At 37.3% G+C, this 143,858-nt stretch overlaps 10 protein-coding genes and 1 long non-coding RNA gene across 26 annotated transcripts; 5 read left to right on the top strand and 6 right to left on the bottom strand.

Moving 5' to 3' along the window:
• Nucleotides 1-12,556: 12,556 nt before the first annotated feature.
• On the top strand, nt 12,557-21,171 carry alx3 (ALX homeobox 3). Its single transcript, XM_082189356.1, has 4 exons — nt 12,557-12,884; nt 16,571-16,842; nt 19,101-19,226; nt 20,343-21,171. Exons 1-4 carry the CDS (start codon nt 12,563-12,565, stop codon nt 20,703-20,705), a joined length of 1,083 nt encoding a protein of 360 aa, XP_082045482.1. The 5' UTR covers nt 12,557-12,562; the 3' UTR covers nt 20,706-21,171.
• A 3,028-nt stretch (nt 21,172-24,199) lies between these two features.
• Nucleotides 24,200-31,126, top strand: rbm15 (RNA binding motif protein 15). The gene has a single exon (XM_082189282.1). It carries the CDS (start codon nt 24,369-24,371, stop codon nt 26,928-26,930), a length of 2,562 nt encoding a protein of 853 aa, XP_082045408.1. The 5' UTR covers nt 24,200-24,368; the 3' UTR covers nt 26,931-31,126.
• Nucleotides 31,127-34,105: 2,979 nt separating this feature from the next.
• On the bottom strand, nt 34,106-52,919 carry slc16a4 (solute carrier family 16 member 4). 2 transcript variants are annotated; one of them, XM_082189307.1, is made up of 11 exons: nt 52,416-52,919; nt 51,734-51,854; nt 50,604-50,711; nt 46,887-47,019; nt 46,657-46,789; nt 46,439-46,582; nt 46,183-46,344; nt 45,116-45,691; nt 39,219-39,430; nt 37,208-37,301; nt 34,106-36,289 (listed from the first exon to the last, which is right to left on the bottom strand). In XM_082189307.1, the coding sequence occupies exons 3-11, from the start codon at nt 50,624-50,626 to the stop codon at nt 36,084-36,086; spliced, it is 1,683 nt and encodes a 560-aa protein (XP_082045433.1). In that variant the 5' UTR covers nt 50,627-50,711; nt 51,734-51,854; nt 52,416-52,919; the 3' UTR covers nt 34,106-36,083. The 2 variants fall into 2 exon arrangements, with proteins under 2 accessions (XP_082045433.1, XP_082045434.1); XM_082189308.1 differs by lacking the exon at nt 51,734-51,854.
• Nucleotides 52,920-55,075: 2,156 nt separating this feature from the next.
• Nucleotides 55,076-57,668, bottom strand: lamtor5 (late endosomal/lysosomal adaptor, MAPK and MTOR activator 5). The gene is made up of 4 exons (XM_082189384.1): nt 57,513-57,668; nt 57,360-57,421; nt 55,622-55,739; nt 55,076-55,441 (listed from the first exon to the last, which is right to left on the bottom strand). Exons 1-4 carry the CDS (start codon nt 57,545-57,547, stop codon nt 55,381-55,383), a joined length of 276 nt encoding a protein of 91 aa, XP_082045510.1. The 5' UTR covers nt 57,548-57,668; the 3' UTR covers nt 55,076-55,380.
• Nucleotides 57,669-60,886: 3,218 nt separating this feature from the next.
• Nucleotides 60,887-63,739, top strand: prok1 (prokineticin 1). Its single transcript, XM_082189083.1, has 3 exons — nt 60,887-61,528; nt 62,538-62,663; nt 63,426-63,739. The coding sequence occupies exons 1-3, from the start codon at nt 61,457-61,459 to the stop codon at nt 63,543-63,545; spliced, it is 318 nt and encodes a 105-aa protein (XP_082045209.1). The 5' UTR covers nt 60,887-61,456; the 3' UTR covers nt 63,546-63,739.
• Nucleotides 63,615-69,430, bottom strand: LOC309513310 (uncharacterized protein). 5 transcript variants are annotated; one of them, XM_082189076.1, is made up of 6 exons: nt 69,293-69,430; nt 68,698-69,006; nt 68,345-68,471; nt 68,140-68,258; nt 68,015-68,052; nt 63,615-66,912 (listed from the first exon to the last, which is right to left on the bottom strand). In XM_082189076.1, the coding sequence occupies exons 1-6, from the start codon at nt 69,330-69,332 to the stop codon at nt 66,739-66,741; spliced, it is 807 nt and encodes a 268-aa protein (XP_082045202.1). In that variant the 5' UTR covers nt 69,333-69,430; the 3' UTR covers nt 63,615-66,738. The 5 variants fall into 5 exon arrangements, with proteins under 5 accessions (XP_082045202.1, XP_082045203.1, XP_082045204.1 ...); XM_082189077.1 differs by having other exon boundaries at nt 68,140-68,255; XM_082189078.1 differs by having other exon boundaries at nt 68,345-68,462.
• LOC309513309 (uncharacterized protein) lies at nt 69,201-78,678 on the bottom strand. Of its 3 annotated transcripts, none has more exons than XM_082189074.1 (8): nt 78,373-78,672; nt 77,783-78,091; nt 77,428-77,554; nt 76,957-77,063; nt 76,835-76,872; nt 76,640-76,723; nt 70,512-70,595; nt 69,201-70,202 (listed from the first exon to the last, which is right to left on the bottom strand). In XM_082189074.1, exons 1-8 carry the CDS (start codon nt 78,410-78,412, stop codon nt 70,137-70,139), a joined length of 855 nt encoding a protein of 284 aa, XP_082045200.1. In that variant the 5' UTR covers nt 78,413-78,672; the 3' UTR covers nt 69,201-70,136. The 3 variants fall into 3 exon arrangements, 2 of the variants coding, with proteins under 2 accessions (XP_082045200.1, XP_082045201.1); XM_082189075.1 differs by lacking the exon at nt 69,201-70,202 and adding an exon at nt 74,452-74,528 and having other exon boundaries at nt 70,221-70,595; nt 78,373-78,677; XR_014211412.1 differs by lacking the exon at nt 69,201-70,202 and having other exon boundaries at nt 70,221-70,595; nt 74,452-76,723; nt 78,373-78,678.
• LOC309513313 lies at nt 70,604-75,100 on the top strand. The gene is made up of 2 exons (XR_014211413.1): nt 70,604-71,727; nt 72,007-75,100. It is a non-coding gene; the product is annotated as an uncharacterized lncRNA (long non-coding RNA).
• Nucleotides 78,679-79,087: 409 nt separating the features above from the next.
• LOC309513228 (zinc finger protein 335-like) lies at nt 79,088-95,262 on the bottom strand. Of its 8 annotated transcripts, none has more exons than XM_082188996.1 (28): nt 93,669-95,262; nt 92,292-92,490; nt 91,930-92,200; nt 91,759-91,836; nt 89,751-90,668; nt 89,089-89,232; nt 88,860-89,015; nt 88,448-88,706; nt 88,132-88,309; nt 87,843-87,955; nt 87,629-87,647; nt 87,362-87,502; nt 87,109-87,185; nt 86,840-87,000; nt 86,530-86,747; nt 85,650-85,749; nt 85,424-85,497; nt 84,493-84,761; nt 84,267-84,408; nt 83,967-84,173; nt 83,721-83,863; nt 83,398-83,537; nt 82,135-82,235; nt 81,869-81,955; nt 81,230-81,313; nt 81,052-81,117; nt 79,932-80,037; nt 79,088-79,759 (listed from the first exon to the last, which is right to left on the bottom strand). In XM_082188996.1, exons 2-28 carry the CDS (start codon nt 92,481-92,483, stop codon nt 79,638-79,640), a joined length of 4,566 nt encoding a protein of 1,521 aa, XP_082045122.1. In that variant the 5' UTR covers nt 92,484-92,490; nt 93,669-95,262; the 3' UTR covers nt 79,088-79,637. The 8 variants fall into 8 exon arrangements, with proteins under 8 accessions (XP_082045122.1, XP_082045123.1, XP_082045121.1 ...); XM_082188997.1 differs by having other exon boundaries at nt 92,292-92,550; nt 94,240-95,262; XM_082188995.1 differs by having other exon boundaries at nt 94,240-95,262.
• Nucleotides 95,263-95,419: 157 nt separating this feature from the next.
• On the bottom strand, nt 95,420-100,103 carry mmp9 (matrix metallopeptidase 9). The gene is made up of 13 exons (XM_082189003.1): nt 99,828-100,103; nt 99,455-99,693; nt 99,203-99,351; nt 98,983-99,111; nt 98,277-98,450; nt 97,975-98,148; nt 97,592-97,765; nt 97,358-97,513; nt 97,052-97,256; nt 96,801-96,934; nt 96,562-96,712; nt 96,320-96,423; nt 95,420-96,227 (listed from the first exon to the last, which is right to left on the bottom strand). Exons 1-13 carry the CDS (start codon nt 99,960-99,962, stop codon nt 96,127-96,129), a joined length of 2,025 nt encoding a protein of 674 aa, XP_082045129.1. The 5' UTR covers nt 99,963-100,103; the 3' UTR covers nt 95,420-96,126.
• Nucleotides 100,104-118,048: 17,945 nt separating this feature from the next.
• On the top strand, nt 118,049-124,114 carry LOC309512168 (arrestin domain-containing protein 3). 2 transcript variants are annotated; one of them, XM_082187629.1, is made up of 7 exons: nt 118,049-118,437; nt 120,377-120,437; nt 120,678-120,825; nt 121,084-121,180; nt 121,317-121,573; nt 121,875-122,025; nt 123,862-124,114. In XM_082187629.1, the coding sequence occupies exons 1-6, from the start codon at nt 118,179-118,181 to the stop codon at nt 122,007-122,009; spliced, it is 957 nt and encodes a 318-aa protein (XP_082043755.1). In that variant the 5' UTR covers nt 118,049-118,178; the 3' UTR covers nt 122,010-122,025; nt 123,862-124,114. The 2 variants fall into 2 exon arrangements, with proteins under 2 accessions (XP_082043755.1, XP_082043754.1); XM_082187628.1 differs by lacking the exon at nt 123,862-124,114 and having other exon boundaries at nt 118,050-118,437; nt 121,875-122,355.
• Nucleotides 124,115-143,858: the final 19,744 nt, after the last annotated feature.

Here is a 143,858-nt window from a genome sequence, read left to right as displayed (position 1 = left end):
GTTTTTAATATCTGAAAAGCAGACCTCCCAAAGGACACCCTGATGAAGGCATGTAGCCGCAACGCGTAGGTGCACTTCTCACCAATTTTTAAGCCAGGAATGAAATAAAGGCTTTTTAAACTTTTTTCACTAATATTCGAGTGCCTTGGAATTCTTGTTTTCGCAGACCTCCCAATGTTAGCTTTATTGTTAGCCTAATATCTTTTTGTGCAAAATATTGTAGCCTAGGCTACAAGTTACAAACGAACAATTTAAGGAATTAAGTTATGCCTTCATGGACAGTGAATTACCTTTTTCTTTTGTTTGTGATTTTAACAGTGTAGCAATAAAAGTAGGCTATGCAATTTGTAGTGATGCTGCTTCCCAACACTGTCTCTTTAATCACATGCTAGGTAGGCCTAGGTACCCAGCAAACACAGAACGTTGGCACAACGTAGCCTACCCAACCTTCTGACATGGCCAAAAGGTTGCTATAACTACGTTGTGTGGTGAATGTTGTTACAGCGTTGTCACAATGTTGACATTGAACCACCGTTCAGGGCCATTGCTTAAGGTTGTGCCTAAACCTAGGGTGTCTTGACAACCACTGCCTGGACAACATTATGTACTCGTCACTGCCCTGAAGCGCGAATCAGCCTTTTAAATTTCAACCGCCCGTTGGGCCGTCTCATTCTTCATCGAGCAATTAAGGGTACGAGAGATTTGCGTTTAATTTACCTCAGCTAAATAAGACATGTTATTATTCAAACACAGCCTACAACTTCCTTGTCTAATGTGACATTTATTTGAACATCTTTCTGGTCAGGTATGATATTTAACTTTATGCCAAAAGTTATAAGCCAAAATGAAGCCAAAATGAATGAATGAATGAGGCATTTATATATGACTTATATATTTATAAAAATATTTTAACATGAATAATTAATTTCAGCACTCCTTGAACAGGCAGCGACTTAAGCACGTACTTGTTGCACTGTTTTTTCCCTTTTTTTGGGGGGGAAAAGCACAGAGAATTTTTTTTTTTGTAACATTACAAAAATGTTTGTAACCCTCGCACACTTGTTTATTTTCAATCCAATATACAAAATGATTTGGATCTTTCTCAAAATGCTACACTGGGGACTTCACGATGTGCAGGGTAGTGGGTGAACTGGTGCTCTGTAGACTTTGCCCAAAGGCTAAACCTCCTCACTCTCCCTCAGCAGTCCAGAACTCCCAGATCCCAGTTTAAGTTCCGCTAGCTGTAACGGAATCCCTCTCTCGGAAGTGCAAATCCAGCTGCTGCTGCGCTTCAATAAATTAGATTTTCTGCACTGCTTCAGGGATGTAAGTCTCCAGGGCACATTTGGGCAGCAGTGCCATTATCAATATAGCCTATAGGTGTGTGTGTGTGCCAATGGCGATTCTAGGGGGTGGCCTGGGGTGGCCGGTGCCACCCCTGAAAGCTCATTGGCCACCCCTGCGGCCACCCCAGGCCAGATCTGATAGGTAGGTCAAGTTCGTCAACACAAGAAACGAGAAATGTTGTCAATCAGTGATGACAGCTGATCAACTGATTTAGGGCCAGTTTCACATTTTTAACTAACACAGGAACGGTCGTACTGAGACTGTGAGAGCTGATTTCTGCTCAGCGGACGTTTGGCCATGCAGGTCAGATGACCCATGAGATAAGAGCACGCGCGCTGCACGGTGCACCTGCTGCTGCTGGTCCGTGAAACAAGAGGACGTCACACAGTTGCAACAATACAACAACGATAAAAACGCTGGAATCAGTCGATTGAGAGGTATGGTCGGGACCCAACGCAACAGAGTGCGGCACGGGAATATAGATCTGATGGCCGAGTGCGGGCGCGGGCGGTAATGCACTCGTGTGTCGATTCGCGGGAGTCGGGACTCCCGCAAAATAGAATGATCTATAAATTGAACAAATAAAAACGAATAAATTGTCATTCATCTGTTGCACAAAAGCAACAAGAACAACTAAAACAAAATAGAAACTATTTACAGGCCAGAGTCTCTATTTATAACATGTTTGCAGCGTTGAACAATGTAACCAATCACAGACATATGTGTTGATTTCTTGAACGCAATGGCCAATCAGATGCATTTAAGATAGAATCCCCTCACCGCTCAAAATGGACTTTTTGTTCAGTGCTGAATTCTGCATACTGGCAAATCATCTATTATATCAAACAAAGTGTAGATAATATGAAAGATTAATTATGCTGCCAGTTTCATTGATAATAGAGATTTGTGAGATGGCGATGAACTGAGATGTCAGCTTTTTAGGAATTATTAAGTGAGAAATCCGTCCCGCGCAGGTCTCTAATGTAGACTTTAAAAACAAACCACTAACATTATATTTACATTAACAGTAGCCTAGGCTGCAATCTAGTGTATGTAAACCTTTTTGCAGATAAACACAAATGCATTTTCGGACAAGTTAATGGCCAAGTTAATTGAGTAAATAATATCCCCCACTATGGCAATTAATAACAGACTATAGTAAACACATTTCCTAAATAGGCCTGTGACTATATCTTACATTTTATGAAATAGTACCATTATTTAAAAATAAAGTTTGCACTTTGTTACTATTATTAAAATCCTCTATTTCCTCTAATCTAGATCCAACTCCTCCCACCTTACATATAAGAGTTTAAAGGTTTACATAACATTACTTTATAGTATATATGGCCACCCCACTCTAGTTTTGTGTCCCATCTTGGCCACCCCAGTAAAAATGTCCTGGATACGCCACTGGTGTGTGCACCTGTATAAGATTGTGTTTTTCAACATAGCTGCATGTTTGTTGTTAGTGTACATTTGACTGTCGTTTTAAGCTTTTCGAAACATAAATCAGCATTTTGGTTGGTGTTTTGAGTGGGCTGATTTAGAAACATGGGAATATGCCTAACCTGAGGATAAAAATGGCAAATTTGCTATTGATTTTCATTTTATTACTAAAGTAAGAGACTTCTTTTTTTCTTAATTGCATCTTTATATTATTTAAGTTTTTGCTAAATGGGATGACAAATGTACTTGAGTGTCTTTGTTCTGAATGGTTAAAAATATCTCTTTCTCTCTCCCTTCTATTCCTTTGTCCTTATGTGAAAGACATTCAGCAAATGGAACATTAATGTGATGTTGGTTTTGATCGTCATCTGCTTCTCATTGCTTTAGGTGCAGAGTATTTCCAAACAGTTTAGGTTTTGATTCCACAAGTTTCTAATTCAAGGTCAGTCGCTGTCTTTTAGAGAGAGGATTGAATTCACATGAAGTAGTAGTAATGTGCCTGTTAGGTTGTGTGATGTGGTTTCTCATTTACTCAGTCTCTTTTGAAAGTGAGAATAGTTGTATTTGAGTGCTGAAATCTTCATGGCTGTATTGCTGTCGGAAGAGCTTTGATAATAAAAATGTTCTCTCTCCCCCTTTCCTCTGTGTAGTAGGCCTACTTGAGTCCCAGTGTAGCCATGAGCAGTGGGAGAGTCTGTATATGTGCGGGGTCTGTTTTGTGTGTGAGCCTGTGTATGTACACAAGTCCCTGTGTTATTGTGAGTGTCTGTGTGTCCTTTGTGAAAGAATCAACTTAATCCTGCGGATGTAAGAATTCGATACTCAAGCAGAAGATAGACAGCAACGCATTATGAAAGGTTGCATTATGCCCAGCATCTGGGTGGTTCTGTGGGGTCAGAGCGCATGTCCAGTGCCTCGGGCCATCAGGATGAGCTCCGGGGCACGTGAAGATGACCCGAGCTGTTCCTGTGCAGTTACGCTTGTACAGCTGCCGCAGTCTGGCATTCAGACTGGTCCCACAACCGAAGGCCATGGGCCAAATTTAGGTCATTATCCTCCTTCTTGCACTGTTCAAGGTTGCAAAAACCTATGCAATTTGAAATGTGCCATTCATTTGATGCCTGTATTCCTTACAGATATTCATTGTTAATCTAATGTGACTGTTGAACTATGTTGCACTATATTGCTTCTCAAAGTAGGCCTATAATGTGATTGATTGTAATGCTGCCTTCACATGCTATCAGAATCATCGTAAATACAAGTTTCCTAGTTAAAAATTGGAAATGAACACTCAAGTCATATATGGGGATAACTTTGATACCCAAGTTCCCAAGATGGGCGTGCCACAAACTTTAAACATGGCGGAGGGGAGAACGATTGCTGCTGTAACTGCTATTCTTTTTTCTGGAAGTAAGAATTTTTTTAATTCTCAATTATATTACGAATATTGACTATTGGCGCCATAGCCAAGTGTGAAAGCAAGTGGAAAGATCCATTTAATTAGTTTTTCTTACGCGCTACTTAGCGTTTGAAGAAACCCACAATGAGCGCCCCCTGGAGTAAGATGTCCCTCTACTTTTTTCTTCTTGGCCATAGCACATTGCCTACATCTTATCCCAACGCATATATTGAATGGCTATCATTTACTGAACTGCTAGGCTATCTACATTTCACCTGAACCAGAGTCAGAATAAGGAGGAAAAAGGCCACGAAAATAAAAATGAAAGAAATCGTATGGCTGATTTTGACACATTTTTTAATGAAGATAGACTCTGAGAGTAGTGAGAATAATAAGCCTTCGTTAAAAGAGGAGGAAAAAAATTATTCATGGAATCCTGAAATTAGTCATCTGAATATCAACGTTTTTGAGATTTATTCTATCGAAACAGCTTTGAGGTTACGTAGCCTAATTGTATCATTGTAGTGATGTGTGTATTATATTATGTTTACTTTTTTATTTTAATGTTTATTTGTTAATGGGAGATTTGTAAGTACAGGGAGATTTGGAGTTAGCCTAATTCATTTAGATTTGCAGGGGAAAAATATTGTTTTTATTTTGAAGTGAAAAGGACTGGGTGGACCTATGTTTTTTTTTAAATGTACATAGGGGACATTTTATCAGTAATCGTGGTCATCTTCCCCTAATTTATTTATTTATTTAAATAATTTATAAGTTTTCCTTTATGATGTATAATTTGTAATTTAAAACCTTTGTAACCAACTAAACAACCAGTGCACACAATAATATGCTATGAAAATAAAATAGCCTAACATAAAAATAAAGACCAAAAAAAAAAAAAAGTTTATGTTTGATTTTAAACAACCTAAAACCATAACAAAAATGTTTAACTGCAGTGGACTCGCCTTCATTCCCCGTGAATGGTGGCTGTAGACAGACAGCTGTTGCTCCTCCACTCATCCACCAATCAGTCCTTATTGTCGGACTATATAGTCCAGAGTTTCTCAACGGGGGCGTTTAGAGAACATCGGAGGGCGCTAAAAGCATTTTTTTTTTTAAGTTGGGCGTTTGTTTAAGTCGAATTTACTCCAAATGATTCACTACGAGACCAACTGAAATATGTTGCCTAACTAATGTAAAATATAAATGGCAAAGTAATGATAACCTATTCCAAATGTCCAGTCAATTCAAACTGTTGTTTGGGATTCGTTTACATGCTTTTTTATAATAATAATAAAAACAGAATAATAGCCTATTAATGTTAACATTAATAGCAATAAAAAGCAATAACATTAAAAGCAATTATAGCAATAAAAAAAACAATTCTCCGTTTTATGATGGCGATAAGAATGGATGGAAAGGGTGACCCCAGAAACGTTTAGGCGACAAAATGTTTGTCATTTCGCTTTAGGCTATTTATTTATTTGTTGTTTATTTATTTATTTGGGGAAAATTTGTAGGCTACCCTATTTTTGCACTAGGCTTATTCGACAATTTTTGTAGCCTAGCTCCCAATTTATTTTAAATTTAACATAATCCTTACACAATTTTACACAAATCTTACACAAAAGCGCGCCGCCTATAACTATTTATGATCTCTCTGTAGCCTATTGCGAATAAAAAATGACAATAAAAAACTGGAAACGGACTTTGGGCAGTTGGCAAGAACTATTTAGATCCTTATAAAAAAGAGCGAATATTTCAAATCTTTTGACAAATGAACGCTATAGGATTACAGAACGAATTCAATAGCTATATCTAGCTATATAATTTTTTTTTTTACAGAATTTAAACATATTTTTCTTTGGAGTATAGCTACCCCTAAATCGTTCCACCATTCCTTCTGTAGAGAAGCATCTAAATATATGTGTGTATAGCCTATAGTCTAGGCCTCGATATTTCTCATATTATGCTTTCAAAATATTCTGGTCGGATTTGGCTATAGGCTGTTTGAAATGACAGTGAAGTTGATTGTTAATTCACGAACAGTAGACTTGAATCTATTATTGGCCGTTTTGTGACTCGCTGGTGACTTCCAGAGGAACAGACAGAAAGTTGGCATGGATTTAACTACAAGCTTTGAAGCGACATGACCACTCATTCGTTTCTCGGTGACAGTTTAAAAGGGCTCTTTCTATCCCGTGCGCATGACTCATGAAACAGCCACAATGCTTGTGTCGAAAAGAAAGGTCTATTTTATTTAAGAAAACCAAAATGCAGGAAGGAATGAATGATGTCACGAATGGCACAATACTGTGAATTGTCTTTGTTTATTGTGTTATTTTTGACAAGATCAAAGAATAATTATTTTCTTTGTACTTTATTTTTACATATTTTTTTAAAGAGCAACAGCGACTTGGCGCAAAATGGGCATGACGTGACCTTTGGAAATTGGTGATATGTGGAGAAAAAAATGTAGGTTAATGCATCCTTAAAAAAGTAACTAGGACTTCCTTCTTGATAAGCCGAGGGACAAACATACCTTTAACTCTCTCAATTACTAAAAAATCAAAATAGACATTAGAAGAAACCTACAATAACATGTTTGACAGGACTTGATGGATTTAGGGCAGGGTGCAGTCCAAATTGAATACCAGAAAAATTATATTTAGAGGGACATGGTGCTCAAGGAATGTTTTGACTTCTTAGAACAGAGGTCCTGCATGGAATAGAGGAGAGGTAAAATGGGATGCTTAGCCAACTCTCCGGATTTATCCATATCTGAGAAGAGTCCATGCCTCAGGCTGAAGCTAATGAAAATCCCATGGCTGAGCATCTGAGCTTCAGAACCTCCTTCATAGTCATTGTGTGAGCACCTTTAATTGAATCAGAGCCACAGGTCACAGAGACTCTCCGCCACCAGCTCCCCCCCCCCTTTCAGTATAAACACATTTAGGGATTATTTATTTTTTAGCTGTGGCGTGCGTCCACAGCAGCCAGGTCAACTGATACCCAGATGGTTACCCAGACGAGGAGCCTGTTTACGGATTCCTGCAGTCAGAGAGGAAGAAAACGAGGATCTTTTGATTAGAGTCACTCAGCTTTATGATAAGAGCATGATGAGCATTCAGGCCTGCTAAGTGAGCTCAACTTTTATTCTGTACATGCGATATAGTTTTTTTTTACAGATAGATATGGGATGAAATTATTTGAGAATGCTTTTTAAATTCCAGTTTGAATTTGCAAACAGAACGCTGTTCAAACGCATTTCAAAATTATATAGACAGATGTTTAAAATGCAATTGATAGATTTTTGGATTTTTGGAAGAACACTTCATTTCTCAAAATACATTTTTTGTGTTGATTTTCTATGATTTTGCTATTCAGTAAATTCCTCTTACTTTTATCCCAATTCAAATTCCAGTTCAACATCTTGTGGAGCATGGTTAATTCATACATTTGAACAGGAGTCAATTCTTCAATTTTGAATTATGCGCAACCCTGACATGCAGTTTCTAATATTCCAACAACAGCGTGGCTCTTGGAGGAAATTCAGAAGGCACCCCTGAGGGAGACATTTTTTGAATAAATGCTCAAATTTGAATTTGAACATCATTGCATTCACATCACCTCGGCATCTCTCAGTACTCTTATGGAGAGCGGCAGTGAAATATGGGGTTGTTGAGGGGACAGTCAGTCTGTTCTTACCCAATATCCCCTGCACACACATACAGACTGGCCCTTCTTGAGTGCTTTTCTGAAACAAACTCCCGCTTCCCAGACTCCCTCTGTCATGTGTTATGACCTGGGGGTCGGCAGCTGTCAATCAGAGCTTCGGCTTCAGCTGGCCATCAAACTGCTGGACAGAGGGAGTGGAAGAGAGAGAAAGAGCCCTCAGAGGAAAATCCATCCTCTTTATATGGGATCATCTCTCTGCATGCAGGGCACATAATTGAATTACTGCCCCTTCCCCTCCACATATTCCCATGCAAACCTGTAGGCTGCTGAAATGATAAAGACCATCCACACATGATCAGAGTGTGTGAATCAGATTGTTAACAGCACAGAGGTTTCCCTGTTTAAACACAACTAATGCTGCACGGTATTGTTGAAATCCTAATCTCTGTAAACCAACCCTTCAAACTGCAGAATGCACCAAATCTATCCATCTATCCATCATTTACAATGGCGTATATGGTTCATGGAGTGCAGCAACACTGAAAAACTGTTATTTGGATTCTTTCTCAACAGATAAAAAACGAATTGGCGTAGTACTGTAGGTCCAGCATTGTGTGAATTGAAGGTCTCAGAAGGGTCACATCAAACTCTCTGCTCTGAACTGGATGAAAAAGAAAGAGGGAGAAAGGGGGAAAGAGAGAGCGTGGGCCACAGACTGGACTGATTTCCTGTGTGGGGTCATGCCAGGGACAGGTTCAGCTGCCCCAGGTTCAGGAAACAAGAGTGGCCACAAAGCCACAGCAAGCGGAGGAGCGAGGGTCAGCCGTTTGATGACTTACCAGAAATCCAAAGAGCTGCTGGAGATTTACAGCACGGCCAGAAATTGGTGTTTCCTCCTGATCTATAACCGGCAGAGTTTTGGTGGCTGGAGTTTGGGTTATCAGGGTCTTTTAATGAAGGACGGATGCTTTTAACCTCATTTTTTCTATGGGAAAACGTTTAGAATGGAATAGTATTGTTCATATCTTTGCCTTTTGTGATCTAACTTTTTTTTCATGATTCAGTCAGTTATCTTTATTGGACACAAAAAATCATATTCAGTTCAAGAGGAGACTCATTTGTATGCAAGAATTACATGTCTACATATTTATCTGTGCTCTAAAATGGCCGCTGATCTGTTTGATCGTTTTTTTTCTCTATTTCCAGTTGTGATTTGAATGATATCAGTAAGCTATTGAAGTAGAGGAGAGCATCAGCTGTAAGTCTGCTTTCCTGCAGATACAATGATATGGCTGTGGTTGTGTACACGCCAGCTCTGTCAACACCACAGTTAAGAGCACTGGTTGCTAAGGCCATCCAGCCAACTCAGAGTTGAAACGTGTCTTCTGGAGTACATTTTCTGTACTGGGTATTTTTTTTATTTCAAGAACACGCCATCACCTCCGGCTAGATTGAAATGTTCTCTATAGCCATTTAAACCTGTGCCAGAATCACAAAACCTGGCTGAGGCTACTGGATCACACACAAGAGAAGTGTTCAGGGTGCACTGCATACACAGTACAGTATTCACATTAACAAAGACATACTAAAGGGGAGTTTGGGGCTAGTTGTCACACTTTTACTTCAGTGAATATTTCTTAGATAAGGTTTATTTTTGAAAGTCAAAATTCTATAGGCACAATCTTTAAAGTCTGGCCTTTAAAATATTTAACATTTACACTATTATTGCCCAAAGGGGAAAAAATATGCAGTTAAATGAACAAAAGTTGACCTTTTTTGACAACATGCCACAATCGACATATTGCCACACCTGTTTAAATTATATTATAATATTTAAAAATGTGACACCCAATCAATCAGACATTTATGTTTTTTTTGTGTCCTGACTCTGTCTGAATTTATGCCAGTATAAGGTATTTTGTGTTCACTTGTTGTTTGCCAATTTTATAAAAATGACACTATTGGAATTAGTCTGAAGAGTATAATAATTATTTAATTTAAAAATATTTTAACTGTTTAAAACTAACAAACAAAAGTTTCGACTCCAAACCATATGACGCTCTTGTGACAACCTGCCCCAGACTCCCCAATATGTATAATTTATGTTTAAATAATTACACGCATGAGTTGTATTGTTTTTAGAATGCATTATCTCTGTTCCTCCAACTTTCTGCAGTCCCGTATCAAACTCTCCGAGTCTCCCGCACGCGTGTATTTAAGCATGTTCGCTGTGGCTGTATCAGGATGTGGTGGTCATTCTCCTCAGAGGGTCTCCAGTTTTCACCCATTTCCAGAGCTCCCACAACATAATCTAAGTCATGTTCTTTATTAATTGGGTTACAAACATGCCCCTGCAACCACGAGCGGCAGGCCGGTCATATCCTTTTGATTAACTTCTGCTCGGTAATTAACGGGGCTCCTGATGCCTTTTATGATCACTATAATGAAAGACGGCGTTTTTACTCTCTCTCTTTTTCATCTTCATCTCGTCTGTGCACGGCTAAATGTGGGCTGTTTGCTCAAGGCTTCCCTCAAATTTTTTTTTTTTTTTCTGTTCTCCTTATTTGTAACAAATATATTTAGGCCTACTCTCTGCCGATTACAAATTAGCACATTTTTATACACAAACCGTAATAACCTTTCAAGTGATATATATAACAGAAGGTTATGCAACAAAAGAACAGAAAATAAGGTGTAGGCCTACGTTTAGTTTTGAAAAAGAATACGACGTCAGTGACATACAAGTGAATCAATAGGCTATTTAATTAAAACTGTACATTTTAAAAGACTTTGCAGTTTGCAGTGCAACAAAACAACTTGTCAGAGGAAGTGATATGATCTCTTCCGTAGCCTATTCCCAAAGTATGTTAGCTTGGTGAATTCATCGTCGAATGAAACGGTTCTTATGTGGGCTGATCGAAGCAAATGGACTTGATGTTTACACACTTGTCCGTCAGGTTGGCTCCACAAAAAAAAACAAAAAAACGGTTAGACATCCTGGAAAGCAGCACAAGCCCTTTAAGTGCTCTATGTTTAGAGATCTATTGCAGAGATTTGAGCTGCCACGTCAATATCAACAGTTTTGAATTTCTTCGATCTCTGGATGTCCAAACTGAAGCAACTCCACGTGGAAGGTGATTTTTCTTTCTTTCTTTCTTTCTTTCTTTCTTTCTTTCTTTCTTTCTTTCTTTCTTTCTTTCTTTCTTTCTTTCTTTCTTTCTTTCTTTCTTTCTTTCTTTCTTTCTTTCTTATTAGCTTGGATTAATTTGGTGGACAGTCTGCAGTTTGCAGTAGGCCTATTCCTCAAACTTTTCAGTTTAAAGTCACTTGAAACTTAAAAGGACAAAATTAGTATTAAAACACTAACTTTTCTGCTGGGTTGGAGAAGTTGGATTTTTAAGAACCACAGATCGAGCAGAAAAAACTAATGGATGCAGCAGACTTTCATTTTAATAACCCTATAGTCTACAGCAAACCCTCTACAAAAAAAAAAAAAAAAAATGCAAGAACTAAGTGACATTCTCCTAATAGATATTGATTTGAAAGTGGTTGCTTTATGCCTACTCTTTGAGTAAAGTTGAAGTTCTGTGCTTTTGCGATGATAGAAGTAGAAAGAAGTGAGTTGATCACATTGATTAATTTTATATCAAAGATTTCCTGTAATGTTTAATAAAAATGCAACTGGATCCGCGTTTTGATAATTTTTTTTAAATTATATTAGTGATGCATTAACCCTGCTTTATATCATCTTGTTAGTATAAGAATATGTTTTATCTGGCGGTGTCAACATCTCGCTGTTTTCTATAAATACATTTGCTGTTTTCTGTTAAACTACGGCCTTTGAAATGTTTCACAGATTTTGGGATATCAAACTTAGCCAAAGGATTTTTTTTTTTTTTTTTCCTGTCTGAAATTCTACATGTCACAAATCTCAATTAGTCTATTAATTTTACTGGCCCTGTTTCACAAGGTTGTTTCATTCTGTGAATTCAATTACAATTACTTATTTGTACTTAAGACCTAGTTCATGTCTCGATGATTAAAAAAAAACGATGCTTCATTAACGCATAGGCCTATTTTGTCCATAGCATATAACCTAAAAACAATTATGGCATTTCAGAAGCAGATAGCTATTTGTGTGGTCATATCCGTAAATGCAAAATATCTTAATTTTGTCATCGATCCTTTATGTAGATGCCATAAATCATAATTAAATTCATTCAGCTTCATTTTTATAGCCAGTGCGCGTTCACTTGGCTGATCCCTGCTTTGATTGAGTTATGACAGTGACCGGCAGCGTCACGCGTAAAATGTTCCTGGACCGAAACTCATCAAATCTGGATTAACTTGGGTGATTTAAAGTTATAAGGGCTCAGTTGGTCACAATTACTCGATTTAGTCACATTGTCCTATCTCTCATAACAAATTTGTTTTATAACTGAAAATGTTTTGGAGGTAGGCTAAATGGTTAATTGACAGGAGCCGCACGTGATTGATTTCTGGGCGTATTGAATCAGATCGCTGTCTCACTCCCTCCCAATTCACGGGTCTTTGTTTCTGATCCTCTAAATCCCACCCACTTGAAATGAAGAGGTGGAAAAAAATCCCCTACTCGCTCGCTACACTAACGTGTCCCCTGTTAATAGCATCCTAGTCCACTATTTGCGCTCTCGTGCTCGGGACGAGGTGATGGAGACTGAGAGTTGTTTGTCTTTCTCCTCGCCTCCAAACAGGATCACGCCGGAGAATTCCCCCGGTTTGGAGCATAATTCCGGCTCTTTCTTTCAGTGTGACGACCTTCAAAAGTCTCCGCATCTTCCTCTAGCGCATCGACATGAGTTTTTTATGGGACGCTACGCTGACGGCGGCTCCGCGAACTTTACGCACGGCGTCAGCACAACTCCTCGCGCCTCGCCTGGAAAGCATACCAAGTTTTTGGAGAATATGAATCAGGACCAAAAACCTTCGATCACCGAGAAGAACTCGTCCTTTTATGAGACGAATTCCGAAGGTAAGTGACTGTTGTTTTGGTAGTTTGTAATATAGCCTACCAAACGCTATAATAATAATAATAATAATAAAAATATAAATAATTCTCAATTAAAGTTTAAAAAAACTTTTCAAAAACTCAGTCTGAAAGGCCCCATCTCAAAACAACCAAGATGACTATGTTATGTGACAAACCATTCATGTTTTTAACTGACCCATAATTTGTTAAAAGTTTATGGCAAATTGGATTTTGCTTTTTTTATTATTATTTAATTTTCCCTTAAAAAGATATCAGATCTAATAAGTTTATCTGTGATGATTAGAGATAGATTTGGCCTATTTTAATATTTAATGTCATTTTTCATTTAGTCTTTTCGGTCAATCAGTGGGCCTATTTCGTTCGATCTGGAAACTTAAGCAGAATTTTTGAAATGGTAGGCCAAATGTCATTACTAATGTAATTATTATTATTATTATTATTTTAGGAAATTAGCTAGTTCTAAATATAGGCCTAATAATCGAACATAATAATAAAAATAGGCTATACAGATCTCAATAACCAAACAGTAAATACGTAACATTAATAAGGCTATTTAGAAAAATACCAACATCTTAAAAACAAGCATAAGACAATACACTTATAAAAATAAAGTTTCTTTAAAACTTTAGGTTCAACAAAGAAGCATTAAAAACCCCTTTGGCCGTGTGGGGGTTTTACGTTTTTACTTTTTTTTTTTTTTTTTTTTGGGAGAAATGAAAAAGTTGATGTTTGGATCTTCAGGTCAGTGTATTCGTTGATATTTTCATAGAAGGTTCTCTAAATAACTACAAAATTATTTATTTATTTATTATTATTATTATTATTTTATTTAGGCTATTTTGCTACACTTAAAATACTTATGTTAGGCTTTAAACATGTTTAATTACCTTTTTCAGATTGTAGAGATAATTGATCTCAAATTGCCTAACTGCTAACTTTGATATTTTATTATTTTGTAGGGGAAAAAAAGATTGACCCTAAATAAGATTTTTTATAATTTTTTTTTTAGGCTATATATATTTTTGAACAGCTGAATGATTTCTTCGGGTTGTAGAATTATGTATTTTAGATTAAGTTCAGGCCTGTACAGGCCAATATCCATGGCGCGTTTCGTCCTCAGACTTTTCCATATTATGATAAAAAATAAAGCATTTATAAAGTTCTAGATTATTGATAGTTATTTTAACAGGAGTTTGAATAACCCTCGAAGCGATTTAACGTTTTCTTCCCATACCGGACTGGAACGATTTATTTCAACCACAAGTCCCAATATATATAGCAGGCCTAAAATATTGCGATGTGAAGGCCTAATGCTCAGAAACAATATTTATTCAGATTACAGCATTCAAAACTGGATTTGTCTGCGCAGTTTTGAGGCCTGTCTCGTTTGCTTTTAAATGCCTTACAATATTGATTTTCATTGATATTGACATTGATTTTCCTTGGAATAACAGTTTGTAGGAACTAGGATGCTTGAGGATTCTCATTTCGTTTAATTTATGAACGATATTGTTGATACCATTTTCCATAAGTCAAGCAGTTTTCCATTTCTGAAATAACTTATTTGTTTTAAGATCACGAGATTTGTTCAGCCAGGAGGCTATCTTTAGCCCTTTAATTGGGAACCATATACCTTATGGGGGGTGGGGGTATATATACCCTAAATATAGCCTGGATTTGATTAGTCAGAAGGAACTAGTTCTGAAGGCAACACTGTTATAATACCAGGTCAAAAGAACATTTCAAAGACAGGTTGTCTTTTGGCTTACAGTATAAGGAACAAAAAAAATTGTTTGGGAGTTTTGGGAATAACTTGTTTTTGATACATCATTGCACTTACTTTATTATACAGACCTATTCACATAAATACTATTTTGTCATTTTTACAATCATTTATTTATCAGGCTTTTGAAGGTCAGTAGACATATTGGCATATACAAATAAAAATGAAAATGGATCAAAATTTACATAGACTACATTACAGAACCTTACAGTATAACTGTTCTTGACAGTTCTATTCTTAAAACTGAGTTTAGCCATTTTTTTTTTTTTTTTTTTTTAGTTCCTAAACTTTTTTAAGAGATCAAATATAATGCACTCTTTTATGTAGCTCTGTAAATGACTTCCTCTGTTTTGGTTCAAATTAAATTATGAAGAATAATTCATTTCTACTTGTAATCACTGAGCAAAGAGACACATTGAGCAGTAAAGCAAACTGCCTGAGGATATTTTATGACCCAAGGTCAGATGTTTTGAATATCTAGAGAAATTATTAGTTCACTCCAATTCAGATGGAGTAGAGTTCTTGTGAGGAAACCGAACAGCATTATTATCAAACAATATTATGAGCTGAACTATTAGGAACTTTAGATGTGCCTTTTAATATAGGCTAATAATTGTTTTTTATGTATGTGTATGTATGTATCTTATTTATTAACCTATACATTTTATAGAGCCATAATATTGTCATTTTATTGACCTATGATCACGGTTTAAACATTATCTCTCCATTCCATGCCTACGTTCAGGCAACTATGAGAAATTGCACAAATATATTTGAAAACATGAATCCAGCTACATCACTGACGCATGTTTTATTTCCTTTTCAATAAAAATTGGGAATACAAATATTGCATTACAATTTTTCTCAACGTCTCACTATTTTGGAAAGTAGTCATGAAAGAAAACAGCCTTCTAAAGCTAAAGCTCGGTTTATTCCTTTTAAAACAGCACTTCCCATCCTTTATATTCTCTTGAGAAAAGCAAACACGTCCTGTTTGAATGATGTTTATTATTATAGTGATTTTAACGGATCCTTTTTTGTTGTTGTTGTTGTCTATAAAATTCTTCGACTTCTTACAAACTTTTAATCTGTCACATCATAACAGTGGATTTTGTAATGACATGCTTTTTTATTGTATTATTCAAGCAAGCATACGAGCTATAGCAAAAATGGCAACATTCACTCTAAACTCAAGCCATTCAATATCAAGTTTCAAGCTAATCAAAACAGTAAGCTCTACTGACAGTGTGTTTTATTATCCCTTTTAAAGTATGTGGAATACTCAAAAACAGACAGAATATTTAAAGGAGAACATTTTTGTCTTTACAAGGTTGGTTAAAAAGTCTATTTATTATAAAAAGCAGAGATATTTTTGATTTTATGTGCCGTTTGCACACCATTATTTCAATACATTACATAAGCACTGTTGATGTACAACATAGCTTACACAGTTTACAGTAGCATATACAGTGATAGCTATTCATTTATCACATATCAACAATGTGTTTTTAGCAAAAGTTATATTTAGGGAATATATTAAAATGAAAGCCTGCATTTTAATTTGTCTTTAAAAAAAAAAAATTGATATATAGATACTGCATTATAATTGTGTTTGCCGTTTAATTAAAACTCACATAGTTGACGTGCTTTTTTTGGTTAGTCTAATGTCGCTTAGCCATGCCAGACATCTATATCACATGATGAAATATTCAGGCTATAACAATTTAAAATGTCATTAACAGCAGTTGAGGAGACAAAAAAAGCACTGTACTTACTCAGAAACTGATGTTTAATTAGCCTGCACAGTATTTACATATTTTGTTAGAGACTAAATGGTCACTGATCTGCATTTAGTGGCAAAACTTGCCTGTTTGTAACTCCGCAGGAGAGAAAACCCTACCCAAGACCCTTGGCTATCCTGCATTAAGTTCAGAATGCTGTGGAAAACTGAAAGAGCCGTCCCACGAACTAACTGGAGACTCCATCGCTGACTCCATCGACCTTTCAGGCAAGAACAAGAAGCGGCGAAACCGGACAACTTTCAGCACCTTTCAACTGGAGGAGCTGGAGAAGGTCTTTCAGAAGACGCATTACCCAGATGTGTATGCTAGGGAACAGCTGGCACTGAGAACGGAGCTTACAGAGGCCAGAGTGCAGGTGTGTTGGACTCCACCTCCTGGGACGGGTTGTTAGCTATGCATGTAAGAGGAATGCAAGATTAAATAAAACTGGTTTATATTAAAACAATCATGATACACTCTATCGTTCAAAAATTTTGGGTCTGAGATTTTTTAATGTTTTTGAAAATCTCTTATGCTCACCAAGGCTGCATTTACTTAATCAAAAATACATTAAAAACAGTAATGCTCTGAAAATATGACTACAATTTAAAACAGCAATCAATATATTTTAAAATATAACTTATTTGTCTAATGTCAAAGCTGAATTTTCAGCATCATTACTCCAGTCTTCAGTGTCACATGATCCTTCAGAAATCATTCTAATATGCCGATATGGTGCTTAAGAAACATTTCTTCTTATTAGCAATGTTGAAAACAGTTGTTGTTCTTCTTAATATTATTGTGATAATCATGATACTTTTTTTCAGAGTTCTTTGATGAAAAGAAAGTTCAGAAGAACAGCATTTATTTGAAATAGAAAGCTGTTGTAACATTGTCAAAGACTTTACTGTCAGTTTTGATTATCCTTTCTGAAAAAAGAATACATTTTTTCAAAGTAAACTTTTCAACTGTAATTAATATATCTGGATACTCTGTTGAAAATGAATTGATACAATTGTGATTTAAAGGGTTAGTTCACCCCAAAATAAAAATTCTGTCAGTAATTACTCACCCTCATGTTGTTCCAACCCTGTAAGACTTTCGTTCATCTTCGGAACATCAAATTAAGATATTTTTGATGAAATCTGAGAGCTGTCTCACTCCTTCATAGGCTGCTAGGTAATTGATATCTGCCGGCCCAGAAAAGTTAGTAAAGACATCGTTAAAATAGTCCAAGTGACTCAACCTCAAGTTTATCAAGCGACGAGAATACTTTTTGTGCGCAAAAATAACGACTACTAATTTTCTTCAGTGTGGGCCTCTGAGTGAGTTCACGTATAACAGCGCAACGTTTCTGGGTTGTACGTCAGAACGTAGGCTCACTATTGGCCAGCATCAAGCCTTGGCTCCGCAGCGCGAGTCTCCGCAGACTGCGCGCGCACCTCCCCAAACGGACGAGGCGTTTATACTTGACGCGCTCGCCGTTGTACTATTCTTTGAAACGATAGGGGGCGACTCAAGTAATTATCCTCTAAACCATCAGGAATCAGCGGTTAGAAGAAGCTATACACACGTGACAATGTTTATTTTAGTACACGGCCACCAATACCACACTACAAGAAGAATCGTGTAAAACCCAGTAAACCCTGAGATTATTACTAGTGACAATTTACAAAATATATGGATATGAGAATGTGTATGCAATATAAATAAATTAACAATCTCTTATATTTTCTAATTTCACTAAACATTTCATTAAGTTTCGTGAACATTTTTATTAAACATGGACCTTTATGTTCATTAAAAACGCTTTTTATGCTATTGTATGCTCTTTTGTTAAATGTAAGCAACTAATTTAGACGTGCAAACTGGGTGCCGGTGTGGTGAGAAGTTCGAGCTCGGCCAGATTCGGCTCGAAGTCGTTCATCTTCGGATGCGGCGCCGCGCGCGTTGTTACAAAAAATGTCGTGCACACCGCCAGGCGAAATTGGGTCTTGCGAACCCAACGCGCACGACCGCCCACACCGCAATGACGTCATTTTTGCCGCGCGCACCTTCTCGCTTGTGTGGACGCGTCCGCGTCGAGTATAAACAAGGCTTTACACGCATCACACACATGACCAGCGTCAGCCAATAGTGAGCCTACGTTCTGAGATGTACAACCCAGAAGCGCTGCGCTTTTACACTACGTCAACAGCTTAGGAGAAAGACATGGAAGAGAAGAGATGGTTGAATAAAGTCGTTATTTTTGCGCACAAAAAGTATTCACGTCGCTTGATAAACTTAAGGTTGAGCCACTGTAGTCACTTGGACTATTTTAACGATGTCTTTACTAACTTTTCTGGGCTGGAAGATATAAATTACCTTGCAGCCTATGAAGGAGTGAGCCAGCTCTCAGATTTCATCAAAAATATCTTAATTGGTCTTCCGAAGATGAATGAAAGTCTTACGGGCTTGGAACAACATGAGGGTGAGTAATTACTGACAGAATTTTTGGGTGAACTAACCCTTTAAGAAAAGATCTATACATTTTACATGAGACAGATGTGTTTCATTCAGACAGGGCCTATACTTCAGCTTCACCTTCAGCCAATCAACCAAAACTTTAAATGAATAAATGTGTTCTTTCCCCAGGTGTGGTTCCAAAACAGACGGGCCAAATGGAGAAAAAGAGAGCGCTACGGGAAGATGCAAGAGGTGCGAAACCACTTTGCTGCTACATACGATATCTCCCTTCTCCCTCGCTCCGACACATACCAGGTACACACACGAATATACAAACGCAGCAGACACACAAAACTTGAGAACAAGTATTTCAACACACACTGGGGAGCTGCTTTGGTTTGGCTGGGGATATAGTGAACATTGTAACAAATTATATTTGTTGTCAAAAACACTGATTGAATTTAGTTTTAGGGGCCATTTACACAACACCGATTTCTTTTCTTTTTTTAATTTAAGTTTTTATTGCAAAGGGGAAAAAATACACATCTGTTTATGACATTTGTCACTTACAGCTTTACCGGCTTACAATTATATTCATTAATCAGGAAAAGCAAAACTCTCCAGTGACTCAAGTTCTTCATATAAAACACCTCAATGTATCTCTTTAAGTTATCCTCAGTTTCAACACAGAAACTAGTTAAAAAGAAGGGGGAAGTAGTCACATTACTCATAAAAAAGAATAAATAAAGTAATAATAAGGAAGAAATAAATAAAAGGTTAATTCTATATCAAAAAAGTATTTGGTTCAATAGGAGTTACTCAATCCATTTGGACCAGAAATCAACCAATAAATCCTTCTGAAAATTCACACAAAATTGAATATATTGAAAATACTTTTTAAAAACCAATCCATACATTTTTTGGAGATTTAGGTTTATAACAGCTTCTAGTTTTTCTAAACATGTATTTGTTCCTCCTTTCCCTGGAAACCATTGACACATTGCCCAAGTAAAACCCTAAACTGAAATCAATTGAAGTGCCTTGAATCTTTTCTAACACAGTGCATATCTTTCCAAAAACTTCTGATGTTCAGGCATGTGAAAGTGGTTGTATGGCATCCTGAGAACCACATTGTTTCCAACAATTTGCATTACCTAAAAATACCACCGTTTTCAACTAAAAATGGAAATCTATTTTTAGTTAATTTACATGACAGCTCTTGGGAGCCTGATACCGCAAACTTTTGAGAACAGGTTTCAAAGTGCTTTTTTTTTCTTTCCAAAATGATAACGTATGTAAACTTCTCCAATACTTTTTTATTTGCTTTTTTATTTTTCAGACAATATTCTATAATTATCATTAATTCTAAGACGTATTAGAGTAATTCACTAATGTCTTTTTTTGTGTTTTTCTATTTAATATCCCACATAGATGCAAAATACCCTATGGCCAAGCAGTGCGGGAACGGGAGGTGTAGGCGGAGCGGCCAGTGGTTGTGTTCTGGGCGCGGAAAACATGGCGTCATCCTGCATGACCCCTTATCCCCATCCTCATGGCAACCTACCCGGGCTTATGGGTATGTCTGCATCTGCAGGCCATCCTCATCATCATCATCATCATCACCCAACCCACCATCCTAGTATAAACGGGATATACTCACTCCATGGCTTCCCAGGAAGCCTAGGGGCCCATTCCTATGAGCCCGGACCGGAGTCTGAATACAAGGCCTCAGGTCTGGTGGCCCTGCGCATGAAAACCAAAGACCCCGGGAGCCTGTTATCCTGGCCGACATGACCGTGCAGCTGCAATTGGGATTGCGATGACATCACTGAGCCAACAAACATTTAGCATGCCTGCACATACCGGCATGTTAGTGTTACTCAGAAACACACAACTGAAAGACACTATTTTTAAACGCTCAATGTACACATTTCTTTTTTACAGGCTTCTAGATGTTTTCACGGCAAAGAACCAGCTTGTGCTGATCTTTGTTGATCTCTTTCCCTATGGAAGCGTCTCATTTGTTTGTGTGATTTTGTTGAAACTCAATGAGCCATAATGGGCTTTGCACACAACTTGCCTGACTATAAAATTCTTTCTGGGATACTAAAATTGTAAAAAATAGTGTAATATTAATTACCAAAGAGGATGTGCAACATGTTTATTTAAGTATGTTAATGTTAATCTCATAGTTTCAGTGTATGCAGTGTTTTAGCCCCATTATGTATATATGTAGTCCCAGGCAATAAATGTTTTTACATTTCCCAACTTTGTGCATTCAAATATGTCACCACTAAAAACACCAAACACAACACCGTACTTCTTTGGCTGGAATTAAGCATCTCTTCATATAGATTGCATTTTGTGTTGCTGATTGCTTAATGCTTATTCTAATTAGGAAACGCATGATAGATCTATTGGTATCATATTGGTTATTGCTGATACAGGTTTTTTTTATTTAATGATTTTGGCCTATATTTAATCTCTACTTATGCTTGCTCATTTCTCCAAGTTTTACATTTAGATTACCTTAGCCATCATCTAATGCTTAATCTAAAAAATAAAATAAAAAAAATGACAGAATTTAACAACATTGTTAAATGTTATCTTTAGCAAACATCAGAATTTCATATTGAGCATTATAGAGCTAAATTCCCTTGCTGCATTAAACATTTTTTTTGTAGTTTTATTTTTAATTTATTTAGATAAAATTGTACAGATTTAAACCATAATTTTGGTATCAACCAAAATGTTTATATTCATGCATCCTTAATTCTAATTTGAAAATTTATTTGGAATGTGTGGTTTAGTGTGACATAGCAAATTTAACAGGCCCCGACAACTTTTGGAAACATACAAGCATCTCAAAATATTATAATGCAAGAAAAATATTTTGTGTGCCAATTCTTTAAGGCTAGTAGAAACGTTTTGTATTTGAGAGAAGACATGGCCATCTAATGTGTCATTTTAAATGTGTGTTTTGCTGTAGGCCGGCTGGGAAGGCTGTCAAATGTCACTCGATACATCAGCAGCATGTGACACCACTGCTAATACAAAACCAACTAAGTAACCACAAGCCCTTCACTCCTGGACTGATGATGGATTGCAAGGTTTTTCTCTGTCGTACCTATCAATTGAGGTCTGGGGTCTGACAGCAGAGCAGAACCACAAAGCCTAATGAATTATGAGTCAGCTTACATGTTATGCTACTGTTTAATTCAAAAGTCTTGGACAAAAATCTAAATACTTAATTTTCCAGTGCACGCTTCAAGTTCTTGAAGCTGGCTCTGTTGTTGAATGTATTGGATAATAATAATGAAAATGTAATAACATTTTCGCATGGTTCAGAATGCACATAGGCCTCAATAACTCAAATTCAAATTCTGCCTGGTGAAAACATATTGTCACATATTCACTTTTTCTGACATTGACTTGACTAAAACTAAAACTATGTCTCTCATAAGAGCTACAGTTGATCGTGTTTGATGTGTTTTTGGAATCCCGATCCAGTGGGAAATAGCTGAAGTTAAAGTGTTCTGTTGATACAAGTGCCAAACAGCCTTGAGGAGGGCAGTTCTGTGACCCAGCAATGGGATTGGTGTGGGTTATTCAGCTCCATCTGGGTTTAATGACTGCATGCCAATCCTGCCAGCCATTCTTTCAGGGTGATTCACTTCAGTTAGATGACACATAAGACGAAGTTTTTCGAGATGAAAAAAGCTGCAGTAACATGATTTTCAAAGCTTCTCTCGATTTCCTAATTCTCAAAATGGGAACAGATCGACAGTCTCTTTGGGGCAAGCAGTTCCTGCTGCTTCTTTCCTTTGTGCATTGAGGATGACAGAAACGCTGGATCACATTAAGTGCCAGTTTAGCGGACCGTGCCGTGTTTTGGAGAGTGCTGACATGTGGTTCTAATAGAGGATAGAAAGGGAGGCTGACAGAAACTCTCTCCACACCCACAGCTTCGAATTCCAGCCTGATCTTTCAAGAAAGGGGAGCCAGCTCCAGCTACACATGCAAACTGATTAAATCCCTGATTAAAGGATGTGATAAAGAAACATAGTTCAGGAATACAAGAGAAGCATTACTAATAAGAACTAGAATGAAACTGGCAGGATGAAAAATGTACACAAAGACAGTGTGCTAACTATTGTAGGCTCTGATAGGACGGACACACAATATTAACGTACACAGCATCTCAATATTTAACATTAACCATAAAATAGCCAAAACTATTGAGTTGACCTGTCTTGATGACTATAGGCCTGCAGCAGTTTGAATGACATCTTCATGGCAGATAACCACTAGGCTACTTAAAAAAAAATTTAGATATAGGCCTATAAACAAAAATTTTAATTATATGATGTGTTAGCTTGTGCTTTGTGCATTTAATCGTTATTTGTAATACACAATTTATTTGTAGCCTATAGAAAGCATTTATGTCCTAACATTTTTTTTATCGCATACTTGCTCTCTTTTGACCACACAAGAAACATTCAAAGCATTTTTTATTTTAATTTTTTTTGCATGTAGCTCCAGATTAGAGCATCTTGCCTTAAATATAGGCTAAGTACATTCATTTTTGTAGCTATTTAACTATGTTACATAACATCTTACATTAGCCTTATTTGGTTAGCTATTTGGGTGACAAAAATAAATAAATATTCCACCCGTTCTGAAAATCTTTATTATAAAAAATAAAATAAAAATCATTTTATTAGGGTGAACCCCGTTGACAATGCTAAATCTAATGGGCTACTGAACCGACATGTTAAAAAAACTATTCTTCACGTTTACACTAACGTGACCCTTGTGTTCACCTCAGTGGAACAGGCAAGCATCACCATCTGTTGGACATAAAGTGAACTACCATATTTGGATGTGTTATTTATTCAACCACTCATAATTTATAAAGATAACATTTATAATGTAAATGAAATGTAAGACAACTCCCAGTCTTTAGAATCAACTCAACATAAAACACTTTTTTAAATTCAAACAATTTTTGTTGAATCCTAACAGATTTATTGATTCGTCATGTTTATTAAAAGATGATGGAATTTGGTGCAGAAGCACATATATTATATTTTAGGTGCATGACCTCAAGACCTCATTGAAGATTAGTTAAATGTCAACCTCTCTTGTTTATAAAGTGGTTATGGTAAATTTTTGCCGTTTGAAGCTAAAATGGTGTACATCAAGACTGGGCGCTGTACGGGCGGTCTAGATTGACAGACAGAACAACCAGTGGCGTGGAAGTTTCTCAGAGAGTCAAACCAATCAAAGTCGACGGGCGGGACATGTTTTAGTCTCGACAAGATGGCGTATGCGGTTGTTTTGCCGCAGGGACACTGAACAAATTATACAATTTCTCGTGTAAATTCGTTGCCATCGCGTTAGCGTAACTGTTAAAAAAGTGTTTTGTTTGACGCGCAAAGCCAGAGGATATCTAACATGAAAGGGAAAGAGCGGTCGCCTGTGAAAAAGCGTTCAAGGGCCTTGGATGATATACGAGACAGGGGAGGAAGCCACCCGACCAGTAAGAAAATGGGGGTTATCTCGATTTCTGGCGGGGGGAGCAACAACGGCAATAGTTCTTCTAAAAGCGAAGGGGGCTCTGCACGAAGGGGGCTGATTGGAGATAAAAGAGATGGAAGGGATTTTGACGGACATGTCTCCAGTCGGACTGGAAATAACCACGGTTACACCAGCCCCGTTGCGAGCTCGAGCGGTAAGAATCACGCGTCGAGCTTGTCCTTAGAGGCGGCCGCGCGCACCAACTCGCGCGGAGAGTCGCGCGCCCCGCTTCCCACCAACGAAAGTGAGTACAAAACTTTAAAAATCAGCGAGCTCGGCTCCCAACTGAGCGACGAGGAAATCGAGGACGGCCTTTTCCACGAATTCAAAAAATTTGGTGATGTGAGTGTTAAAATCAGCCGAGTCAATGACGAGAGAATCGCATTCGTCAACTTTAGGAGACCGGATGATGCCAGGGCGGCAAAGCACGCGCGAGGGCGGCTGGTGCTGTACGACCGTCCTTTGAAAATCGAGGCTGTCTACTTGAATAGGCGGAGAAGTCGGTCTCCGGTAGATAAGGACCATTTCTCTGTCGTTGCTGGCCATAGACATTTGCATACCCAGAGGCCGCTCTCTCCAACCGGTCTGGGTTACAGAGACTACCGGTTACAGCAGTTAGCGCTGGGCCGGCTTCCTCCTCCCCCACCTCCACCCTTACCGAGAGAGCTTGAAAGAGAAAGAGAATTTGCCTTTTATGAAGCGAGGGCGCGGCCCGCGTACATCGCTGAGCGAGCCGCTCCTTTCCGCGAGGAGGACTTTATCTCTCCAGAGGACGACCAGAGAGCCAACCGCACACTATTTCTGGGTAATTTGGATATTACTGTGACTGAAAATGATTTGAGGAGGGCTTTTGAACGATTTGGGACCATCACTGAGGTGGACATTAAAAGGCCCACTCGGGGACAGAGCAGCACCTATGGCTTTCTTAAATTTGAGAACTTGGACATGGCCCACAGAGCAAAAATGAGCATGTCTGGGAAAGTCGTGGGCCGAAACCCCATAAAAATTGGCTATGGCAAAGCCACCCCCACCACACGCCTATGGGTGGGTGGTCTTGGACCTTGGGTGCCTCTCACTGCGCTAGCCAGGGAATTTGACCGCTTTGGCACTATTAGGACTATAGACTACAGAAAAGGGGACACCTGGGCTTATATTCAGTATGAAAGCCTGGATGCCGCTCAGGCAGCCTGCACACACATGCGTGGATTTCCTCTCGGCGGTCCCGACAGGAGGCTGAGGGTGGACTTCGCAGACACGGAGCACCGCTACCAGCAGCAGTTCTTGCAGCCCCTCCCTTTGCAGCACTATGAAATTGTGGCTGAGTCTTTCGTCCATCGCGCCACCCCTGAGGCCATCAGGGTCCGAGAACGGACTCCCCCACCACTGCACTTCAGAGAACGAGAACTGTACGCCGGGGCTGAATGGCCTGCCCCTGCCATTCGTGAACGTGTACGAACTCCTGCATTTGAGCCCCTTGAACACTTGGAGCGTGAACGACGGCGAGAGGCGTGGTCACTGGAGCGGGAGCTGCCGGCCAGGGACGCTGCACGCAAACGTCGACTCATGGAGGACGGGAGACATCTGGAGTGTTCGCCTGACAGCAGCAGCGAGTGGGCAGCCCGACGCCGCAGACCGCCGTCCCTTGAAGGCAGCCCGGGAGGGAGCAGTCGAGACGGTCGATTCAGCGACTCAGAGCGTCCAGCGAGAGCAGATCGGGTGTCCCCTGCACGAGAGAGCCGCAGCAGCCTGGACCGAGCCCCTGGTGAGAAGCGCATAAAAGGCAGCAGCGTCTCAGAGACCAGTGTCGGCGCAAGTCCAGCGGAAAGAAAGCGCAAAGCAGGCGATTCAGCCAAAGGCATCTCCAAGAGGGACAGATCCGAGGGAAGCTCCAAAAGCAGCCAGGCTTCAAAGCAGGATGCAGGGGGCAAGCTTAGCATGGCCTGGAATGGCATGCTGCTCCTAAAGAACAGTAACTTCCCAGCCAGCATGCATCTCCTGGACGGGGACTTGAGCGTCGCCACCAGTCTTCTTATCGACGGCAGCATGGGCGGCAAAGTCGCTCAGCTGCGCATCACGCAACGCCTCCGCCTCGACCAGCCCAAGATCGACGAAGTGTCTCGCCGCATCAAAGTCGCAGGCCCGGGCGGGTATGCGGTTCTTCTGGCAGTTCCGGGCAGCACCGAGGAGCCTTCGTCTTCGGACCCAGCAGCATCGACACAGAGGCCCCTGCGCAACTTGGTTTCCTACCTGAAGCAAAAGCAGGCCGCTGGGGTCATCAGTTTACCCGTCGGGGGCAGTAGAGATAAGGACAACACTGGCGTCCTGCACGCATTTCCACCATGTGATTTCTCTCAGCAGTTCTTAGATTCTTCTGCGAAAGCTCTTGCCAAAACGGAAGAGGACTTCCTGGTCATGATCATTGTGCGAGGAGCATCCTAACAATCATAATACACACTAAAGTATTGTTAAATGCAAGCTTCTCTTAATGTCTCTTAATTGCATGCTCTCTAAAGCAGAAGTGGTACTAGAGTAAAGGGCAAATGTTATTACCTGCTCTGCCAAACATGTACAAAAACGAAAGAAAAAGGCCCATTCGTATAGCAAAGTTTAGCTCTATATAGCAATATATTTGTTTTCCATTGCAATTTATTCAGATGTCTAGTTTGTGATAAGTTGTACCCTGCGTAAAAGAATGAGTGATATTGGGTATATTAGAATAGAAATTTAATTTGCTATGGGTCATTAAACACTGTTTAGTTACAATACTTCCTATCAACATGTATTTCAGTCAGATTCCAGACAGTTATCCCTGTACGAAATCAATGTTCATTTCATTCATGTTCATGGTTTTCAATTGATCTGATTTAATGGGAACTTGGTTTGTGTCTTGATGCTTTGAACAATCATTCATTAATGGGGAGTGTAATATAAGTATATATAGTCCTGTAGGCAACTAAAACAGGCCGAATATTTTGCTCAGTGAACTGCATGTTAATGCTCGTGTTCTACTGTAAGCTGTTGCAGAGATTTAATATACAAAGATGTAGCCAAATAGTGTCATCAGTGTTATATTGATTGAAACAGGCAGCATTTTAACACCCCATTTCACATTAAAAAAAAATCTGTAAACATATTTTGATTATAAAAGTAGTCCTCCTTAGACCAAAGCATTACATCAAGCATCAAATTTTGTGAAGAATAAGGTATTCTGACATACTGTTTCCATGTTTTTTGGGTTACATTTGAAAGGTTTTGAATTAAGCATGATTCTGGTTTCAAAGTGAGGTGTCTCAGTTTAAATTATAATTAATTTGTTTGCATAGTGTGGTTTTAATTTTATTTTCCCCATAGGACTGTCATTATTTTCCGGATATATCCTCTTTACAGTGACATTTTTAATACTGGTATTCTTATAAAGGTCTCTTTATAAAGATGCATTTGCTATAAAAACAGACTTTTCAAAATCAATGTTAAGTGCATGTGGCCTATAATATGATATTTTGTCATTGTCACCTGTAATTTGCTAAATATGCCATGTGGATAGCACTGAGAACTTAAAGGGAAAGTTCACCCAAAAATTTAAGTCCTGTCATTTACTCAGCCTTATGTTGTTCCAAACCTGTGTGAGTTTCTTTCTTCTGTTGAACACAAAAGAAGATATTTTGAAGAATGTTGAAGCCATTGACTTCCATAGTATTTCTTTTCCTACTATGAAAGTCAACTGTTTGATTACCAACATTCTTCAAAATATCTTCTTTTGTGTTAAACAGAAGAAAGAAACTCATACAGGTTTGGAACAACTTGAGGGTTAGTGAGTGATGACAGAATTTAAATTTTTGGGTGAACTATCCCTTTAAGGTGTGTGACTAATTTAAAGATATCAAGCCCACAGATTTGTACACAAACAGAGACTTTGATGCCCTAAAAATTTGAATCTTGTGCAACTGTAAGACAGTCCTACATTTTATTTTATTTACATACTTTTAGTTGACAATATAGATGTACATTTAAATATGTTCATAGTTTAACAGCCATTTATGTTTGAAATATTACACGCTGTTGTGGTTCTTAGGTGTCATTGTTCGGATGGTTTTAAAATGACAGTCTATACTTTACTCTGAAGTCCTGAAGAAGTAGACATTTGTGTTCTTAGTCTGTTTAACTAACTGCAGTGTACTGATCTGATGGATAACTAACATCTTTTCATGTATGACTTTTCTATTCCTCACACTAAATTGTGTTTTAAAAGTTGATTGATTGGTAATTTCACAATATAACAGCTCTTTGTGTACATGGTTAAATGGACATACTGTACAAGTTCAGTCCCGGCCACACAGGACAGGACAGCAAATGGACCGTTCCACAAGTGGACTTCACATGGCTGGAAGCCGAAATAATTGTTTGAAATGATTCAGGAGCCCTTTGGATGCACAGGGGCAAGAGCTTTCCATTTAGTGTTAGTGTACTCTCACTGAGAGCATCTTCCTGCTTGTGTAATTGTTTTTTTTTTTTTTTTGTGCTTACAGTTCCCGTATTTAAACGGAAATAATGACACTCTTGATTTGTGCTGTGTTTACCTAATTTCTTGATTGGGGAGAAAGAGGAAGCGTCACTCACTCCTTGCACAGCTCTTGACGTGGCTGTTTGTACACACACAAAAAGTGCACTGGCCCCTCATTTGATTATATCACGCTATCAATAAATTGTTTCATTTGAGGGAGAAATGTTTATTCCTTGGAAATCAATTGAAGAACGCCTGCGCTGCTTTTTTCGGTTGTGTTTCGGGAGGAATTGTTGCTCAAATGCTTGTTTCTGCTCAGGAAAGAGAAATTCTCCTCCTTTGTGTTCGGCCCGGGATCAGTCATGGCAGTGAGAGCGAAGGGGCGAGAGAGCTCTTTTGAGGCTCAATGTTGTTGTTGATCTGTGTTTTCCACCCTTGTGTCCTGGAGTTGCCCCACATGCTAAGTAACCTGAGGGTGCTGCTGCCCCCCCCCCAACCCTCAAACAGATCAGGGAGAAAGGGGCTGTTCTGCTGAGCGTTGAGAATGAGTGGAGAGATGATGTTTGCGCAGACCTTCATCTAAACTGAAATATCTGTTTCAGCACCTTTTGATTCTCTCAGGCGTGCCGGCTGCTTCCCCGTATGTGTCCCTCAGCTGGAAGTATCCAGGCTTGCTGTAACCTGGCCGGCCACACTATGCATTGCCAGCACGACTGCCTGAACCTTACCTGATATCAGTGATTTCCAATTCAGAGGAGCAGGCATTTGTTTATCCCATCCTTTGATTTCGTCTGATATGATTTTGTTTCGCTCCATTGAAAATCAGTGAAGGAAGAGGATTTAGAAAAGCCAAAAAAGCGGTTTTAGCCTTCGAAATTGTGTGCGCCTCAAATCGAGCTTTGATAGTTTTGTTTCCTTAAACGTTTATTTTCCCGAAAGAGATTGTAAAATGCATCCAGATGATCGGTACGTGGTTAATTGACCCTCCGTTGTGAAGAACCCCTGAAAGAAAACAAGCTGCCCTTGTGAACTCCACTCAAAAGTTAACATGGAGTTTGCTTGCGTTGCGAGGAGCCTCATCAGGAGGAAGAGAATGAACACCACCTCCTTCCCTTTCCTTAGTAAGACATGCGGTCAGCTGCATCACTTCACCAGCAGCTCATTCAGGCCTCTGGCGTGTGGATCCAGACCAGTCCTCTGGTGTGGGTGGTGAGTAAGGGAGCATTTGCTTCATATCAGGTCTTTAGACTCAGAGTCTACCTGGTACAGGTAAGTGTCAGTTAAACAAATGCATTAGAACATTGACTGTAACTGTGACATCTTGGCCTGTATTATCCAAAACATTTATTTCCTCTGAAAAAATTATATCGGTATCACTTTACAATAAGGTTGCATTAGTTAACATGAACTACGAATGAACAATATTTTACAGGATTTATTCATCTTAGTTCATTTCAACATTTACTAGTGCATTATTAAAATCAAAAGTTGTATTTGTACGCATTAATGCACTGTGAACTAACATGAACAACATGTATTTTTTATTAACTAACATTAACAGAGATTATATACCATAACAAATGTATTGCTCATTGTTAGTTCATATAAGTTAATGCATTAATAAATGAGACTGTTGTAAAGTGTTACCGAAATATTTGTTATGCTATATTTCGGGTAGGAGGTCAAAGACTTGTGAATTTACACAAATAAACTGGCAATAAGGATGTTAAAGCACTAGTTCACCTGAAAATGTTCTCACTCATGTTCTTCCAAACCTGTATGACTTTCTTTTAGAACAAACAAGATATTTAGAAATTTTCGTTTTTTTCCTACATATAATTTTTCTAATTGTTGTTTTGGACCCTATTGACTTTAACTGTATGGGCAACAATGGTTAAAACATTTTTCAAAATATCTTTTGTTTTCAACAGAAGAAAAAAAAAGAAAGTCATCCAGGTTTGGAATGAGTCAATTATGACAGAATTTGCATTTTTGGGTGAACTATCCCTTTAAGTGAATAATAATAAATGCATTGTATTTTCAAATGTAAATAAATGAATAACCTATATATTATCCATAGATGCAAAAATAATTGTTGGTTATATCCCTAGAATGACCATAACCCAAATTAACATTAATAGTTTTAAATAAATGTAGAAAATAAAAAAATAATAAACCTTTAAAATAAGTATATCTGTTCTAAAAATTTTATTTGGATTATAAAAAATCGGAGACAGCTTTTATGAGATCTAAAACAGCCACATTTACAATTTACATACAATTTGCAATAAAATTACATATACAATTTAAAGGGATAGTTTTTACTCACTGTCAGGTTGTTCCAAACCTGTACGAGTTTCTTTCTTCTGTTGAACGCATAAGAAGATATTTTGAAGAACGTTGGTGTCCAGACAGTTAACGGAAGCCATTGACTTCCATAGTATATATTTTTTCCTACTATGGAAGTCAATGGCTTCCGTTAACTGTCTGGACACCAACGTTCTTCAAAATATCTTCTTATGCGTTCAACAGAAGAAAAAACCTCGTACAGGTTTGGAACAACATGAGGGTTAGTAAGTAATGACAAAATGTTCATTTTCGGGTGAACTATCCCTTTTAACATAATGCCACACTTCATTTTAGCCTTTGTATTTTCATAGAGCTTTTCATTCCAGTTAAAGCTTCACTATATTTACTATTAGCCTTTAAAGCCATTTAATCAGGCTTATAATCCTAACAATGAATTGCCTTAAGTTCTATTGATAATTTTCATTGTAACTTTCACCTGTCTGTGTTGAAAGTACTGTAATTGATAGATTCTTAGAGCACTAGGTACATTATAATTTGCTACAATGATGTCAATATCAGGCTCCTCCTGATTGTAAAATATTTTCCTAATGATAGCAGGAAATAAATAAGATAGTGATTACATTAGTTATGCAGTAAACCTCATTGATTATGAACAGACTTGAAAATAACCAGGGGCTGTGGGAGATTGTGTTGAATATCTTATCTTATCTAATATATTGAATATCTAATAAAATTATGATGGGTGTCAGAAAAATTATTTAATTGCATAGGGATTTTTATTTTATTTAGTATACATAGGACTGTCATAATTTCTACCTTCACAATGAATGACACTGTTAATACGGGTATTCTTATGAAGATCACTTTATAAACATAAAGACAAACAGGAATTTTCTGTACAAACATAGATTTCTGCCCATGGATATGAATAGAATTAACAAGCTGAAATATTATGCATGTACGTATATGTGTATGTATATATATATTTATATATATACACACACACACACACTCAGTTCTAAAAATAGTCAATCTTCAAATTTTACAGTACATTTAAAGAAATATTGGTGTTTTATTTCAAATGTAGACTCTATTACTGTGTCATTTTGAAGGCTGCGCCCTCCCGAGGTCATATGTCATTGACGCTGCCTCATTTCAGAAAAGTAACCAAATTACAATAATTTACTCCTCACAAGGAACAGTCAATTTTAAAATGATTACTTTTCCAAAAAGGAAACATCCTGGATGACACATGCGTTCCACAAAGGTGACCTCCGGAGGGCGCAGCCTTTGAAATGAGACAGCTGTTATTATGAGTATAGATGTGGTGTTCTATTGACCAAAATCTGCTCTTTGCAAAAAGATTTGGGCACTGACTAATATTAAATCCATTTGCATTAACAAATACACCTGATATAATTCATCTCTATAACATTTTTACTTGTCCAGTTTCAGTTACGCATTGAGAGAAGACGAAAATGAAGAGTTCTCTCAGTCCATGGCACTCAGCTGTGGTCTCTTATGTGTTCTCTTGTGTCTTCACCACAGTTCTGACTGACTGGCCTGTCTTCTGATGCTATGGAATGGGCCTGGTAACTTGGTAACCGTAGGTCTCCACGGTAACACTCAAACCCCTCCTCTGGCCTCATTTGCATAATCTCTTTGTGTAGTCTTGGCACTTTTCCCTCCCCACTTTTCCAAGCAATGAAAAGACCATATTAAGTCTGGACAGTCCAAAACATTAGCTCATTGTTCCTGGTTGTAGCTTAGTTCTCTCCATAAGCTACCACATGATGACCATACAACTATTTCAGGCCTCACAAGAGGCTTTCTACCCTCTGATCTTAATAAGAATGACCTTACTACTCTTGAGTGATTATTGGAAACTCAAGTTAAATGTGCAAACAGCCAGAATTAGCTTTTTAGAAAGTTAATTCTAAACTATTATACATGTACTAATCATTATAGAGGAGAGCGATCATTGAAATTCTTCATAAATCTGTTTTACAACACAGTATAATGTTGATGTCATAGGTGACCTATCTGCATCCTCTGCTGTTACAACTTAATTTTAACACCGACTATCCCTCTAGCAAGTATATAAGCTGAAATTATTATTTTTTTCACCGTTCTGCTGATCTGAATGGATTCCAGGTGGACAGATCTGTATCTGCTGAGAGAAGATTTGGTTTGTTATTGATTATAAGCCTTTTATTAGTTTTTCATGTTTTCTTTTATGCATGTAACTAATGAGATTTTGCTACATCTTTTTATGTGCTTTTTTTGGTGTCTACAGAACATCAGTGTTGCATTGTGGGTATCCATCCATCAGTGATTAAACACGAAATAGTCTCTCATCACGGCTCACATTTCTGTAAGTACAAGTTAATGTTTTTTTAATCTAAGCATTTTTTTCTCTCCATATTTTAGAATTGAGTAGGTTCATAATACTAATGGGTGCTAATGATTTCTTGTAATACAATATTTTAAATTTTTTATATTAGAGTAATGATGCATTAAAATGTGAAATACTGCCTACCATTGTTGTATGTACTACATTGTGTTCTCAATAAAGATATTTTTACACCACTTTGTTTTGATTTTGATTTTACACATGGAAATGCAATCTTGTTTTCCAAAAAGCTAATAATTAAAATAATGAATGTACTTCAGACAGTTGCATTTTAAAGATTTTAGTATATTTTGATTTGAAGATAAACTGTTTTCTTTTATATTTTCCTCATGGGGAAAAAGGAGAACATCTCTCAGGTATCAACAGATGTTTTACAGAAAACCCAGTTGCTTTGTCAAATTTACTGCGGGCTTTAATTGCAGTCATGTAAATCTTTACAGCTGTGAGCATTGTCAACAATAATTATTCAAAACCTTCAGAAACAGTAAAAAAGAAAAAAAAACTTTGTTAATAACCCCAATACCAGCATAATGCTATCACATTTCCACACAATTACAAAATCATTAACAGTACAGAATTACTGAAGTCTGTCATTGACAATAATATTGTTATTGTGTCCCCTTATTCACCCAAAAATGAAAATTCTGTCATCATTTACTCACCCTGATGTACTCACCCAAAGACATTTTGAAAAATGTAGGTTTCTGGTCCCCATTGGCTTCCATAGTTTTATTTTATTTTATTTCTTTACTATGTAAGTCAATGGGGTCCATCAACTGTTTGGTAAAAACATTCTTCAAAATATCTTTGTGTTCAACAGAAGAAAGAAACTCGTACAGGTTTGGAACAACTTGAGGTTGAATAAATGATGACAGAATTTTCATTGTTGGGTGAACTATACCTTTAACTGTCTTTAAGGCTAGTTTTTGAGTTAACAAACAATGTATACAACATTACCAAAACTTTTCTAACCCATTTCTCCAAAGAAACTTAACTTCATTAAACAATTAAGAGTGATAAAGAAATGCTTTCTGCAAAAAAATAAAAAATTTAATTAGTGGCCAGAGTGTGGCATACTGTTCTTATATTTGTGATGTGCTTATTTGTTAAATGGTCACAGTTGTGCGTGTCTTGCTCATTCTGGTTAGGAAATACTGTTTGTATTTACTTGCTGATGAAAGGAAAGAACTAGACATTCCAGAACATGGATTGCCTGTTAATAGATACAACATTCCAGTAGCAATACATCATTAGTGCCTCTAGAGGGCAAAAGCTCACGCAGAACTTCTTGAGAGAACTGAAACTAGATTGTATTTCTATAAACAAAGGACATGTTCAAAGGCATAGATTGATAAATTATATTTCTATTGCATCTTTGGCTCTCATTACATGATATTTAGCACAGTCATTGTGTACAAAGGCAAATAGTGGCGATAAACATGACACAAAATAAAAAATGACAATAAGTATAAAGGATTTGCACTTTTGAGAAACTCTCCACTTAAAGGCTCACCATCTGGGCCTCTTGTACAGGTACATATGAACCCAAAAGCCAAATGACCTAATTCTTTCAACACTTGGCTCATTAGCATCAGAAGAATATTCACTTGTTCCAGCAAATCTCTTGGTTGTTGTCAGTAGTGAATGACAGTGTGACTGATTTGGCACCAGTGAGAAGAAAAGTCCATGTCTGGAATATTCTGCCCCCAAATGTATTACAGTTGGGGCACTGAAGGCAAAACTAAATCTATGTTGTTTTCAGTCATTGTGCCATTATGTAGTCATTTTCACAGCTTCATAGCAACTGATACACATCAACAGACATGAACAGGCATTAAAGGCTCAAAATGGGGACTCTCAGAAGAAGCAGCCGTCTTAGGCTTATTGCATAGACCCATCTCCATCTGACAAAATACCCTTATTTTAGTTCTAGTTTATTTGCCTAAGTGAGTAAAATGTGTCATGTGATACACAAATTTACAAGCATGTCAGTGGAAGCTTTTGAGTAACTTTCTAGTGAAGGAAGATCCTGATTAATAATGTGCTGGAAAATAAATGCTTATGTGGTGATGAAGACTCTTCATTTTGTTCTTGTGCTGATTTGATTGTCATTAAAGATTGCGGTGAGGGAAACGTATTATTTGTTTATATATCAAACCAATTCAACAAAATCCATTCTCATTCACCCACTAACAAAATAGTTTGCATTGTAGTGTCCTCAAGCATTCATTTATTGGTCTCTATATTCAAATGAACATTAATTTGCTTGCCACACTGTGGTCCCGCCAAATGTTCAGGTCAGGTCCTCTTCCGATCAGAACCACATGACATGGTGGAAAGTAAAATGGCTTTGAGTTTATTTCCTTTATTATACAACACCATTCCTCTGAGGCGCCGGGCAGAAACAGCCATTATTCCACATCAATTCTTCACTCCTCGTCTCCAGCCGTTTCTTTCGGGCTTGCCAGCGTCTCGCCAGAGGCTCGAGAAAAAGAGAAACTGATGATAACAGGTAACACGAACCTGCCAGGTAGAAGGAGCAGTCGTAGGTCTGTGTGTAGTCGTACAGGAAGCCTTCAGGAAAAACGCAATGCGTTAGACATATATTCAACTGTTGGCAGAAGGAATGTTTTCCTTAGAAGTCAATTAAGAAAACAAGGAAAAAACACTTTAGGTTTCATTTTTTTACTTTCCCTTGCAAGATACATTTGCGAACAGTCAGTAACCTAACACTTAAGATGATGGACAGATGGAGAAAACTTTCTTCACTTTCCAGCCCAGAATCTCCCACACCTGTTTTCTGACTGGATACGCTTTTAAAACGACGGCTTGTTTTCGCCACGCAAGCAAAAGCGGGTCAAGTCCGGAAAGGCCTTGGGTAGGATAATAAAATCAGTTTTGCTTCCCTGGCTGCTCATTATTTTTGGTAGGCGGAGGGATTGTGGAAGGGGGCCCTGACAAGATGGTTCATGTTAGCATAACTTTAACGAGTTCAGGGCAAGGTCTATACTCGCCTTCCTAAAGAGGCCCCTCTGCAAGACTTGTATTTCCAAGAATTGTCCCTTCGCTTTACAGCTGTTCAACATAAGGAGATTCTGTATTGGGATTTATTACTGAATATTGCTAATAAATAGCAGCAAATAAAACAAATAAATATATGTTCTATAATCCTGAAAGTAGCCTAAAGGTATTTGTTCAGCATTACATTATGATGAAAATGTGCCAAAAGTCATTTCAATCTAACCAGACAGGTCATCCTATTTTTAGATGGGTTAACATGACTCCCATCTGTAACCCACTTAAATTGGAATATGAAACTAAATGACCGCAGTGTACCTCAAGCCACACACACAGAAGCAGCCTTGCCTTACACATTATAAAGACTGGCCAAGACTTTCCAAAGCTGCAGGTTGTTTTTGTGAGACATCAAGACTGTTTTAACTATTGATGCTTGTGTGATCTAGTCATGGAGCTCATTCAAACTCCACATACCTGCAAGAGGAGGACCTGTGAGACAGCCAAGCCCCACAAAGAACATTGAGAACCCCATCGAGTTGTTCAGCTTTTCAGAACCCACCAAGTCCACCTGGAAAACGCACACAGGAATATGAATGATATTTATGACACATGACAGATTATGACTTCTCTGACTAGGCTAGAAGAAATGGAGCTTTAGTTAGCAAACTCTTTGATATGAAAAATAGACAAAGTTTAAAAAGCACAGTAAATCCCATATTCTTATATTTATAAATACACTTCTTTTCCCCCAAAATGTATAATTATTTATCTAAAATGATGCTTTATATTAAAATGAATGTTTCAGTTATTCTGCTTAATATTGTTTAATAGATACAAAAAAAATTCCAGGACTTTTAATGATTAGAAAGTTCAAAAGGACAGCATTTTATATATATATATATACATACATACATATATATATATATATATATATATATATATATATATATATATATATATATATATATATATATATATATATATATATAATTTTTGTGTTAACAGTATAAAAACTCTTTGCACCTTTGACCAGTTTAATGCATATTTGCTTAATAAAAATCTTTTGCAGACCCTTAACTTTTGAATGGAAGTTTTAAAAAAATTCTAGCACCACGCAGTATGAAACATTTCTGTGATGGAAGAAATTCTTTCACTTTTACTCATCAGTCATAATAGAACAGCTGATTTGCATATCACGATTGAGCAAGTAATGACGTTGTGTTGACACCAATGGTATTTTCTTTTTCTTTTTTTCTTGAGGTTCAGGGAGTTCACTTTTTCTGTTCAAAGCAATTTTCAACATAACTACTTTTTAAATTCAACAAACAATACTTATTTAATGTCCGTGCATGTTGGCAAAAGACTGTTTTCCGCCAGGGTCTTTTTCTGATTCACTGAGAGTGTTTCCATAGGTTGTAAAAATATTTGAAAGGTAAAACCTAAGATTCCTTCCAGAGGAACGGGTGCACTGCAGTGCTGACTGTCAATCTATCCCTCTCTCCTTACACTGCCCTGCACAGTATTACAGCTCAAGAACTCAATGTCTCAATACTTAGAAAGGTACGGAAACCTTTTCATGAGCACATTTAATAAAAGTGAAGGAAGCAGCTCTCAGTACTAGGATGTCGTCAAACCCTGCCAGTCAGTTTACATAAATTATTTTCTCACTTTAAGACAGAAACACCACCGAAACACCACCAAAACTCTATGTACCTACAGAACAATTTGCACTTACATACTCTTTTCAAAACTGTTCAACTTAAGTTCAAAACCTTACATATTACAAAAATGAATAAGACAGCAATTTGCTACATTTCTACAGTAATAACATATTTAAATAAATTCAGAATCTAAAAAATTGAAAAATACTATCAAAACAATTAGATGTAGCAGAACACATACACAGGTGTTAGTCTTTCAATTTCATTACTATCTATACAAAATGCCAGTTCAAAATTATTCCGAAGGAGTCCCATTTTGTATAGATTGTAATGAAATCGAAAGACTAACACCTTTGTAGGTGTTCAGCTACATCTAATTGTTTTGATAGTATTTAATTTTTTAGATTCCGAATTTACTTGAATATGGTAGTACTGTAGAAATGTAGAAAATTGCAGTCTTACTCATTTTTGTATAATGTTAACTTAAGTTCAACAGTTTTTAAGAAAAGTATTTAAACATTAGCCTGTAAAAGTATTTAAACATTAACCTGTATGTAAATAGAGTTGGAGGTGTTTGTGTCGGAGTGAGAGAACAATTCATGAAATTTGAAAGATGTCATCATTGAATGCATTTTGTTCCAAAGCAATGACAAATGATCCACAGTTTATCCCACATAGACTGCTGTTGTGTTCACTGGTGAAGAGTTTTGAAATAAAAATGACCCAAGTATTGAGAAATGGGTCCTAGCGATTGTCAAAAACTGTAATGTCCATATCATAACTAATCAGTTTATACAGTTTATACTCAGTCTGCCAGTACTCACCAGCACAGGAAGTAGTAGGGCCATGTACCCCCCACAAAAGATGGCAAAGAAGATAGCGTAGACCATGAGCAAGATGTATGAGGTGGCCAGAGGGGAGAGAAGATTGACCACACCACACAGGATCAGGTAGGCCTTATGGTAGTGATATTTGTGAACTAGATTCCTGTCTGTCACCCAACCAGATGCAAGTTGGGACACCGTCTCTGTTATACCTGTGAGACAGAAAAGGTTTCATGCTTATACAGTATTGAAGTATTATATTAAGCCACTAGCAGATGGCAACACATTAATGAGTGAGTTTTAAAGTTATGCTAAAATGAAAAGATTTTCTCCTTTGAATAAATCAGAATTTGGTCAACCATCATCAGTTTTAAATGCCGATCACTGCAGATTGGTATCTTATATTATTACCTCACTCTCATGTTGTTCCAAACCTGTTTGACCTCTTTTCAGTATACAAATGAGGGCTCACACTTAGCCTAGTATCTAAATGACTTGTGTATATACATTTACATTTAGTCATTTAGCAGACGCCTTTGTCCAAAGAGACTTACAAATGAAGACTACATTTTGCAAGTCATCATGAAGAGACAAAAACAATGCAAGAAGTGCTCAAAATACAAAGTTCCGGCATTGTATATATTTCAAGTCATTCATTCAATCCTTTCCATTTGTGAGAATCAAGGATGCATTACATTGATCAATAGTGACAGTAAAAACTTTTATAACATTACAGAATATTTCTATATACTATATTATTTTAAATAAATGCTGTTCTTTTGAACTTTCTATTCATCAAAAAATCCTGAAAAAAAGTATCACAGTTTCTTGGGCATCAAATCCGCATAGAATGATTTCTGAAGGATCATGTGAGAACGAAGGCTAACTAATGGCCGATGAAAATTTTGCTTTGCCATCACAGTAATACTGTGTTACTGTTTAAAATTACATTTTAAAATATGTTAAAATAGAAAACAATTTATATTAATATTTCACAATATTTCTGTTTTCACTGTATTTTTGATCATCAAATAAATGCAGCCTTGTGATCATAAGAGACTTCTTAAAAAAAAAAAAAAAAAAATGTTCCCATCCCAAACTGATCTAACAAGAAATGATGAAAAAGAGTTCTTAGCATACTGTCAGTCAGACACGTGCACAGGTAGGGCTCAACCCGTGCAGAGAACATGCTCTTTTTGCCCTTACACTCTGAAGCATACCAGTCAACACTTCATTTCCCCGGGAGTCTCCCGTATTTCACCCCCATCTCCCGCCCCCCTCCCATTTTGTTATTTCTCCCGTGAAACTCTCCTTATTTGTATGGCCCAAAAGTCGTTATATGAATAATCACATCAATATATTATTCCAAGGTTGTCCAGTTGCCAGATCTTGTATGAAACCCATCCAACTCGCGCAACACATCATACAAATGTCAACCCATTTGTGAGCTCAACCTGGGAACCTAGGCCTACAACCCAGTTGTGCCGTCGATATCTGCGCAGGTAGTAGATGCGGGAAGTTACAAATATTTAGCCAATGAAAGTTCTTAAAAAGCACTTGTGTAAATCCTTTTCGATCCTCAAACTGTCAGTAAGCCTGATAACTCCGCCCCCTCTATCTTGACTGAATTAACTGAAGTCCCGCAGCAGCCGCACAGCAGACAGCAGCTGAACGAATTTTTACAAGGGTAAACAAAGATCTTGTTGTTTGAATAAGTACTAAACACTATGTCTATAAAGGCTCATATTATATTTATTTGATGTCTGACTGAGATGTGGGACCTGAGAGAGAGGTCTAGCATTTGCCATCTAGTCATAGCCAATACATAGCCTACACTTAGGCTACTGTGCATACAGTATAGCATTTCTTCTTTTATAGATTTTGGCCAAATGTATTTTACAACAGTAAAAACAGCGCCCATATAGCTACAACAAACTATAGTTTGTAACCTGTTGATGAAAATGTAATGTGATGCCGCCGGCGCCGTTTTAATGACGGACAAAATGCACATTTGCACACATTCGCTGGTAACATATATTTTTAAGAAATTTCTTCTTTGATTTATGATTGCTGATACACTTAATTTATTAACATTTAATAATGTTATGGTAATAATATTAAATTATGGTTAATTCAAGGCTGTTCATATGCATGTATTCGCTATCTAGTTAATTTTTGAATGTATTCTATACTCTCCGCTCGTCTACAGTAAAACATGTTTTTTTTAGGGCTAAAGAAGCCCTGAAAACCTGTATATCTATATTATTATTATGGTTGTTATTAATAGTGAATAAATCTGAAGCTTTTGAGACTATTATTTTGTGTTATTGAATTTGTGATGAACATGTGACCATTTTTTCCCTTTTATGTAGGCTTAATAAATAATTTTAATATAAAAAAAAAAGAAGAAAAAAAAGGGAGAGGGGTCCCCTTTTTCAGTTTCAACACATGCATGTGCACGGCCCTGCTGTCAGTTAATTGCTTTTAGCCTCTGGCGGAATCTATTTTTCATTTCAAAGAGTGACAGAAGAACAGAAGTAATGATAACAGCTCAGTTATTTTGTGGCGTCCTGTACAAAGCGTTCAGTGCTGGTTTGTATATGCTGTTCTCTGAGCCGCAGTTGTGATTGCGTGTCCGTGTGCTGCAGAGCTTTATTGAACATTCTAGGAAAAGACCTGATGCAGCACTATTGCAGATTCATACATACGCAACAGATCCAGAGTGTGACACTCACTGCTGACCTGCAGGCTGCCGCAGTTTATTGGATGTATAAAAAAATGCACATATGCCCCATACGTTGGATCATATTTATCCTGTAATTCATTCATAATCTCTTAAGGAACGAAATGTTTACACAAAAAAACAGAGGTGTTGGCATGATCAACCATACTGACCAGGGCTGTTTCCCAAAAGCATCGTGAGCCTACAGTAAGTTGATCTTAGAACAATTGCCACCAATGGTCTCTAAGATCAACTTAAGCTAAAGATACTTTTGGGAAACACAGCCCAGCTCATGTAGAACTGACGGCTTGAGCTGATGCTGCAGTTCATGCACATGTGGGGTCATTTATTGCTGGCCAGACATAAAACAAAACAGCTGCTCAATGTTTGCGTGTCCTCGGTGCGCCACTAAAGGTGATATCCTGGTGTGCCCCGCTTGGACCCGAAGACATTTTGTGCGTTGTTTGTGTGTTTAAATCCCAGCAGGGCCATTGAGTTTCACAGCTGTTCCTGTCATGCTTTGTACAATGAAACTTTAATACAAAATCTCAGTGACAGAAAGTAGCAAACTGCCTTTATATGGAGGAGCCTAGTCCACAAAACTCTGTAGTGTATAGGGGGACTTTCACCAGGGTAATCGGGCATGTGACAGGTGTTTGTGTCTTTGTGTACTTCACCCAGTGGACACAAAAGGACTGGACGAATGCAATGTCCCCACTACATCAAAGGCGGACAATAGGCCCTCACTGAGGTACAGAGAGTCCAAATGCATGTCCGATCGCTACTAGCTCATTAAAACACAAAACGTGTTTGGCTCGTCTCCTCGCTCTCTTTTGTCCGCATTGCTGCCTCGGTGGCAAGCCACACAATGTCAGGCACTTCAGAACTGGGCACAGAACTACCAAGCTTCGCGTCAGCTACTTGGGCTGTTGCTTAGCGACTTCCCTCAACTCGCCGACTGTGTGTGACCTGCCGCGAGGAGGTGAGCTTTAGTTCCCTGCACACCCTGCCTGATGTGAAAACTGCAAAGTGCAGGTGGGAGGGGGTGGGGGATATGAGACGTTTGGAATACGCGAGTAGCACATTCACACTGAAAATTCCAAAAAGAAAAAGTGCACTTTAAATACTCAGCACTTAATTAACCGAAAAAACTAAGTGTGAAATGTTGGATACTATATTCTCTCAAGTTCCATAGCGGAGGGGGTGAGGCTATCAGACTCTAATGCTGGATTACAAAATAAACGTATCAAATTCATTCACTAAACGGTAGAGTACTCTGTAAAAAAATTTTTTTCAAAAACAAAGATTATTTGACTACATTTTACAAGAAAATGCTGTTTCAGTGTTTCTACTTCCAAATTTCATGTTGTGTTAATGTGTTACTTGCCGTTTCTTTGTAATTATTTGTGAAACTTACTAGCAATTTTTTTCTGGAAGCAGTTTTTAATGACAGCCTAAATCAGGCAAAACAGAAAATGGCAAAAATGCATTAAAGACAGTGGCTTCAAAAAGTATTTGGACACTTAAAAATAAAAGAAATGGCATCTGTGAATAAGTGATGCTAAACTTTTCCCTTTGAGCCATTTTTGCAGTGTTTTATTCATTTAAAATTAAAAAAATTGTGCTTTTGAAGTATTTAAAATAAATTATATTTGGTTTGATATTTTGTCATATTATTAGAGACATTCATACATTTTAGGCGAGACTCTGAAAAGTGACTTTTTGGCTTACTATAAAGTAGGGATACACGATTGCATTTTATTCTTAATTTATTTTCACAAAATAGTTAATAATTTTATTACTGGTCAATGGTCATTTGGTTATAACATGAAAATAACCAACAGCTTATCACATCGGTCAGAATTTTATTTAAAATTAAAATAGGGCCTGGCACGTTAAAAACGACAACAGACATTGTGAAAAGAGAGCCTTCATCAGGGTGTGTATTGCATTAAAAATATAGATAATTAAGAAGGTGTTGCATGTTTAGAGTACTACATGTCCTGAAAACATGTTGGTGGGCGTGGGGGGTGGGGTAGTATTCGTTACTACTATCTTTTGGTAAAGAAATGTAAATTGAAAAACGCATGTTTGAGTAAACTCATTTGAGTAAATTTTCATTCACTACGGCATTTTTGACAGGGCACTTACAAGCCCTCTGGTTTTAGCCACTGGGCCAAAGTTCATTATTTATGTAAGAGAACTCATTGCATAACACTGCAGATTTTAAACTGCTCACAAATAATTAATGTGAAGTTGGCTGCGTTTGCATCAACCCTTTGAAACCCATATGGGAGCACATCTTGTTGCAAAGCACAATGGCCTTAGTGCATCTCTCAGGTACGGCTTTATGGCTTTCCAGAAACACAGCACTGATGAAGCCAGAAAAAAAATCTGTTCTCTGGCACCGCTAATGACACGCGGTTCACTAGCACTGACATTACAGGGTCTTTCAATTTTCCACAGCACAGCTCAGCAGTGCTTACGTCCTATTGATTTCTTCTACTGTAACACATTATTAGTGTACAATTGAACTGTTGCAGCCAGAGAACAGCAATAGCAAACATGCTGACTTAGAGGACTTTTTTATGCAATAGGTAACTTTGAAAGTTAGGTAACTTAGAAAGAGAGTTAGAAAGGTAACTTAGAAAGAGAGTTAGAAAGGTAACTTAGAAAGGGAGACCGGGCTTTTGCCATAGTCGGCCCCAAATTGTGGAATAGCCTTCTGTTATCTATTAGGGTAATCGCTACAGAATTTCTGTTTAAAACTAAACTTGTGACACTGTCACACATGACACATGTTTTAACCACTCTATATATTATATAAAACCTACCTTTTACAGAAGGCTTATTATATGTGAGTCTTTCTGAGCTTGTTTTCTGTATATAAAATGTCTTTGTATGTAATTTTATTTTATTGTTTTGATTGGTGTTGTTTTTAAATTTTTTATACAGCACAATGGTCAGCGACTGTTGTTTTATTGTGCTATATAAATAAACTAAAACTAAAACTAAACTTTGTAATTAGAATCTTCATGTAACCTTTGTCTATATTTTCCCCTGCTAATGCAAAATTAATTCTGTAAAAAGAACTTTATACTTAAAATAGATGACAGTGGGAAAACAAAACTCTAGTGTTACATACTGTAGGTTGGTCAAAGGTAATTTGACTCACCAGCCACAGAGATGATGAAGGAAGCATCCATGGGGTCGATGCCCAGGTTCCGGGCCCTTGCAGACAAATGGAAGTAAGGGATAAAATAAGCCAGCTGACTGAAGACTAGCGACCAGGTGTAGATGCAAAAGAAAGGGTTCTTCAACAGCGAGAAGTCCAGCACTTTTTGGGGGGTTTCAGGAAGAGTTTCTGTTTTGCTGTTCTCAAGTAACGCATCCACAGGGGAAACCCCATTCATCTCAGGGGACGTTTTAACTTGGCTGCCATCCGTTCCGTTCACACCATTCTGGATGGATTTTTTGAGTTCCGGATGTGGAAGAGTGTTCTGCTCATGAGCTGGGTTCTCTATTATAAGTGTGTCCCTGTGATTGGTGGATGAGCTGTCCATTTTGGAAGTGCCATTGGACACAGGCGTGTTGCCATTCATATTGTTCTTAAGAGGATCTTTCTCTGACCCAGCCTGATGAAGGGTGGAGTTTGACATGGGTGAAGCTGGAGGTCTAACGTTAATGGGCCGCAAAAGCATCCCAGAAGCCACAAGGTTCAGCATCAAACCTCCCAAAATCAACAGAGCTCCTAAAGACAGAACAAAAAACAGTCAGTATAAATAATACGATTTATTTGTTCATTGAAAGGAATTTACACTTTTATTAAGCAAGGATTTGTTAAATTACTCCAAAATTACAGTAAAGACATTTCGTGAGCTTAGAATTATAAGGTTCTATCTACACTTTTGGTCGAAATTGAGTTTTTGACATAATCTGATCCATTAGGTGTTTATTAATGCCTGTGTGGTGTTATTTTTGTAAATAAATATTTTGTTAGTAGTTATTAATAAAATAAAAAAGGTTCCATCTCTCCATTGCCAGCTGGGATGTAAAAACTTTTAAAAACTACCCTAAACGGAGATAGAACCTTATAATTCTAAGCTCACGATTTATATTGTTACACAAAATGTCTAATTCAAATAAATGCAGTTCTTCAAACTTTCAAAGTCTCCTCAAAGAATCCTGAAAAAAATCCATTACATAACAATTTTTATAATAATGCAGCCGAAAGCCAATTACCCTGCCAAGCATACTGATCCAAAAGCAGCTGAGTGAAAGGAGCGAGGGCAAAGGTCAGTCCCATGCCAGAGCGTCCAATAGAATATGCAGTTGCCAGTCTCTTTCGGAAATAGGTCACTGTTACAACAGATGTGGCCTGATAAAGAAGAGCAAACCCGAGACCTGGAAAAATCAAAGTTTTGTAGTTGACTTATTGCATGATAACCCTCCAATATTTAACTTTGATTTATAAAACAAAACATAACAAAATACTCACCAACAACTAACCCCATGCTAATATAAAGGTAGATCACGCTGGTGGCAAATATGCTGGAGAGAAAGCCGGCGCTGACTAAAAGCGCCCCCGCTATGGAGGTAATCCTGTTCCCCAGCTTGGCACAGGCCACCGAGGCCAACGGACCTAACGGGTCACAAACAAAGTTCATGATCTGTCATATTAACCCTTTGGTTCAAAGGTTGCTATGGTGACCGTACCTCCGGAGAGCCTGAGACTGGACATTATAGATCCAATCCAGCTGATGCTCTCAGACGAGCCTCCAAACTCATCCTGCAGTGCCACAAAGAAGATACCAAAGCTCTTCAATGTACCCATCACCAACACGTTCACCTGAAAAGACACCAGAAGATTTTAGCTCATTACAAAAAAAATTCCAGTTCTATCATAACAAAGATGCTCTAAATCAAAGGTGTCATTCATGACATACCAGAAAACAATGCAGAACCACCATCCAACCCCAACCGCCATCTGGTGGGTCCACATACACAACCTCATTCTTTTCATTCTTCATGGTCTTGGCTTTTTCTTCATTGCAGGAGGTTTTGGCAGCCTTGCCATCACTAGAACATTATCACATCCACTTAATACATTTAATACACTTACCCCTGGTCTCACAGACAAGGCTTAAGCCTAGTCCAGACTAAAATGCATGTCTGAGCTGTTTTACCTGAAAGCAACTTGCACTGAGATATCTTAAGATATGCCAGTGCCATTGTTTTGTCTCAAGAAGCACATCAGTAATGTTTTGTTCCAAAGCATATTTATAATAGCTACTTAAATGCCCTAATTGAACTAAGGTTTAATCCTGGCTTAATCTAAACCATGTCTGTGAAACCAGGCCGTAATACAATACATCCACTAGTAAGAGATAAAGTTTCATCAGTATCATGAGACCATGTAGACTGTTCACAGTGTCAGTCCAATTCCAATTATATGTGGATCTGATTGGAATGTGATCTAAAGCCTCGTTCAGACTGTCAGTCCAAATCTGATTTTTGTGCATATCCGACTGGAATCCGGTCACATTTAGCAAATGTGAACGCGGTATAAAAAACATGTACTAATCCATTTTTGAGCAACATTCTTGTGGTTTGAAATCCTATACAAAATGCATTTCTGGAAATCCGTTTCAGTCTGAGCGCTCTAATCAGATTTCACGTAGTTAGTTTATGTCAATTTCTTTCCATTTAAAACGTAAACATGTCAGACATTGTTATAGTAAATGTGCTGAAAGTCGCTGCAGAAACAAGGTTGTGTTGTTGCAAAGTGCCGGTCGAGCAGAAAATTACAATATAATGGAGACATGTTAAATTTTGTTTTCAATTCAACAGCAACGTGGAAGGGTTCACAAAAAGATGTTGTCTTATTTACAACATGACAATATGTAGCCACCGCGCTGGACTACCTCTTCTGAGGCAGCGGCAGAAACATAGGTGGCTGCTGGTATGCGCAGCTTTATTCCATGCTGTTGTCTCCACCGGTCTCAAAACATGTCTTCATTTAAAGGCTATTGTAATTTTCTGCTTGACTGGCACTTTTTAACAACACAGCGACCTTTAGCATGTTTCCTATAACAACGTCTGGCATGTTCTCAGTGACTCGAGAAAGCTACGTAAACCACGCAAAATCTGATTAGAGCGATCAGACTGAAACAGACTTCTAGAAATGCGATTTGAATAGGATTGTGGCTCAAAACGGATTTAATGTGATTTCTCGCGTTTACACTTGCTAAAGGTGATCGGATTCCAAACGGACATAGAGATCAGATTTGAACTGACAGTCTGAACGAGGCTAAATATTGTAGGCTACTGTTTATTTTCTGAAACATACAAAAAAAGGGCTTCCGTGAACACATTAGGTAATTTACATCAATAGGTTCAATGAAAACAAAGACAAATGTACCAAAGATAGTCATTTTTGATTTTTCTATCTCTTTTGCACTGGACCTAAAAACAGTATCGCCAGCATAATGTGGTGTGATTTTAGGTTATTTAAATATTTTCTGTTCCAGGGGGTAGTAGATTATGATGACATCAGTAGTACCATGCTCTGTTTAGAGTGGTTAAAATTTGAGTAAACATGAGGATGCCACTGGTTTAATCTGGTGATCAGTATGAGGTGAGGCGTTTTGGATCCAGGCCTGAGACCTCTTTATTTACAGCTGATACAGCTGAATACAATGTGTGTCTAGTAGTGTTCAAAATGACACAGAGAGACTGAGCGAAAGAACGGTCAAAGGGTAACGGGTTCGTTCAAACAAACACCTGGCATAAAGTTAACCAAACTGCGAGTCCCTGTGCGGAGGTGGTGGATCCTTTGAAATATTTCACAGAGATAAATGTTTGCTCAACTATAAATACAGAGCAATCAAAGTCAGCACCACAGGTGGTTCCAGCTGAAGCAGGAACATGAGGAAATTTGCTGATTTTAAAATGTATGTGTGCATATTTACCGTACACACAACATCTGTATAGAATTATATATTTTTTTATCTTAAAGGTATAGTTCAATCTCCAAGCTCCAAAAAGCACAAAAAAACACCATCAAAGCCTCACAGAAGTAGTCCATATGATGATATGATTATATATATATTTTTTAATTAACGATTCGATAGCTTTGCATGAGAAATAGACTAAAATGTAATGCTTTATTAACTGAAGTCATGGTCATCATTCACTTTCATTGTATGAAAAGAGCATTCTGCTATAAACATCTCCTTTTGAAGTAAATGACAAGAACATGTTCTTTGTTGAATGAACTATCCCTTTATCTAAAGACTGGCCCACACTAAGATAAAAAAATAAAAAAATTGTGAGAGACCACAAACATGACAATAAAAAAAATTCATACATTTAACGGTTTTGTTCCCATAGTGTGTGGAGTGCCGTAATGTGACCAAGACAGCACACCACACACTAACAGATTCCATTCACAAACAAAAAACCAGAGTCCCGACTGTGGACATGGAAAAATCTCACAAAATCTCTTGCGGTCATTAACACACATCACACCACAGGGAAATCTGATAAAAAATAATATGTAGAGCCATCAAGATAATCTGAATTTTACCAAGGATTTTCGGAAGAGGAGAATTGAGCACAAAATCGGCCTGATTATCTTGAAGTGTGTATGCTGTTAAGTGTGTAGAACTTTTAAAGACAAAAACAGTTCTGGAAATTCAGTGTTTCACTGATGAAAACACAACTGTGTCAAGAAAATATGTGGTTTGTCTCGTTCAAGTAGTTGGCTGTTCCTTCAAGAGAAGATGTGGAGAGGCCAAAGCATGCAGAAACTGCTTAGAGGATTACAGAGCAATGAATTGGGCCAGTGTGTTGTAAGTGAAAACATTTCCTTCCATGTGCTTACCGCGGGCCACCCCGGAGTGTGTCTCCATGTGTGTGTGTGCTTGCATGCATGTATGTAAGATCACAAGTGTAAATGCCTCGGTTCAAGGGAAAGTGCAGGAAGTTATATTGGTTAGGTACTGCAGCAGACTACGATCCACCCTGTTCCTCACTCTCATTCTCACTCAAAAGCCTCTTAAAAATCCACAAATTGCATTTTTGGTAATTGCCCTAGGCAGCAATTGAGTGAGCAACATTAGTGGAAAATGCACATAGAGGAAAAGGGCCGTCCATTAGGCATTCTCAAGTCTTAAAGGAATAGTTGATCCAAATTCTGTTATCATTTACTCTTCTCAAACCTGTTTCAAACCTGTCTTTCTCGGCTGAACACAAAGGAAGATATTTTGAAGAATGCCGGTAACCAGACAGTTGACGGACCCCATTGACTTCCATAGTAGGAAAAAAAAATATTATGAAAGTCAATGGGGTCCATCAACTGTTTGGCTACTGATATTCTTTAAAATATCTTCTTTTGTGTTCAGCAGTAGAAAGAAATTCATACAGGTTTTAAACTACTTGAGGGAGAGTAAATGATGACAGAATTTTCATTTTAAAGTGAACTAAGAGCAGAAACTAAACAAAACATTTTAACATCCTAAATATGACATTTTCAATTTTAGAGTCACTAACATGGAAAAGCAGAGTTGTGGATTATGACAATAATATAAAATTCACAAAATCGATCAATAATGTTAGAGCCATGATGATTAAATAAAAGGACAATGGAATTGCAGACTCACCAGTGTTGCTCTTTTGGAAGCATAGTTGTAGCACTTGAAAATGAAGGGCCTTATTTATGTGTCATCTTCTGCATGAAGCTCAACTAGTAGATCCCGTATTTGACAAACCTGTTACACAAAATCTGTTATAACTTGCTGTGTTTTGGATCTTCCCCACACAAGAATCTTTAATCATTGGGTGTTCAAGGTGTGCGACTGTGCGCATACTTAAAATAATTATTTTTCACAATTTTCATGATTTCTGTCAAGACACATGACGCAGATAATCCTACATTCATTGTTAGAAATCAGTCTAGTCTGACTTGGGGATCACAAGCCTTCATAACTGCGGTGACTTTTGAGGTGAAAAGTCAAGAGTATACTGCTTTTGGCGCAATTCTTTTTTTTTTTTACAAAATTGTCGGTTGTAGGCATACCTGTGAAGAACTTTACACCCCTGTGATTGTGCAGCAGTTTTTCTTGTTTTGGATTTTTGCAGGGGGTTGGTCCTTTTTAATTAGTTATATCACCTTAATTCAAGTAAGAATTGCATTTAAATCTATAAATCTCACTCATTGGATGAATCTGCTAATGTTATCTTGTCATTGTGACATTACAGCTAGGCGAAGGAAATCCTTTGACCTCTCCATTGATTTTCTGTATGTTTTCTAAACACATATTCACAGAAGTACATTTCCACACATTGGCTCTACCAGTGTCTTCACATCAAACATTTAGATTCTACAAAACATACACAACTTATAACAATGTAAAACATAATAGTAGGTTTGGTAAGATTGAGTAAGATTAACAGAGCATATTCTAACTTTGGATATATATTATGATACAACATCTCTCTTCTAGTTTACTTTATTAATGCACTGCCATTGCCATTTATGAAAACTGGCCACGTGACTCCTAACTTTTATTTAAACAAATGTTTTGCACCCTTCAAAGATGCACATTGGGAACGCACTGTTCAGGACATCCCACATGTCTACAACGTGATCATCCTCAAACACCAACAACTACATCGACGACGACTAAGTGAGGTTGTATAGTTAAACGTCTGAAAAAGCTTAGTTTATAATCCTATACCATGCCACAAAACATTGGGGAAAATCACGAGGGTATTGCACGTATGCACTTACCCCAAACGCCCAAGCTGATGCTGTCGCGCGCTGTCCGCAGCCGCATAGCGCTCGTGTGTGGTTCGCGCGAGCCCAGCGGCGTTCATGTGAGTGCGCGCTACTGGAGTGCAGTACTTTACACCTATCGATAACAGTCGATGAAAAAACAATGTCATTAAACCTTCGGCATTGTACTATCAATGATTCATGTTCTGATAAAACATGTCGGGTTATACTTTACTGTATAAGTGAAGTAGCGTAACACACACAAAAAGTTAATCCCAAATAGGTTACCTGCCGTTTTACACGAGTATGTTGCCTACCAAATTTTTCAAATAAATTAAATAATTAACAAAACCGCGAAAACACACATTTGCTAGATTACAATGATTCAACTATTCATTTTAAAGGTAAACAAATTCGAAAAGTAAATAAAATTATACTTTTTTTCAAGTAAAGCATCAAATAGGCTAGCCTACTTTATTTTATGACTTACTGGACACAGAAATCCATAAAAAAACAAAAAGAAAAAAACATTCGCTATTAAAATGACTCGTGAGAGAGACACTTAAAAAGAGAAACTATAGAAACACTTGTTATAGGCTATAACTTGTGTCTGCAACCGAACAATTTATTCTGTGAATTGTCAAGGACCATTTTATAAATGGAAACATATGGTTGGCGACAAAAAATAAGGACTTACCATATTTCCCGAAACGATATCAGTCAGTTTATTCCAGATTTCACTTGTTAAGACTTAATTTGTGTAGACGTTTCCTAATGCGCGCATCTGCAGTTGCGCTGCGGGCAACATCCGTGGATTTCCCGGTTACAGCTCCTCCTATGTGCTGGTATATCTTCTCAGAATCATCCCTGAACATGGCTGGACCCCCTGTGCTGGATTTATCTTACTTTCTGAAAGTTTGGCCCTAGTCTCTGAGTATCTCTAGGGTCACATCTGACCCCTTGGACCGGCACAGATCGGATGCAATGCGCTCAGGCTGTGCAGAGCCAAATACTGCCCCAGTGCATTTAATGACCATGTGACCGGAACCTAGTAGCCAAGCATCGAAGTGGAACTAATTTCATTGGCTTTCCTGGACAGTGCCTATTTGAAAGAGGTCACTACACTGTGACAGCTTCAGGGGCAAATTATGAATGCATAGGTATCACCATGCGTGGAAAAACCCTAAATGCAGTAAAGTGAGATGCTCAGGCCCTTAGAAGGTTGGTTGAAGGCAGGTTAATATTTGAGGCTGTTAGAACACAGGTAAATAGACAGTAATGAATGACAGACTGTCCTGAATGATCTAGATATTTTAATACTGCAGCAGGTAAACATTGCCATGTGTCCTCCTTTAGTCAGGTCTCATTATGGCACAATGACAAACCTTCCATAAATACACATGTATTCTGAAATGTTATAATAACCATACAAATGTACTTAGAGAATATTTATCTGCTGACTTAAACACACACAAACCTTCTGCAATGTTTAGTTTACCCCGAAATTGTCAAACTATTTGGAGCTGCAATTCAGATAATATAATATGTCCTTTTGGTTGTATATGGCTATATACAAAAAAATCCAATGCATTTCTTTCAACTGTGTTTTTCTCTTAATAGTCATGGAATTATGTTATGTTTACATGCTAAGATGATGATTACATTGTGTTCTGTTGTCAGTGCTGTTTTTGTGCTCTGAAAGTTAGACATTCAGAACATCTACTAAACATTACAAATAATACATTACAGATACAGTACGTCAAAGAATGGGAAAAAAACTATACCTTGATTCTTAGCATTCATGCTACTGAAGGGGGTGGATTGGAATCCACTGCTGCTTCAATGCATATGTAATGAGTGATTATAATCAAGGTATTAATCAATATTTTTCAATAGAGTTGAATGACTTCTCTAAGCTTCTGAGATTTGACTTTGTTATAGAAGTTACCAGTGTGATCACTGACATGTTCTTTTCATGTATTCTCTAATGTCTGTATTTGATATGAATGCAGTAACAGTGCTTGCTCATTTAGCCCGGCTTCCAGAAATGAAATATGGAAAGATGTTTTGTTTGAGAAAGGTCTTCAACATGTGTCAATACATACATCTATTTTTCTAGGGTACTCTGACAACTATGGTCACAGGGGTCAAAGAAGTCTATAGTTTAAGGGACCATCTCTTTGTTAAAACCTTACTTTCCAGTTAGACTAAAGTGTAGCTCTCCCTGAGAGAAATAATGCATTATCTTGATGTTTTGAGATGACTCTCCTGTTTATAGTTAGAGCCTGGCCAAATCCAACCTTGGAAAAGCTGTGTGTCAGTGTGTGTGTGTTAGTCAATCTCCAATAATGCCAGTGGTTCCTTAACCTGTAACCAAAAAGACTGAGTAGTTGTTCTGGACATGCTGGCGCCCAGCAACCCAAATCTGAGACCTGGAAGGCCACGACGTGCCTAACTTCAGCTTCAGAGTGTCAGCTGTATAATCGATGGAGATATGCTTCAGTCTGTCTGTACTGTATATGTGTGGAAAATTAATGTTTATCTATTTCTTAGCTGATCAGAAACTGCAACCTGAAGCAAGGATGTAGTTTAGTCTTTGGTGTAAATAACTGCTGTGATCTTTGTAACTGTAAACGGGGCGTCCTACGAACTCATGTGTGAGTCTTGAAGCTGACTTCTGCTGATGAAACTGCAAACTATCTTCAGTAAAACTTTTCTTCAATTTATTATAATTCTGACTTCTTTCAAACATCTGGTCCTTGGGTCCTAAACCGTTACCCCCTAACACTGCTTTCTTTATATACCTATTGCATATCATCATATTAACTGCAAACTTGGCAAATAAAAGTCTGGTTCACCAGTCATCACATGCATTCAGAAGGAACGCTTCATGACAGGCCAGAGTGACTGATAAAAAATTCAGCAATCTTCAGATACCTCATTTTTTTCCCCTCACATGTTTTACTGGAGAGTGAGCATGACAAAAAATAAAACTAATGAATTCTCTGCATTCTCCATATGCATAAACCAGTAAAATCCAAGCAAACATAAAGAAAAGAAAAAAGGGATAGGGATAATGTATTTCTGTTATTCCTAAAAAACAATAGTTATAATTATAGTTGCCTCTTTTCAAAAGGTTTTCTCAGCTTACATGTCTCTGTTTAAGAAATAATTACTTATTGATCATTACAGATTAAAAAACACCTCACCTGTCTTAACTTTTATAATATAAACAGCAGCTCAGAATGAAAACACTTTTGCTCTGATTTGATTATGTGTTACAACTACTGTCCCCTTCTGACACACTATGGTACTTCAACTATTAGTACTTATGTGCAATTAGACAGTCAGAACAAGTTTCCTTAAATAACACAATTTATTAACTGGAAACAATATTGTTTGAGCAAAAAAGCAGTAAACACATTTGAACTGTGGTTTATGGTTATAAGAAAATACAAATATTGGAAAAGAAATTAGTGATTAACCACGGACAACAAACATCTGATGGTTTTTGATATGAAGGAAGACTTGATCTCAGTCAATCATTAAGCTTCTATGTTGCTGACAATAGGCCTAGACTTTTAAAGATTTTCAAACTCAAAGTAATGGTGTTTAAAAACACTGCACACATTCAATATCTGACAATCACATACAAACAGAATTCATGATGCCATCTTATGCACGGCCAGTGTGATTGTTCCATGTGTTCTCACCAAAATGTTCCTGCAATAACAGAATTACAATCATTCCCCAATTAATACTTAAAAAGCAGCTGCAAAATGTATTATTATAAGTCTCTTTATAATAAATTTAGGATGAGGATACTAAGCCTTTAAGATCTGGAGTTTGTTTTGTTGTTCTTTGTTCTCTATCAAAATGAAGCTTAATCAAGAAGCGTCTTACCCACAGTCAGACTCCAGGCACACAGTAGGGAAGTCAGTGGGGTCTTTGGTTAGAGAAGCAGCTTGCTTGGCCAGTACAGACACAATTCCTCCATGTTCATCAGAGAGAGAGCCACGGCCTAGAGATTAAAACATTAAAGAAGCTTACAGTTACAGTACATAAGTCGTTCTCATATTATGGTGAGTAATGGAAAAGATTTCAAACATTCAAGAAAACCCATATAAAAGCACAAGTCTATAACCCTATATTTTATTAAACAATATGTTTAATGGTTTAACTCTATTTTGCTCCTGTGTGCAGCAGATTATATTTTCAGTGCAGATTTAGGATTTATGGAGAGGACCAGAAAATTATGTGTTTATTTTATCGGGCAGTTATAGAGAGCATAATTAGATATGGCATTATGGTATGGTTTGGTCACCGTACGGCTCAAGCAAAGTCTAAGCTTGCTCGCCTGGTAAAAATAGCGATGAAGACTATAGGGAAAAAGGACTTGAGTCATTGTATAAACAATCAGTTCTTAGGGAAGCACATCAAATTTTAGCCGAGGCATTGCACTTTTATTATTATGAATTGTTATTATGTATTGTTGCATTTATTGTTTATGAACCCAATTTATTGTCAATGTAAACACACCTTGAGTCCAAGACAAATTTCCCCTGAGGGATAATAAAGTGTATTTCAGTTTTGAAACATTAAAAAAAAATTATGTTTTTGAATCAAGTCTCTTATGCTCATCAATGCTGCATTTATTTAATAAAAAATACAGTTAAAACAGTAATACAATTAGGCTACAATTTAAATTAATTGTTTTCTATTTTAATACATAAAAAAAATAAAAATGTTTTACTTATTCCTGTAATGGCAAAGCTGAATTTTCTGCATCATTACTCATTCAGTGTCACATGATCCTTCAAAAATCATTCTAAGATTTAATGATCAAGAAATGTTTCTTATTATTAATGTTGTAAACAGTTTTTGCTGCTTAACATTTTTGTGGAAACAATGATACTACTCAAACATTTGTGGGTAAGATTTTAAAAAGATAGAGAAATTAATACTTTTATGAAAAGAAAAAAAATCAGAATTGTGAGACAAAAATTCACAATTACCTTTTTTATTTGTTTATTCTATGGCGGAAACAAGCTTCCATATTGTATTACCCTTCATCTATTAGTGAAAACAAATTTTTTTTAATAATGTAAAGCAGAATTATTTTACTATTATATTTTTATTAATATTTTGAATTAGCTTTCATTTTTATAAATATTTTTTTTGTTACTAACATTTTGTAGTTTTATATTTAGTCATTTTTATTTTATTTTTTTATATTACAATTTAGAATTGTTTTATTTTAGTTTTTAGTAGGCTACTTCAATTTAAATTTAATTAAGTTTTCCTAAGCAACATTTCTTATTTTCATTCAGTTTAATTTTTAATACTTTATTTATTATTTCAATTAACTCATAGGTTTTTAATAATTTTAGTTTTAGAAATGATGAGTTGTCAGTTAAAGTTGTCAATTTTAAATAGTAATAATGTCGCCAATTTTATGAAAGTAAACTGAACAACATTCACGACTTAAGTAATTTTCTACTGGCCCAACTACCTTCACTTGTACACTTATATTAACCTAAAATGATTGTTGTTGAGGTTGCTGAAAAAATAAATAAACTACGCAAATACAGTCGTTACTGTCATCAAGACCCAGTGGATGAACGAGACAAACGAGACTTACATCCTAGATTATGGCCTTGAGCGTCTGTGCACAAAACCCCAACAATGGCAGGATTTTTCATCCTAGTGTAAGAAAACACAGATTGGTAAAGTAACACACAAAATAAAAAGGCTATATATGATTGGTAAAGAACGATAATTTTTTTTAACGTACGTATCATCAAGATGCTGTTCCAGTGCACCCTCCATAATAGCGGCTTAAATAACGATGTTAAATTAACAGTAAAAGTAAATATTGTGGAGAGAGGTGAAGCGGCAGTTATTATTTGGGCTACTTCCGGGATGTCAGCTGACATCCTAACATGCGACTCAAACACTACGGCGTCCTCCAAGGAAAAAACACTAAGCGAATACGATCTAGCGCCATCTAGCTCAAGTCAGCAATAAGAAAATAGCAGCGAAACACTCTCCATGTAGTCTGTAATGCAATATGTGTTTTGGGTTAAATTTAAGTTATATGATACAGACAGTGTAACAGACTTGCTGAAAGCTGTTGTTTTGCTGGACCAAAATCACCAAAATGGTTTGAGACCAGCTTGGACCACTTAAAAAACAAGCTACAATGTACCAAAACGCAGCAACCAGCTTTAGATGGATGTTCCTGCAGGACTATTATTAGCAAATGGTCACATATATGATTCAGTGTCAAGGTCAACATCTTTCTTTCTTTTTTTTTTTTGCCTACCTCCTTTTTTATCAATAATACATTATTAAAGAATTCTTTAAAAATTCTTTAAAGGGCAAATACATCCGGTTAACATTTAGCTGTCATTGAGAAATCCCAGGGGAACATGTGAATGTTCACTGTTGATATCTCTAGACGACCCCATGCTCTGACCAAAAGCGGAATAAAAGACCAGTCCAGCTCCTTTCCATCAATTCTGTTTGAGGAGTTCTTTATCAGAAACTGATGCTGTCTTCTCTATTTTGAACTTATGATACTACTGAGGCACTCTGTCTTTTGTGTTTCGTGAGCCACTTTTGATGAAGACAGTTTTACTCTGTCCATTATAATACATAAAATATATGTTTGTATGTATAGCATATATCTAGACTGTGTATACTGTACACTTCAAAAATACAGCCTACCATTTTGTATTTGTGCAAATTGTGAAGTATAAATCATCTTATTGAGCTCAATATACATGCAAATGAAATGAAGCAGAGCAACAATCCCTAGAGCCCAGAACTGATTCAGGTTTCCAGAATGTATGCAGCCTTATGGGTATCACATTTTTTAGGTCAATTTAATTTATTTCTCCTTCATTTCTCTCTCGATAGAATAATTAATAATATAAGATCCTAACTGCCAAGATATTTGAACTGCTTTTACAAACTGCTACTACTAATATATCGAATAAATGAAGTATTCGTTATACTGTGTGTTTATGCTCTTATTGTGCCAAAATGACAAGATATTAGTGTGTGCTGATAATTTAGTTTAATTAGTGTGAGAATTATTAGGTAAATATCTTTATATATAATACATTATATAATTATTATATAAATTATAATGGCCATTATCTGATTAATATAATATAATATAATATAATATAATATATTATAATATAATATAATATAATATAATATAATATAATATAATATAATATAATATAATATAATATAATATAATATATAATAGCTCAACTCTATTTGGTTCAATATTCACATTGCATTATGAAGCGACCAAGCTCTTTTAGCCAACATAAGTTCTTCCCTGCTGGCAACGCTTGATGATTTCTGCCCAGTCCTGTGCAGTTAGAGCCAAGCTGGTCTGCTGACGGGGCAAAAAGTTGCAATGTAATTGCGTGGCCTGGCCGTCAGTGGCATCCATCAATTTCACTGCAGCCAAGAAATGCACTGCTGACTAACCAATGGCATTTTCATGCTCTCGCGAAACATAAATCAAATCCCAACTGTACTGACATTTTCCAATCGGCTATCCTTCACTCCAATTGCTGTCAAGTTGGATATTTTATTTAGCTATAATTTCAAGTAAGCTCATTGATTCTGTATAATTGCATTCCATCACGTATCTCCCACCCAGGGGCTTTGATCATCAGCAGTTCATAAAGGCCATATCCACTTTTCCATATGCATCTGACTCTGATGAAAAGAGAGTGCCTGACTTCATAAAGTGCAAGGCCACCCACATAAGACATAAGTCATGAATGTATTTCTTTAAATGTATTGTTAGCTGCATTATTGGTCAAAAGCACTATCAGAATATTTAACCATGCATGCAAGTGGCTGTTATGAATGGCAGGCGTTCTAATTCTGTGTAAAACTGCAGAGCTTTGCATGAAGTTCTGCGGGCGATGATTCAGTGTAGGCCTTCCGTTGACCTCGCAGCAGCAAAAGCTGAAGTCCGAGATCAGATTAAACTTGACACCAGAAATTGAAGAGTCGTTATTTTTAAAGAGTCCCTTCATGAGAAATGTACTGTTTGTAGTGAGTAGGGCACATGTGTCCGTGATGAGATGCAATTACTCTTGTTACTGCTGGGTCAGAGAAGTTTTCAGGCTTGAGAGGACATGATGTCGAATACGTTTAACAGTCTGTGCCTGACTGGCACATTTAAGACTTGTGAATAGGAAATTGTCAGTGAATGACAGTGCATATTATGTCATGGGGTGACTGTAGGCTTAAACGTCTCAAATGAATTGACAAGTGCTTAATTTGTTGTGATTTACCTGGGAGCTGCATCATATTGTCAGGAAGCAAAAATAAACGTTTCTCTCGTCAACGCTTGCGCTGATGACTCATTTCCTATGAACTTACTTGACTTGTGTTGAAACTTGGCTGCAAAACTGACATTACTCTGGCGCTGTAAAGGGTGATGAATCTTAATAATTCAAATGAGAAGGTGATAATTATGGCCCCGTGGACTCCTGTAAAATGAACAAGTGCCTTGTGGAGAAGTGAATAAGGGAGAAAATGAAATTAATTTAACAAGCTGCGCATGAAACCGGATGCATAGAGGATATTAGATGATGGTGATAAGGATTATTTCTCTTTGACAATGGAGTAAATCCTTTTAAAATATATATTTTCAAATGATTGTTTACATGATAAATCCTCAAATTTAAAATATAAAAAAGATATATTGTGATATTCTATTTGTTGCACAATTTAATAAATTAGAGAATCTAACTGCAGATACTAAAAATTATACAAACTATACCTACAAAACATTAATCAATCAAACAAACTAGAGAATTTACTGAAATATTACATAGTCATTTGTGCTCTATTGATTCCCAAGGAATACTTGGAACGATTTTGATTTGTTAAACCTATAAAAGTAAAGAAAAAAACTGATTTAAGTAAATTATTTTAAGAAAAGAATTAAAACACTAAATTAATAAACAAAATATTGTGTTTTTAATGAATTTCTGTGGATGACACCGATAATATTCGTGCTACTGTTTACTCAATGTGTAAAACCACATATCAGCTGTGATTTGATTCAATTCTGACTTTAATTGTATTAATGATATTGTGATGATAAATGATATTTGGTATAAAATGAGTTGACAGTATGAACACATTTCAGGTTTCAGTGAAGGTGTACTTGAGACTTATTGATTGGGGCTTTTGGGGGGGACGTAAGCCACAAAGTTTGGCAAACAGTGCTCTTCTAAATTTAACTCAGCTGATTAATAACCACACATATCCAATGAAAAACGTGCTAATAGCTGGTGTCATCAGGAAGGATTAGCTTGAAGTGAAACATCCAGTAAAGGTCTCTTCTCCATCATCCGGTCCAGCGTCATACAGAAAGAGATGACGAAGTCTCTGCGGAGGTGTGGGTGGGGGGAAAAGAGGGGCGAGGGGAGATAAAGAGAAAGAGAGATGGAGAAAGAAAGAGAGAGACAGAGCCAGATCTCAGACCTTATTTCAGAAGTTACCATAGACTCCACACTCTGAGACAGAAGGTTAAGAACAGCAGAGAAGTCAAATCGTCTCCTCAGGGCCATAGAAAATCCTCTGGGAGCTCCGCAGGACAGAAGAAAGATCAATAGGGAGATTTAGAAGACTGAAAAAAGATAGTTCGTGCTCTTAGTGTTTTGTGGTGTTTGTCCCGCTACTGCTGCTATGAGCAGGGTGTTGATACTGTCCGTGCTCCTGCTGTCCCTGAGCTGGTGCAGATGTGCCGTCATCACAGGGGTAAGTCTGACTGGAATCTTATTTTAATGATTTTATTTTTCATGCATTTATGCAATTATACATAATAAGGAAGTGTTCAGTTGGTTTCAATAACTTATAGTGAATTTTATTAAATTTTTTCGCCAAAATGGATTGATAACAATTTACAATAAGGTGTCATTTGTTAACATTAACTAACATTTAACTACAGCATTTATTAGTTAATGTTAATATCAACATTTACTAATACATTTTTAAGATCAAAAGTTGTATTTGTTAATTAATGCACTGTAAACTAATGTGAAGATTAATATTTTTATTAACTAATAGGTTAATAAATACTTTAAAAAAATGCTAATTAACTAATGTTAACAAAAGAGACATTAAAGCGTTACCAATGCATACAGTTTATTTATGATTTACCTTCATTGTGTTTGTTCAGGCTTATTGATTCATTGATAATTGTTTGCCTGTCAGCCAATGTGTCAGATTAAATTTACTGTATTAGAATAAATGTTTTTGAAAGGACAGTTTGTTCATTATCAGATTTTAGATCCGTTTTTCCACATTTTCCTATACAGCCTAATCATTTTTGCATTTTTGCATTTCTATCACCCCATATTTAACTCATATTTAACTCTATCATCTAGCATTTTCATTTAATAAAGAATAATAAATATATTGCAAGATACACTTAAAAAAACAGACTTACCAAGAACGTGGCTTCCTCCTTGCTGGTCTATAAAAGGATCTGAACATTCCTAGGTAAAATTATAGAAAAAACGAACTTTCTGAGAAAGGCATTATTTAATCTTATTTATAAGTCAAATATTTATCGACGGTCATATGTGCTCTTGGCATTGGATAATTCATATACATAGAAGCTCAACAAAATATCACTCATGAGCAATACACTATATCATTTGTACAAAATTGTAACAAGTAAAGAAAGCCAAAGCAAGATTTTACATGTATTGGGAATCAAGGGCATACAGTATGTGACGTGTTCTGTGTTGTGTTTGTGTGTCAGGCGTGTGACAGGGATGTGCAGTGTGGCGTGGGTCTGTGCTGTGCTGTGAGTCTGTGGCTCCGAGGCCTGCGGATGTGCACACCACAGGGGCTGGAAGGAGACGAATGCCACCCGTACAGCCACAAGGTATACAGATACACTCACACACACACTGTACAGAGCCACGAGAGACCCCTCCAGAAAATCAAAGCAGTGATTCGACTGGGTGGCTTTAGGGAACCCAAGGGTAACAGTTATAAGAAGAGAAAGAGAAAAATGGAGACAAGGAGAAACAGAGAGAAAGAGCAAAGCTGAGATAGAACGGACAATAGATGGTCAAACAACTCTAAATTGAAAAGAGTTGGAACACTTGAACACTCGGATTCAAGAATGCAATCTCTTTTTAAACATCTGATCTGATTGTGAAGGAAACATTCAGCCAGAGATGAGTGAGAAAGGCTTTAAAAGAATCTGCTGATAAGTGTAGCCGCTATCGATCGAATGTCTCACAGATCAGGGGCTGTTTGTCACTCTGACGGACAGTCTCAGACTGATACAGAAGCTTTGCCATTCAGCGTCGGCTACGAGGTGAAGGAAAGCAGATTTGGGGGGGTTGTGTGACTCAATGATGACTAATAAAACTGACAAGATCCTTAAACAGAAACCTACGCCTATAGAATTTTGTAATATCTTGATTTGCTGACCTAACGTCTGCAAAGATTTAATTCGAATGGTGACGTCTTTACACCAGTCATGGTTTAAAAATAAATGGTCTTTATTTTTATTAATTTTAATGTAGCAATTTATGTTTTTTTAATCAATGCATTGCTGATCAATAATAATAATAAATGATATGAAACAATAATGTCATGTTAATAAAGTTCTCTGTGTATTTTGACTTCGCTGCAGTTTCCTTTCCCCGGGAAGAGACAACACCACACCTGCCCCTGCCTGCCACATCTGGTCTGCACCAGCTACAGCGACAACAGATATCGCTGTAACAGCGACTTTAAAAACATAGACTTTTAACACTGGAAAGAGTGCGAGAAAAGAGGAATGGAGGAGGGGAATACTTGAAAGCAGGATAGCACAAGAAGATTAATAACAAGTGCCATAGCACCTTTCTGCTCATTTTTATTTTTCACTGTCATGCACTTTGCAGTACAGAAATGCAGATATTATTCACAGTGGCGCAAGGTTTACCTTTAGAATCACTGGTTTACCTTGCCATCCACTACACTTGATAGTAAAAGCAAAGTTAGTCTCATCACCAGATTACCTTTATGTTACACACACCTGATATATACACCTTTATGTTGTGTACTGTACATGCAAACATAGACATTTTGGAATGTGCTTATAGGAGGGAGTCATATTTATGAATCATTTATCTTTCAATATGCTGTAAATATGTTGAAGGCTTAGTTATTATAAATAAAATATAACCAGTCTGAATTGTCTTTGTGCTTTTTTTCACTGTGTGAAGAGTGAATGTGAACTGGACCTTTTCATGCATTCAGACTTTTGATGTCTTCCCCTTAATGTTTCTGTTAACGAAGTATATGACGGGGACAAATAATTAGAATTTCTTTAAAAAATTAACAGTTTTGAACTATAGCAACAAATCACTCATGACTTTCTCTGAAATGCACACCTAATGCTCAAGGTGAGGTTAAATTATTAAAGATCACTAGTGTAAGGCCCGCTATATTGGCCCAATCTGCCGGTTCGCCAATACACGGGGAAGGTTGTCGCGTGTTCTGTCCTCACTCATGCAAAGTATTGGTTGGTTAAATTTGCAATACATTAATCATGTACTCATTCGTTAATTCATCTGACTCCATAAATGAAAGGTTTTAATAATCTGCCTCACTAAAAGTGAACGAATGTTTGACTATTCCTTTAACCATTAAATGAACAATGTCAAAATCAGTTATAATAATCATATGTAACAATTTAATATTTCAGATATCAGAGATCAATTCCACAATCAATTCAAATATCTAAAACATGGTTATACATTGGTTACATCAAATAGTCTTACCCAGCTTGACCTGAGAGAGAAAGAGAGAGGGAGAGAGAGAGAGAGAGAGAGAGAGAGAGAGAGAGAGAGAGAGAGAGAGAGAGAGAGAGAGAGAGAGAGAGAGAGAGAGCGAAACCACCTATCCAATTCCACGTCCAGCCAAGAAGAAGAGACAGAGAGAGCCAGAACACCTTCCTTTATCCTCTGACCAGGTGACAAGGGGGATGGGGTGAGACCCCCTCAAATGGCTTCTATCCCACAGAAGGGGGTTTGCCTTATCTGGCCTTATCTCTAAACCAGTTTTCTATGAACTTCTATAAACCTTATTTCCTTTTATTTTATCTATCTGGATATGAGATATCTGTACCACTCACTTTGAGACATTTCAAATGACACCAAAAGCATAACAGTCAATGATAAACATTCACATTAAACCATGTTCTTGTGTGAGTTCTTTGTTGTTAGTTCATGTGCTTCTATGAGTTCAAATGTTAATTAGCCAGCCGGGCCCTTTTGTCCCATAAATCAGGCCTCAACCAGTATTTTCAGTCTTACACTAGCAAACTAGTGTTTCATCCCTAATAGGGGACTTTCACAGAACTCTTTCACAGAACTGAAAAAAAAAATTCTTCCAGTAACGTTAATAGAATGTTCGTTAAAAGTTATCTGGTCTTTAATAATGTTCTCAAAATGTTAGCACAAAAAATTTATTTATACATAATTTATGGAATTTTTCTATATGAGAACATTCAAAAGTAATGTTGATATAATGTTTGCAGAATTATAAAATGGAATGTTACATTAATTTAACCAAGAATTTTTTTTTTTTAAACTGTACGTTTTGAAAGTTGAGGGAACATTCAGAAATAACATGTTCATAGCTTAATGGGAACGTTAGCAAAATGCTCTTAGAATAATATTTTAGTTGGGTGGTATCTGATGCTTAATACAAAGGTTTTCCTATGAATACCATTAAAGACAGCAAAATACTTAAAATATTAAATATTAAATGGCAAAAAAATGCTATAATATTCCAAATAAAATGTTTCAAATTTCTATAAAAAAAAAAAATACATATAAAATAAAATATTAAAAAATAAAACAAATAATCATTGTTAACATGCGTTAGGTCAACACTCACTGAAAAGTCTATTTGATTTTCCAAGATAATGGAAACTAAATATTGGAGAGAAAAAATGCCTTAGACCTCCAAAAAGAGATTTTCCCAATTTTATATACTTTCAAAATGAGAAATAATAGATAAGACATATGTGACCCTGGATCACAAAACCAGTCTTATGTTGCACGGGTATATTTGTGGCAATAGCCAACAAAACATTGTATGGGTCAAAATTATAGATTTTTCTTTTATGCCAAAAATCATTAGGACATTCAGTAAAGATCATGTTCCATGAAGATATTTTGTAAATTTCCCAACTTAAATATATAAAACATTTATTTTTGTGAATGGATGCAGCACTATCGCCAATAGAAATGGAGAACTTTAAAGGCGATTCCCTCCTAGAACAAACATTATGAAGGCAATGCAAGGGTGCCCTAAAATGTAATGTCGATGTTGATTTTATTGGCATGATTTGTGGAAAGTGGTTGTCCTGATTCATTTGAATGGCCTTGATTCCCTGGTTTAATCAAGGCCATTCAAATGAATCAGGACAACCACTTTCCACTTTGCCTTGAAATCACCATGTTTGTGTAACTTTGCTCTGCAATACTTATCCTTTCGACAGAAGTGGCCAAGACTCACTCTCGATTCTGATAGGTCTTGCCATTGCTGCCAAAAGAGTACTGGATTGCAAAAATTGGTTTTTACCGATTTCGACATCTAACTAGTTTCATAGTTGAAAGGTTCTCTATTCATCCAAAATAGAATTATTGTAATTATAATTATTGCATCACAAATTGTCATCCTGTTCGTTTCTGTCGGTCAAACACCCAAATCTAACGATATACAGTTTGAGAGTAAAGAGTAATTAATTTTTAGCTTCATATAGAGGCAGTATACATTTTTTTACTATACGTTTTCAGTTATCATCATTTATATTTGATATTATCATATCAAACAGTATTGCATTAATAGTTTCTCATAATGAAAAGAAATATCCATTGAACAGCCAAAAACAACAAATGAAAAAAAATCTAAAGAATGAAAATATTATAGAAAACAAACATCACAAATGTTTATGCTGGTGCTCTCAAAATAGTGGCGTATTCTACACTTCCCTCTGTTGTGAATGAACATCTTGAAGAAGGATCCGTGTCTCCTGGACTGTGTATCTGTAAATTGGCATAAAGTTCAGATGGATCCTGGTGGGGCTTGAAGTCCACCATAGAGTAGATGACGCTGTTCTGCTCCTGTGGAGAGATGTTGAGCAGACAGGGTTTGATTCTACAAATCATCCATCTCTATATATCAAGCTGTTCCCTTTTACAGTTGATGAAGATGATTACAGATCAGCATACTGAGATATTATGAATAAGGAATGAAAAGATTAAAGGAGCTGTATGTAAGAAATGTATTTCAATTAATCATAAAATGGCCCTGATATGTCACTAGACATTAAGAAATCATATTCATTTCAAATACATATATCACTGACAACAGTAGTCCGGCCAGGATATTGTCATTTAAAAAGTGAAGTTGCAGCCCTCAACTGATGTTGATGTTGTCATCTTGTGTTTTGGCCTGATGCTCCACCCTCCACCTATCTACCAATCACGAAGTCAGTAGTGTTTCGGCATCGGGGTTGCCAGCTCTGCTCTAGTTACCACAGCTACGTAGCAGCCTACGTTCCTGCTGGATCCTGCAGCCTTTCTGGCAACCTCGAGTCAGGGGGAGGGGGAGGGGATACACCGCTCTACAGTAATTTGAAAGTGATTGCAGTACCAGTTTTGGCCACAATCTTACATACGGCTCCTTTAAAGGTGGGGTATGTAATTCTCTTTTTTGGCCATTTTTTCAAAATCACTTGAAATCCTATTCCTAACCCACTTACTGAGTTAGAAGCACTGAAATAAAAATTAAGCAATTTAATCATCTGTGGAACGGGCAGGACTCGAAAAACTCCAGCCAATCATTTCCAAGACCACCTAGAATCATTGGACAGTAAGTGCGTCAATCAAACGGTCGTACCATCCTCCCCTCCCCCATCCATGTCCATGTTCTTTGAATGGGTGGAGTCAAAGGAAAGAAGGCAGGACCATTTGAGTTGTGTATTATCAAAATCTGCCGGCCGTTTTGCAAATCACATACCCCACCTTTAAGCAGTATGCGAGTTGTGGTTGAATCATCGGTTTTACCCCATAATAAACCTTATTTGTAGCATGACCGATGAATCTATCATAAAAGTGGGAGATGTATAAAAATTAATAATCTGTAATTTACACTTAAATATCTTACATCTGTCTGGGACTAAATAAAAGTCATCCGTCAATTGAAAATGTATGTACTCCTTACCATGGTGGTGTTAGCAGAACCACAAGTTCCACTTATTTCTGTGGGAGAGAAAAAAAAGTGATGTTCAACCCAAAAAGATAGATTACCTTAGATAACTGAAAATAATCATCGTTCATTGCACCTACCTGTGGATTTTTTCTTCCTGGTCTTTAGACGATAGACAAGCAGTGTCACTGAGATGACAGCAAACACCAGAACACTTAAAACTGCAGCGAGCGTGTAGGTTGTTCTCCAGCTGTCACTGCTTAATGTTGTGTTGTGTTACACAGATTAATGACTATTACTATACTCATTTAATTGTAAGGGGTTAATATTTGTGACAAAATGTACCCGAGTTTCTCTGCATCGTTCTCAGAAGCAATGACTGTAGATGGAGAAGATGACATCCAGACTGCTGGCTTGATGGTTGAACTTGGCGAGAGAGGAGCTGTGTTTACTCCACTGAGATCTTTTAAGCCTGTTTGTGGAAAATACAAATATTTGTACATTTTTATTTTACAATTTATATATATATAAAAAGAACTATTAACTAATATTTAAATACAACTTCCAAATGAGTTTGACCAACCCATAACCCATAAAAGACTGATCATTTGATTACAAAAATAATGATCAACCCTTAATCAATGTATGCAACAAAAAAACACACAAAAAAACATTAATTTATAAAAAGAAAATCTCACCAGAAACTGTAACTTCAACATGTTCATAGGTGTAAGGGGACCTTCTGAAACCACACATGTATATGCCAGCATCCATTACACTCAGGTCTGTAATTTTTACTTCAAATTCTCCATTGTAATTATTGATGGATATTCGTCCTCGATACAGGGGAGAAAACTGTCCTCTATTATTCACAAAGGGGAAGCACTCCGACTGATCAAACTTACAGCAAGCTTTTTCAAAATTATTATAATATCGGTCAAAGGAATATTTTAAAATAATTAGCCCTGATGAATAAATCACATGGAGTCCTTCGGTTGGATTCATTCCTGAAAAACATTTTCTGAACATTATTGTTCTTTCATTTTAAAATTGAGATTACATAATCCCATCTTTTATTGCTACTTGAAATATTGTATTTTATTCTTGAAATGATAAAAATAGATTTAAGTTCTAATAAAAGAATTTCGTCAAATCAATCCATAAACTTTTAAAATTGATCTAAAATAGATTAAAAAATATATATCTGCAATCAAATTTAAATAGGGAATTACAATGATGCTTTTGCTCCATAATCTTTTAAAAAGAGCAGAAAAAAACAAGAAATATTCTCACCGTTCTTCAAGAGCACAAGAACAAAGAAAATCAGCTTCATTTTCCTCTCGAATAGTTCAAATGTTCTCTAAAAAGCTGGACTGACTTCGGCGAGCTTTATGTTGTTCTTCTGTCAAATTGAGGAACAAACTATCTAAATCTAAGACCATGACGAACAACTAACAGAAAAAGGAAGTGTGGCCACCAACCACTGAACATTATGATTTCAATACTATCATCATCTGTGGCATGTTTTTGAACACATCATAAAATAATTGTAATGGCTCTCTCAGTAGCATATGAGAAACTATAATGCTTAAACCTACATGTTATATTAGCAACCCTATCTTCTGCACAAAATTATATCCAATTTTATATCATCTAAGTCAATCTATTTTGTTGTATCCACCATTAAGAGTATTGTTAGATGTCAATAGAATAAAATAAGTGTGATTAATCTCATGATTTCCATCCCGCATTTCGACTGAAATGGTGATGTCAAATTTAGTAAATGTCTTATTTTATACTTTTAATTCTCACTATCTATATCTGAACTTTTTGCAGACCCCCTTGCAACCACTTCCTGCCCCCTTGAGGGACCGGAGTGCCTGCATGGACCCCATTTTGATTTACATCACCTCTGGTCTCCAAGTGTTGCTTTCATCCCTCAATAATCTTTCTTCCATTTGAGAACATTCTAGAATTTAATATTCTGTTGACTGAACAATTAAATGAACATAACTTTATTGGGAAAATGGTTAAAGGTCATGCAAGTTTGGTGATTATTAGAACATAATGTCTCTATCCATCAAGAAATTGACACAGAATTGACTTAAACATGCTTTTTTTGTGCTTTGCTTTACGTTCAACCTGCTGTTTCTGCAGAATCATCATTTTCATATTCGTCTCGAGCGATTTGTCCATGATTCATCTAAGAAGAGAATCACAATCAGACTTTATATTGTTTTATTGATAACATAGCCTACTGTTGTTACAGAGCTTCCAAAGCAATTTTTAAACAGGAACATTTCCTATTACAATTGTATTTAATCCTAGACTAACTGTTTACAGTAAGTCATCTATAGAGTGTGTTTGACAAAAGAAATAGACAAAACAGTACTAATATTATAAATCTATACAACTTACACCTACCGTTCCTGCAGAATTATGAAGGAAAACATTTATTAGGGATTCCAATTGTTCAGTTATGGATATACTGTGTTAAAGAGCACATGCTAACCTGAATTTGGCTGCCTTGAGATTCCATAACAAGCTGTTGTGGGATTAAATATTGACCTCCATCCTGAGAGTTGATATACTGAACCTGGGCAATGGAAGACAGAAAAAGATATTGGACTGTGATTTGATTATATCTGAGAGTTTTAAAAATATTTATTTGAACCTATTTTCAGTGCTGGGTAGATTACAAATTGTAGTCAGTTACTGATTCCAAATTACATGACAAAAATTGTAGTTGTAACATAATTCATTGCATTACACATTTAAGGTAATAATCTGACTACTATATGATTACTTTAGATTACTTTTGACCTAACTCATTTATCGCAGTGATTCTTGTACCAGTGAATGCTGGTTCGATTCCAGTACCGGCAGGAAATGACTGAGGTGCCCTTGAGCAAGACACCTAACCCCCAATCGCTCCCCGCGTGCCACCACATAATGTCCACTGCTCTGGGTGTGTATAACGGTTTGCAGTGTGTGTGTGTGTGTGTGTGTGTGTGTTCCCTACTCTGCTCCTATAATGTGTGTGCACTAACTTGGATGGGTTAAATGCAGAGGACAAATACTTTGCCTTCACATGTCACTTTCACTTTCCATTAAATATTACATTACGTCATGGTTTCCCAGACTGGGGTTCGTGAGTTTAATGAAAAGCTATTAAGTAATTAAATCATACAAATTTAAAATTGAAATAAATCATTTTAAAATAAAAACAATCAAATAAAACACTTACTAAAAAAGACAAAAAACATTTAATTTGTTTCATGTCAAGTGACCATTAACCAACATCACAGAGAACATGAACTTAATTGTATTATTTATGATTATTTGTATTATTATTATTGACTTCATTTGATTAATGACCTAACATATTAACTTAAAATCTCAGGGGTACTTCAAGTAAATATATTAGGTCAAAGAATCCCTGCATTGCATGTCATATGAAATTATGTAAATTTGTACATTTTAATGTGTTTGAAAGACAAAAGCTCTCCAAAGACAGTAACACATGATTAAATAATCCACTGAGTGGTAATTCGAAAGTTTAAATGTTTAGAAGATACTTGTTTCTGTAAATCCAGTGATCAAATGCTGAGTAGCTCTCAGTTTTCAGTGATAAGTGGCTGTTCTGTGTGTGTGATTCCACAATGACTTTCTGAATACATATAAGCAGTAGGATATTTTTTTAGAAAGAAACACACTAAAAAAAAATGGTTCTTCAGGGGTTCTTTGCGGTGGTTAAGGTGCTATATAGCACCACTACCATTTAAAGAACCTGTTAAGCCCAGTTTGGTTCTTCAGCGGTTCTTTAGCGGTTCTTTGGGGTGGTTAATGTGCTATATGGCACCTCTTATGGTTCTACATAGCACCATTTGACAAAGGTATAGGTGCTATATGGCACTTAAAGTGCATGGTTCCCCTATGATTACAAGCCAATGAACCACTTTTAGTGCTATTTAGCACCATTTTTGTTTAGAGTGAACATTTAAAAGTTTTTTTGTTTTTTTTTAAGTAGTAGGGAGAATCAATGAATTATGAATCATTTACTGCCATTTTGAAAATAACATGTAATCAGTGTTGGGCATGTTACTATCAAAAATAAGTTAAGTTACTAGTTACTAATCACAAATAGTAACTGAGTTAGTAACTGAATTACATCATTATAAAAGTAACTAATTACCAGGGAAAGTAACTATTGAGTTACTTTTTTTTATTTATTAAAATTTGTCAAATAACTTGGATTCCCCCAATATTATATATTAAATAAATGAAATGGACACTACATAGAATAAATTGTTATTATGAAACATTGTACACTAATCTACACTATTTGAATGCTGCTGTGGGACAATGTAAGGGACACCTATTAAATTCAATATATTATTGTAAATATTATCATTAGTGGAACAATAAAACACAAAAGATGGTTTAGAACTTTTTATATTTATTGCACAGACCACAACTGGCCAACAAACAAGACTCAAAATAAATTCTTCTTCTTAAGAAATGTACCAAAAATGAATAAATAATAATAAAATATACATACACTCTTTGTAGTGCAAATTAAAATTATAAAACTGTCACATAACTTCACAACTGGTAGACATACTGTAGCCTAGGGGAGACCGGGGACAGTTGCAACATGGGGATGGTTGCAACATGTCATTTTTCTCCAATCAGAAACAAGCTAGAGTGATGAAACTCATACTGCACATGCACAGTTAGACCCTCCCCCCACCATGAAGACAGTAGACATATTCAACATCTGCTGCTGCATTTATTGAACAAAACATGTTTTGGAGGTATGAAAGTAAATTGTTTCATGAGATATATTTTTGTCATACTGTCCTGACATTTTGTATGAATTAATCAAAACTTACTGAGTTTGAATTATTGTTTTGTTGACTTCTAAGTGACATGGTTAGCATGTGTCAAAGTCAGTGTGTCTAGCAGGCACATGATGTTCTGTCATGGCTGATAAGGTTGGGGACGGTTGCAACAAATTATAAATTGCATGTTTAATAAAAGTTTGTTGCATTGCAAATTGTTCAATTCTTCCTGTCTGACACTGAAATATGGAGGGATTGAATAGCATCTGTAACACCTGCACACTGAATCTATGTAGGCCTATGTTCTACACATAAACAAACAAAACTCAATAACTGTTATTTGATAAATATGACTAAATAAATTAATTATAGGCTACAATAATATTATTGAAATAAATAATACTATAATATTATAGTAGGCCTAAAACAGTTAATATTTTCAGAATTCTATGCTCATTGAGACAAAAAGCTTAAGTTAATTAGTGAAATTGAAGGTATTTTTAACATGTTGCAACCGTCCCTGGTTTGTGTTGCAACTGTGCCCTGGGTTGGGGTCAGTTGCAACATCTGGCTTCTTCCATTCAAATAAATACTGTGAACGATATGTCATATGTAATCATCATTAGCCTTCTTGATGGAACAACAATAGAAAAAAATTGAAGAACTTAAATATCTAGGCTTCTGGCTTGATTCCCAGCTATCCTTTAAATTCCATATTAATTCGATCACTAAGAAAATATTTGGTTGTCTGAAATCACTTTATCGTTCTGCTGACTGCTTCTCACAAGAAGTCCGGAAAAGAATGATAACACAATTGATATTCCCAATACTGGACTATGCTGATGTGATCTATGGTAACACCTTTGAAACAAATCTCCGTTCTCTTAATGTATTATATAATAGTCTTTGTAGATTTGTGCTCAGGTGTCCTTATGTAACCCATCATTGTCTAATGTATGTGTGTCCTTGAACTGGCCTGCCCCGAAGTTCAGAAGGCAACTCCACTGGTTAACACTTATTTTCAAATGTATTCATTTTAATTTCCCTTCATATCTGAAAGATCTTTTAATCCCTTTCAGCTCTCAATACAGCCTAAGGCACATGGACCAACTGTTTCTAGTTACACCTAGAATCAGTAAAGAAATTGGTCGTCGTGCATTCAAATTCAAAACTCCATCAGATTGGAATAACCTTCCTTCCTCACTTAGGTCGATCACTTCTCTTCATATTTTCAAATCATCTTTAATTACGCATTTTCAAACATCTTGCTCTTGTTTTTGAACTGTTCTAGGACTCACACTACTCACTGTCCAGTGTACTGTATATATTTGTGTATTTGTGTACAAATATGTATACTTTACTTGTGCATGCAAGCAGATGTATTTATAAGAGGTGTATGCTTATGTGTACAAATGTCTACCTCTATTTTTCGCAGAGGGATATATTTAATTTTTTTATCATACCCTGTCTGTGCAAAGTTTGTGTAATACTGGCTGGTGATGGGGGGGTGGGGGGATAGTTTCGGGGAACATTGTTGGAGTGTGCGTGGGTATGTGAGTGTGTGTGTGTGTCTGTGTTTATGTGTTTGGAATTATCTTTAATACTTACTCTTTATTATCTTGTATTGTTCGTCATTATTGTAAGGACCCCCTCGAAAATGAGATGGTACATCTCAAGGGGCTATCCTTGAAATAAAGAATAAAGAATAAAGAATCTTTAAATGGTATGGGTAATTAGCAGACAGATGCAAATTTGGTTGGTCTAGTCCAAATAGTCTCTGAGTAACTGAGGGAAATGCAAAAAGTGTTGCAACTGTCCCCCGGTCTCCCCTACTTGAAGTATTTTCTTCCTCGCAAAAGTAAACAGTTTAACAAGAAGTGCTCTCATTATAATTCTGAACAATTTACCAAAAAATAATAATAATAATAAAAAATAATATTTTTAACCTACTGTGAACGTCATCAGGTTATTTCAGCCAAATTCTAGGCGTGTTTGCCGCAAGTGTTCACAACCAGTCAAACAAAGATGTTTTCTGTTCCCTGCAGGTTCTTTTGGGGTTTTATTTTTATAACCTAAAGAGAACGTTCCCAAAACGTTGTGTTATTTGTATAACCTAAACAGAACCTTCCCAAAACGTTCCCTGCAGATGATACCAATAGGCTACAGAGAATATTCTAATGCTGAAATGTGTAATTTATTTATAAACAAACGATATAATGCTCGGACAACCTCGGTCTCTCTCGCGCATTGTCGCTCGCTCTCGCGGCGTTCGCTTCGCTTTTATCCAGTCCGACACCTCATTAAACACACACACCAGAGAAAAAAACGTTGCAGGTCCTGTGGCTGAGAGAGAGAGCCTATACTCGGATGAAAACCGCTTCAGTGAGCTCAATTATAACGCCACATTTTATTGTCAGTAACGGTAACGGCGTTGTAACGGGGGAAACAGTAATTTGTATGATTGGCCTAGCCTACTCCTTACTGAAAAAAGTAACGCCGTTTATTTATAACGCCGTTATTCCCATCACTGCCTGTAATAAAACGTAACTGTAGTCTGTTTGCGACTATTTTAAAACATAATTATAATCTAGTAGCCTAATTAATTTTTGGAATTTGATTACATAATCCCAATTACATGCAATCAGTTAGGGGAGAGCGAGGCACAAAGTAACGCTTTTTGACTTTCTCAGTTTATGTAAATCTACTTATGGTTCAGAGTATTTATTTTTCCCCACATTAATTTCCCACATGTCTAGTACAATTATGTGGTTTTGTTTTATTAATACAGTATATACTTTTTTCTTGATATACCCCGAAAGAATGGAAGTGAAATGTGACAACATGCCCTATAGGTGGGGTACATTGAAACATGACCATATGACAGCTTAAAATGTTATCTGTTCTAATAAAAAAATATACAAGACAAACTAAAATATTTTCTAAATAAAATATAATTATTAACTTTTTCATATAAAATAATGGCATTTTTTAATAATTAAATATAAACAAATTTTTGAGTTTTGACTACGAACACAGGAAAACACAGCTATACAACATAGTTCAAAACAATTTCTGAACATTGACTCTCAGTCTTTATTCACCTTTTTCTCATGTTTTAGAATGAATAAAAGTATAGAATATAATAGCATATTTCTAATAGGGGCACATTGTAACGCAGTGTGACAACATGCCCCACCTGCACAACTGGGATTTAAACCCGGCTAGTGTCTTCTGCTAGTTAGCGAAGCATTAAGCGCTTTACATATAGCCTCACATTCACCCATTCACTCACTCATATTCACTCACTCATTCATACACCGTCGGTGTATGAATGAGTGAGTGAATGAGTGAATGGGTGAATGTGAGGCTGTAAAGCGCTTTGGTGGCCATAGGTCTGTGAAAGCGCTATATAAATGCAGTCCATTTACCACTATCTCAACTTTTAAATAACATATTGGAGATTAAAATAATATCAGATTTGTCTAATTTTAAATAAACACAAAAAATAGAGATGAAAAATTAACTTAAGAAAGAAATTTACTTTTGCTATGGTTTAATTAATGTCTATGGATATCTCCCCCCCCCCAAAAAAGTAATTTTGGCGCATTATTTTCTCTATATAGTGTTGATATGGCAACTAGTAAATACGCAAGTTTCATCATGCTAGCATGTGTGGAAGAATTTAAAACAAGTGTGTTACAACTAGCCCCGTGTTACGTTGTGCCCCGCGCTCCCCTACTACCCAGCACTGCCTATTTTTATAGTGATAGTTGTAAAACTGTGGCAGAAGTTGTACCTCAGTAATTTCATTGTGTCTGCTCTTTAAGTACTCAAACATCTGTCCATCTGCAGGGTTGTTCTGCAGAATATATGTCACTTCCTGTGAAGCAAAGTGAACCATATTTATAGGACATGGGTTTTATGATGTTTCAAAATATTCCCACTAGTGCCAAACACTTGATGGATGAGAAAAGATGTACAAACTGCTTACCAAACTGGTGTTGAGAGAACTGCAAGTTCCATATTTATCTGAGTGTACATAGAAAAGCATGGATCATGTTCAGCCATTATATTTAAAAATCAGTGGCATTGATACTCAAAATTGCAACCGACCTGTGGATTGTTTCTTCCGATTCTTTAGAAGGAACACAAGCAGAGTTGCTGAGACAGCAAACACCATAAGACTGAAAACAGCAGCTAGCATGATGGATGTTCTCCAGCTGTCAAACATGTTATGGTTATATTGTCATATATATTAAAGATATAATTCATTCAAAAATGTAAATTCTATCATTTACTCTCCCTCATGTCGTTCCAAATTTGTATGACTTTTTCATCGGTGGAACACAAAAGAAGATATTTTGAAAAAAGTTTTTTTTCTTTTGGTCCATAGAAAGTCAGTTGGGTTCAATATCCTCTGGACCCCAGTATTCTTCAAAATATCGTATTTTTTGTTTCGAAGACATGGGACAACATGAGGTCGAGAAAATGATTACAGAGTTTTTTTTGTTTTTATGGGGGTGAACTGTCCCTTTAAGAATTGGAATTTTTAGACCTTCATATAGGCTATGTGACAACATTTACCTGAGTTTCTCTGCATCATTCTCAGAAGCAATGACTGTAGATGGAGAAGACGACATCCAGACTGCTGGCTTGATGGTTGAACTTGGTGAGAGAGGAACTGTGTTTACTCCACTGAGATCTTTTAAGCCTGTTTGTGGAAAATACAAATATTTGTACATTTTTATTTTACAATTTATTTAAAAAATAAAAATGAACTATTAACTAATATTTAAATACAACTTCCAAATGAGTATGACCAACACATAACCCATAAAAGACTGATCATTTGATTACAAAAATAATGATCAACCCTTAATCAATGTATGCAACAAAAAAACACCCAAAAAAACATTAATTTATAAAAAGAAAATCTCACCAGAAACTGTAACTTCAACACGTTCATAGGTGTCAGGGGACCCTCTGACACCACACATGTATATGCCAGCATCCATTACACTCAGGTCCGTAATTTTTACTTCAAATCCTCCATTGTAATTATTGATGAATATTCTTCCTCGATACAGGGGAGCAACGTATCCTCTATTACTCACAAAGTGTGAGCACTCCGACTGATCAAACTTACAGCAAGCTTTTTCAAAACTATTATAATATCGGTCAAAGGAATATTTTAAAATAATTTGCCCTGATGAATAAATCACATGGAGTCCTTCGGTTGGATTCATTCCTGAAAAACATTTTCTGAACATTATTGTTCTTTCATTTTAAAATTGAGATTATATACATAATCCCATCTTTTATTACTACTTTAAATATTGCATTTTATTCTTGAAATAATAAAAATAGATTTAAATTCTAATAAAATAATTTTGTAAAAATCAATCTATAAACGTTTTTAAATTGATCTAAAATAGTTTATTTTTATTTTTTATCTGCTATTAAATTACAATCCTAGTGATAATCTTTTCTCCATAATCAAAAAAAAAAAAAAAAAAGAACCATTCTCACCGTTTTTCAAGAGCACAAGAACAAAGAAAATCAGCTTCATTTTCCTCTCGAATAGTTCAAATGTTCTCTAAAAAGCTGGACTGACTTCGGCGAGCTTTATGTTGTTATTCTGTCAAATTGAGGAACAAACTATCTAAATCTAAGACCATGACGAACAACTAACAGAAAAAGGAAGTGTGACCTCGTAACTCTGTTGAAATTATGTTCTTCAAATGTGTTAATCAAGCCTGTTATCCAGTAATGAACATCAGATATTTCTTTACAACCACTAACAGTGCTAACTGAACATTATGATTTCAATACGATCTTATCATCTGTGGGATGTGGGATCTGTGGGCTCTCTCAGTAGCATATGAGAAACCATAATGCTTCAATCTTACATGTTATATTAACAACCATATCTTCTGCACAAAATTATATCCAATTTTATTGGAACTATTAGAGGAACTATTGCCTCAAATTATGTTGTTTACATTTTTTTAACCAAGCCTGTCACCCATTAACAAAAAACAGATATTTTGGTACTAAACTACAGAAACTTTACCAACGATGTAAACGTAACATTCTGTGTTAATTTAAGACTTACTTAGTCTTCAGAAAGCAATTGAATACAACAGAAAATCATGTTGACTCCACCCTTAACCTGTAAAAACATATACAAATAAAAATAACATTTAATGAACATTCAATGGGAACTAAGAAAATAAACGATAGGTTAAAGAGGTTGTGATTTATTTGGTATGCATTTTAAGTTCCTTTCTGCAGCCATCTCAAAGAAAAATAAATCTTTAAAACTTAAGAAGCTAAAGATGAAACGGCACGTTTTACATAAAATGAAAAATGATCAACCCTCCTTTCATAACAATGTTAACGTCAATCCTCCAGTCTACCGTTTACACACTGTCATTGAAGTAGCATCTCCCGTAGTACATTACAGTGACATGAAGAATTAAATACAGGATTCTCTATACAAGCTGCTCTTGGCTTTTGTGTTTCTTTTTCTTTACAAGGCAAAACACTGTAGGCACACAAAGTTAAATGCTTTAAATATTTACAGTGGCATGAGTTGTATAATTTGCAGAGAGGATCTAACTGTACATTCACCCTCTTACTGACTATTTCTGGTAGAAGACAAACTTAAGCCTGTGGAATAACCCGTCAGAGTTTGTGATGTCCACTGCACTCATCTGTAACCGAGACGAGCCGCAGATGCTCTGTCTGTGTGTCGGTGTTGTTAAATAATAGTCAAAGTGTGTGTCTTGTTTTTACTCCTCAGTAAAAGTGATGACGTCATACTGGATGCCCTGTTGTTGCAGCTGCTCCAGTTGTTCAGGTGTGGCCTCGGTGTAAACCGTCTGAGTCTGAGCCATGGCTGCATCTGCAACAGCTTCACACACACACACACACACACACACACACACACACACACACACACACACACACATCACTTACATCACCTCTGATTCTTCTGCATTACCAGAAGGTTGTAGTATTACAATGTCCTGTCTTGGCATTTTCGAGTGATCAAAGCTACAAAGGTAAAAGGTGAAAGGTCCTACCAGTGACAGCGGAATGGGCCGCTGCCTCCAGGTCCTCAGGGGCCACAACCTGTTGTTCGGCAGTGATGGGGACGTACTGGATCTGTCCATCCTGAGACAGAGCAATCTGACAAAAACACAGACATTTACACATGAACCAGTTTTTCTGTTTTCACCTTTATAGGCGATATGTTATGCCCTAAATTAATGCATGATTAACTAACTGTATTTTTCTATGTACATTTCTGAAATGCACTTTCTGTAAAGCTGCTTTGAGACAATATGTATTGTGAAAAGCGCTATACAAATAAATTTGAATTGAATTGAATTGAATTAGGTAATGTACATCTACACTACCGTTCAAAAGTTTGGGGTCAAAAGTTTCTTTCTTTTTTTTGTTTTGAGAAAATAAATGATTAAAATTAATAATGCATTAAATTGATCCAAAAGTAACAGTTAAGACTTTTACATTGTTATGAAAGATTTATATTTCAAATAAATGCTGTTCTTTTAAATTTTCTATTCAAATAATCCGTACCGTAAAAAAAGTACCGTTATATCACTGTTTCAAAAAAAAGAAAAAAACATTAAGCAGCATAACTGTTTTTGAACTTGATAATAATCAGAAATTAGCACCAAATCAGCATATAAGAATGATTTTTGAAGGATCAAAGGACACAGAAGACTGGAGTAATGATGCTAAAGATTTAGTGTTGCCATCACAGTAATAAATTACATTTTTAAAATATATTAAAAAAGAAAACAGTCATTTTAAATTGTAATAATGATAATAATTCACAATATTACTGTTTTTACTGTATTTTGATCAAATATGCAGCCTTGGTGTGCATTCGATTTTTAAAAATTTGACTCAAAAACATAAAAAGTCTTACAGACGCCAAACTTTTGAACAATAGCATACTTCTGATTTATGCCGCTTCATTAAAAAAACATATAGAGGTTTAATATGCTGTCATTAACAACACATATGCACATGCAATTTGGCATTATGAACATTGCCGTAGAACGAAACAATTTCAAGTTATCATGTTGTATTTACTGTAATTCAGACATGCCAATAATGTAACATAAACTAAGCTGAAATGTAAAAAGCAGGTTTGTATTCTGCTCTGGGCTCAACCTGTTGCTCCTGCAGAAACGTCCCATCATGCTCGTACTGAATGTGAGCGATCCGCCCATCCTCCATCTGCAATATAATGCTTTTCAGTCAGTAGTTACAGATCAGATGAGCCTGTTTCTAGCCCGAGAACTGTTTTGGAGCCCGGGGGTCATGAATGATCTAAAGAGCACATACTAACCTGAATGTGGTTTCCGTCAGATACCACCACATATTCCCGTGGGAGCAGGTGCTGAACTCCATCCTGAGAGATGATATACTGGACCTGAAAAAATATAGGGCAGAAGAGGGCACCAAAATTGTAACTCTTGAATTGTAAATCTTGAAAACTAATTGACAACAGAAAACGACTGTGTATTTTATATATAAATTAAGGGTCAGTAAGATTTTTAAATGGTTTTGAAAGCAATGTCTTGTGTTCACTCTATTCAAAAAAAAAAAAAAAATCCATTAAAAACAGCAATATTGTGAAATATTATTATAATATTTTCTAAAATAAAATGTTATATTTTAAAATGTATTTGTTTTCCTATGATGGCAAAGCTTTCAGCATCATTACACCAGTCTTAAATGTCACATGATCCTTCAGAAATCATTCTAATATGATGATTTGATGCTTAAGACACATTTCTTATTATTATCAATGCAGAAAACAGTTGTGCTGCTGAATATTTGTATGGAAACTGATCATGTTTTTACTCAATTAACTCATTTCTTTCTTGGAAAAAATAAATAAAAATCTTACAACCCCAACTTTTGAGCTGTAGTGTTTATGACTTTTGCTGGTTGTCAGAATAAAGCCCTAGAAAATGAGTTGTACCTCAGTGACCTGATTGTCTCCAGTCATTAAGTGCTGTACCGTCTGTCCATCTACTGTTGTGAACTGCTGAATATAAGTCGCCTCCTCCTGAGAAATGTAGAGTTTGGTCAAAAACAAAACTAAGCTAAACGTGAAACCTGAATCTACCTGAAGTCTGACATAAGATAACAATCAAAAGATCTGTATTACATGCAAATTAAAATGTAATAAGCTGTTACGTAATTACGTAAAGGTTGAAAATGAGACGGTATGCAATTGCACAATACCTGGTCAGAAAGCGACTGATCCTGAGTCACAATGATGTGTTCCTGACCCAAAGCCTGCTGCAACCTCTCCGGACTGATGACTGTCTGACCTGCCTGCAGATCTGGAGAACATGGGGAAAAGAAATATTATAAGGTAGAAGTAAAAAATTAACAACAACAAAAGCTTAAAGTGCCCCTATTACACTTTTTAGGATATCAGGATATTCGACAGCACATGTAGATAATATGGTCCCAGTGATTTTCAAAATGGACACATTTTCCAACAACCAGAGGATTGATTTTGTAAAACTAATTGATACGGTAAAACCGGCGCCATCGTTACTGTTCATATCATTGGGTAAACAAGTGCTGAGGAAGCCACTGGAGCAGAAATTCAGATATGGTAAAAGGGATTTGGTTTCTGACACGCACAGTAAGCGGTAAACCAATCACAACAGACCGGGCCATCTGACCAATCAGAGCAGAGTAGGCTCGCAGAAAGGAGTCTAGAGAGACAGAATCCTTGATCGAACCGTTTCAGACACTGTGAGAAAAGAGGTGATGCTGCAATATATATTATGAGAAAATTAAAGTGTTTTGACTTTGGATGCATGTAAACCTACTGTAGGAGACCTCCAAGAACAACATAAGGAACCTTTAAAAAAAAATAGCATAATAGGGGCACTTTTACAACATAACTAGCCTGGGAAAACCCAGACTACTTCTGGCGAATTTTAATTCTCTCTCCAGGATAGTCTGGAGAAGAGCCCATTCAAACTCATTTCTGTGCCGCCGAAATCGCGGCACCAATCAGAAACGTTTGGGGAGGGATTTACATGATGACGACAGCGCAGCGACGCTGAAGGAGATTTCATTACAAAGATGGATGCCGCCGTGGAACATCACTCGTTCGAATCATAGACAGTATATAAACGAATCAGTTATCGCGTCTGTTTTGAGCGATTTAAACTTACCGTTTTCGTTAAAACCGGAGCAAAGAACAACACTCGAAGCATACGTCATCTCCTTCATCGATCTGATTGGTTTTTTGACTATCCAATTGCGCACAGAGGAATTTGAGCTACGTCGGTTGGTGACGCCCCTTTGGAAATGATTTGTCTACATAGCTTCGCTAGACCCTACACTCAGTTTCAACTGAGAAGGGTCTGGTTTTAACCAGGCTACAACATAACTAGAAATGTCAAAAAATCTGAACAGGGCTGTGGGCCTGAAATCCATTATTTCTATATAAACAAAATGCAGTTTCACAAGGTCAGCACTTACTCTGTAGTGTGGCTAAAGCTTCTTCATCGCTGTTAACAATGATGGTCTGCTGAGAGGGGACATGGCGGGTTTTACGGGGCGAGGGTTCCTGAGTGTGAAGCCTCTCCATGTGAAACTTAAGATGGCCGTTACGGTTAAACCTTAAAGAGAAACTCAGAGCACTGAGAAGCTGCAGAGGTCTGTGTGTATGCATGTTGTTTACATCGAATATTAGAAGAGTTTATGGATGTAGAACAGTACAACCAATAATGTAAACAGCACAAAAGATGTGATAAATCAATTCTATTATCATTTTAATGATGGTTTCTCATTTGCTCTCTCACCTCTGGCCGCAGACCTGACAGGCGTAAGGCTTCTCGTTGGTATGTGTCATCATGTGGCGTCTCAGGTCTTTCTTGTTTTTAGAGGCAAAACTGCAGCTGGTGCATTTATGAGGCCTCAAATATGCGTGCATGGCCATGTGAGACTAAGAAAAAAAAGTAGTATTTAACACAAAAAATATGGTTTTTGACAGGTAAGAAAAAATTCATAGACACTGAATTAACACTCATACCACAGGACCAACACACCTTGACTTCTGGCCAAGAAGGCGCTGTAAAGTCACAGTCTGGACACTTGAATGTTTTGGGGTCTATGTGCGCCCTCTTGTGGTTCTCCATGTCCGAGCGGCCGTGGAAAGCCTCCATGCAGATGCGGCAGGAGAAGCGTTTGGTGTTTAACTGTTGAGAAGGGGGTGATGGACACAGGGAAGGGGAACCTGGAGCTTCACTGCTTAGCTGCAGAAAGAGAATTTCAGCAAGTTAACTTTCCATTGGGAAGGAACATAACATTGGTTATTCCATATGTGAAGAAGCAAAACCCAGTCTCACCTCTACCTGCTGCAGGACCCCATCTGTCAAGCCTGAGCTCAGGAAAAACCTCTCTTTATTCTCTTTGAGAGGTGTAGAGATGGACAAGGGCTCAGTGCTCACTTCCATGACCTGAGGTTCTGCTGAGGGTTCCTCTAAACTGCTGACAAACACACACGCATCATCTTAAAGGGTTTATATGACATTTATAGGCATTATAGTGGCAGTTTTCGATGTGAAGTAGTACCTCTGTGCTGTCTCGTCGGAGACCTGCTCCACCACGCTGAAATCTGCTCCCTCGTATGTACTGATGCCAATCTGTGTCACTTCCTGAGACTCACCAGTTGTCTCCTCTTGCTCCACCTCCCCTGTAGCTGTCTCAAAAGCCTCTTGAACCAGAGTGTCCCCGTTTTCTGACACATGGAAGGTGACGATCTTTTGAGACTCACTCCCAGAGCCATCTCCGGGCCACGTTCCCGTCTCCAGAGTCTTACCATCGGTTTTCAGCACTGCCACCTGAGAAGAGTGACACTGATCAAGACATAGTAGGATTTATATTTAAATACAGATATATAATGAATAAAATGTTAAATTATTTTATAGATTCATGTTCATATGATATGTGATGATATGATTCTGAGCCAATCATAAAAAAGTAAAATAGGAGTAAAATCCTAATTCTAGTTTGACACTGATGACTTCTATAGAGATGCACAAATGTAATAAGCCATAAGCATAAAAAACGCTGATATTATTATTATTTTTTATTTATTTTTATAATTACTAAGAATTGAATGAATTTCATAAATTATCTACAATAAACAAGCTTTTGGCAAACTATCTAATAATACATCCAATTATTCCGGTGTAATTATTTTCTGATGTCTTTAATAAGCATAATACTATTATAACATTATGAATTTAACGCTAAAATATCTTGTGTGCCTTTTTGCAGGGGTGCATCTGAAGTTAAACACTTAAAAGCACAATTCAAAAGCAAAAAAGATCTGGTTTTTGTTACTTATTCTTTTACATATGACATTAATTCACTTACTGATACCTCTTCATCGAATAAATGCCATATAAATTAGACATTTATAACATTATTCTATATTCAGAATCAGAATTCCAGTAGAATTAACCTATGGTAGAAGATGCCCAGTGTGTCAGTACAGTACCTGCAGTTCTCTGGCGTTACTCATGTTTAGCAACAGATCTAGAGCATTCTGGGCTGAGAGGTCTGTGGTCTGGGCTATGAAAGAAGGTACAGTTTAAATTTAACACCATAAGCTGGATATTAATATCATGAGGTGAATGGTAAAATATTTGTAAATGAATTCATAGATCACACACTGTATTTTAGATGGGTTACAACCACAGATGTACTGACAACTTTTTACTGACCTTGCTCGTAAATGATGGTAGTGTTTCCCAGTGCATCTTGGGATATAGATGTGTTCCCAATGGACTCCATGTTTTGGAGCGTAATGGGGTCCACTGTTACCTTTAGGTGTGAATTTAAAAAATAAAATAAAAAAAATAAAAAACTTTTATATTATATTTTATATATACAGTATATATATATATACAGTATATATATATATATATATATATATATATATTATTATTATCATTTTTTCTTTTTTCATTTAACAACCATGCATTGTACCACTCATTATTTTTATTATAATTATAGCATTGATCTAAATAAGTTCTAATTGTTGGAGCCGATAGTGCCTTTGTGCTTCGGGCAACCTGAGTTCGATTCTCGGCTCGGGGACCTTTCCTTTGTGTACGAATACAGTCATCCACAACCTCAAAAAAGAAGAGCTGTGCTTATTTCATTAATATGTATCATATCGTACAAGGTTTAAAACATTTAATAGACATATCAAATAGTAGAAAATGTGAATTATGTAGTATTTTAGTTGATATTACTCTTGCCAAGCTCTGTTATCTGAGAGACGCACAGAGACGGCAATGTGGCAATTTGATTTGTGCTCATTTCATTCATAGAGTTTACACTCATTCACTTCACACACTCATTATTGCATAGTGATTTTAGAGGTTTACGTATAATATTGTGCTATCCCCTGGCTCACTGGTTATCCAGAAAACACGAGGAGTGACTGCCTGCCAAATATTTGTTCTATTCAACCTATTTGACCTATTCATTTGGTCAAATTCGTTATTCGTTTTGAAGCCGTTATCCATGCCTTTCCAAATAAGGTATTCGGCTAAAATATACGTATATACTATGGATGGTGCATATCCATGTACTCACAATTGTCCCCTGAAATCCCTGGGTTTCTTGCTGTAATTTCAGCTCTTCAATCTCCTGCATGGAGAAAACGGGCGTCTGGCGTCGACGAATTGGCTCCTCCGGGTGGGATTGACTCCACTCATCGAAGGCCTCGGGGTGGCGACACTGCACATGCAGCCGCAGGTTCTTCCTGTGTCTTGTTGTGAAGTGGCACATGTCGCAGGAGAAGGGCTTTTCACCTGAGCAGGGGGAAAAGATGGACAGACATGACTGATCAGGAAACCTTCTAACTGCCAACATTTGGAACATTCCTAATCGTTACATGACTCACCAGTGTGTTTAATGGCAATGTGGGACACCAGGAAATCCTCTTTACTCGTGGAGTATTTGCACTCTTCGCATTTGAAAGGTTTGTCGTTGGTGTGGGACAGCTGGTGATTGAGCAGGTGCTTCTTGTCATTGCAGGTGAACTCACAAAACTCACACTTAAACCTGACAAAGAAGATGAGAAAAATAGCTACCTTTACAGTATGTTTAACAATTGAGTTTTTTTTTTTTGGAGAAACAGACATGTACACCGAGTCCTGACATCTCACTTACGTGCTGTTGCCACAGTTCTGTATGTGCGTGAGAAGATGCATTTTGAAAGTGTAGCGCTTCTTGAAGGATTTCCCACACTGCAAAGCAAACACATTTATACTAGTTTTAGCATAGCAAATATCCAGGGCTGCATTTCCCAAAAACGTCATAAGCCAGTGCTTTCTACAGTTTGCTTAGGTTTATTCATTGATTCATCAAAACTAGTTTAATGAACAAAATTCACATGCTTAGTTGCAGCATACAAGAACTTTACCTTGTCACACATGTGAGGTTTCTCCGTGCTGTGTGTCTTCATGTGCTGCGTCAGGCGTTTCTGCATGGGGTACACGCGGCAGCAGATTGGGCATGGAAACTCGGACACTTTGGGAACCTGTGAAGGATTTATGCAAGACTGCTGTCGCATAAAAAGCTACCCTCATCAAACCACTCAGAGCCAAGTTGAACTGATACATCATTCCAAAAAAAGCACAATTTTGCTAAAACATGATTGTTTGTTGATGTTTAACATCTGGAGCCTTACCATGTCTGTCTTCCGACTCCTAAACGAGAAGAAACAAGAACATTTATTAATACTCACTTTTAAATGAATCCAAAATGTTATATTTTCATAATCTGCACAATATTAAACGGACAGAGACAATGCAGCTTGATATAATTTTTTTGACCTCAAGAGTTTGACAAAATAAAATTCATGATGAGTGATAAATAAAAGAGGAGACATTTTGAGTTCTTACTTGCTTTTGTTGTGGACGGCTGAATGCCGGATCACGTCCTTCTTGTAAACACTGGAGTAATCACATACCTCACATTTGTAAGGTTTTGTACCTTCATGATTGAACATGTGCTCCTATAGGACACATGGATACATTTTATTATGTGTAATGCCGAATAATGACTAAAGATTTATTTATCTATTTAGACACTGAAGCACATATTATACAAATATTTACATAAAAATTTAACAAAAAGTAAATATATTTTTATGGATTTATGGTTTGTAAGATGAAGGACTCTAGTTCTTACCTTCAGTGAGGACCACCGTTTGCAGCGGTAGCTGCACTGCAGGCACTTGAAGCGTTCAGGGTCGTTTCCTTCATGAGAATCCACGTGGAATCTGAGATCCTCTTGTGAAAGAAAGCGAGAGCCACAGATCCAGCAGTTATGAGGCCTTAGCAGAGGCTTAAGGGATCTGTAGTATTTACTTAAAAAAAAGAAAAATGAGATATTGACTGTCCAGAATATGTGGTTACATTGGATTATAAAATATTCTAAGATATAATTTGTCAAATCAATCAAATGTTGTTGTGGATGATCAAAAAGTAGTGCCGGGATTACATACTTGCGATTCATGTACTTTTTGTACTTCTTCTGAAGGAACCGTTTTGAAGGCCGGCCTCGTTTTTTGGGCAAAGATTCCATGTCATCGTGGCTTGTGTTTGATGAAGGATCTTTGTTCTCTGAATCTGACTGGCTGACGCCTGGCTCCGCTGCCGTCCCGTTGGATAATGAGGAAGTTCCATTCTCTAATCCAGAGGAACTTGCTTCTTCAGGAGCTTGAGGGTCCTCTGCATTGTTCGTTTGAGACACTGCTGCTGTCTCTGTTTTATAAAAAGGTGAAAATAAGAGTTATCACAGAGAGACCAATGAAAAAGTTCAATTTAAATATCTGATAGAACTAGCTAAAATTACTATCCATTTCTATATTTTATTTAATATATTTCTGTGACCCAAAAAGCTAAATGAACATTGACCTGACTCAGGAAGGAATTTGCGAGGTGGCCCCACCATCCTGCGGGGACGTTTCCGTGAGGTAGAGGAAGAGGATGAAGAGCAGGAAGGAGGAGTGGAGTGACTGGGAGCCAATTTGGGCCTGGCCTCTTCCTCAGCTGGCTTATAATCACTGTCACCTGAATGCAAATTAAAACTGCATTAAAAAACAGAAAATTATGAAATGGTGAATGCGAACTGCACTCCACTAACCTTGATCATCAAGAGCGCCCGCATCAATGATGTCATCATCTTCCTCTTCTGGCGGCTCCTCCTTTTTGACCTCACCGACCTCCCTTGCCTTGCTTTCGGACTTTCGTGGACGTCCCCGTCCACGTTTCTTTTGGCCTGGAACACCTGCTTGTGAGATAGCACATCCTGAACAAGAGAACCTAAAAAAACTGTACGCATAAATCAAGACCTGATGGAAACTCAAAGTTGGCATGAAAAAGTGTCAATTTTGTCTATTGGGAATTGTTTGGATAAGTGTGGTTTTCTATTGCTGCAATCTCCTGTGAGTGACAGGTTGCCTCATCCTCATAAAAGAGATGTTGTTGCAAGTGGGAGGGGAGGTCATTTCGATTAGGGCACATAAAAAAAATATATATATAATTAATAATAAACACTGCAATATTATATAAAATATAAGAATTGTCCATCTATCATATTTCATGGTAACTTTAATTGTATTATTTCTATTTTCTTATTAATTTAGTCTTTGTGGCCACCATCTGCCTATTGTGTCGAGCACAAAGTATAGTCCTGGATAAGGACTGCAAGGTTTGAGAGTGCCATTTGGGACGGGGGATTAATGGGGCTGATATTAGTTTATTTTTTACATTTGACAAAGACATAATTAGCACCTCCTACTTTACCTGCTGGTTTAAAGTGTTTATCTCTCATGTGGTTGATGAGTGTATCTTTAGAAGCACTTTTATATGGGCACATCCTACACCTAAACTGCTGAACGATCACCACCTCCATCATTTCCTCCAGTTCGGCCATGTCTGGGGTTCTGTGCCCAGACTCAACCACCACCCCAGACCCCACCACTTCAGGATCTGGTTGGGTGGAATAGGTCCCACTGCTACTTATGTATGGGCCAGGCAAGTTATCGTTGCAGTCCATTTGATCATTGAGCTGGGACCCCATCGTGTCAGCCAGGGAGTGGCGAACAGAGCCCTCGTCGGCATATAGTGAGCCATGCGACATGTAGGAGTGCTGGGGCTCTTCTACCACGATATCTTCCTGCTCCGAGGCCGAGACGTGATCCCTGTCATCCATGCTGCTGTCGATATAACGTGAATGCTGCGGCCGCTCCGCCCCGTACTCCAAAAACCCATCACTGCACTCTACAACATAGCGGGAGGAGCGAAACGAGCATCTCTGAGGGCTATCGGATGTACCGCTGCATTCTGCTGCGTAACGCCGTAGAGGTTCTTCAGAGTCAGCCACGTTGTAGTCTGTGACACCAGAATGACGTGGGGTCTGGTCTGGTTCGGTTCCCGAGCACTCTATGTACCGAGCCTCCCTGGTCTGGTCTGGGTCATCTCGTCCACTGCATTCTATGTACTGGGAGTGCTGAGGCTGGTCTGGGCGGCTGCAGCTGCTGCTGCTGTCGTCGTGCTCACGGTATCCGGAGTGTCCAGGCTGGTCGGGTTCCACGCTGCCCTGCGGGTTTTCTGACAGGTCTGCCTGGTCCAGGCAAGTGGAGGTGGGTCCATCAGCAAGGGCTTCAATGGCAATCCGGCTTGACAGTGCAGAGGAAGACATCCGAGCCACCATAGGAGCTCCTACACACACAGTGAACAAAGAAAATATCTGAATATCCAAAAACTACCCCACTTCTCTTTTATTTCTGCTAATTTATTAGATTTTTAAAGGAATAATTCACCCAAATATGAAAATTCTGTCATCATTTACATCATTTACCTCATGTCGCTTCAAACCCATATGACTTTCTTTCTTCTGTGTAACAAAATAATTTATTTTGAACTTCTGAAAAGTTCTAGTTCCCATTGATTCCATTGTATGGTTTGCAAATTGAATGAAAGTAACTGAATCTGTTTGGTTACCAATATTCTTGGAATAGGTTTGGAATGACATGAGGGTGAGTGAAGAATTTTTATTTGTTGGGTGAACGGTCCCTTTAAGTTCATTTGAAATATTCTTTCCTGCAACGAGTGTGGCAGTAACACAAGCACATTTGGGTCGAACAATACATTGATTAACAACTTTAAAATCTAGATTTATCATGAAGATTATGCTGAGAACAAGAACAAAAGGGAATTTTACTACAAGATAACTAATGACAGTGCCATATGAATGTATAATTTAGCCACACATGAAAAATGTGGACAGGACTGGACAGGTAAATAACTAATTTTGTGTTCCATAAAAAAAAAAAAAAGAATTTACTTTCCAATGACATGAGGTTAAGTGAATGATGACAGAGCTTAAATTATTTTTCTAAAATCCCTTTAATTTATTTATCCCTTTAACTATTATTTAATTTAATTTAAAACCTATCTTGGCTGCGTCTGAATATGCATACTTCCCTACTTCAGAGTAGTTGTGTTAAAGACGGTATGTGAAAAGAGTAGCACGTGCAAATTAACAGTATTCATAAAACAGTAGGCAAAAAGTACCAGGATGACTTACTACCACTGGCAAGATTCTAAAGTGCGCATCCTTTGGACACTTTACTATCCCATGAGGCCACGGGAAGGGATTTGTGAATGGCTGTAGGTCACCTCTGGATTACATTAATACTATGTAGAACGTACTATTTTTAAAAGTAAGTACTTTTACAAAAGAAGAACCTATTAGAATATGCGATTTCAGACGCAGCCCTAAACTGTGAACTCTGGGGATCTTTCTTACCATCATCAGGACCTTGGAGTATCAGATACTGTGTGGTCTCTGCACTGCCATCCTCTGCACTTGTAACTGCAATACATCCTGTAAAATGGGCATAGAAACACAATATTTACATTGAATACTAAACTTAAATACCTTGAGTGTAATAAAAATGAAGAGGCAAGGTTTTTCTACCATTCATAATGTCGGGTCCAATGGTGGATTCAATGATCTTATCAATAGCCGAGCCAAGATCTGAGGACGTGGAAGCAGTGGAATCAGAAACCATCATTCCTCCTTCAGAAACAGCACTGGAGTGCACCAGGACCTGGACAGACTCCGAAACCAGAACCGATTGTGTCACGGTGGAGACGCTGGAGACACTGGTTGACTGGGCGACAGAAGAGGAGTCTGGGAGATGAACTCTTTGCACATCTGTACTGGAGCTTGTCTCTGGGATAAAAACCTGCAAAACACCCACCCAAAGAAAAAACTCGAAATGAAGAATTACACGCTAACATGTGGAGCTACGCAAATGTGTGGATTACTTGTCTTACCACAATTCCCTCGGAGCTCTGTCCTACGTGACAGTCTGATTCTGGGGCCGGGGCAGGAGGAGCGGCCGCATCGCTGCTATCGGCAGACATGGCTTCTGAAGACTCCATGCCCATGCCGCTTTCTGACGGCTCCTCCATGCCAGAATGCCCCACATCACTGCTACTCTCCACCTCCATGTCGTCAGAATCCATCTCTGCTCTATGGGAAAGTGTCTGTCACTCGGTTATACAGCACTGAATGTGTCCTGAATGATAAACGCTAGGATATGGAAGACATGTGGACAAGTGCATAATGTAAAGTATAGTTAAGTATAATCATTTTATTTAAAAAATAAATGAATAAAAACAAGTAAAAATTATTTTGATGTAGTAAAGTGATTCAGTGGATGTTCAGTATTTTAATATTTATATGAATAATATATTGTTTAAATTATTTAACACACTAATGTTCAAAAGTCTGAGGTCATTAAGATTTTGCATTAATCTGATCTAAAGTGTCCGTAAAGACATTTATAATATCACAAACTTTCTATTTCAAATAAATGCTGTTCTTTGAAATTTTCTATTCATCAAGGAATTAAAAAATAATAATCATCATGATGCACAATTGTTTTCAACATTGATAATAATAAATGTTTCTTGAGCAGCAAATCATCATATTAGAATGATTTCTGAAGGATCATGTGACACTGAAGACTGGAGTAATGATGTTGAAAATTCCGCTCTGCCATCATCAATAACATTTCACAATATTACTGCATTTACTATATATATATATATATATATATATATATATATATATATATATATATATATATATATAATATTATATATATATTTACTATAATATATTTATTTTTATTTATTTTTTTTTATCATTAAATGCATTCTGGGTGTGCGTAAGAGACTTCTTTTAAATACAAAAATAAATAAAAAATAAAACGTTTCCGACACCAAACTTTTTAACTTTACTATAGGCTTCATATATCAAATTATATATTATAATTATATTATTATCATCATATATAATTATGTTAAATATGTGTCAATAAACTTTGCATATATTCATGGTGTTCTTGTCATTCATTCACATGATAATATTCTCTGCAGTATTTGCACAAGAGCCTTGTTGCACAATTAACATTAGAATTTTCTAAATAATTAATTGCACATTACATAGCACATTTTATTCACATCTATTCTCTTTATACTTTGTGTTGGTTTTGTATGAAATGTTATTACCTACTGTGTGATTTATGTCAAATGATGTAACGTTTTTTTTTTTACGAACGTCTCAAATTCAGGGGATGAATGCAGCTGTTGTGATAGCGCCTTTCTAGGTCACTTAAGTACTTTATAAGCATATTATAAGCTTACCAGCGAAACCACAAGCCAACGTGGTCTCCGCATTTAATGCACTTTAACAGCAAAAACAAAACCAACAAACACTAAACCATTTGATTTCAACAATACGCCAACTGATATCAATCCCTCCCCACCAGAGCACCCATCTGGCTGTGTTTGGGACATAAAACCTGTCTTTTGACTCAAACTTCTCAAGGACATCAAGGTCCTGGTTCTACTCATCGTTAACGCGTTTTACTGTTGAGCACACGAACAGCTTTATGGAGACAATGTCACTGCAATAGATACTAATTTAAAGCTTGAGGCCCCGCATGAACTGTGGCTGGCTACTCTTGTCTTGTTCGTTTCAAATGACTATGTGCTGCCCTTCCTCCTGCCTGCTCGCGCAGCGCCATTTTCCCTCCCGCCGCACCGAGTTTATTTTATTCCGCTCAGGCGATATGAAGAACCGCTCGGGGACCTCGAGGGCCTGCGTGAGCAGGGAGAGCCAGTCCGCCCGAATGTTTTTCTCTCGGCCATCATGGAAGAAGCTGTATTTGTAAACAAGTTGCCCCCACTATTTTGAGCTAGGAATTTTTCTTACCGTAAATGGACGATTGTTTTGCTCTTCAAGCTCGCGAATGAGGCGAAATAAATAAATCTTCGAAAGCGAATAGTTGCTGTGCTTTCTAGTCGGGCGCCATCAGCGTCTCCTCGCTTCCTGTCCTCAGAGCTGGCCGGAACTCATTTATCTGTCATGGGGAAAAGACGGAGTGGGATAAACGCTTAATCGGTTTTATAATGTATCATGATTTTTTTTTTTAAGTCAAGTTTTATCTAAAGAACATGTATATCGACCATTTCGCTTCATCTTTTAAGTGTTTTGTCAAGTAATGGTGTGAACCGGAGGACTATTGCTCTGAGAGGATGAAACCACTGAATGTCTCGCGGATTAATATGACGCGGGTTGTTTATCTTGAGATTCTCATTTAACGTATATATATTTTTTTGGATTACGCCAAAATAAACATCTCTTTGCTCAGATTGAATGTGAGGGATCACATGGTATTCACGATTTAATTTGCATTCTGTTGAATTTGTGCTGTGGATATGTGGCTTTAAACCACACTGCATATGCTGTCGTCCTGCGATTCATATTTATGGTTTATTTTAAATGTAGATTTTAATTCTTGAATTAGTCCAGCTCTTTCACTGGTTTGTAAATGTAAGAAAATCATAAACGGCCTTTTGGTAAATAATTTAGAGCAGCATTAAAGTACACTGCTTTTTCTGTCAATTCTCTTGTATCATTTACTTAAACTTTCAAAGACGACACAACATTTTCACATACCAATACCAAAAGCCCCCCTGAAATTCACCAAGTATTTTGATTACTTTCCTCATAAGCAGTCTTGACAGTTTTACTTTCTTGTACAAAGCATTTTTTTTATGAGTCATTGTATTTTCAACTGAGAACTTTTAACATGAGTATGTGGGGTGGTTGTGTGTGAATGTGTGGACATTTATGGATACTGCATACAATATAAATATGGCACATAAAAGTTTGAACCTTTTTATTACGTTTACTATTAATCACCTGCTACATGTCAAATACTTTTGTGGCAACTGTTTAAACCCATCTGCAGTGATTGGTTATTGAATATATTCCAAATTTGTATCACCTTTTTACCAAAAAAGCACCCGATTTTTGTAAATTCACTTTACGAGAGATTTTAGTGTGTTTTCACACAGGCCAAATACTAATGAAAGAGCAGTTGCACATATTGAATGATCTTGCTTACAAATTTATTGAGTAAACATAATGCAGCAAACAAATACAATATAAATAAGTGGAAAGTGGAACATTAAATTAATAATATTAATATCATTTACACCAGGCAAATGATTACACAATACACCAAAATCTGGGCTTAATAACATCTCAACATTAGCTCTAAGGCTAAAAATAAACCTTTGCTTTGAAAAACATCTGAGCGGGTCAACACAGAGAATAGAGGCTCAGTTGTCAACAAATGCATCTAGGCTACAATGTTCCTGTGGTGACTCCACTCATACATTTACATACACAAAGTTAATTCCTCGAGTTAGACTGGCATTGCCTCATTGACGTTTTATAGAACAAGATTATAGTTTCTCTTAATGTGCTGTTAAGAAACTCATCATGACCAAAGCAGTTATATAGTAAGCTGAAATAATAAATTATAAGACCAAGTTAAAGCTGACAGACAATGAGACAAATATGCCTAACATCCCGTTTCATGTGCCTATGATAATTTCAGTGTTAAAACTGTTCTTCTATAACAGTTAAAGTCAAAATCCCCAAAACAGGACTTAAAATGTAATACATTCTGTCTGTGTCTTCCTCACTAAATTTTACACAGAAGAGAAATGGTTTTCCCTGTTAAAAAGGGCTCTGTCATCATCAGGTTAGGATGTTGGACGTCTTCACTGTGCCGAGCGACTGCACGTCTTAGCATTTCAGGAGGTCGTGCCTCACATAACCGACACGGTCAACTTGCCTTTTGGCATTCATTCTCCAGTAGAAACTTTCCCGGCAGAAGTAAAAGAATCCTGCAAAATATTGAAAAATAGAAAGAACAAATTTAGTTTGCTTGATCAGTAAACCAGATTTTTTAAATGAATTTGAACATAATCTCACTTACCCTTGTAGAGGAACACGTCATGTGAATCGATGGGCACTCCACCAAAAACTGAGTCAGTGATTCGAGGGTAATTTTTGTCGATCATCTGAGCCTTCACATCGAGTCTGTGACAATAAATAAGAGATAAGACAATACTATGAAAAACTACAATTATTATTATTAAATTATAATTTCCCATCGTTAACTCAGTACTATAAACTTTACACTTTCTGATCAGTAACAGTCATAGCAAAGTTACTTACCTCCAGAATTGATTTCCGTTAAACAGGAGCACCTTTCCATTTGTTCTCTGCACAGATCCCTCCACTCTGCCCAAGTCGCTTGGGAGGCCGAGCTTCTCGATTTTACGTGGTCCAAGCACCTCATTTGCACTATAAACCCAGAACTGTTTATCTGTGTGCATGAAATACAGCAGTTATATATCTGAAATTCAACATATTCTGCAATAATGGCAAAATATCTCAATCTGGTAAATAAGAACCTGCAAAGAAGTAGATCTTTTTAGTGAGGGGTTCCTCAAAGGCACTGTTAATGGTGGCTGGCAGGGCAGGCCACTTCTCTGATATCAAGAAAGGGCCTTTGCGTTCTCCATTGCTTGAGATCTTCCAGTAGTGCCTTAGATGTTAAAAAGAGAGAATTTAGAAATATGTATTTGAGAATGTGACTAAATGAGAAGTTTCCTGAGTTATGCTTGCAATTTCTTGTCATTATATGTAGAATAACAGCATTTACCTATCCTTGAAGAAATGAAGCTCTTTCTGGATTTCGGTGATGGCATCAAATTCCTTGATTTCGCAGGCATCCCGTGATGGGTCTACATGTGTTGTGGTGGAAACAGTGGTTGTTTTCTCACTTGGGGTGGGTTTAGTTGACACAACCGGAGAGGAAGTGGTGGTCTTTGGTTTTGGAGGAGTGGGATTAGGGCCAGTTTTAGCTCCTGAAAAGAAAAAAATGAATATAAATATAGCTATAAAACCAGAATTGAATACGAACATGCATAGTAAACTTAACAATCAGTTAATGATGGTGGATAAATACCATAGAGATACTGAATGCCTTCAATATCATCCTGATTCAAGGAGAAATCCTCTACATATTTGTACATGGGATACATCAGAGCGTCTTTAATTTTGGAGTGATCCAAACCAAGTGCATGACCAAACTCATGAGCAGCCACCAGAAACAGACTGTATCCTATGAGAGAAAAGGCATGTTAGCTAATCTCTCACTTTCATATTTGTATAGTGTCTGAAGGAGATGAATATCACTTACCCCTATCAGGGCAAAATCCCCATTTTTTATCTGTGTCATAGTTGCTGGTAGTTCCACACCAGAGTTTTCCATCACTACGGCCTTCACTGGTGCAGGAAGTGTATGAATTTCCCAGGAAGATGAAAGGAAACTGGCATGGCTCTCCTTCTGAATTTCCACCAATCACAGCTGTATCTGTGAGGGGAAAAAATTATATAATAAAACATTACATATCTTAGATAGATACTGTAGAAATATGCTGTTAAATGTTTGCTATATATGCTATATGTTAGTGAAAAAATTATATCTGATTGTGAACTGCTGAGACTTTGAGAACATATTATTTTTGCATTTACGATATGTATCTGACTCAGTTTCAGGGTTGAGTCTTGAGAACTGCTCACCTCTGTTAGGGCAGAATCCATACTTGGTATCAGTATCAAAGTTAGATGTAGTGGCACACCAACGATACCCATCAGTTCGTCCATCCGTGGTGCATGAGTCATATTTTACACCCTGAAACACGAAGGGGAATACACATGGTGCTTCATTGCTGTTCCCATCAAACGTGAAGAGAACTGTGGGAAAACAGAGATGGAATGTTAGACATGCTCAAAGAATAAAAACTTGTACTTGTTGAAATACTTTCACATTAATTCCACATATTATGGGCAAAGGAGTCAGTTTAAATTACTGGAACACTTACGCTCACTGGGACAGAAGCCAAATTTCTTGTCCTTGTCGTAGTCTGCAGTGGTTGCGCACCAGGGGAGACCATCTGTGCGGCCCTCGGTGGTGCAGGAGGTGTAGGATGTTCCCTCAAACAGGAAGGGGAAGTGACACATTGCACCATCTGCATTACCATAGCGGGTTTGAATGGCTGAAAGAGACACATCAATGTCATTGTCTAATCCACAAATGTATATAAAAATGTAATATATAGGGGTAAACATGATGATCCCCTTGTGTGGGACCCGAGATATAATTTTCTTTTATATATATATAAGGTTTATTTATACTATATATGAAATTAAGTGGGGTCATATTCTGACCCAAGTTTAAAAACAGAACTATACATTTGAACAATTAAGGACTCATTTATTCTATATGAGAAATATGAAGTGTGATATTATAAAAACAATATATTAAAAAAATTAAGTAACTGGCTTTTATATGGTTATTAAAATGAACCCAACAAATACTTTTAAATATTTTCCCAGTTTGACAATCCCTGTTTTAGGACACATTCTAACTGTCACTATACACTCAAAACTGTAGAGGGAGCTATTGTCCCACTATGTCACCTATGAAACTGTTAGAGCGTAAAATGCTTCATGATATTTAAACTATTTATCAAAGCCACTGCTATTCATACTGTATTGAAATATGAATCAAGTAAGAATCCCACTCACCTGGTCCAGATCCAAGGGTCCAGTACTCATCATCATCAAAATGGGCATCTCCTTGGACTCCCTCACCTGGAGGGTAGGCATGAGCCAGCAGTCCATCTTTCCCATCAAAAGGGTAGGGATCTCCGTGATCTGAAACAAAAACAGCAGTTCATTCAAACCTTCTCAGAAGTCCAAGTGTTAAATCTTAATAATTGTATCCATCACAAAAAAATCAACTCACCTTTTTTCCCAAAGGAGATCATGATGTCAGCAGTGCCATCATAGAGGCGCGTGAACTTCAGAGGGGTAACGTCACTCCAGACTTTGAAAGCTCTGGCAAAGGCGTCATCGATCAAAGAGGCTTCCATGTCCGGTGAATAGTTCAAAATCCTGAAAGTCAAAACAATGCAATAGATTACAACATGTTCATCACAAACCTATGAGATTTAAAAGTGTTGTAGTAGTCAGAGGTTGGGTGCAGATAATATCCCACCTGTATGTAACATCAGTGTGATCCCACTTCAGGTCTCCTTCGAATGTCTGATAGTTTCGGATGTCTGGGACCCCACAGCGAGGCTGCTTCATGGCATCAAGGGTGGACTTGTCAAGCGACCCCGTCTCCTCCAGCCCGAGATGCTTCTGGAGCTCCTTCAGAGCCTTAGAAGTGGACACGACTGCCTGCAGTCCGCTCTTCTGGAGAACATCTATGTAGCCATAACGCTTCAGGTACTCCTGGAGGCAAATATTTATGTAGAAAGGTATTCATTTGGAATTATACAACTGCATTTGTACTATTTTCAAAGTACAGGACTGAAAGTAGATATCCATAATCATAAAAACCATGAACTAAAAATGTATATACTCACATCTGCCAGCTGAATGTCCGTCATATTCTTGATCACATCTCCAGGGAACGTCACATACACAGATTTGAGCGGCACGGACCAAGCTCTCAAAGAACAGGTTCCAAGAACCAGAAACACCACGACTCCAAGTCTCATGTTTAAAGTTTCAAGCCAACTTAGAAAAAAGTTAACTTCGATAAGAAAATAGACTCAAAACTAGAAAAACTGTTTTCCAGAGAGACAAAGTGCATGCAGTCTTGATGCGTCTTCTCCTCCTGATTTGTCTTCTCTTGTGCCCTGAAGGCAGTATTTATGCACCTCAGGGATTAGTCACTGAGCACCCACCCACCTCCTGTAGGTCATTTTAGCACTCCCACTTACCAAACACTTGCCCACTGAAAGGAGTGAGTTTTTTTTTTTTGGTCCATTCAAAACATAAGGGAATTTCCAGCAACCTCACATTGAGCTTGAAGACACAAAAGATGACAACAAACACTGTCTTGTCTTTTATCTAGTTTCTTAAAATAAATGGTCACTTTAAAAAAAAAAGAACATATATTTTTATTTAAGTATCTTTAATATAAATATAATACATTTAATAAACATAAATATATAGTATATATAATTTAATTGCGAAATAGGCTATATGAATATGACTGTATTTATGTAAGAGAAAAGTGAATAAACAGTATATATATTTAGCAGTTACTGTAAGAGTATAAATGTATTCATGGACAATAAATAAACCATATATATTTTTTAACAATTGGCTATACAAGTATTTAAATGTACTTAGAGCCTATGTACAAGAAATATAAATTAGCTATAGGAGTATAAATGCATGCATGAATGAATTAATGCATTGTATATAATTTTAGAAATTGGCTATATGAGTAGGCTATAAATGTTTTTATGCCAAATAAATAAAAAAATACATATATAAACATACATACATATTTTTTATGCATATGTATATGTAAATGTAGAAAAATTATTAATAAACCATTATAATATAAATGTAGGCTACTATATCTAATAAATTAAATGTAAAATAAATTACATGGTGATTTTTCAAAGGGTGTTTTCGTTTTCGTTTTTTTTTTTTTTTTTTTTGTGGACCAAGAACAAAGGATGGATGTAAAGTCACTCTGTGTAAGTAAATTTTGGGAAACCCATAAACTGAAAAGGTGCCAAATTAATTGTACAATATTCATGAAGCTGAATGATCAACCTGAATGCAACTATGTTACAAGGACGGTGGCAAAACGTACGATTATTAGAAAAAAATTGGCATGAGGGTCCACCCCTAAACATAACCGTCACTGGGGCGTAAGGAGATGGTACAAAAACATAAGAATGAGATGCACGAATTCATATGAATTAGCCACCAATTCGCCAAAACGTAGTAACAAATTGCCATGAGATTGTGTTGGAATGTCGTATGCAGTCTTGCTAACGCAGCAATGATTTTACAAAACTCAATGTTGCACAAGTGTATTCATGTTAATCTGTGCTATTGACGTGTAGGTTCTAAGTAGTTTTGGCCCAGAGGCAAAGGAAATCCTGATCCATGGCCATAACTTGCTCTAGTTTCTGCAAAAATGCAGAAGCAATCAGCTATTGATGTTGAGAAAAGTTGCCTAATGATGCTTTGAAAATGAGGATGTTTCTAAAGTAATGCAAAAAACCACAATCATATGCTAATTTCCTCATTTCGGTCGCTGGTGTGTATATGTGCGTTTTTAGGAACATGTTGTCACACACACATCACATAATGTAAAACACTCATAATATATTTGATATCACTGCCTTTTATAGACATAAACATCAACAAATGCATCAGTACATTAATAGCATAATTTATTACATCATTTACTGTGAAAAACTGAGACAGGAACCACGTCACAACTAAAAGTATCTCATTTATAATGTCTCTATTTTGGACATGAAAATGTATTTCCTCTGTCTCAATACGCTTGATAATGAATCAGCCGCTACAGTGGGGGTGGTGACTGCCTGTATATTTGTTCTTTTAAGGACATAGATAAAATTACCTGTTTATTTTATAAATAAATGGTTACTCTAAGAACAGAATAGAGAATAAGGTAGGGAAAAGTATAATATATTTAAACTGAACTTAAGTTTAATATACATTCAGACCGCAAAGAGCCACAGTGAGATAAATATGAACATTCAGTAATGGCTTTTGACACAGATATGGACTAATACCACAGTAAAACTGAATTGCATTAAGACATTCTTGTGTCTTCCGAGACAAATGCAACATCCTTTTAGATAATTTCATCAGAAGCGAATGATGAAACCTAATCACAAACAGGCCTTAATCAATCGCTTTCAGCAACTTAATACCACAGATGCTTTATTGCACATAATTGGACAACAAGACAAACAGGGAAATAGCAACATTTCAGAATTCAAATGTAAAAGCTTTTTTGCATCTGCCATCCATTCAAGCATCAGTGTTTTCACATTTGTAAATGAGATGCAGTTTGCTAATGAGGCTTCATATGTTGTTTACTTAAATTGTTTCATTGTCGGTTTCAGATTTAGTGGATGCCAAGGGCAAGGAACCCTTGTTTGAGTTGTTTGTGTCATGACATACAACACTTCAGGACAAGTGCATCCCAGTTGAGGTTTAGTCTTGTCACTTCACTTGTGTGTTTCCCCCTCAGAATTTTTTTCATAAACAACCATCAAGAGGTTTGGAACTGTAGTCCGTATGTATATGTTTTATTCTACCTGATTTTAAAGTAAATCGCTATAGAAAGCATGACCATATATAGGGCAATTTATCAAACATGTTGAGAGCATTTTATCAGAAATAGTTTTGAAACTTTTATGGTGCACTGTAATGTCTGTATCCTGTGGGTGGGGTTGTATTGGAAAATGCGTTTGATTTGTTAAAAGGATCATAAAGATTACAATGTAATGAGGTCATTTTTAACCAGTGTGTGTGTGTGTGTGTGTGTGTTTGTGTTTGTGTTTGTGTGTGTGTCAGTGCAATGACATGTGTAAGTTTGTATGGGGTGTGTAATTAACATACATTAGGAAATTTGTTAGAAATGTGCAAATTCTGAGACAATTTTGTAAGTTGTTCTTATCTTTATTACATCATTTATTTCAAATAGCAATAGTCCTGTGCCATATTTACATACACCATAGAACACGCACACACACACAGTTTTTTTACACTGTAAAAAGTGAAAAGTTGACTTAACTTAAAAAAGTGAGGAAACCATTTGCCTTAAAATTATTAAGTAGGCCTAAGTAAACTTAATGCGTAATTGAATTTTTTTCAATTACGAATGAAGTTTATATCTTAATTTTAAGGCAATGGGTTTCCTTACTTTTTTAAGTTAAGAGTGTAGAAATATTATATATTATTCTATTATTAATAATTTTCATTATATATATGAAAATATTGTTTGATAGGTAGAGTAAGTCCACATTAAGACTAGTTTAATGTGCACAATTTTCTCTTTAGATAACAAGGGAGTGACTCTTTAAACTTAAAATAAAACAAGGGAAATATACTGGTGTTTATGTTTTTCTGACATACGACTTTGATGTGGAGAGTGCTGTTGTTCATTTAAAGTTTGGCCATGAAAACCCTTTTGAGGACAAACCTTCCTACGAGGATGGTAAATGTCAAATTTACAAAACCTTTCAATACGGATTAGCATAACAACACACACATTGTGCTATAGGCTGTTTAGAAAGAAACCAAAATCAAACAAAACTTGCTGATGTGGTCAGGTTTGGTTTTTGCACTGTTGTTGTTATAATAATGTTGGATGATTTCTCACTTCATATAGTATTTCTACAATAAAAGTTCTATAATGACTTGTTGACACTCTGTAAATGTTTTATGGTAATCAAGTCCTGCAGCTATAACTATTTATAAGCTGGGTTAACTTACCGGACATCAATTTACAATAATTTATGCACAATCATATGGGCGCTACGATTTGCATTTGTCACATATCCAGATTGCTTATACGGAAACATCTGTATGTGTTTAAGTATGGCGTCAAGTGAGTAATGAAAAACGGCTCCAGGGCTGTAGAGAATGCCACAGTGTTTTTGCTATTCTACATCCCAAAAACCTAGCACACACCCCCTAGCATCTTCTGCTGGGAACAAAATATCAACTTGCCTTGTTTGGCAACAGTAAATTTACCCTTAATTTGAGAAAACATTTCTCATGCCATATGTGACAAGAGGAAACCACAGCAAACAGACATATGTTATTGCATCACAACAGAGGATGTGAGTATGACATCAGTGTGATCTGACTACACAAAAAACAAAACAAAAAATCTGAAAAGATCATTTGCGATAACAGCACAGGTCTGTGTCCGCCTCTTCTTAAACTCTCAGGGTGATGCATGAAAATAATTATGTTTTAAATGTCGCAGGCAGAGATTGCCGGCTATAAAACGACCACAGCAACACAGTCTGCCCTGCCCTGGTCTTCCAGCCAAAGCCTACACAGACACTGAACCCTCAACACTTGGCTTCGTCCCACACCAGCAGGCTACTTTTTAGGAAAACAATACTCTAAAAATATTTTATGATATGTTTGGCCCATGAGATTTGTGTTACGAAATGGCTGAATAACCGAATAAACTGTTCATAAATCATTGAGAGTAATTCCTTATTGTGTTTACCATACACCATACAGCAGAGCAAATATGACACTGGATTTCTGAATTATTGAGATATGGTCTGAAATGTCATATGATTGTACTCCCACAGGGGGTAAATTTGCACATCAGCAAAAAAAAAATTGTTGGAAATATCACTCCCAGTCAGAAACTACCAGCATTTCTTTTTTTTCTTTTTTTTTACAAAATTATTGCACAATTTTTTAAAACTGAAAGAAAATGCACAGAAAGCATGTTGAAAAGGCCTATTCTTAGACAAGTGTTTGGAAAGCTACTTTAAAGTTAGTTGCGGCATGAAATTAAAATTCACCACATCGTTTTCTAAATGCATGTTAGATCTTAATGTGAAGAGCTCATCCATTAATTTATAAAAAAAAATATTTTGACCTCATAATGTTTAATCAAAAATGTCATAACTGGACCTTCTGGGGAAAACGACATACAAGTACATGGGGATATACGCAGGACTTCTCCAGTCACTCAGTCCACTTAAACCTTGTCTCTGCAAGCTCATGTTCATCTGCATCAGGGTTGCCAGGTCTGCGCAATCCATTCAGCAACCAATGAATAGAACCAAGCCACTATATTTTTTATTTTTCGATAAAACGTTACACAGAGATGTATGTTTTCTTCAATGCGGAAGAATTTTTTTATATATATAAAAAAAAATCTATCCAATGATATTAATTCATAATTTAATAGTTGTATTTTTGCAGCATGGCACAAAAAGAATGAGTGATTGGTAACTGTATTTAATTACAGGTGTAACTCTCAAATTGTCTCTTTCACAACAGCTTTTACATGCAGAGTAGCCTATGTACGTGATATTCCCACTCTAACCAGAAATATATATCACAATAACAATAGTGACAATAAATAAAGTAAATATCAAAGATGGCGACATCTCAAATGTCTTATTTGACACGATAAGAGCTCAACAGCACAAGTGCATCTGTCAAATCCCAAGTAGCTTTTATACAGAGAATGCCGCATTTCAGTCACAGGTTATGAGTCCTGAATGTGGTTGTCACCTAAATAAACCAAACATACCCTTACGAAAAAAAAAGTTTATTCAAGTGTCCTATTAGTATACTTCTTTTAAACTAAAAATAAGAAAGTATACTTTTAGTCAGCTTTTTATGTTCTTCTCAGAAATATACTTAATTACACTTAAGTGTACTTGACTTACTGAGAGAAAAGTGCAAGTATATTTGGCCTATACTTGTACTCAATCTTTTGATCGAGATATACTTAAGTTTTATTATTCAAAGTATACTTGGCTTGTAGTTGTGTTTACTCTTTTGATCGAGTAGCCTATTAAATATACTTCTTTTTTTATATATAGTTTTTCATATACAGTATTATGAAACTTACATTGTTTGAAAATATTGATTTAAAATGTTGATAGAAAACAGATATGTTTCTAATTCTGCGTATCTGATTTTTTTTTTATAGGCTAGTCCACTGGTTATGTACATAAGAATTTACTTTAATTCTACTTTCCCCTTTCCCCACCATTGACTGAATTTTCCAGCTATCCATGTTTTCACTGTTATACGGTAGGGGGCGCTATGACACATCTTCGACTTCGACTACAGAATCTCCGGATCAAAACACAGGAGAAGAAGAAGCTGAAACAAGTGATAGAGGATTGTTCACTCAAATGTAAAATAACGTGATCATCAAACATTAAACAGCTTGTAAATCAAAACTGCTTAATGTTTCCAAATTAAATGAAGCGTAACCCATTAAGAGAAAACGACTGTGAAGCTTTAGGGGTGTTGGACTCGATCTACTCCATCTGTGTTTTGATCATCGTTCTGAATCTGATCAAGGCGTAGTCTTTGACAAAAATGAGATTTTCTCATATTTTTTGTTTAAAATGTTGCCTTTATTTATGATACTTACCAGCTTCCAAGTGTTGATAAAAAAAGGATGCATGAAGCTAATCAAATGTTTTTAAAATTAAAGTAGGCTACAGTTAAAGATATTTTTCAAGTATAAAAAATAACATTTGAACATAGTAGTATAGGCCTACTAAAAGAGCAAAAATAATATATAAAAGGTAAACTATAAGTATGATGTTAAGTTCACTTAAAGAAAACTTGTAGTATAAAACTACTAAACTAGTAGTTTACTGAGAGTATACTTCAAAGTTGCTACAAGTATTAAAATAATAAACTAGTATACCCATAAGTTCACTTGCAGTACAAATGAGAAACGTAATTATGAACTAGTTGTGCACTTAAAGTTTACTACTGTTACACTTATAGTACACTTAAACATATACTTACTAAAAGTGGGCCAATTTAGTCCCAAGCGGTATTACACTTACAAGTTTACTACTAGTACATATTGACATTAGTAGCCTATACTTACAACATAATGTATACTTAAAAATATACTTGAACATTACTTAAGTATACTTCATAAAATTAACTTGAAGTATACTTCTTTTTCGTAAGGGTAACCATATACCGCAATATTGACAACTGTATTGTGTTGCTGTGTGAATATGGCCTCTGTGTGTATCAATGCACATCATCCGCTGCAATGTTGACATACACTTCCAGTTGCAGGAAATAAAGCAGTGTTAAATCAAACAACTCTGCCGGTAAGAACTGCTCTTTGTCTTTGAATGCAAGGTATACGGGCAGAATCAAAACAGAAGACAGAAGCAAAAAAAGTAGGAATTTTAGGGAGTTAACATCAAAGGTAATTGCTTTTTGCTCTGCTAGCGCAGCAAATGCGGACTAGGTGTTTGCATAAGAGCTTGAATCATTTCCTGTGGCTACGTACAGTATGTGATGACACTATAGGAGTCTAGTGGGGATTTTTTCACCCTAAACAGTGAGGGGTAGGAAATGAGAGGGAATTTTATTTTTTGCAAATATTTGGACTACATGGGAAGCTTATGTCAACAATTAAGAGTCGATATATATGCAACAATATGACTCATATCATCTACTCCCTCAGATTAAACATGAATTTAAGAATTCTCAACTTCTCTGCCCTTGGGCAACTGTAACAACCATCATCCTTCAAAGTCCCATGCAGCTTCAGAATGAGATGGATATGACACAAACTCTATCCCATCACCTGTCAACAATGCTTCCTCAAGAGAGCCGTCACCCTGCCAAATCAGCCTACTTTCACTTCCACCATGTCACTGGATACACCCTGCAGCACTTAAATGCAAGTGCGTATGTGTTTTTGGAATTATGTATGTATTGTGCAGGGCCTTTGTTTTCGGTCTTTGTTTGACAGGGACAGTGCTGATTAATCAACAGAAACAAGACTGTAAATGAGCCAAAGTGAGGCCTGTAGGCTCATCCTCAGATGTCATCCCCGGCCAGTTCTTCAAAAGGTCACCCGAAATTAGAATAAAACAAATTATCGCATTACATATAAAACAATGCATTAAATCCAAACCAATACGATACAACCACCAAATATTATAAGGTATATATATATATATATATATATATATAATTATTTATTTTTTTGTGGTGAAGTTGAAGTTCACCTGTCCCACAAAACTGAAGAATTTGTAAGAGTAAATGCAGTCACACACAAAACGCTAAGTAATGCTTTCAATCAAATGTATGACATTATTATTTAGAGCCTAAGGTGTCATGTGAAACCAGGCTGAAAAGAAAAAGCAACATCAAAATAAATTCATGTCTGTGATCCATGGGATCTGTGACTCAAAGGGCTGGTGTGTGATAAATCCCAGATGACTCTTCCGTCTGGCTGAAGTAGTTCTGCAAATCTTTTCATAGAGCAGGCCTCACTGTAATGATTCATTTAAATCCCTGAGAAAGAGGCTAATTGGGTGTTCAGCTGTCAGAATGATGTTGTTTCCTGGATGAATTGTTTGCAAGAGAGATATTAATTATATCAGTGTAAACTGCAGATTCTACATTTGTTGTAAACAATAAAAACAAATTAATGACTGAAACTGTTACAACAGCAAAATCAATACATAAAAGAATAGTAATATAATAAGGCAAAATTTCACAGGAAAACATGTCAAGGTTAACCCTTAAATGCATGAATGTTTCACCTATCATTATTACATATTAGCACACAAAAAGTATTCTCGTTGCTTGATAAACTTAAGGTTGAGCCACCGTACTCACTTGGACTATTTTAACGATGTCTTTAGTAACTTTTCTGGGCCGGCAGGTTTCGATCCCATAGAAGCCTATGGAGGTGTTATCCAGCTCTCAGATTTTAATCAAAAATATCTTACTTTGTGTTCCTAAGATGAACGAAAGTCTTACGGGGTTGGAACAACATGAGGGTGAGTAATTACAGACATAATTTTCATTTTTGGGGGAACTAACCCTTTAACCCTTTACTTACTTGCATTTCTATATTTCCTTTTGTTAACGCCCTTTTTGCTAATCTATCTGCTATTTCATTCCCCCTTATCCCTACATGTCCTGGAACCCATATCAATTTTACCTGTCTTCCTTGATTTACTATTTTTGTTACTAACTAGAGTACTTCAAACAGAATATCTTGACAACATTTACTATTCTTGTTACTGACTGAGTACTTCAAACAGAATATCTTGACACCTTTTGGAATAGAATAACCTTAGGCTTGCTAAAACTGATGATGAATCTGAGCATACCAAAACTTTGTTCTGTCCTGTCTTTTCTACCCATCATTTAATAACATTTTAACATTAACATTTTAATAACATTGCCAGCATTTCCACTGAATAAACCCCTAATTTATTAGATGTTCTTCTATTGATTCCTATTCCTTTATCCGTTATCACCACCCCCAATCCTGTTGCTTCTTTCTCTGGATTCTTAGCACCACCTGTATAAATCTGGACATATTTATTCTATTTTTCCATTACCTGATTATTGAACACTCTTTCCAAATTAGAATCCTTCTGTGCCTTCCTTTTTTTCCTGTAACACAGACCAGTCTACCTCAGGACAAACTATCTTCCATGGAGCAGTCTCTGGATAAACTACCATGGGACTTATCCTCAAATGAAACACTTCTAATTCTTTGGCTATATCATTTCCAATCCATCCAAAATGTTCCTTTAGATTTTTCTCATACTCCCAGCTCTCCTGCAGTACTGCTTTAGTGAGATGTGAATTACAGTATTAAGCCCTTGTAAACCCGTCCAATAGTTTGCCATCAACTGCTTCCTTTTTAACTCTAGTGGCACTGGCAATTCTCCCATTTCTACCTGTATGGCTGTTGCAGGAGTTGTTTTGAAAGCTCCACACATCATATTCTCAGAGCCTGTGCCTGGACAGCATCTAACTTTTTTAACAGAAATTTAGCTGCCGATCCAAATACTATGCTTCTATAATCTAGAACTGATCGTATTAATGCCACATATATTCTTTTCAGTGATGATACTTGCACCCCATTTCATTACATTTATTACTTTTTTCCCCTTTTCCTCCATTTTTATATTCTTTTGTTTTCTGCCCGGTAACTATGGGCCCTATCATACACCTGACGCAACGAGGCAAAACGTAAGTGTTTTTTGCGAGTTTCAGCCCGGTGTAGTTATCTTTTTCACGTCCTGCGTTACGTTGTTTAAATAGCAAATGCATTTGCGCCCATTTGTGCGCCCATGGGCGTGCTGGTCTGAAAACGAGGTGTGTTCAGGCGCGTTGTTGGCACGTTGCTATTTTGAGGCAACCGAAATAGACTGCGCCAACTGAAACCTGGCCTAAAGTCAATGGCGCAGTATTATTTTTTGGGGGTTATTTAAAGGGTGCATTAGTATACGCTTATAGGCTGGTGCACAATGTGCATACACTCTGCTTATTACACACACAGGGACGCGCAGCAGCACACAACATACCAAATATTACAAATAAAAGGATTACAATGTAAAAGATTAATACTGTGTACATAAAGATATGGTGGAATCTGGCTTGTCCCGTAGATGGTCTGCTTGCGCACTTTAACCTTGCACACGAGCAGATCCGTTTCCTCTCGAGAGACACGTTCAGTCTTTTTCCGCTTGCAAATTCCGCCTTGTAAATAGCAACCGGCTTTTAAAGGGAATTGGAATTTGGAAATGACACTCTGATTGGTTTAACGCATCGTTACGCCCAAAACACACCCATTACTCATTAAGAGAATAGGGACAACCCTTTTAGACCATGCCCCGGGCGACCAATTGTCCCATCGTTAAACTAGCAAAAGTGGATTCGTACACTCCCTAAGTGCACTTGCGCCGTGCGCTTTAGACCATGCGCTTAGATCATTAAAATAAGGCCCAAAGAGTGAAACGTCACCTCATCATTATTCACTTCAGACATTGCCACCTTGTGGAATAAAGGTTAATTGCACTTATTCAGTCATCAAAGATTCAATTAGTGTTATGGGAAAACAGGCATTCTATTATATAAAAAAATATTGTTATATTGTTTATAGTGAATTGATTTAGAAATACTAAGAGGGTTGATGTCTAACTTAAAAAAAAAAATTAATGAAGAGTGGGGTAGTGAATGACATCCCAGGTCACTAAAGTCCAGATGTATGCGTTTAAGGGAAAAATAAAATGGTGTGCAAAAAAACAGAGAAAACAGATGTTTTTTTTTTTGTTTTGTTTTTTGCTCAGCATTAACTGATAAACTGCACAATATCCAGAATTTACTGTCACCTCAAAGCAGCCAAAAGCTGAACTCAGCAAGACCTGTGGTTTTCCATTTCCATTTCCTCCCTTCCATTGAAAAAACACTTACGTTTTTAACCCAGCAGTGTCTATTCAGCTAGACACTGTAGAAATATATAGACAGAAATGTAGAAATATACATATAAATACACACAACCGCAGCAAAACCACACTCAAAATAAAAAAGAGAGTTATACGCAATGCACAACAGACTTATTTAACAAGGTCAGTTTAAAGGGCAATTAGGTTACATTCAAGTGCAGAATGAAAGAAACAACGTTAACACAACAAACAAAAAGAGGGGTGGGGGTTAAATCTAAAAAAGGATGGATTTTACCAAAGACAGTCAATGAGGAGTGAGAGAAGTGCTGTTTGAGCAGAAAGGATTCTTTAAGTTGGCGAAGGAAAACAGTTGTAAAGCTGTGGTTGATCACTCAGTGCCGCAGTGAGAGGAATTTACCACAAAGCTTGATTAACCCACATATAATTAGAGCTTATTTAACATGTTGGAATACACAAGACTACGCCTCTATAACAGTTTAAATATGTTTATTTTAAAAAAAAATTCTTCGTGAAAAATGTCTTAGACACACATACATTTCTCAGAGATGTCTTTTGAGAAAGAATACCAGGTATTTAGAACTTTAAAATGTGTTTCACGTAGGTTTCAGGAAGCACCACAACATTCACAGTCTTATTGACCTGTGTTTAGTATCATTTATCAGAAGTATCCCCTCAGTATCCACAAACAATCATCATCATCACCACCACCAAGTTTCAACTTTATGTATAAATCAACAGTTCCTCTCAAGGCAGCAGGTTAGGGAATTTCCCCCTCGCTTGAGTCAGGAGCAGCTGCTATAGCACAACCAACCACATGCAGGCCCTGACATGACAATGCTGGGTTCATTTTTGTGCGTTTGTATGAGGTTGGGTAATTGGTCACCCTAAGGTGAGCATATTTTCTGGACCACTAATTTGTAACTTACTAATTCTGCAAGAATGTGGCTGTCCCAATAATAAACACATTTGTGTGCTGCTGACATAACACAAACACAATAAAATTTGGGTGGAGAAAAGCAGGAAGAGGTTGTATGAAGAAGAAAGAATAAACAACCTTAGGTTCAGTTATAAGCTAAAGCAGGTTGATTTTAGTTAACTTTTAGTTTTTGTATATATAGCTATTCCATTTACACTACATTACATTATTCCATTTAGGTTGTTTTAGGGTATGTTATGTTTTTATTGACAGAATATATATAATAAAGGGCATTTCAGCATTTCACAACTGACAAGTGACAGCAGGATGTCCGTCAAAATCCAGGTAAATTTCTAGTTTTCCACATGCACTCACAATGAACCTCCCTCCCACATCCCTGCAGGCAGTCTTTTCCTGTAAGTGTTAATCATCTTAAAACTAGGGAACTCCAGGACCATGTAATCCACTGAGGGTGACGTTTAGCCTACATTGTTGAATTCTGAATAATCAATCAATTTTCGGCTGTAACAAATCCGTTTCAACACGAAAAAGTTCAAAACTTTTAAAAAACAAATCAGACAGTGGCACCTAACTTAACCCAAAGGTTAAGAAATGATAAAGCAAACAGTCATAATTGAGGTCATTATGCAGTTTTATGCCAAAGTACTCCTGATTTAATTAAAACCAATTAAACAGAATCAGAATCAGAAAGAGCTTTATTGCCAATTATGCCTACACATACAAGGAATTTGTCTTGGTGACAGAAGCTTCCAGCACAGACAAGACAGATAATAAAAATAAAATAAGTGATTAAAGTGGAAAATTTAATAATGGACAGTATGACTGTATGTACAGGTAAATATGTTATATACAATGCAAGGGAATGTGAATAAGAGATATATGTTAAACAAATATGAGTATAAATAGTGTTCTGTAATTGCACATGTTTATTTCCCAGTGGGGGCATTTAAATGTTCATGAGCACCTGGCTGTTCTGGCGCTCAGTGCTCTGAAGCGCTTACCAGAAGGCAACAGTTCAAAGAGGAAGTGGCCTGGATGTGAGGGGTCCAGAGTGATTTTCACTTTTACTCACTCTTAATGAGTGCAGTTCTTGGAAATCTCTCAGCAGTCCGGACTATCCGCTGTAATCTTCTGAGGTATGATTAGGTAGCCGAACCAGACCGTTACAGAAGTGCCGAGGACTGACACTATAACTGCAGAGTAGAACTGCTGTGGCAGGTTGAACTTCATTAGCTGCTGAATGAATACACAATGAAGCCTTATGTGAGTGTCCCATTTCAGGTCCTGAGAGATGGTAGAGCCCAGGAACCTGAATGACTCTAGTATTGCCACAGTTCTCTTCATGATGGTGAGAGGGGGAGTGCTGGGGTGTTCCTCCTGAAGTCCACACTACTCTGAAGTCCACTCCACTGTTTTGAGTGTGTTCAGATCCAGATAGTTATGAATGCACCAGAGAGCCAGCTCTAACATCCTTTTGATTTTGCCAAGAAAGACGTTCTGGAACAACATTACTGTCCGTAAATGTAGTCTTAACCCTATCCCTAACTCATAAACCTATACCCATAACTTCTCCTTAAAATCAGAGGGAAATTATAGGTGAATAACACTGATGTAGAACCACCTTACCCTGTTTGTAAGCCTAAACTTGACAAAAACTGTAAACTTGTCCCTAAAATCTGACTGGTTGATTGGAATGTTGTTCTAGGATCAACAAAGATGTTGATCCAGGATCATGTCTTGGTGAAATCTCATTCACTCTGGCCAATGAGTGTAGTGTCCTCTTAAAAAGGCTGTTTACACCTCTGGCGTGTCAGAATGCAAAGGTGGTCTCCAGCAACTACATTGCACTGTCTAAACGTCTGTTTACATTAGTTTTATTTATTTAAAGCATGGATCTACCTGTAGAGGGCAGTGTGTATCTTTGTAAACTCTGTGGACAAATCATTAACACACAAACTGTAGTATAACAAGTCAATGAGACACAAACCAAAACATTTATTGGAACAATTTCTTTCTTTTTTTTTAAGGTAACTTGTACAACCATGCCTTTTGCTTGCTATCAGAAAGCAAATCAATGCAGTGTATAGAATAAAATAATCAGCATCTTAATAAATGTAGTCTTTATTTCATATTGAAACATAACAGGAAAAAACATGCCCGTCTGTTGCAAGAAATACAAAATATTAAAAGAATTCAACACACATACACACAGGGGGAAAAAAGGTGTAAAAATGTTACCTTTAGGGGTACAACAGCTTGTCACTAGACAGTAGCCTTAAAAGGACTTCTTTGTGCCTTTTTTACTCCTAAAAGGTGCATAGAGTACAAATACGTACCTTAAGGTACTACTATTAACCTTTTGTGGTAAAAAAAAAAAAAGGAACAAAGATGTCCTTTGCTGCCGCCCCATGCAGTGACAAGATGTTGTACCCCTAAAGGTACATTTTTTACACCTTTTTTTCCTGTGTGTACAATAACTCAGCACATCTGAAAGATGTTAAATTGCTCAAAAAGCTGACATGATGGAGGCACAGTCAGTCAGGATGACTTTAAAATGCATACCATCAATACATTTTTCTAAATACATCAGGATCCATACATCGTATGTTTCTACGTGAGTGTGAGGGTGCTAGAAATCCCATGGTGCTTGATTAAACCTGTGACCTCAAATGTGTGGAAAACTGATGACAGAAACTAACTGGTTTAGTGTTTGTTATCATTGATTTATGTCAACGATTTAAAGATTTCCTTCAAGTAAGATGGTTAATAGAAATGTGCTAGAACCATTTTTCAAACTTATGTATGTGTGCTTGCGTTTATTAAATCAATTTAATTACAAAAAATAATTTAATTTTCTCCTTTTATGCTTTATACCTCATAGCAATTTATAGATCTGCTTGATTACTGGTCTCCCTGCCCCACCGTTTCTGTCTTACTGGGCCTTTTAAGCCTGAAGTCTTCTCCATAAATATACTGCACTGTACTATCGATCAGCTCTGTGGACAGCCTGGCCCATAACAGCTCTGTTAGATCATCATTTTACACAATGCTTGTTTGACAATCTCAGAGGCATATGGCCAAGGGGGCATCTTTTTTGTCAGATGTTATCTTCAACACTCATTTGAAAAACTGTAGGCCAAAATGTGTTAAAAACTACTCCTTTACCAATACTAGAGAGAGTTTGGACTTTAGAGTGTATTTCCCCCCAGATATTTAAGTCCACGAAAACAAAAACACGATTATATTTTCCCATTTTTGTCTATTAGTCTATTTTTGTTCATGTTGCACTGGACAATATGGTATATTTAAGTTACTGACAGCACCTTTAATTCACAGCAGGACACACCTGAAATCCAGGAGGATGGATTTTTCCATTTCCAAATCCTTAAAGGACAAGTTCGGTATTTTACACTTAAAGCCCTCTTTACAGATCGTATCTGATGAAATAGAACGGTTAAGATTAAAATTTGGACACATGCTCCTGTCCCCACCCCCACAATGGTTGTCTATATGCACTGGAAGATTCCGTCCTAAAAACACATTAAACTTTCGTTTACAAAGACGTGAAACTCACCGAGTGGTCAGGGGGTGTTCACTGATATGTTCCATCAAAAATCGCTGAAAAAGATGCATTCCAACAGGTTTTATCGTAGTTTTTGTCCAACTCCATTGACTTAATAGGACGTGCTGTGAGACCGCAGCACCTTTACGGTATTACTCCGCCGCTTCTTCTTCTGCTTCTTCTGTGTATTCAATGAAATGCCCGTGGTTTGCTTGCAATTGGCAAAGGTGCATTATCGCCACCAACTGGGCTGGAGTGTCTATTATTCAAGCGCTCAACGGAAGAATCACGGGTGTGACGCGTTTGGCAAAATAGGTCCACAAAAGCGAAATAAACCTAAAATTCTCGGGACAGGAGCATGTGTCCAAATTTTTATCTTAACTGTTCTATTTCATCAGATACGATCTGTAAACAGGGCTTTAAGTGTAAAATACCGAACTTGTCCTTTAAAAAGTATCTTTGCGGAACGTTTAGCTTTCAGCATCATTGAATCAGCTCTGATGTAGATGTTTATTCAAGCTTAAGCCTGAATAAATTATTGGAGCTTCAACTAGAACAGCACACTTATACTTCATTCATGCTTGCTGACCCAACTGAGTTAGATTAGAGTGAAAAAAAAAAATCCTTTCCTGGCTCTCATTTGTGTCATTGCTCTTTATTTTATGCCCTACTGGAGGGCATTGAAGATTAGACCGCAGTCCTTAATTAGAAAAACATAATCTGAAAACCTTCGGTCCGAAAACCTGAAAGCCTTAAAAAAAAGACTAACCGCTTGCTGGACAAAAAACGTAATAGGTTATAAGCAATGTTGGAGCAGTGCTTAGATAACTGTATTATACTAAAGCAACTAAAAACATATTGCCTGATATGTTGACATTATGACATCAATTAATTTATGTTCTCTCATTAACTCATTACAGAGGCTAAAAACATCCAATCATTTTGATTCAAACCGTATATATTTCAACAAATCATCATGCTTAAATAATTTACATAGAATTTATTAACAGGTCAGCTACTAATTCTAATTTGTATTTGATGAAATGCTGGATGTGAAACATATATTGAACAAGTCTAATGAATCTGTCCTTTAAAACCCATGACTATATCAGGTTAGAATCATGTTACAGACGGTAAGTGTGTTCGGCAATTTTCAGAAAATCCATAGAATCAAATTTCGCCCTTCTTGCAACTTCATGCAACATTGATTTTATCAGGTTCCTTTCCATACATTTGGTCGGATCATGTCATGGGTCTTGTGACTGATTTGCACACATTCCTGTTATTAGCTATTAAACACATTATGAAAGCAATTAAAAAAAAACTATTTTGATTCAGTTTTCTTTGATAGAATTGTCCTTGCAATGAAAATCATACTATTTGGTGCATCCTTTTTAAGTATGTTACATGAGGCAACGGAAATGTGCAACAACAGGAAAAATATTTCGAACGTTGATGATGACTGCTTAATGATGGGAATCTAATAGAATATTTTAATTTAACCAAATACTAAACAGGTAGATTCTTCAAAAATGGATAACAAAAACAAACAAATAAATAAGTATAAGCAAATAAGTAGGCTAAATGTTAACTGCATATTATTTAATATTGGCAACAATATATAAGACTATAAATGTTTTAAAATCAAGCTTAGGGCAGACCTGCAGAGCAAAAAAAGTGGCACTAAAGAACAAGGCACAGAATTTTTTTTACGGATTAAGAAAAAGATTTATAAAATATTTATAACAGCAGGATGCAGTGGCCAATAAAAGCTTTTTATAGACTTATTCAAAGTCATCCCTTCATTATTAACTTCATTATTGCATTGCCATCATATATGTATTACCGTTATGTGCTTGAAAAGAGGAGAAAATGTAGCTACTCCAAAAAAGAATCCAGCACTTATGTCATCCCACATATTTCCATTCAATCATAATTGCTTCATCCATCATTGCATTTTGTTGACACAAAGAGTATGTTCAAATAAATAAGGGCAATTATTAAACAATAAAGATTGTGGTTAAAATCTCTTCAGTCACAAAACACACATCCATAATGAACTGCACTGATTAAAGCTCCTCAGGTTTGTGGAGCAGGTGCAGCGAGAGCAAAGGGACCGTTGTTCACAAGCTCTTCCGTATTCATGTTTGCTCCCTCACATGCTCTAAAAACAGATTTTCCCAATAGACTCTTTGGTCACTAACACCATAGAAATACATACAGCTCTTCCATTTCATCATGTGGTTTACTTTCAGTTTACATGCTAGACCTGTGGAGGTAAGGTCTATGTCTTTCCGAGGTGAAACCCGCTGAGCCAGTTTGGTGAGTCTGTCAGGGAGATGCCAGGTGTATTTTCAAAACACGGATAAAGAAAACAGAAGGGATTATTTCAACTCCAGGTATATCCTACAAATACGCTTACAATTTTAGACTTGACCTGCTCTTCCTGGAGATGACAATCCGGAACTTCGCCATTGAGTATGATGCCTTAAATGATCGCAACACATTCAGCAATGGGGATACTTTGGCAGGCAGAGTTATTGTGGAGGTGTCAAAGGAAACCAAGATCAAAACTCTCACTGTCAAGGCAAAAGGCAAGGCTGATGTGGCATGGACTGAATCACAAGGGGAAAATAATGTGACATACTGGGATAAAGAGAAGTATTTCTCACAAACTGTCTTATCTGTCTTACCGGAGGACAAAGCAGATGGTAATATCTGATGATGCATATGCTGTTATACACACTCATCTGTGAAAAACAATCTTTGCATTTTATGCGTAGACGTACACTGTACTGAAGAGACAAAAATTTACTGTTTTTCTATAACATAATATTTAATATATTATACATAGCCTATATTTTATAATATGTTGTGCATATATTTCATATATTTAACACACAACACTAATACTATACGGTATGTATATACCAGTCAAAAGTTTGGGATAGGTTAGATTTTTTATGTTTTTAAAATAAGCCTCTTCTGCTCACCAAGACTGCATTTACTTGATTAAAAATACCACAAATAAAAAATAAAATAGAGCCAATATTGTCAATATTATGACCATTTAATAATAATAATAGTAATAATAATATAATAAATAATAATTAATAATATATAATAAATATATATAATAATTATTAATAATAATAAATAATAATAATAATAATTAACTGTTTTCAACATTGATAATTCTATTAATCATATTACTCCTGTCCTTCAGCAGCTTCATTGGCTCTCAGTTAAATACCGCATTGATTTAAAGATTTTGCTTCTGACCTTTAAGGCTATTCATAACCTCGCTCCTCTGTACCTCACCGACCTCATTCATATTAACACTCCCACCCGTACTCTTAGGTCTTCTTCTTCTTGTATTCATCTCACTGTACCTCCGGCTCGTTTGACCACCATGGGGTTCAGAGCCTTCAGTCGCTCTGCCCCTTGTCATTGGAACTCCCTTCCACCAGACATCCGCAACATTGACTCACTTTTGTATTTTTAAATCCCGCCTGAAAACACATCTTTTAAACTGGCATATCCCACGTGATCTTGCTTTCTTAATCTTTGTTCTAGTTGTTATTTTATGCACTGTAATTATAGTTGTTAAATTGTATTGATTTACTGCTGTATTGTTTTATTATGTTTTGTGAGGTGACCTTGAGTGCTCAGAAAGGCGCCTATAAATAAAATGTATTATTATTATTATTATTATTATTAGTTTGGCTTTCGCAACGAAAAACACAGTCTCCACGACATGGCGGCGCCGGCGCAACAACAATAATCTTTCTTTGCGTGTACATTTGGGTGGTGTTATGAATCTTTGCTCCCACATACAAAGATTTGTGGAGGAAAAAGGATTCATTTTAGGAAAGCGTGGCTGAGCCTTAACTTTTATAAAGAATATATCTTTAGGTTTGACACTTTGAGCTTTGTAACTCTGCAGATCTTATACTTGCACTTATAGCTAAAACACACTAAAGAAAAAGGAAAACAAGAAATCGCATCATATGATCCCTTTAATGTTACAAAAACTTAATATTTCAGATAAATGCTGTTCTTTTGAATTTTCTATTCATCAAATAATCCTGAAATAAAAATGTAAATAACTGTTTTCAACAGTGATAATAATGAGAAATGTTTATTGAGCATCAAATCATCATATTAGAAGGATTTCTAAAGAATCATGTGACGCTGAAGACTGGAGTAATGATGCTGAAAATTCAGCTTTGATCACAGGAATAAATTACACTTTACTATATATTCTATATACTATATATATATATATATATTTTTCAAATAAATGCAGCCTTGGTGAGCAAAAGAGATTTTTTTTTTTTTTACTTTAAAAATCTTACGATCCAAAACTTTTGACTGGTAGTGTATATAAAATTTTTACTAATTAATTGCACATTTTCTGTAATTAATCACTATTAATTGCACCTAATATTACAACATGTAATAGCCTATATTTCTATATTTTAATACATATTTTCACATTGAATCTCTAAATGAATGTAAAAACAACATTAAGACTGTATGTTTAAAATATTAAATGTTAAATATACTGTATGTTTAATAGCATTTTTTTCACTATATATATATACACACATATATATGTGTCTGTGTCTGTATCTTTTTTTGCTATAGGCTCCGTTACTCTAGTGGTCGGTAGACATGTCTTCTCTTTTGCCTTTCAGCTTCCCTACCAGTAAGTCACCAGACATACGGTCTGGTTGATAGATGTGACTTACAAATCGACAGTATATATACTTTATTGATTCCTGAGAGAAACTCAATCTTCCTTTGAAACAGTCTCAGTTACTTTTTGCAATGTAGTCAATACTTCAATGTGCTATATCCTATATGCTGAAATATTGATCTATCATTATGATGCATGTTTTTCTCTCTGAAGACTGTTAGTCATTCATGAAAATGTCTCTACTCTCAGGGGGCTGCCGTCATCTTTCAAAGGTGCTCATGGTAAAATCCACTACCGACTTCAGGCCAAGCTGACCAGGTCTTTGCGTGCCGCGAGCAAAACTGACACAAAGTTCAACTTTCTTGCCAGAGCTGATTATGATCAGTCAACACTGATGGTATGATTAAAAGCCTTATTTTTAGGCCTGATATAATATTCAAAGGCTCATTTAAAGCGTGAAACATATAATGCAGAAAACCGTCGAACAATAATATTAGAATTCAATGACGACAAGTTTTACAATTTTAATAGTAATAGGCCGAAAAATGTCACTCTGACTGTAATGGTGAGATTAACATGAACAGATTAGCAGAAGTAACTCTTACTTTATGAATAGTAATAACCTAACAAGCTCTACAACTTTCATCCTCTGCAGGCACCTCAGCATGGTAGTAAAGACAAGAATGTCATATTTTTTGCCTCTGGAAATATTTCAATGGATATTTTCTTGCCAAAGACAGGCTACCAGCAAGGTAACCCAAGCAATATAACATGCATTTTTGGTAAATTAATAGATCTATCAATGAAAAAAAAACAACAACAACCAAACAGAGATAATTACTTTGATTCATTTGACAAGCTATAATGCAATGTTTATTTCTCAAACAGGTGAAGGGCTAGTTGTTGATGGTGAGATTGTCAACAGCTCAACTCGAAAAATTGTGCCAAAGTACATCATCTACCAGAAGCAGAGCTTCTTTGCCGGAGGCCAGAGAGCCGTTCACACCACACAGATACTGAAGGAGAAGGGAGAGCCTTTAGTGTCCTCCACCAGACAGAATCTGACCAAAGTATTAGTCATTCCCCCAGAAATCAGCACCAGCATCCACAACTGCAGAATCCTCAAAGTAGAGTATAGACTGAAGGTAGGTACCGGAAAACAAGACCAGGTTTCCAAAAGGGTCTGATTTCTTTTCAGCAGCAAAACATTTTCATGTACTTTGGTCAGGTATATTGCTGATTACTTTTTTATTTTTATTTTTTTGTTGTTGTTGTTTTTTGATAGTATTCTTTTGTGTTTTAATGGAACTAAGGATTGGAAATAAAAGACAATGTCACTCAATGTCATGTGTTTGAATATACAATACACATGTTGCAAAAAATTAATAGTCTTGAATTACAGAATCTTGAAATCAACAACAATATAACTTGTTCTTTCTGTTGCAGGTTATTTTGGATGTATCATTCACGAAAAACCCTGTGATTAAACTCCCATTGATCGTACTGCCACACAGGACCTCATCCAACGTGTTGGAGGCAGGATTATACCCAGACCTGGCCAAAATGAATATTTTTAATTAATATAAGCAATAAGCACTACTTTTGTTTTGCACTAATCAGATACTTGTATAAAATACAATAAAATATATAGAGAAATAGGCTATGCAAAATTGTATCTATAAAATTCTAATTTGCATTTGGTAAAGGGGTGGTTCTTAAAGGGAAGTTATTCATTATTCATCCTCCCTCTTTAAAAACTAATTATTTAGAATACAATCTATCTTAACTTTAAATTCTATTGACAACAATATCCCATCATCATGTCTTCATTTCTAATAAGCAATATGCATGTATACTATTTACAATGTCAACCTTCTCTGAACAAGTGTACACTAATGCAAAAATAAATAAATAAAAAATGCATGTGTCTGTGTGTGTAATGGTCTCTATTGTTGGCTATGTTCTCTCTTTAACCCCTTTTGTTATTATCAGCTCAGTTGATTCAACTAAAAGGGAAAGTGTGTCATATTCCTTTTAGAAAGCGGACATGTGAAGAGAAATGGAACATCAGAATGGCATTTACCGTGACACTCAGGCCCTCACTGTGACATAAATACAGAGGAAGACTGACTGTCAACCTGGAGGCCATTGATCTCGGGAGGATATCAACTCAGCATATGTTCAGGAAACCTTTCTGCGCCAGTATCGTACTGCTCTTTTTCTGTGTGTACTAACTCACTGCACCTCATTTCAGTGCTCAACAGACAGTGAAGAGTGAATGATGTGGAAGCAATGTTACAGCTAATCTGTGACCTTTGACCCCACAGCAAAAATGGAGGACAGTGAATTCATCTGTTCCGTCTGAAGAGAACTTTGAAATATTTGAGCAGAGAAAAAAACAAACAAACATTTAATTTGATTTAATAATGCATTTTAGGAGGATGAAAACATTTATCACAGTTTACACCACAACGCTTAAATCAACATTTAAAGAAAATCTGTTTCACATAGGCCTAATTCTACAGCGTTAATTGGAAAAAGACTTTACTCTGAATGATCAGCAGCAGCCATCTCTGGATAACAGTGATTGAATGAGTTTGGTATTCCGCCTCCCTCTGCTGGAAATCAAACGTTGTTACTTCTCACTTATCTGACTTGACAGTTTAACAGGAGCCGTTCTTTCTGCTGCTCGCCATGTAATTGTAGTAATTCCCTTATTGAGTAGCAATTCTTAACTGCCGTGTGTGTAGCCTTGTACCAGTAAATAATGTCACAACATTGACAAAGCTCACAGGAGGCGGAACATTTATTGAATGTTTATTAGAAACAATTGATTGAATCTAATTACAGAATATGTGAGGCTGATATCTTTTAAATGAGATTGGAGCAGCAAAATTTAATCATTGCATTTGTTTAGCTATAACAGATGACCTTTAGTCTTTAACATCAAGCCCCCATTTACACGTACATGGTTATTTTGAAAAACGGAGACATTTCCCTTCGTTTGTGCCCTTCATTTACACGCAAACGGAGAATTCGCCAATGAAAACGATTCTTTCTAAAAACTCCGGCCAGAGTGGAGATTTTGGACACTTCGTTTGCATGTAAACTGAGAAAAACTGAGTTTTAGGCAGCCGACGTCACAGTTTGCGACAGAACTTGCACCTGCTTCAAAAGTGCGACCTTGTTCAAAAGAGAAAGAGGGAGTGATTCATTGCTGTTGTTGCTATTTTCAGGATTCTGATTGGCTAACGTGGGCTTGAGCTACTCGTTACACTGACACCTACAGGTTTGGCATGCTCTTGACGGCATACACGGGTTCATGTAAACGAACACTTTTCTGAAAACTGACAGGTGTGCACAATGTTATTTTTTGAAAACGGAGAGGGTGAAACGTCCGTTTATGAAAATAGCCAGCCACGTGTAAACGTACACTGTAAAAAATTTGCTGTAGTTTTGCAGCTGTTTGCCAGTAACTTACTGTAGATTTAAATCAATGTTATTTACTGGCAACAGTTTGCTCAAAGTTAAATGAACATTAAACATTAACAAGTCTTTGTCTTTACAGAATAAAACTATAAAATAACAACCTAATGCAAAGCATTCTGGGAACCAGAAATCTTCATCAACCTTTTTCTGTTATTTTCCTTCAGATTTTGGTTCCCAGAATGCTTTGCATGAGGCTGTTATTTTAAAGCCTTGTTAATGTTTAATGTTCATTTAACTTTGAACAAACTGTTGCCAGTAAATAACATCAATTTAAATCTACAGTAAGTTACTGGCAAGTAGCTGCCAATAATACTGTAATTTCTACAGATTTTTTTAACAGTGTAGCCTAATACTGGTGTTACCACTGGCGGAGCTAGGGGGTGGCCAGGGGTGGCCGGGGCCACCCTTGGTCTAAGCTTGGCCACCCCTTTGGCCACCCCTCTCACAACTGCTGTTTCTGTCTCTTTTTTTATTGACAAAAATTGCGTTTTTTTAAAACGCTGAACCGTCTCTTTAAGACCACAAAAAACATGAGACTTTTCAGACGCACACTCCAACTTCACCTCAGCGCCAGGCGAAAAGTCAAACGAGTGCGGAAATGTGCAAGTGCCGAATGAGCTTCAGCAGAACATCAGACAGTGATATGCACATAGTAAATATAGAGTCAACCCTAACCCTTTCTCAACTGGTGGGTTGCAAGACCGTTTTGAGTAGGCCTAAGTCGAATAGTGTGCAGTCAACCACAAACGTAATTCTCTTTTTTTCTGATGCTACTTTTATTTTAGAAGACGTGTGTGTGAAAGCTTGTGACACTTATGTCAGATGCTGAGAAAAGGGCGTTGTCCTTATTCAGTTGGCTATCTTTGGTAAGATGAGATGTTGTCAGGCCAAATGTCAGTAAAACTAACTAACTTTCCTGTCATACCTGTGCTTGCGGTACGCACATCACGCGCAAATGCGGCGTGCTGTAGCCGTAGTTGTCGTCAACTCATGTAAGAATCAAAAAGGTGATTAAAGCTGTCAAAACTGCATGCATGTATTTGTTATATATGCATCACATGTGTCTGGATTAAAATATTCTGCTATGTGAGATCACAATATAAGGCACAAACTGATATGTAATGTTTTAATGTCCAAATAAATGTTAGCACTGTGCATTTGTACTAGACGATAGGCATTCATTTTGCGTTAATTTGTAAAGGACAAACAAAAATGGATAATTTTTAAATCCATAAAATAACTAATTTTACATTCTGGCAACATTACATTATGAAAAACATAACATTTTACATTATGTGCTGTTGACTTCCGCCTTGTTCACTCTTGCACATGAGGATTCAAAGGAGAACTTTTGTTTTCCTTTTTAATTTAGGTATGATAGAACTGTTGCAATTATTTATTTTGACAACTAATATAGAAAGTTAAACTTTTTTTTTTTTGACAAACTCAGAATTGGTTGAAGAATTCATTGATTATATAAAACGCATTGAAGGTTGAATAATCTTTGGACTACAGTAGTTATCTGCATGTTATCTCATCCATGAAGATGCAACAATGTAGAACAAGCTATTGGAGATTTTGAGAACCAGAACAACTGAGCAAGTTGAACTTTAGCTATATAGTGTGTGCCCTTTTATTACTATTTAATTAATTTTAATATGAGGTGGTGGGTAATAAAATAAAATAAAAATAAAATTCACTCAGTATTCCATAATTCCTAATTCACTACTATCTCTTACAATTAAGTACAAATTAACTTTATTCAGTTGTGTAGGCACTAAAACAGTCCAATACATTATCAAATCATTTTTTATTATAAAATAATTAAGATTTCTGTGCCACCCCAGACTGGTTGCTGGCCCTTGCCTGGCCACCCCTATGGAAAAATCCTGGCTCCGCCACGGGGTGTTACGAACCACTCCGAGACAAGAAGGTTGAGGATCCAAATGCAATATTTATTGAACAGGGTAATCCAAAAACATAATCCAAAGTACAGGCAAGGTCAAACACAGGTAGGCAGTCCATACAAACAAACACAACAAGGCAGGGAACACGGGCAAAAGAGTAATCCACAGAACAGGCAAGAAATCCAAAAACCAAGAGACATGAAATCAGGGAGAATGATCAGAATTGCAGTTAACACTAAACAAGACTTCGCAGATAATAAATGAGAAAACCAGGATTATATGGGGTGAGCTAAACAAGATAATGACATACAGGTGGGTGCAATCAGGGATGATGAGTCCAGGCAGAGAGTTATGGGAAATGTAGTTTTTGAGGGAATGACCCTCATGGTGGCTCTCAAGGGCACTCCAGCTGGTGACCGTTACAAGTGGAGTGGTGACATTTACTGCACAATCTCTTGTGTGAAGTAGTCTCAAATTAAAAGTTATTCAGTGGCTAATCTAGTTAAAATTCCTCAGGCACATCGCTTTATTTTACCGATCCAAATTAACTGATACACTGCTAAATAAACGACCACTGATTAGCTGGAATATTACAAAGTTGAGTGTAAAAATGATACCATGATGAATGTTTCTCACTAGATGACATGAGGTGATGCTATAGTTGGCCTACAGCATATTGTAGTGATGTAGTACTCGAGTCCGGTCTCGAGACCGATTTCTGCTTTCTCGGACTCGACTCGGACTTGTTCCTTCAAGGACTCGGTCTTGACTCGGACTCGACCCTTCAAAGACTCGGTCTTGACTCGGACTCGGCATAGGCGGTCTCGTCCCCCTCACTAGTCCACTAGAATACATACCACTAGAAAATGTAATTTGCTCTGCATGTCCTAACTTTGATTAAAAAAGTCAGGGTGGGTTTAACATGTTGATGACAGAGCAGCACTGTTGAAGCAGTTTAGAAAAATAGGCAGAAGATGATGCATGTGGTAGGGATTTTTTTAATGATAGTAAAAGCATAGTCCATATTAAGACGTTAAGACGGCTCCTCTAAACAATTCCCAATCTAGCTTAGTCTGTAGGCCTAACTGTTGATTATTAACTGGGGTGATATTAAATCATGAATATGAAAACTGACATGTTTTTATGGTCTTGGTCTTGACTCCTAAAGACTCGGTCTCAACTCGGACTTGCTTCCTCAAAGTCTCGGTCTTGACTCGGACTCGACTGAATTTAAAAACCAACGGACTCGGTCTCGACTCGGACTCGACCCTTCAAAGACTCGGTATTGACTCGGACTCGGCATAGGCGGTCTCGTCCCCATCACTAGCATATTGCTTAATTTAATGTCGGATAGGGCCATAGGGCAAGCGCAATATTGAAATATGCACGTACAAACACATGATTGGTCGCTCTGTGTGTCTGTCATATGATCTCTTCTCGTCTGTCGGTTATTGGCTAGAATAAGCTGCAATGTGGAGCTGATTTTATGCGTCTGGCTGTGTGAGATTAGTGCAATAATGCAAAAAGAATTGTGCACCATTTTGGCACTAAATGTGAAGGCCATCATTTGGCTACAGAACAGGTGAATCGTACGCCACATGCACATGCTGTTCATCCATTTCTTCAGACCTGATTCTACTATCATTGAGAGTCACATGAAGTGTATTCTTTACAGATGAGAGACTGGAGGAAGACAGAGGTCTGTCAGTGTGTCTGAGCAAGAGCGGTTACAGCACCTCATTAGGTTCAGCTCTGAGCAGACAGCTGCAGTCACTAATGAGACAAGTGCTGATTTAAAGCCAGTGAACAGACTTGGACTGAAGGAACTCATCATCAGAGACCCCTACAGTATAGCAGCGGACATTCAAATTTCTGTGGCCCATTTGTCAAAGAACGTAAAATGGATAATAATAATAATGATTTTTGAACATTATTATTTGATTATTATTATACTATATTAATTTTACATTCTTTGGCCACAGATTATATATGCAGACTGGAAAGACTGATAAATAAATTAGCCAAAAATACTGGTTAAGAAAATGATGCACTGCAGGGAATGTTATTGTAAAATTAGCTGCATGTAAAGGAAGATTGCTTTTTCTCTGATTGGTATCGTGAGCAGGGAATTGTACGGTGAACTCCAGATGTTTGGTTATTATAATAAAAGGCAAATCAATTGAATATAACATAACACAGCAATTGAACACCTCATTCTTCTAAATGAAAATGGATATTTGATAACAAATAATAGTAACCACCAGAGATGCTAGACAGTCCCCAATTTATTTCTCCCATTTCACTTCCAATAATTAATTGCTTGTGTCACGTACAAGACAGGCTGGGAATAAACTATTGCCTATAGAAAGGATGCTACCATATTTGCTTTGCTACGGGGCCAGAATTGATACAGCTTTATATATGGGTGCTTTGCATCTTAAGGATTTTAACAGATTCTGTAGCACGGTTCGGTCATTGAACCCCATAAAATATGATTGCATGCTCTCATCAGCAGAATAATTTTGCACATATAGTAGTTCAGGAAGTCAGGCACCAACATCTGTTTGTCTGGTTATGGGGGAATGGAATTTGAAGAAAAAGAAAGTGTGGACCATCTGTTGTCTTTGTGCAGACAGAATAACATTTCAGCTGTTCCTAATTGTAACAGAGGTATTTTTCTCTATGGGGACTTTTATTTTGACGGGTTTTTCTTTCTCCGGCGTGTTCGCGGGAGATGAAAAGACGTCTGGGAAGAAGAAGAGAGCGCAATAGTTTACGAGGCAGACACGCCATGATTGCTGTACAAGAGGTCGATATTTTTTCCGTTGAAGCTGTAATGTAAAACAGTGGTGCACGTTCGGATTAAGTTTCGTGAGTTTAGTGTAAATCAACATTGTCATGTGAAACTGTAGACGCAGTTGAAACAGAGGTTCGGTCGATTGCGTCATCGGACGGAGAACGGTGTTGGAGACTGGCTGAGAGCACGAGAGAGAGTTGCTAGAGCCGTGAGTTTCATTCAGAACACTTGTTTTTCCGTTAGTCTGACTAAGAATTTTTGAGCGTCCTGCTGTTTTTCTGGGTGATCTACAGACCGTGTTGGAACGAGAGACATTTTTTTTCTTTTCTGAGAATCATTTGAGTGCACTTTTCAGTGCGCGAGAATGCTTATGTGAGCTGATCGATCGATCTTGAAGGAGTGATTTGTTTTTGGGAGACTGAAGATCGTCAATGGTGAAGATTTGTTTTTGAAAGACGTTTTTTTGTGTGATCCAGATCATTTGATCTATGCGTGCCGCGTGCGAGCTGGGCTGAGCTGCGCCATTTTGTTCCAGAAAGTTCCTGAGTTTTTCCTGGGCCGCGCTGAAACTTTTCTGTGTTTTTTTCATTTTTATTTGCCCTGCCATCCTTACGACATCTCACTGTCCTGTCTCAGCTGTTCATTAAATCGTTACAGCTGTTGTTCAAGTCATCGCAAGTCATCACAAGTCATCACAGGTCATCACATCAAAGTTGTCATCGCCACAAACTGGTACAACAGTTCGATACGCACACACACACGAACACTTCACTGATAACGAACTGAGTGTTTGAACGAACTGAGTGTTTGAACGAACTGAGTGTTTGAACGAACTGAGTGTTTGAACGAACTGAGTGTTTGAACGAACTGAGTGTTTGAACGAACTGAGTGTTTGAACGAACTGAGTGTTTGAACGAACTGAGTGTTTGAACGAACTGAGTGTTTGAACGAACTGAGTGTTTCAACTTTCAATTTGTACTGTGCTTGTGATAACTGAGTCGATTGGAGACTGAATCGTAAAACTGATTCATAAGAATCATTTAAGTGAAGTCAGTGTGATCTATTCAAGTGAAAGAGGTTCTTTGAAGTGAATAATTTGTGTTTGAACTATAAGGGTCATCAACATCCAGTGTTGTATGTAAATGAGTTTGTGCCCCACTACTGACATTCATTTTGGGGAAACACTTTAAAAAAGTGTTAAAAAAGGGTTTGTTTTGAAAGTGTTAACTATTTGAAGATCTTTCAAGAAAACTGTTTATTTTTTATTTTAATTATTTTTTTTGTTACTTTTTGGTATTTTATGCTATTGAAACAGATCCTTCCAGCAGAAATATAATTTACGGAGGGAAGGAAAATAAATTACTAATTGTTAAAACGTAAGACATTTGACAGTTATTTGTGAACTTACCTTGGGGTAGGGGCGTCTCACTTGCACTATTAGGATTAGGTGGGTGGGGATGTGAATTTAAATTTATTTTTCATCACATACACTTCAGGAAGCCACCGTATTGACATACTCACCTGAAGCCTACACTGCCTATTCCTGTAGTCTATCCTCACATAGTGTAAGGTAAAACATATACACATAACGTGCATATCGAGGCTCAAAGCACCGGAGCGGGGACTAGGATCCTTTCGCTTTTAAGTCTTCCAAGGTAGTGTTTTAATTTTCCCCTACGAGGCGAGACTTACAGTCCTGTTACATTTGGCGTCACGAACAGGATAGAATTAGACTGTATTTACCTTTTTGTTTTGTGTCACACGTCCCAGGCCTACAAGCTGAAGAATGGCAGAGTTTGAGGAACTGAAGAAGGAGATGGCGGAGATGCAGAGGCGGTTTGCCGAACAGGCGGGAGCGCTCGACCAGGCAAGAACTGAACAAAGAGAGGCCCTGTCACTAGCAAGAGCTGTCATCGAGCATCAGGCTACCGCTCAAGCACCCCCAGCTACCATTTACATTCCCAGGGACAGAAAACTGCCAGAGTTCAGTGGCCGTTCGACCAAAACTGGAGAGTTGAGCGTTGAAGAGTGGGTTGCATCAATGAAATCTGCCTTCCAAGTGATGAGAGTACCTGCAGAAGATCGTGTAGAGTTGGCAAAACAGCATCTCAAAGATGAAGCCAAAGCGACTGTGAGGTTCATGTTGGGTGATGGTGAAAAGTCTACCGATGATATCTTTCAAGTCCTACTAGACACCTATGGAGACAAAGTACCAATTGGAACCAGACTGAAAGATTTCTACGAACGAAAGCAAATGCAAGGAGAGATGATACGCTCATATGCATATGACCTACAAGAAAGACTCAGCCGAGTTCAGCGCAGAGAGCCAAACAGAGTTCCAGAGGCCGAAAGTGTGTTAAAAGAACAACTTGTCCTGGGCCTCCGAGATGATTTTCTGAGGCGTGAAATGAAAAGGCGAGTTAAAGAGGATGCAAGTTTGACTTTTGTTCAGGTAATGCAAGCCGCAATCACTTGGGCTGAAGAAGAAGAGACTCAAACGCCAGACATTCCAAAACACAGCCCCCGTGTCAGAGTTGTAAGTGCTGATGCAGAGCAAGCTTCCGCGGCGTTAACACTGGAAAAACTGCACGAAGCTATACAGAAGATTGCCGCCCGTCAAGATGAACTTTACCAAGCAGTACACAGTAATAGCAGAGCACAACTTCAACAGAGTCGTCCAAAAAGACAACCCCTAAAGGACAGTGATGGCAGATACATCTGTTATTCTTGTGGTGAACCTGGGCACACAAGCAGGTACTGTCCACAAGGTACTGAAGCAACTACAGTAACTGATCAGTCCCGACGTTCTACAGTGATGCCTGGGACTAACACAAGAAACGTTCCATCAAGTACAGCTCAATCCAGCCCTGGGCCATCTATGATAAGAAGTCATACAGCTGAATGGACTGACGACGTGACAGAGAAGTTGAAAAGTGGTGCATTTGGAGATTGTCTGACTGTTGAAGTTAGAATAGCTGGTGTTAAGACAAACTGCTTACTGGATACAGGCTCAGAAGTGTCCACTATTACAGAGTCACACTTTAGGAAGCACTTCGGAGAACAAGAGCTGAGACTGTCATCTGCTCACTGGGTACGACTCACTGCAGCTAATGGACTTGACATTCCGGTTCTAGGATGTCTGCAAGCTGATGTGGAGTGTATGGGGAAGGTTCTCCCAGGAAAATGCATCTTTGTGCTGACAGACACAAGCCCACAAGCAGAGGAGATAAAAGGACTTTCAGGAATCATTGGAATGAATATAATCAGTGAGTTCAAGTCAGTGTTCGTCACAGGAGAGAATATGAAGTCAGCCAACAAATATGGACAACCTGCAGAAGCAAAGATACGAAGGATGTTAGCCAGTGTGGAGAAAACCGAAACCCTGAGTCCTGATGGCAAGATTGGGTTTGTCAAAGTCGGTGGAAAACAGGCCGTCACCATCCCTCCACTAAGTGAAAAGGTGTTCGAAGGTCGTTGCAGAGTGCCACCTAAAGTTAAGTGCCAGGTATTAATTGAGCCCACCACTGGTGTGAGCCTACCCAAGGGACTCCTAGTGGCCAATGTGCTAGCAAAAACTGAGGGTGGTAAAGTTTCTGTACGTGTCATGAATTCAAGCGGGCGGACAATCAGACTTAACCCAAGATGCAGAGTGGCAGTAGTGTCTAAACCACAGGAGGTGTTAACTGAGAATACACTAGAGTTTGAGGAGGAGGAAGGGACACTTCATGTCCGACGAGTGGCGCATGTCCAAGCAGTCGAAATCTCTGATAACCCCCCAGTACCAGTCCAGGTGAATTACGAAAAGCTCACCCCTGCACAAAGAGAGGAACTTAATCAGTTGTTGGCAAAGTACAGAGACATATTCTCCAAAAGTGACAGTGACTACGGGTACACACAGTCAGTTACGCATGACATTCACACCGGTGAAGCTCCGCCAGTGAAACAAAGGCACCGTAGAGTACCACCACATGTTTTCCAAGAATTCAAAAAACACGTGCAGGATCTAGTGTCACAAGGCATCCTTAAGGAGAGTGCAAGTCCCTGGGCATCCCCAGCAGTAATAGTTGTGAAGAAAGACGGCAGTGTGCGTTTCTGTTGTGATTACAGGAGGTTAAATCAAGTCACATGCAAAGACGCATATCCACTTCCCAGAGTGGAAGAATCTCTGGACGCACTGGGAAATGCTCAGCTGTTCTCCACCCTAGATCTTACGGCCGGCTATTTCCAGGTAGCTGTAAATGAGCGTGATCGTGAAAAGACAGCAGTCACTACCCCGTTTGGACTGTTTGAGTGGACACGGATGCCATTCGGGCTGTGCAACGCACCAGCCACCTTCCAGCGCCTTATGGGAGTAGTGCTCGGGGATTTGACCTTCGATGTCCTCTTGATATATCTTGATGATATTATCGTGTTTTCTAAAGACTTCAAGAGTCACTGTGAGAGACTAGAGCTGGTCTTTGATCGACTGAAGCGGCATGGCCTAAAGTTAAAACCAAGCAAATGCTTTCTCTTCAGATCCGAGGTAAAATTCTTGGGCCACGTGATTTCCGCTGAAGGAATCCAAGTCGACAGTGAAAAGGTTAGTGCCTTGGATGCTTGGCCTGTGCCTAAAAGTGTGAAAGAAGTGAGACAATTGATCGGATTCATGAGTTATTACCGGCGGTTCGTACCAAAGTTTGCTCAAATAGCAAAACCATTGCATGCATTGATGGGCAGCAAAGACAAAAGGAGAGCCTCTGAACTGTTCATGTGGAGTAGCGAATGCCAGACTGCGTTTGACAAATTGAGACAATACCTGATGTCACCACCTGTCCTTGCTTACCCCGACTTTGGCCTTCCGTTTATCCTCACTACAGATGGAAGTCAACAGGGCCTCGGAGCTGTATTGAGCCAAAAACAAGGTGGAGCAGAGCGCGTCATTGCATTTGCTAGCAGAGGCCTGAGAGGATCAGAGCGGAATGACAAGTACTATAGTGCATTCAAACTGGAGCTGTTGGCCCTTAAGTGGGCTGCAACAGAAAAATTTAAGGAGTACCTGATGTTCTCCAAGTTCACTGTAATCACTGACCATAATCCACTGCGTTATCTGGAGACCGCAAATCTTGGTGCAGTTGAGCAACGCTGGGTGGCCCAGTTAGCGGAGCTTAATTTTGAGGTTCTGTATAAGCCTGGAAGACTGAACACCAATGCGGATGCTCTATCAAGAATTCCCTCCAGTGAAGTTCCAGAACAGGAAGACACAGAGAAGGATTTCATCAGACTGAACTCTGAGGAAGTGCGTGCATGCCTGTGGCCCGCGCAAGACTCCAAGCAGGGCGAGACTGATGTTCCAGTGGCCGTACAAGCGTCCATCAAGAAAGTGCTGAATGGTTACAGCTGGAATGAAATAAGGGAGCTGCAAAGAACTGATGCCTTGATGGGTCCCGTGTACAATGCACTGTTCAAAGAGAAAAAACCAAGCAGGACGGAACAACAGAGTATGCCACCAGAGTCGAAAAAGCTTTACAGAGAGTTTGAACGTCTTCAACTGCATAATGGAGTGATGTTTAGATGCATTCTTGATCCAAGGGATGGAGAAAAAATTAAGCAGCTGGTTGTTCCGGTCCCATTACAGCGATCAGTTTATGACAGTCAACATGAGCATGGGGGTCATTTCGGAGAAAAGAGTACTCTGACACTGATGAGGCGGAGCTACTATTGGCCTAAAATGTCTAAGGATGTTCAAGGATGGATAGCACAGTGTAAAAGATGTACCCTTGCAAAGGATGTCTTTCCAAGAATCCGAGCTCCGATGACTTGTAGCAATGTCACTGCTCCTTTAGAAGTGCTGGCAATGGACTATACTCAGCTGGAAATGTCCTCAGGAGGGTATGAAAATGTACTGGTTCTAACTGATATGTTTACCCGGTTTACAGTTGCCGTCCCAACCAAGAACCAAACAGCGAGTACTACTGCAAAGGCCCTCATCAAACATTGGTTCGTCTGCTACGGGTGCCCAGCTCGTCTGCATTCAGATCAGGGAAGATGTTTCGAGGCGCAAGTGATCAAGGAACTCTGTAAAGCCTATTGTATTGGGAAAAGTCGTACAAGTCCCTACCATCCCCAAGGAAACTCTCAGTGCGAGCGGTTCAACCGCACAATGCATGATATGCTGAGAACGTTGACACCTGAGAAAAAGAAAGACTGGAAAACTCACCTACCTGAGCTAGTAATGGCATACAACAACCACGTCCACTCATCCACTGGCTATTCTCCCTTTTACTTGATGTTTGGGAGGGATGCGCGCCTTCCATTAGATGTGTTGGGTGGAAAGGATGTGGAGGAAAGTGATGCAGAAGACTTGGATGAATGGGTGAAGAGTCATCATGGTCGACTAAAGACTGCTGTAGAAGTCGCAAATATGGTCGCACAGGAAGCTTCCAAGAGACGGAAAAGAGTGTATGACCGCAAATCTTCTGGAGCGCTTGTAAGGCCTGGTGACCGTGTGTTGCTACGTAATCACAAACATAGGGGCAGAAATAAGATTCAAGACAAGTGGGAACATGCACCGTACATTGTAGTAAAGCAGAATCATTCAGACATACCTGTATTTACTATCAAACCTGAAAAGGGGGGTCCGTCCAGAGTAGTACACAGAGATCAGCTCCGTCACTGCACCTTTCCTTTGTTACCAAGTACGCCACGTACAACCACATGTAGACCCGTAAATCAGTCAGACTCCGAATCCGAATTCCCAGATCTTGTTTGTTTTCCAGCCACTGCACATAGACAGAGTAAAGATAAAGGGGTGGTACAGATGGAAACCAATGATGTAGAACAAAGAGGAAGTGTAACACAAGAACAGGAGAATGTAGTGGAAGATGTGGTCTCTGAAGTAGAGTGGGGAGTACAAGAAGTTTCTGATGATGCTGACATTTCAGATGTTGAATGTGAAAATGTTCCAGAGCTCAGACGCTCTCAAAGACAAAATCGTGGCAAATTACCTGTGAGGTATAGAGCTGATTATCTTATGAAATAAGGTAGAAAGAAGAAAAAATTAACTGAGGTTGTGATGAGAAATATGTATGAACTTGTTTGAGATTGAAAAGAATGTGTTTTGTATAATGTTGCACTTTTAAATTGTGTTCTGTTTATGTTCCAGGGGCAGGCTGTCTGGAGATGTCGATGGTATGGCAGGGTTTAGCAGGGGGGAATGTAACAGAGGTATTTTTCTCTATGGGGACTTTTATTTTGACGGGTTTTTCTTTCTCCGGCGTGTTCGCGGGAGATGAAAAGACGTCTGGGAAGAAGAAGAGAGCGCAATAGTTTACGAGGCAGACACGCCATGATTGCTGTACAAGAGGTCGATATTTTTTCCGTTGAAGCTGTAATGTAAAACAGTGGTGCACGTTCGGATTAAGTTTCGTGAGTTTAGTGTAAATCAACATTGTCATGTGAAACTGTAGACGCAGTTGAAACAGAGGTTCGGTCGATTGCGTCATCGGACGGAGAACGGTGTTGGAGACTGGCTGAGAGCACGAGAGAGAGTTGCTAGAGCCGTGAGTTTCATTCAGAACACTTGTTTTTCCGTTAGTCTGACTAAGAATTTTTGAGCGTCCTGCTGTTTTTCTGGGTGATCTACAGACCGTGTTGGAACGAGAGACATTTTTTTTCTTTTCTGAGAATCATTTGAGTGCACTTTTCAGTGCGCGAGAATGCTTATGTGAGCTGATCGATCGATCTTGAAGGAGTGATTTGTTTTTGGGAGACTGAAGATCGTCAATGGTGAAGATTTGTTTTTGAAAGACGTTTTTTTGTGTGATCCAGATCATTTGATCTATGCGTGCCGCGTGCGAGCTGGGCTGAGCTGCGCCATTTTGTTCCAGAAAGTTCCTGAGTTTTTCCTGGGCCGCGCTGAAACTTTTCTGTGTTTTTTTCATTTTTATTTGCCCTGCCATCCTTACGACATCTCACTGTCCTGTCTCAGCTGTTCATTAAATCGTTACAGCTGTTGTTCAAGTCATCGCAAGTCATCACAAGTCATCACAGGTCATCACATCAAAGTTGTCATCGCCACAAACTGGTACAACAGTTCGATACGCACACACACACGAACACTTCACTGATAACGAACTGAGTGTTTGAACGAACTGAGTGTTTGAACGAACTGAGTGTTTGAACGAACTGAGTGTTTGAACGAACTGAGTGTTTGAACGAACTGAGTGTTTGAACGAACTGAGTGTTTCAACTTTCAATTTGTACTGTGCTTGTGATAACTGAGTCGATTGGAGACTGAATCGTAAAACTGATTCATAAGAATCATTTAAGTGAAGTCAGTGTGATCTATTCAAGTGAAAGAGGTTCTTTGAAGTGAATAATTTGTGTTTGAACTATAAGGGTCATCAACATCCAGTGTTGTATGTAAATGAGTTTGTGCCCCACTACTGACATTCATTTTGGGGAAACACTTTAAAAAAGTGTTAAAAAAGGGTTTGTTTTGAAAGTGTTAACTATTTGAAGATCTTTCAAGAAAACTGTTTATTTTTTATTTTAATTTTTTTTTTTGTTACTTTTTGGTATTTTATGCTATTGAAACAGATCCTTCCAGCAGAAATATAATTTACGGAGGGAAGGAAAATAAATTACTAATTGTTAAAACGTAAGACATTTGACAGTTATTTGTGAACTTACCTTGGGGTAGGGGCGTCTCACTTGCACTATTAGGATTAGGTGGGTGGGGATGTGAATTTAAATTTATTTTTCATCACATACACTTCAGGAAGCCACCGTATTGACATACTCACCTGAAGCCTACACTGCCTATTCCTGTAGTCTATCCTCACATAGTGTAAGGTAAAACATATACACATAACGTGCATATCGAGGCTCAAAGCACCGGAGCGGGGACTAGGATCCTTTCGCTTTTAAGTCTTCCAAGGTAGTGTTTTAATTTTCCCCTACGAGGCGAGACTTACAGTCCCGTTACATAATAAATTACTTCAATTTATTGTGTGCAATGATGCAAATCACAAGTCCTTGAGAATTTTTCCTGATAAACTGAATCTACAATGTGGCAAAATCAGAATATGCTCTTAAAATAAAGGTTCTTTATTGGCAACAGTGGTTCCATGAAGAAACTTTAACATACAAGGAACCTTTCCATTGCACAAAATGGGCATTGTTACATATATGTAGTGCTTATAAGAATTTGTTGAATCTTTTGTTTGGTCTGACCTGAACAGGTGCCAGAATCTGTCTAGTGGTATCAAGATCAATAGACCATTATGTTATTATTTTATTAGTTACATAAAGGAAAAAATATATCTTTTCTCTTTTTGCCTTTGGGACCTAAAAAGCTGCTGACAGATATTCCCCCATGGCTTTGGGCAAGTTTTTGCAGGTCGTATGGCTTGAATTCTCTCATTCCTTGCTGTCGGCAACTTTCTTGCATTAAGCAGTCTGGCCTAAGTTTTCTGAGGAAAATCCTAGGAAAATATATGATGTATGAGTAATGCTGATGGCAGTTTTACTGGCTGAGCTGTGCCCAGTTCTGTCAGCAGTCTGCTTTCTGTTCCAGTATTTTCTAAGTTGATTGGATGTTTGGGATGTTTGTTTCAACATTTGAAAGTGCTGTTGTGTTCTGGATCTGGCCGAGACAGCTGAAGGTCAGATATTTTTTATTGAATGTCTTATAGATTTACTTCTTGCATTAGTGCAGACATTTGCAAAAAGAGTTATAAAGTGCCAATATATCTTGCTTTGTAGTTGCTAGTAGTCTTTGTGTGTGTGTTTTCTTAAAAGTCATTATTTTTCACCAGTTTTCTAAAATAAATAAAATTCTGACAGGACAGCCCTCGGAGTGTTTGGCTTGGAAATGGGTATGACAATGTTGATATGCTTGGTCTTGGTGGAATAGATCTGCTACGCTGCTGTTGCTGCAGTTATTGCTGTTGCTGCAGAGCAAATACGGGACTGGCTACTACCAACACACAACACGCTGTTGTGAGCAAGGAAGACATGCTGCTGCTGTTGTACAATATAGCATACATGAATGACCCATTGCATATCTATAAAGGTGGAGTTGGGGAAAGTGGAGGGTTTCTAAAAGCTTGAGCACATATTTAAAGGTTAAGCACACAAGCTCATTGGCTACTGAAATGGCAGGCACCAATCAGCTGTATAGATAACGATGTGATTGCAAGCAGGTTGAGTTAAGGACCTATTAGCCTGCACCGTCTACAGTTTCATGAGTATTAAACTAAATAAAAAAATTACATATAAAAAAAGATATAAATACATTTTAAATAAACAAATTTTAAATAATTGAAAATGCATTTTGAAAAAAAAAAAAAAAAAAAAAAGTTTTTATCTTTTTGACAACAACATTATAACAGCCATTCCTTTTGCCATTTCAGCACAGATCATTGTGTCACTATCAGCATTACATGAGATGAAACTGCACCTGAGACACATTATGAGTTTGCTATTTTTAGATGCATATTTCCAGCACTGCTGCTTTTATTGTCTCTCTCGTGTTCATTCTGTGAACTGATGAAAGGGACTGAATTTAAACGACAGTAAGAGAAATATGACACCTCCCACACAAGGCTGCAGACAACTCTTTGGATAACCACCCTCATATGGACAAAGTGTGATATATGTTCCGAGCTGCATGCGTCAACCAACAAAACGCCCACCTACGCCCACAACAAAACACTGTTTTTTGGTTCCACTTTAACCTGCGTGGCCTTGTTTAGCTTGGAGTCCACATGCAGCTTAACATCAGAGCTCAGCAGCAGCTGCTTAACCAGATGAGGAAACAACGAGATGCTTCACTCACTAGTGTTGACAGCGGCTATGAAAACCTGTTCCTTTTTTAAATAGAAGCCCACTCAATAAAGCTATATTTGATGAACTCTGTGAAGTCTACTCAAAGATATGGAAATACAAAGTTTTGTCATGAAACTGTAGATGGTGCAGGGCAGGCTGATAGGTCCTTAACTCAGTCTGCTTGCAATCACATCATTCTCTATAGGGCACAGGCTGATTGGTTCCTGCTGTATCAATAGCCAATGAGCTAGCTCCTCAACCTTAAAATACTTTGTCAGCATTAGCAATTGTAGCAGGAACCCTCCACCTTCCCTAGCTCCACCTGTAAAGATCTGCTACGGGTAATTCATGTATGCTATATTGTTCAGCAGCAGCATGTCTTACTTGCTAGCAGCGTATCGTGTATGTATTAGAAGTAGCAAGACCAGCGCTATCTCACAACCAATTCGTACGAATTCGTAGGAGTGAATACGAGGTGGCTAATTCGTACGAATTCGAATGAATCCATACGAATTGGGCAACTCGTAAAATATGTACGATTTAGCAAAAATCTGGTATGAATTTGTACGAATTAGCCACCTCGTAAAATACGTATACGAATTGCAGTGAGATCGGGTTGACAAGACCCATACTTACTCTGCAGCAGCAGCAGCAACAGCAGCAGCACAGCAGATCTATTCTGCCAAGCAAACATATCAACAGTGTAATATCCATTACCATGTCAAACCCCTGAATACCTTGCTGTTAACAATGACTGAGCAAAAGCGCACACTAAATGTAACCTTTTTCAGGGTAAAAAAAAAAAGGTATAGTGATGCACCAATTTTTTTTTCTAAAACCTTAATTAAAGTTTTCATAATTACATTTGGTTAATGGGTAATTGAACTGTAATTGCATGCTGTTCAGGGTGATCTCAGTTGTCTTCTCAGGTAATAAATAAAACCAGTCGTAGTGAAGTTCTTCAGCAACAAGCCACCTCTTGATATTTCGCCAGACATTTTATTTTGGTTGCCGAGATTTTGGTGCTTCATTAATAGAAAGAAGAAAGAAAAATATGTGTCCTCAATCTTACCAACCACAAGCTCAAATCTTCACCATGACAATAACCCCTAAAACACCACCAGAAACTCTTTCTATTTTTTTTCTAATCTTGTTCAAAAACTTAAAATAACACTTAATTTCAACATTTTCTTTCCCCATCCATTCCAGCAAGACGATCTACAACAATGTGGAATCAGCATGTTGGCCGTTATTCAGGTAACCAAGGCAATGGTTCTCTCAAGTGTGTTCTCGGACTGGCCTCAAAAAATTTATTAAACATGTACTGAAGTTGAGTGTAGCTCCAGTGAGACAGGTCACCAGAGGATTATGTCAGGCTATTAGTGGAATCAATGAACCCCTGAATCCTCAGGCTTGTGCTGTAACTTGGTAAGGTTTCTCTTCTCTGATACAAGCCTGCAGATCAGTGTGAGCTCACTTAATGTGATTATTTGGCAACATGCTGGCTTTCGTCTCCATTATCAGTCAGATGGAGTATAAATACACAAGAGCTGTGACCAAATGCACAATCCTTAGGACCAAAAAAAAAGCATAGCAAAAACTGAATTTGGCACCTTTTTAAAATGCATTCCCTGCTCACTTGCAACCCTACACTCTAAACAAAAATGGTGCTAAATAGCACTAAAAGTGGTTCATTGGCTTGTAATCATAGGGGAACCACTTTAAGTGCCATATAGCACCTATCTTTAAAGGTGCTATACAGCACCTTTGTCAAATGGTGCTATGTAGAACCATAAGAGGTGCCATATAGCACCTTGGTTGTTTATAATTGCTTCAACAAAAATGGTGCTCAACAGTACCCAACAGTGGTTCTTTGGCTCGTAATAATAGGGGAACCTCTTTTGGTACTATATGGCACTTAATTTTCTTTGAGGAATGCGGCGCTCTCGCTCGCTCACGTGCACCTGACATGCACAGTGCACACTAATCGGCGCGTACGTTTTTATTTAATTATATATTTATTTATTATGATGGTTTTTTTTTTTTACTTTCAAAATGACAGAATTCACCAACAAGTTCTTGACACATTTTCAAATTGTGTAAGTATAAATTTAAACACGTTTTTAAACATAACTTCTCTCGTCACTCATTTGTTTAGCCTAATTATTTGACTAGGCCTACACAAATAACAAAAAGCAGTTAATATATGAATATAGCTTTTTATTGAAGTTTGTGACATAATTTCAGTAGGCTATATATCTGACTTCACATCCACACACATTTTTTCTGTGGTCAAAAAGTCTTGTGTGGGGGCCCTGGAATATATATAGGCGGGACTTGTATTCAGGAAAATCACTATATTTTAATGTCGTTTTTCTAATCCTATCACCAACTAAACTAAGAGACTAAGAGAGCCTTTAAATAACTGTAGGTGCTTAACAGTTTTTTGGTAATGGTGCCATATAGCACCTTAACCACCCCAAAGAACCGCTAAAGAACCGCTGAAGAACCAAACTGGGCTTAACAGGTTCTTTAAATGGTAGTGGTGCTATATAGCACCTTAACCACCGCAAAGAACCCCTGAAGAACCGCTGAAGAACCATTTTTTTTTTGTGTGTACTGTAGCTGAGATAATTGATACACACACACACACACACACACACACACACACACACACACACACACACACACACACACACACACAGTCCTTTCAGAATTACTCACACCTTGGTAAATATGAACAAAGAGGCCTATGAAAATAAATAAACTCTTTTGACCTTTTATTCAAAAAAATGTGAACAAAAATGTAACCTTTCTTTGAAGTAAAACAATTAAAAATGGGGGAAATCTCATTATGAAATAAATGTTTTTCTCTAATACACATTGGCCACAATTAATGGCACCCTTTTATTCCATACTTTTGGCAACCTCCAAGATAACATCTCTGAGTCTTCCTCAATAATGCCTGATGAGTTTGGAGAACATCTGACAAGAGATCAGAGATCATTCCTCCATACATAATCTCTCCAGATCCTTTCAAAGTCCATGTTGACACACTGTCCTCTTCAGTTTTCTATAGGGTTCAGGTCAGGGGGCTGGGATGGCCATGGCAGAACCTTAATTTGTGCTCAGTGACCCATTTTTGTGTTGATTTTTTGTTGTGATTGATGTTTGTTTCGGATCATTGTCTTGATGGAAGATCCGACCAAGGCCCATTATAAGATTTCTAGCAGAGGCGGTTAACCCATCTCATGGGTTCCAGAAGTGTCTTGGATGAGAGCAGAGGATTTTTCTTGAAACCCTTCAAAACAACTTGTGGGGATGTACTGTTAGATATTTTTGAGGCTTTCTGACCCCAAGACTCAACTATTCTCAGCAATTCTCCAGTTGTGTTCCTGGGAGAGTCTTTGGCCACTCGAACTTTCGTGCATTAAGACAATAATATACTGTAGACGAAACAGGAAGACTAAAAAACAAAAGGATAAACAATGCAGGTTTATTTTCTCAGCCATCTATGATTATTTGCCAAGGGTGCAAATAATTCTGACCATGACTCTAAAGGGAAGATGGGGGAATATGCCTTCCTGAAGAGCATTTACTTCTATATTGTATATATAAAATAAATCACACATTTTTATTGATATTTTAATAGAAAATATAAATACTAAATAGTCCATATACAGTTTAACATTTTGACAATTTAGTGAATAATTTTCCCAGTGATACAAAGATGACAGTTTTCATTTAAAAGCAAACAACTTGAGGAAAGTGTGACAGTGACTGAAATATTGAAATAACCAAATTTAGACATGCATGTGAACGAGTGATTTTTGCCACAGTGTTTTAGACGAACACCTTCCTTTACTTACAATAATTGTGCAGCTTACTTGCTTAAAAGTCAGTATGAGTTTTATTTTAAAGAAATTAATACTTTTATTCACCATGGATAGATCGATTAAATTGATCAAAAGTGACAATAAAGACTATCCATTTAAAAGAAATGCTGTACTTTTTAACTTTCTAAAAAATGTAAAAATGCTCATTCCAAAATGTTGCAAAAATTTGGGGAGTTGCATTTAAAAGCATGTTTTATGTTTCTCATTCTGGCTACTGCACATTCACCTGACATACCTGACCCGCTCATTTGTAGAGAGCTCCATAACCTGAATTGGGTGTCAGATTAATGAGACACCATAAATGAGCAGTGCTAGGGGGTCCCTAGGAGCAAGACTGAAAACACATTATCACACCGTTCAGATCTTCATGCTCTCTCTGTAAACACAAACCCACTGTGCAAAATGAGTAAAAGCAAACCTATGTGACCCTGTACCTCAAATGGAAAAGAACATGGTTAGTGAGCAAAAGCAAAAGCTAACTTGAGCCAGTGTTCAGTGAAGTTGTGCAAGTCCTGCTCAAACATTTGAGCCA

This window comes from Leuciscus leuciscus, assembly GCF_965113295.1.
Source record: "Leuciscus leuciscus genome assembly, chromosome: 13".
Taxonomy (NCBI): domain Eukaryota; kingdom Metazoa; phylum Chordata; class Actinopteri; order Cypriniformes; family Leuciscidae; genus Leuciscus; species Leuciscus leuciscus.
The sequence above is the reverse complement of the archived record's forward strand: the minus strand, read 5'-3'. Positions and strand labels throughout refer to the sequence as shown.

Coding starts and splice junctions, on each gene's coding strand:
- lamtor5 (XM_082189384.1), bottom strand. CDS start 57,547: ATGGAGGGTGCACTGGAACAGCATCTTGATGATAC. Junction 57,422..57,512: donor GAACAGCATCTTGATGATAC/GTACGTTAAAAA, acceptor TTCTTACACTAG/GATGAAAAATCCTGCCATTG. Junction 55,740..57,359: donor TCAAGGCCATAATCTAGGAT/GTAAGTCTCGTT, acceptor TTTAATCTCTAG/GCCGTGGCTCTCTCTCTGAT.
- LOC309513310 (XM_082189076.1), bottom strand. CDS start 69,332: ATGAAGCTGATTTTCTTTGTTCTTGTGCTCTTGAAGAACG. Junction 68,259..68,344: donor AACGATGCAGAGAAACTCGG/GTACATTTTGTC, acceptor CACAACATTAAG/CAGTGACAGCTGGAGAACAA. Junction 66,913..68,014: donor GTTCTGCTAACACCACCATG/GTAAGGAGTACA, acceptor ATCTCTCCACAG/GAGCAGAACAGCGTCATCTA.
- slc16a4 (XM_082189307.1), bottom strand. CDS start 50,626: ATGCTTCCAAAAGAGCAACACTG. Junction 47,020..50,603: donor CTTCCAAAAGAGCAACACTG/GTGAGTCTGCAA, acceptor ATAATGTTCTAG/TGATGGCAAGGCTGCCAAAA. Junction 46,583..46,656: donor CAGTCTCAGGCTCTCCGGAG/GTACGGTCACCA, acceptor GTGACCCGTTAG/GTCCGTTGGCCTCGGTGGCC.
- LOC309512168 (XM_082187629.1), top strand. CDS start 118,179: ATGACAATCCGGAACTTCGCCATTGAGTATGATGCCTTAAATGATCGC. Junction 120,438..120,677: donor GCCTTTCAGCTTCCCTACCA/GTAAGTCACCAG, acceptor CTCTACTCTCAG/GGGGCTGCCGTCATCTTTCA. Junction 121,181..121,316: donor AAAGACAGGCTACCAGCAAG/GTAACCCAAGCA, acceptor TTTCTCAAACAG/GTGAAGGGCTAGTTGTTGAT.
- rbm15 (XM_082189282.1), top strand. CDS start 24,369: ATGAAAGGGAAAGAGCGGTCGCCTGTGAAAAAGCGTTCAAGGGCCTTG.
- LOC309513309 (XM_082189074.1), bottom strand. CDS start 78,412: ATGAAGCTGATTTTCTTTGTTCTTGTGCTCTTGAAAAACG. Junction 76,724..76,834: donor GTTCTCTCAACACCAGTTTG/GTAAGCAGTTTG, acceptor TTTGCTTCACAG/GAAGTGACATATATTCTGCA. Junction 70,203..70,511: donor CTCAAGGCAGCCAAATTCAG/GTTAGCATGTGC, acceptor TTCTCTTCTTAG/ATGAATCATGGACAAATCGC.
- prok1 (XM_082189083.1), top strand. CDS start 61,457: ATGAGCAGGGTGTTGATACTGTCCGTGCTCCTGCTGTCCCTGAGCTGG. Junction 61,529..62,537: donor GATGTGCCGTCATCACAGGG/GTAAGTCTGACT, acceptor TTTGTGTGTCAG/GCGTGTGACAGGGATGTGCA. Junction 62,664..63,425: donor GCCACCCGTACAGCCACAAG/GTATACAGATAC, acceptor ACTTCGCTGCAG/TTTCCTTTCCCCGGGAAGAG.
- alx3 (XM_082189356.1), top strand. CDS start 12,563: ATGGAGACTGAGAGTTGTTTGTCTTTCTCCTCGCCTCCAAACAGGATC. Junction 12,885..16,570: donor TTATGAGACGAATTCCGAAG/GTAAGTGACTGT, acceptor GTAACTCCGCAG/GAGAGAAAACCCTACCCAAG. Junction 16,843..19,100: donor TTACAGAGGCCAGAGTGCAG/GTGTGTTGGACT, acceptor TTCTTTCCCCAG/GTGTGGTTCCAAAACAGACG.
- mmp9 (XM_082189003.1), bottom strand. CDS start 99,962: ATGAGACTTGGAGTCGTGGTGTTTCTGGTTCTTGGAACCTGTTCTTTG. Junction 97,257..97,357: donor AGGCATTCAGTATCTCTATG/GTATTTATCCAC, acceptor TTTTCTTTTCAG/GAGCTAAAACTGGCCCTAAT. Junction 96,935..97,051: donor CTTCATTTCTTCAAGGATAG/GTAAATGCTGTT, acceptor TTAACATCTAAG/GCACTACTGGAAGATCTCAA.
- LOC309513228 (XM_082188996.1), bottom strand. CDS start 92,483: ATGGATTCTGACGACATGGAGGTGGAGAGTAGCAGTGATGTGGGGCAT. Junction 92,201..92,291: donor AGAGCTCCGAGGGAATTGTG/GTAAGACAAGTA, acceptor GGTGTTTTGCAG/GTTTTTATCCCAGAGACAAG. Junction 82,236..83,397: donor AGCTTTAGCCACACTACAGA/GTAAGTGCTGAC, acceptor CATGTTCTCCAG/ATCTGCAGGCAGGTCAGACA.